Source organism: Staurois parvus, unplaced genomic scaffold (assembly GCF_062004578.1).
Source record: "Staurois parvus isolate SC_StPar_1 unplaced genomic scaffold, SC_StPar_1.0 ptg000096l, whole genome shotgun sequence".
In the NCBI taxonomy this organism is placed as follows: Eukaryota; Metazoa; Chordata; class Amphibia; order Anura; family Ranidae; genus Staurois; species Staurois parvus.
This window is the reverse complement of record NW_028317892.1, coordinates 9526425-9655974: the sequence shown is the minus strand read 5'-3', so window position 1 is coordinate 9655974 and position 129550 is coordinate 9526425. Positions and strand designations below refer to the sequence as shown.

General features: G+C 42.3%; 1 protein-coding gene across 3 annotated transcripts; it reads right to left on the bottom strand.

Moving 5' to 3' along the window:
• Window positions 1-33187: 33187 nt before the first annotated feature.
• GNE (glucosamine (UDP-N-acetyl)-2-epimerase/N-acetylmannosamine kinase) lies at window positions 33188-102717 on the bottom strand. 3 transcript variants are annotated; one of them, XM_089670883.1, is made up of 13 exons: window positions 79806-79995; window positions 71596-71720; window positions 55926-56128; window positions 55182-55633; window positions 53658-53810; window positions 53294-53506; window positions 53018-53105; window positions 51024-51234; window positions 48354-48483; window positions 47132-47353; window positions 45623-45805; window positions 41224-41340; window positions 33188-36987 (listed from the first exon to the last, which is right to left on the bottom strand). In XM_089670883.1, exons 3-13 carry the CDS (start codon window positions 56087-56089, stop codon window positions 36752-36754), a joined length of 2169 nt encoding a protein of 722 aa, XP_089527009.1. In that variant the 5' UTR covers window positions 56090-56128; window positions 71596-71720; window positions 79806-79995; the 3' UTR covers window positions 33188-36751. The 3 variants fall into 3 exon arrangements, with proteins under 3 accessions (XP_089527009.1, XP_089527007.1, XP_089527008.1); XM_089670881.1 differs by lacking the exons at window positions 71596-71720; window positions 79806-79995 and adding an exon at window positions 102552-102717; XM_089670882.1 differs by lacking the exon at window positions 71596-71720.
• Between the last annotated feature and the right edge of the window lie 26833 nt (window positions 102718-129550).

Below are 129550 nucleotides of genomic sequence, written 5' to 3'. Positions count from 1 at the left end.
GATGGTTCTCATACTATAGTGTTGGGTCTATTTATCGCATATCAGGGATCATGAATATATCAAAATACTTGAAGAGGTCATGTTGCCTTATGCCGAAGAGGAAAAGCTCTTGAAATGGGTGTTTCAACAAGACAACGACCCCAAACACACCAGTAAGTGAGCAGCATCTTGGTTCCAGACCAACAAGAGTAACGTTATGGAAAGACCAGCCCAATCCCTGGACCTTAATCCAATTGAAAACATGGGGTAACATAAAAAATGCTGTTTCTGAGGTAAAACCAAGAAATGCAGAAGAATTGTGGAATGTAGTGCAATTGTCCTGGGCTGGAAGTTGGTTAACTCAATGCAACACATATTATTATTATTATTATTATACAGTATTTATAAAGCGCCAATAGTTCGCTCAGCGCTGTACATTACAAAGGGGGACAGAACATGTGACAGAACAATAACAATACAATGCAAAACATGAGGGGATCGAGGGCCCTGCTCTTTCGAGCTTACAATCTAGGAGGGAGGGGATGATGGCACAGGAGGAGAAAGCTGTGGGGAACGGAGTGGTAGGAAGAGTGGAGGAGGTCGGCAAGTTAGCAGGGGGTGGGGTAGGCTTCCCTGAAGAGGTGGGTTTTCCGGGTGTGCCTAAAGGAGAGGAGAGTAGGTGATAATCTGATGGGTTGGGGCAGGGAGTTCCAGAGGATGGGTGACACCCTGGAGAAGTCCTGGAGGCGGGCATGGGAGGAGGAGACCAGGGAACTAGAGAGAAGGAGGTCTTGTGAAGAGCGGAGTGTGCGTGCTGGGTGGTACTTGGATATTAGGTCGGTGATGTAGTTCGGCGAAGTATGGTGGACAGCTTTGTATGTCAGTGTTAGGATTTTGAATTTGATCCGTTGCGCAATCGGAAGCCAGTGGAGGGATTGGCAGAGGGGGGTGTCGGAAACGGAGCGGTTGGAAAGGTGAATGAGTCTGGAAGCCGTATTCAGGATCGACTGAAGTGGGGATAGCCAGCGGCGAGGCAGGCCAGTGAGGAGGGAGTTGCAGTAATCGAGTCGTGATATGATGAGGGAGTGGATGAGCTGTTTAGTGGTTTCTGGGGTTAGGAACGTGCGTATTTTGGCAATGTTGTGGAGGTGGAGTCTGCATGAGTTTGTTAAAGATTGGACTTGGTGCTGGAAGGATAGGTTGGAGTCCAGAATGACACAAAGTACTCTGGCCTGCGGGGCGGGTTTGATGGTGGTGTTGTTGGACGTGATGGAGAAGTCAATGGGGGGTGGGGTCCGGGCTGGGGGGAAGACAAGAAACTCAGTTTTGGGGAGGTTCAGTTTAAGGAAGTGGAGCAACATCCAGTCTGATATGTCGCTCAGTAGGTGTGTGATTCGGGCGGAGACTGAGGGGGTGAGGTGGGGGGTTGAGAGATAGATTTGTGTGTCGTCGGCATATAGGTGGTAGTTGAAGCCGTGAGAGTGTATGAGTTGGCCAAGGGAGGAGGTGTAGATGGAGAAGAGAAGGGGCCCGAGGACAGAGCCTTGAGGGACCCCAACAGAGAGGGGGAGTGAAGGGGAGGTGGTAACATTATAGGTAACGCTGAAAGAGCGTTGTGACAGGTAGGATGAGAGCCAGGAGAGAGCAGAATCTCTGAGGCCGAGGGAGTGTAGTTTTTTGAGGAGGAGGGGGTGGTCGACTGTGTCGAAGGCCGCAGAGAGGTCAAGGAGTAGGAGCACTGAATAGTGGCCATTAGCTTTGGCGGTTAGCAGGTCGTTGGAGAGTTTGAGCAAGGCAGTTTCGGTGGAGTGTAGGGGACGGAAGCCGGACTGTAGGGGATCGAGGAGGTTGTTGTCGTTGAGGTGAGAGCTTAGGTGGGTGTAGACTAGGCGCTCGAGGAGTTTGGATGTGAATGGGAGCAGGGAGATGGGTCTGAGGTTGTTCGGGTCATTGGGGTCCAGGGAGGGCTTTTTAAGTGTGGGGGTGATGTGTGCATGCTTCAGAGGGGAGGGGAAAGTGATGTGAAGCAGTTCTCAGAAACAGTGCTTATACAACCAAATATTCAGTGATTCACAGGAAAGCTAAATCTTCAAGCATTTTCAGTTTATATAGTGAATGTTTGTAAAGAAAAATGCAGACGCTATTTTTTTGAACAGCTTAATATTACTTTTTCTTACATTTTCGTAAAGTAATAACAAATTTGAAACATCTTTCTTCATGTTTTGGTTTGGAATAGATTGTGCAGTGTTTTCAATGCATTTGCATGTATGGAAATAAAAGCTAATATAAGGATTTTGAGATTTACTCACTTTTTTAACCACTTGCCCTTCAGAGGATGTACCCCTCTTCCTGACCAGGCCATTTATTGCTATAAAACATATCCAATAAAAAAAAATGTAAAAAATAAAATTTCATACATTTTAGGCCAAAATGTATTCTGCTACTTGTCTTTGCTAAAAAAAAATCCCAATAAGTGTATATTAATTGGTTTATGTGAAAGGTGGTATATATACTGGAATTTTCTTTTCTTTTTCTTTTTTATAACTAGTAATGGCAGAGATCAGCGTCTTATAGCAGGACTGCGGCGGGGATTCTGACACTGGGTGGGAAGTGACTAACTGCCATTAACATCCACAGTGACACTAATAACAGTGATCGGTGCTAATTAAAAGCACTGAGACTGTACTAATGACACTGGGCAGGAAGGGGATAACATCTGGGGCGATCAAAGGGTTAACTGTGTACTGTTTTACTTGGGAGACAAGCTGCTTTGTATCTCTGTTGTGCAGAGAGATATAATGCAGTATGTCCATGCTGACAGGAGAGAGACCTGTGTTGTTTACACACAGGTCTCTCCCCTCTCAGCTTTGCAGACAATCACCAAGTCCCAGCCGGGACCCAGTGACTAACATCCCCAACAGCCAATAGCACCGTGTGCAAATCACGTACTGTATATACAGTGCATCCAGAAAGTATTCACAACGCTTAACTTTTGCCACATTTTGTTATGTTACAGCCTTATTCCAAAATGGAGTAAATTAATTTTTTTCCTCAACATTCTACAAACAATACCCAATAATGACGATGTGAAAGAAGTTTGTTTTGAAATCTTTGCAATTTATTAAAAATAAAAAACAAAAAAAAACCACATGTACATACTGTAAGTATTCACAGCCTTTGCCATGACACTCAAAATTGAGCTCTGGTGCATCCTGTTCCCACTGATCATCCTTGAGATGTTTCCACAATTTGACTGGAGTCCACCTTTGGGAAATTCAGTTGATTGGACATGATTAGGAAAGGCATAAACCTGTCTATATAAGGTCCTACAGTTAACATTGCATGTCAGAGCACAAACCAAGCCATGAAGTTCAAGGAATTGTCTGTAGACCTCTTAGACAGGATTGTATCAACGCACAGATCTGAGGAAGGGTACAGAAAACTTTCTGCAGCATTGAAGGTCCCAATGAGCACAGTGGCCTCCATCATCCTTAAATGGAAGAAGTTTGGAACCACCAGGAATCTCCCTAGAGTGGGCCACCTGGCCAAAATGAGCAATCCAGAAGAACAACCATCTCTACAGTACTCCACCAAACAGGCCTGTATAGTAGAGTGGCCAGACGGAAGCCACTCCTCAGTAAAAGGCAAATGGCAGCCTGCCTGGAGTTTGCCAAAAGGCACCTGAGGGACCATGAGACACAAAACTCTCTGGTCTGATGAAACAAAGATTGAGTTATTTGGCCTGAATGCCAAACATCATGTCTGGAGGAAACCAGGAACCACTCACCACCTAGCCAATACCATCCCTACAGTGAAGCATGGTGGTGTCAGCATCATGCTGTGGGGATGTTTTTCAGCAGCAGGAACTGGGAGACTAGTCAGGAACGAAGGAAAGATTAATGCAGCAATTTACAGAAACATCCTTGATGAAAACCTCTTCCAGAGCGCTCTAGACCTTAGACTGAGGCGACGGTTCATCTTTCAACAGGATAACGACCCTAAGCACACAGCCCATATAACAAAGGAGTGGCTACGGGCCAACTCTGAGAATGTCCTGGAGTGGCCCAGCCAGAGCCCAGACTTTTTTTTCTTTTATAAATATTTATTAATTTTTCACTTCATATACAAGTCATTTCAACATTTCTATTAAAATATTTATCAAAAACATATTTTCTCCTTATATAATTTATTCCTATATATGACCTTCTTTTCTTACCATCCCCCCCTCCCATGCTCCCCCCCTCCCTCCAACCCTCCCACGCTCCACATTCTCTCTTCTCTCATTTACTCCATATAATTCTGTTGTTCCTGAATCCAATTCTAAACCGACTACCAGGGGCATAATCACTTCATCTATTTCACCCTTTCTTTATATTCTCTCCATCCTTTCCATTTTTTATTATAAATCTCCAGCTTGTCCTCGTGCATATAATACAATCTTTCTGTCTCGGATATCTGATTTACTCTACCCTTCCAATCTTCCTCAGTTGGCACTTCTCTTTTCTTCCAGTACCTGGGTATCAGGCTTTTTGCTGCGGTTAAGTAGTACCATATCCCTGAACTCTTATAAGCTTTCACTGGGAGTTCTGAGATATGGAGAAGGCATAATTCTGGATCCAATCCTACTGATTTTAGTGATCTTCCTTATCAAGTAAACTATCCTTCGCCAAAACACCTGTATTTCTGAACACTCCCACCAGATATGATACCACGTGCCCACCTCTCCACAACCTCTCCAACACATCTGTGAAATTTCTATATTCATCATATGCTCCAAATAGGGGGTGATGTGCCATCTAATCAAACACTTATAGTTTATTTCCACTTCTCTCATACTAATATTTTCGTGAATTAATGTGAACATCTTCTTCTTCTCCTCCTCCTCTATTTTTCTTCCCAAATCTTTTTCCCATTTCACTATGTGTATTAATTTTGTGTCTGTGTCAAGTTCCATTAATATCTTGTGTATTTTTGCCATTCCGTGTCTACCATTTCCCTGTGACTCTAAAATTCTCTCAAATGGATTCCAGTTTTTTCTAGTTCTTATAGGCTTAGGAAGGCTATCAAAAAAATTCTTCAGTTGGTAATATCTTAATCTATCCATCTTATTAAAGACTTCACCCTTTCTTTCCTCCATATTCTTATATGACCCAATTTCCTCTCCTACCATTATATCTCTCAATTGCGCCTCCTGTTTTATAATCCATTTCCCTGCTATACTATCTTTACCCGGGATGAAATATTTTGTGTTCCTAAGTGGTATTAATTGTGAATTAAAGACCCACCCCTTTTGTCTATGTAATAAATCCCATTCTTTTAAGACATTTAAGGTGTACGTACTTGTGCTCTCCTCTAATTCCCTATATTGTGCAGGTACCCATATACTATTACTCAAATTTATTCCACTCAGTGCTTTCTCAACTTTAACCCAACTTTTGTCCGGATTATGAATCCAGTCAAAGATTCTTGCAATAATCCCCGCTTTGTAATATCTCTTAAAATCTGGTACCCCCAATCCTCCTCTTTCTTTACTTCTAGTCAACGTTTCATAACCTATTCTAGGCTTTTTATTCCTCCATATACATTTTATTATCATTTTCGTCAGTTCTTTAAAATATGCCTCTGGGAGTTTGATTGGGATCATTTGAAATTTATATAATACTTTGGGGACAATTACCATCTTTATCAAGTTTATACGACCTATCCATGATGGGTTTCCATTTCTCACTCTTCTTAACTCCTCCTTCATTTCATTTAATAACGAGATATAATTGGCTTTATAAAGGTTCTTATTTGAGACTGATAGTTTTATTCCTAGATATTTTAATTCTTTATCTCTCCAAAGAAAAGGGAATTCCTCTTGTAGTTTTTCTTTTTCACTATTTTTGAGATTTATGTTTAAGATTTTGGTCTTTGTCGGGTTAATTTTCAGGTTCGACAGGTCTCCGTACTCCCTCAATGCTTTCATTAAATTTGGTAATGATGTTCTAGGGTTACCAACATAAAACATCAGATCGTCCGCATAAGCCACTACCTTATGTTCTCTATCTCCTATCCTTATTCCCTTTATGTCGATGTTCTTCCTAATCCTAGACAGTAAGGGCTCCAGAGATAGCACATATAGCAATGGAGACAATGGACATCCCTGTCTTGTACCATTTGACATCTTAAAATACTCTGATCTTCCTCCATTTACCATTATGGTAGCGGTAGGCCCTCTGTATAACTCTCCAATCCAGCCTCTCATTCTATCTCCCATTCCTAACGTTTCCAAAGTGTCCATCATAAAACTCCAGCTCACTCTGTCAAATGCCTTCTCAGCATCTATTGACATCAGTATCATTGGGGTTTTCCCTTTTTACCCGCCTGTATAAGCAACAATGATCTCAAAGCATTATCTCTACCCTCTCTTCCCGTGACAAACCCTACCTGGTCTCCATGTATCCACTCCGGCATCAGCTCTTTCAGTCTATTTGCCAGAACCTTTGCATATATTTTAGTGTCTACATTCAGCAGCGCTATTGGACGATAACTCGCGCATTGCGAGGGGTCTTTATCCTCCTTCTGTATCAATACTATATTCGCCTGTAAAGACTCTCCCCTCATCTCCATCCCGTTCCCCAAGGCATTCATATAGGTCTTCATTTTAGGTATTAAAAGCTCTTTATATTTTTTATAGTATTTGGCCGTATATCCATCCGGACCTGGGCTTTTCCCTCCCGCCATGCTTTCTAATGCTATTTTTATTTCTTCTGAAGTTATTTCTGCCTCTAAAGAGTTTAGTTGTGTTTCTCTTATTTTCGGTAGGCCTGCCTCCTCTAGATATTTCTTTCTTTCCCCTCTATTTACCGTTTTCATTTTCTCAAACGTATCCTGGGGTATAATGTTATACAGATCATTATAATACTCTTTAAATGTTCTAGCAATATCCTTGGTTGAATGTACAAATTCCCCCTTGGGATTTCTTATTTTCTCAATATAATTTCTATTTTTCTTCTTTCTTAAAGTTCTCATTAAATACTTTCCCGGCCTGTCTCCCCATCTATATCTTTCACTTGTTATTTTATTAAAGATTCTTCTTTTTTCCTCCTCCATTACATTCTCTAATTCTTCTTTCTTCTTTATTAACATCTGCATTATCTCCTTGGATCTTTCCCTTTTATGCACCTGTTCAAGATCATATATTTCATTTAATAATCTATTTATCTTTTCTGTCCTTTCTTTTTTCTTTTTTGCTCCCATTGCAATGAGTAGACCTCTGATATAAACTTTATGTGCTTCCCACACTGTTGCAACCGAGACATCCTCTGTTTCATTCTCTTCAAAAAACCATTCAATTTCCCTCTCAATTCTTTGACCAATCTCTTCCTCCATGAGAAGTGCCTCATTCAACCGCCATACATAACCTTCTCTCCCTTCTCTACCCCATCTTAACTTCAATGCAACTGGGGCATGATCTGACAGGTTACTTCCTTCAATTTTTACTTCTACCACCAACTCAATCATTCGATGTTCTACTAATATATAATCTAGTCTAGAATAAGTCTCATGAACGTGCGAAAAGAAAGTATAATCTCTCTCCTTCATATTCCTGATTCTCCAGATGTCTACCAGCTGACACTCATGCATCAATTTCTTTAACATTCTCAAGGATTTGCTTTCCTCCCTCCTCACAGAGGAAGTGGTGTCCATCCGCGGGTCCATACAGATGTTTAGGTCTCCCGCTACTATCATACACCCGCTTTTAAAGTCCATCAATCTCTTCAACACTTCTCTCATAAACCTCTCCGGCCTCTTATTTGGGCTGTATATGTTTGCTATTGTACACTCAATTCCCTGTAATTTACCTCTCAAAAATAAAAACCTTCCCTCCAGATCCGTTAATCTCTCCTCCAGTTCGAACCTTATATTCTTTGCGAATCCTATAGCAACTCCTTTTGCTCTTTTAGTTGGTGAATCCACATAGAACCATGTTGGAAAATATCTAGTCCTCAGTCTAACCTTCGACTCTATCTCTAAATGTGTTTCCTGCAAAAATACCACTGAGGATTTTCTATGTTGGAGTTCTTTAAATAACCTGAATCTCTTTCCTGGACAGCTTAACCCTTTTACATTGTATGTTATATATTGGATTTCTTCCATCTTACCCTTTTCCTACCATCTCCTTCTTCCTCCTTTCCTTCCTCTTTCTTATTCCTATGGAGCGTTTTTATCCCTCTACCCTTTTCTCTCCCCTTTTCCCTCCCCCCCTCTCTCAATACACCCCTCAATCCCTTTCCTCTCCCTCCCCTCCCTCCTCCTCCCTCCCAACCTCTCCCCCCCCTCCTCCCCCCTCTTTTTAGGCCTTCACTTTGCCTAACCGTCATTTGTGGAGATAGCATCCACCTTTGACTTAATCCTTAGGGCTTCACTCCTCCCGTGGACAGCCTCCCCTCCTTCCGGATCCCCCCCTTGAACTCCTCTCTACCTGTACTTTCTAAAGACGAAAAAAAAAAAAAAAGGGGTCAGGCTGGAGGAACTAGGGAGAAAAAGAAGCGATGGAATGAGAGCAAGGAGAGAGAGAGAAAAAACAACACAAAAAAAAAAAACCAAAAACAAAAAAACAATTCTCTCTTCTTCACTCACCCTTCCCGCCCCTCCTCCCCTCCCCCACCCTCCTCCACCCCTCCCCTCTCTTTGATCTATTTCCCCCAGATTCTTCTTCCCAACCATTTATTTCAATTTTCTGCATTTCAAGTCTATCACAAAAATTTCTCAAGTCCTCTGGGAACCTCAAATGGGCTGTTATTCCATTTTTCCAATCTATTAAAGTCTCCGGAACTCCCCATCTATATTGCACCTTCTGTTTTTTCATCTGCTCCAGCAAAGGCCTCAGAGTTCTCCTCCTCTGGAGAGTCTCTAGTGACAAGTCCGCATATATTTGAATATCCATTTCTCCATACTTTATAACTGATTTTCCCTTAGTTTTCCTCCAGAGTCTTTCCCTTTGCTGTAAATCATAACATTTTACAAGTATGTCTCTCGGCCTGTCCTCATAATTCCCCTGGAGTTTCCCATTTCTAGAGATTCTTTCTATATTAGTCCTTTCCATTTCAGAGTTTTCCATTATATAGTTCAGTATTTTGCAGACCATCTCTTCCAAAATTTCTCCCTTTAAACTTTCCGGTACCCCTCTTATCCTTATGTTTCCCCTTCTTTCTCTATTCTCTTGAATTTCCGCCTTATACTGCAATTTTTCCTGAACTTTTTCCATGTTAATTATCTTCTTCTCTAATTCGGAAATAATCTGGGTCTGATTTTTAACTTTCTGCTCCGTTTCTTCCACTCTTAACAAGAACTGCCCCAGGTCATTCCGAATATTTACCATTTCTTGCTTTATTGTTCTCTCCAGATCTTTAAACATTTCTGTCATCTCTTTTTTATTTGGAATTTGTAGATCTTTTTCTATCTCTGATATTTGTTGATTGCTGGTGTCCAATTCTAATGATTGTTTAGGACTGTTTTGCATACTTAAATCAGATTCTCTATCGTTTCTGCTCTGGGGCCTTTCTGGGGTCACATTTCCCTGGGATGTATACTTTCTAATTGTCCCCGTTTGGGTCCCTTTAGGCCCGGTTCCTTTTGTACTTTTATTTTTCATTTCTTCTATAACTTTTATTTTCTTCTCATAGACTTATACTTTACAAAACAAGGGAATTAATAAGGTGTAGAGGTAGAATTCCCAGCTCTGTCTTACCACCTTTCTATGCGCCTTTGGCTGCACCTTGCGCTCTTCTCCTTATTTTTATTGTTATTCTCTGGGGGTCCCCCCCTTTTCTCTCTCTCCCAGCTCTATACGGTTTTTTTTTTTTTTTTTTTTATATTCGGGGCCTCCGCCAGTCTCACTCACCCCTCCTGCGCTTCTCGTGAGACAGCTCCAGGCTCCACTCTCCAGCTTCCTCGATAGGTCAGCTCTCTTCCTCTCAGGGGGACCCTCCAGGACTTCCTCCACGCTCTTCTGTATTGTTGGTTTGTTGGTTGGGGAGGCTCACCATCGATCCCCTGCCAGGGCTCCAGAGATAGCAGGTCGTCCGACAGAACGGGGATCTCTCCTGCTCTCTGTCAGCCTCCGGCCGGGCGGCCTGCTTCCTTGCCTCCCAGGGATGCACCGCGGCTGGTCACATGTCCCGGCCGCGCCTCCTTGTTTCCCGGCAACCCGGCTCGGCGTCCAGGCTCAGCGTCCCCTCCTCTCTTACCGCGGGCAACCGCTCAGCGACAGGAGCCAGTAAACCCCCCTGTCAAGGTAGGTCTCTGGCTTCTAAGGCTCCATCTCCATGGGGGGAATTTTAAAGTCCAAGGGGGGGGGTAGGTCAGAGGAGCCTCGTGCGGGAGCTCCTACCACGAGCTCTCCGCCGCCGCCATGGTCAGGCTCCGCCCCCCCAGAGCCCAGACTTGAACCCGATTGAACATCTCTGGAGAGACCTGAAAATGGCTGTGCACGGACGTTCCCCATCCAACCTGATGGAGCTTGAGAGGGAATTGCAAAGAAGATCTGGAGAAATTGCCCACAAATAGGTGTGCCACGCTTGTAGCATCATACTCAAAATGACTTGAGGCTGTAATTGGTGCTAAAGGTGCTTCAACAAAGTATTGAGCAAAGGCTGTGAATACTTTTGTAAGTTGTGTGTGTTTAAAAGATCCCGAAAGACAGATAGCAAACCCAGGAAAGCCCGTATCACAATGGACACCAACAGCCCAAGGATGTGTAACAACAACTAGAAACCTTTTATAAATTGTGTGAAAATGTTTATAATAGGGGTAGATAACAGAATCAAAGCAAGCAATAATAAATAAATCTAAATAATGCAATCATATAAAGCATATATATATATATATATATATATATATATATATATATAAAACTATAGACAATAAACATGCCTAGTCTTCCCAGGCAAAGCATCCCTCTTCAGAGTTTCCGAAGAGGGCAATGTGGACGGACATGACTGCATGAATACTGCTTTGTTCGAACAACCAAGGATAAAGATGACACCTAACAGGTTGTCACATGAGGCTAATACACTCTAAAGGAATGTTTCCACTCACACTGTGAAAGAGTTATTTGTTCTATCAATCAGCAGTCTCCTAGCCTTTCAGGCAAACAATCCTCCTCAGAATCTTCTAAAAGAAGATTCAGGTGAGCATGACTGTATGAGCCTTGCTGGTTCAAGCAACCAGGGATAAAGAAATTGACACATAACAATTTATCACACTCATTGACCATGTGGTCAATACATTCTAAAGGAGTTGCTTCCACTCACCTTGTGAAAGGGTCATATATTCTGCTAAGCAGCAGTCTCAGAACCTTCTCAGTCAAATCAACCCCCAGATTTGTCCAAAGAACATGTGGAAGAACATGACTGTATGATTCCTGCTTTGCTTAAGTAGACAGTGATTAAGATGATGGTGGCCAAGTTGTCACAATAAATTAATCATGTAGTCAAGCCACTGTAAAGGAATTGTTAAATTCACCTTCTGCAAGGGCCATCTATTCTGCAATGTTCAGTCTTCCTTTTAGGGCCATTATAACTGGTCTCAGAGCCTTCTCAAGCCAATCAATCCTCATCAGTCCCTTCTGAACAAGAAGATTAGGACAACCTTTGTCCAGGTTGTTGATTTCTCCTTTTTTAAGGTTGATGAAATTCCTTTAAATAGAAGCTATGGAAGTATTTCAGGTGCCTCCAGAGGACGGCTTGACAATTCCCTTATGGTGACTGAATCAAGTGCCTGTTCTACAAGATTGGAGCATGTTGTCACAGCAGGATGTCAAGGGTTTTGAATCGCCCCTTTGGTCGGTGTGTCCCTTATGGGATTGGCCAGGTACATGACTTTATCATTAGAAGATGCTGTGGCCTTCTAGGACATATTCAATAACTGCACTGTTCTTGGTCTTGGAAGGTGAAGTCTGAATTAATAGTGGTCAGTTTGGCTTTCTGCCTCAAGATGAACATCTGTTGATTTAGAGGAGACTGAAGTTCAAGAGTCCGTTTCCACGCTCACTCCAGAGAGGGTAGCTTCTGCATTTCTGGCTGTGAGTCAAAGAAAAAGTCAGCACATAATCCAAGAAGCCAGCGAAGAGCTTCATGTCAGGATGCTTTCTGGTATTTAGGGAATTGTGCCATCCATACATGTCTTATGGGCACTTGGTGGTTCCTCTTTGGACATAGGTACAACTTCAGTGATGGACACATAGTCACTCAAGGCAAGCATTTCAGGACATATTTGGGAGATCTTTCCTCCCCTCCAAAACAAGCACAGATCACTCCCATACTTATCAAGCCATCGCTGGACCCTACCAATTTGAGCAACTTAATACCCATTTCCCTGCTCCCGTTTACCTCTAAACTCTTAGAACGCTTAGTCTACAATCGCCTGAGCTCCTACCTCACTGACAACAACCTTCTTGACCCTTTACAGTCTGGCTTTCGCTTACTACACTCCACTGAACCTGCTCTACTAAAATTCACTAATAATTTACTAACTGCTAAAACCAATGACCACTACTCCATACTCTTACTACTTGACCTCTCTGTGGCTTTTGATACTATTGACCATCCCCTTCTCCTCAAAATACTCTACTCTCTTGGCCTCCGAGACTCTGCTCTATCCTGGTTCTCCTCTTACCTATCGCAGCTCTCCTTCAGCCAGGGGCGGACTGACCATTTAAAAACTCGGGCACTGCCTGAGAACCCGGGGTTAGTAGGGGGCTCCATGGGATGCCCCTGGTACCTTTTTCATAGGCTTTTTTGAATTTGGGCAAAGGCATAAGGGGCCCCATGATCCCCTATTGCCTGGGGTCCCCATGAGTTGTCAGTCCGCCCCTGCCTTCAGCATTACCTATAACTCTGTCTCCTCCTCCCCACTTCCTCTTTCTGTAGGGGTCCCTCAAGGTTCTGTCCTTCCCATTGCCCAACAAATAAAATTCAAAACATTAACAATAACATATAAAGCCATTTATAACTCTGCCCCAAATTACATCACCAATCTTGTCTCCAAATATCACCCAAACTGTCCTCTCCGCTCCTCCTATGACCTCCTGCTTTCTGGCTCCCTTGTCTCCTCCTCCCATGGTCTTTTCCAGGATTTCTCCAGAGCCTCCCCCATCCTCTGGAACTCTCTACCCCAATCTATCAGACTGTCACCTACTCTGCCCACTTTTAGGTGATCTCTGAAAACCTTTCTCTTCAGGGAAGCCTATCCTCCCTTCAGCTGATAACTGAATCTTCTATTTCTCCTATCAGTTCATCCCCCACAATTATTACCTTTTGTACCACCAGCCACTCCCTCTTTAATTGTAAGCACCAAGGAGCAGGGCCCTTCTAACCCTCTTGTATTAAACTATATCGTTGCTGTATTGTCTCTCTTTATATTGTAAAGCGCTGAGCAAACTGTTGGCACTATGAGATATTGGAGAGCACCAGGTTGGTTTCACCGAGACTCCCTGACAAACTTACTCAGCTGTATATAGTGCATCGAGCTTACCTTACCCCAATTTGGGTCTCTAGATTTTGCCCCGAACAGAGCCCGATGCCTCAGGGACAATGGCACCTTTTTCCACCTTATATGGTCCTGTCTAATTATCCAGATGTACTGGGAACAAATCATCAATTTCTGCATGATCATTTGGGCTCACCTTTACAACTAGATCCCAGAGTGTGTCTTCTTGGTCTCCTCCCAGATCTGCTCGAGGACAAATTCCTTGTTATTCTCTTACGTGAATCCCTATTTAGTGCCCGAAAATGAATCACACGCCACTGGATGCAGACAACCATCCCCACCATTCAGGCAAGTTTAATCGAAGTTAATTCAACTCTTCCATATAAGAAACTTATTTATACTCACAGAGGATGCCCCACGAAGTACAACAAAATATGAGATAGGTGGCTTTTAGAGATGAGCGAATTATTCAAAAATTCGATTCGGCTGATTCGCCGAATTTGCGGAATAAATTCAATTCGATGCGAATTTATTTGCTGCGAATTTAACTTATTAAAAGGGTTTCTAGGCTTCAGAGAGCCTTTATATTAGTGCAGAACACTGTACCTTTAATTTAAATGCCCTTGGAGTCTGCTGGGGAAGAGAAATAATACTGTCAGTCAGTATGACATGCAGATGAGTGCCGTCGATCTTAGAATCACCGCACACTTCACTCATTTGGGCAGTCACGGGGCCAAAACCAGAGTGTGGAGCCACAGTGTGGCGGTGGAGGCAGCAGCAATGGGAGGCCATACAGCACCCTATGACAAAAATGGAACACACCAGCAGTGTGAGGAGACCTGAAAGTGGCACATGGCAGAGTGTGGCGATGGAGACAGCAGCAATGGGAGGCCGTACAGGGACCCATGACACACTCTGGACCTGGCAGCAGCATGAGGAGGCGGTACAGGGGCCCATGACAGATTACGGGCCTGGCAGCAGCATGAGGAGTCGGTACGGGGGCCCATGGCAGATTACGGGCCTGGCAGCAGCAATGGGAGGCCGTACAGGGACCCATGACACACTCTGGACCTGGCAGCAGCATGAGGAGGCGGTACAGGGGCCCATGACAGATTACGGGCCTGGCAGCAGCATGAGGAGGCGGTACAGGGGCCCATGGCAGAGTGGCGAAGCGTAAGCAGCTTAAATTGAAGGCCATACAGAGGCCTATGTTAAAAAGTCCCCCCAGCAGCAGTGTGGGGAGACGACTATCAAGAGTCCAATGGCAGAGTGGCGGAGCAGAAGCAGCTTCAATTGAAGAAGAAGAGGATGAGGATGAAGAAAAAGAAGAAGAAGAGGATGAGGATGAGGATGAAGAAGAAGAAGATGAGGATGAAGAAGAAGAAGAAGAAGAAGAGGATGAGGATGAAGAAGAAGAAGAAGAAGAAGAAGAGGATGAAGAAGAAGAGGATGAGGATGAAGAAGAAGAAGAAGAAGAAGAAGAGGATGAGGATGAAGAAGAAGAAGAAGAAGAGGAGGATGAGGAAGAAGAAGAAGAAGAAGAAGAAGAAGAAGAAGAGGATGAGGATGAGGAAGAAGAAGAAGAAGAGGATGAGGATGAGGATGAAGAAGAAGAAGAAGAGGAAGAAGAAGAAGAGAGGATGAGGATGAAGAAGAAGAAGAAGAAGAAGAAGAGGATGAGGATGAAGAAGAAGAAGAGGATGAGGATGATGAAGAAGAAGAAGAAGAGGATGAGGATGAAGAAGATGAGGATGAAGAAGAAGAAGAAGAGGATGAGGATGAAGAAGAAGAAGAGGATGAAGAAGAAGAAGAAGAAGAAGAAGAGGATGAGGAAGAGGAAGAAGAAGAAGAAGAAGAAGAGGATGAGGATGAAGAAGAAGAAGATGAGGAAGAAGAAGAAGAAGAAGAGGATGAGGATGAAGAAGAAGAAGAGGATGAGGATGAAGAAGAAGAAGAAGAGGATGAGGATGATGATGAAGAAGAAGAAGATGAGGATGAAGAAGAAGAGGATGAGGATGAGGATGAAGAAGAAGAAGAAGAAGAAGAGGATGAGGAAGAAGAAGAAGAGAATGAGGATATAGAAGAAGAAGAAGAAGTGGATGAAGAAGAGGATGAGGATGAAGAAGAAGAAGAGGATGATGGTGAGGAAGAAGAAGAAGAAGAGGATGAGGATGATGATGAAGAAGAAGGAGGATGAGGATGATGAAGAAGAGGATGAGGATGATGAAGAAGAAGAGGATGAGGATGAAGAAGAAGAAGAGGATGAGGATGAAGAAGAAGAGAATGAGGATGAAGAAGAGGATGAGGATGAAGAAGAAGAGGATGAGGATGAAGAAGAAGAAGAGGATGAGGATGATGAAGAAGAAGAAGAAGTAGGATGAAAATAAGAAGAATTCCATTCCAGCAAAAAGTGTATCTGCAGAGAGCTCCGCTATTTCTGACAGTTCCTTCACATTTACAGCGGTTGAAACATTGTATCTATTTGTTTCCGAATAAAAACATCTGTATCCTAAATGGAAACAAATAGATACAATGTTTCAACCGCTGTAAATGTGAAGGAACTGTCAGAGAACTGTCAGAAATAGCGGAGCTCTCTGCAGGGACACTTTTTGCCGGCTGTAGAAGGGATGAAAATCGGCCGATCGGGGAAAATTCGATTCGTGCATCCGAAGTTTGCTAATTTTCGGATTCGGCGCGAATCGAATTTTTCCTAATATTCGAAACGAATTCCACTTCGCCAAGTTCGATTCGCTCATCTCTAGTGGCTTTCTTCTGCAAACACCTATGAAACCTGACATAATAGAATTGTTAGTGGCTGGGTTACCCCACCCCCACCCACTTACCTGACCTTGTATTACTTCACCCTCAGGCATTCAATTTCAGTGCACCTTGCTCAGTTGTGTGATTCGTGATATGTATGCTGTCTACTCTTCTTTTGTTGTGCCAGCTGTCTTCTGGCAATGCTCCTTGTTGCAACACATGTAGGTTCCTACCCCTGTAACACCTGGTATAGATGTACCATGTTTTTTCTCTTTTTTTGTATCTGATCTTCACAACAATAAAGTTCTTTTAAAGTTAAAAAAAAAGTTCCTTTCTTTTTTTGAGCAATGTATAACAAGGACCATCTCTATATAACAAGGACTGTCTCTATATATAACAGGGACCATCTCTATATATAACAAGGATGGTCTTCATAGAACAAGGACTGTCTCTATATAACAAGAGCCATCTCTACAGTACAAGGACTGTCTCTATATAAATAGGGCTGTCTCTACAGAACAAGGACCATCTCTATATAACATGGACTGTCTCCATAGAACAAGGACTGTCTTTATATATAACAGGGACCGTCTCTACAGAACAAGGATCTCTGTCTGTATATAACAAGGACTGTTTCTACAGTTGCAAGACAAAGTATGTGAAGCCCTTGGGATTACGTGGAGTTTTGCATGAATTGGGCATAAAATGTGCTCTGAACGTCATCTAAGTCACAACAATAGAAGAACACAGTCTGCTGAACATAATACTACACAAACATTAGATGTTGCCATGGTTTAATTGCACATAACATGTAAACATTCACAGTGCAGGGAGGAAAAAGTATGTGAGGCCCTAGCTTAATGACTTCTCCCAGAGCTAATTGGAGCCAGGAGTGAGCCAACCTTGACTCCAATCAGTGTGATGATATTGGATGTGTTGCTGACAGCTGTCCTGCCCTTAAAAAACACACACCTGTTTTGGGTTTACTGGTTTCAAGAAGCACTGTCTGATGTGAACCATGCCTCGCAGAAAAGAGCTCTCAGAAGACCTACGATCAAGAATTGTTGACTTGCATGAAGCTGGAAAGGGTTACAAAAGTATCTCCAAAAGCCTTGATGTTCATGTGTCCACGGTAAGACAGACTGTCTACAAATGGAGAAAGTTTAGCACTGTTGCTACTCTCCCTAGGCGTGGTCGTTCTGTAAAAATGACTGCAAGAGCACAGCGCAGAATGCTGCATGAGGTAAAGAAGAATCCCAGAGTGTCAGCTAAAGACCTACAGAAATCTCTGGCGCATGCTAACATTTTTGTTGACACATCTACAATAAGGAAAACATTAAACAAGAATGGAGTACATGGGAGGACACCACGGAGGAAGCCATTGCTGTCCAAAAAGAATATTGCAGCACGTTTGAAGTTTGCAAAAGAGCACCTGGATGTTCCACAGCACTACTGGCAAAATATACTGTGGACAGATGAAACCAAGATTGAGTTGTTTGGGAAGAACACACAACACTATGTGTGGAGAAAAAAAGGCACACCACACCAACATCAAAACCTCATCCCCACTGTAAAACATGGCGGAGGGAGCATCATGGTTTGGGGCTGCTTTGCTGCCTCAGGGCCTGGACGCATTGTTGTCATTGATGGGAAAATTAATTCCAGAGTTTATCAAGACATTTTGCAGGAAATGTACGACCATCTGTCCGCCAACTGAAGCTCCGCAGAGGATGGGTGATGCAACAGGACAATGACCCAAAGCATACAAGTAATTCAACAAAACAATGGCTGCAACAGCACAGAATACGCTTTCTGGAGTGGCCCAGTCAGAGTCCTGACCTCTACCCGATTGAAATGCTGTGGCATGACCTTAAGAGAGCGATTCACACCAGACAACCCAAGAATATTGCTACACTGAAACAGTTTTGTGAAGAGGAGTGGTCCAAAATTACTCCAGATCGTTCTGCAGGTCTGATCTGCAACTACAGGAAACGTTTGGTTGAGGTTATTGCTGCCAAAGGAGGGTCAACCAGTTATTAAGTCCAAAGGTTCACATACTTTTTCCTCCCTGCACTGTGAATGTTTACATGTTATGTACAATTAAACCATGGCAACATCTAATGTTTGTGTAGTATTATGTTCAGCAGACTGTGTTCTTCTATTGTTGTGACTTAGATGACGTTCAGAGCACATTTTATGCCCAATTCATGCAAAACTCCACGTAATCCCAAGGGGTTCACATACTTTTTCTTGCAACTGTATATATATAACAGGGATCATCTCTATATAATAAGGACTATCTCTATAGCTAACAGGGACCATCTCTATATAACAAGCATAGTCTTCACAGAACAAGGACTTTCTCTATATAACAAGGGCCACATCTATATAACAAGGACTTTCTCTATACAATTAGGACCATCTCTACAGAACAAGGACTGTCTCTCTATATAACAAGGATGGTCTTCATAGAACAAGGACTGTCTCTATATAACAAAGGCTGTCTCTATAGAACATGGACCGTCTCTATATAACATGGACTGTCTTCACAGAACATGGACCGTCTTTAAATACAGCAGGTAAAATAAGTATTGAACTCGTCACCATTTTTCTAGGTAAATATATTTCTAAAGGGGCTATTGACGTAAAATTTTCACCACATGTTGGTAACAGCTCATGGAATCCATACATACAAATAAACCAAAATAAATAAGTTCAGAAATTAAGTTTTGTGTAATAAAATGGAATGACACAGGGAAAAAATATTGAACACATGAAGAAAGGGAGGTGCAAAAAGGCATTGAAACCTAAGACACCAGTTGAAATCTATCAGTAATTAGAAAGTAATCCTGCCTTTTGTCAGTGCATATTAATTTCAGCTGGTTCAGTCTCAACTGATGGCCTATAAAAAGGTGTCTCATTACCAAGGTGTTACACAAGAAACATGATTGGTAAAAGCAAAGAGTTCTCTCAAGACCTTCGCAACCTCATTGTTGCAAAACATACTGATGGCATTGTTTACAGAAGGATTTCTAAACTTCTGAAAGTTTCTCTGAGCACTGTTACAGCCATAATTCTGAAGTGGAAAGAACATTATTTCACCAAATAATGGAGGAGTGAAAAGAATTTTCAGAAGAGTTGTCCAAGAGCTGATGACCACTTGTGGAGAGCTTCAGAAAGACCTGGAATTAACAGGTACAATTGTTTCAAAGAAAACAATAAGCAATGTACTCAACCGCCATGGCCTGTATCACGTACTTGGTGATGGAGACCAATGGAGAGAGGGCTTCCCTTGCGGCTAAGTTCCGGACTCCCCTAAAGAGTGGGACAGCGGGAGTCAGGCCCAAAGTTGCACAGATCGCCTGTAGGAGTGCTGGTTGGTAGTCCATTCAGAAGCACAGCTGGTGCACAGTGATAGGTCTGCAGACAGGAGATGCCTGTGCGTGGTATGCAAGCCCTTCCGGGATTTGGATGTTTACTGGATAGTCGGTTCAAGCAAAGGTCAGGTATCAGGTGGGAATCAGAGTGGTCATAGTCAGAAGGGATAGCTGAGGTCATTCACAGAGGAGTGAGAGAGAGAGAGTGTCCGTAAGCCAAGCCGAGGTCAGATCAGGGGTAAATCAGAGTAGACCGGTCCAGGAGCAAGCCGAGTCAGTAACAGGAAATCACAAGTCAGAATCACAGGAAACAGGAACCAGGAACAGGGCACGGGGAGCTAGAGATCATCCAGCAACCAGAGGAAGTGATGAGCCTCCTTATAAAGGCCGTCTGGCACCAGACTGAGGCTGATGTGTAGTTCTGCAGCCATGTAATGCTAGATCTTCCAGAACTCCTGCCATGGACAAGACCCTGATAGCCTGTAGGCACGCTCACCACATAAGACTACATTGCTGAAGAAAAACTATGTTGAAGCTCTTTTAAACTTTGCTGCACAACATTTAGACGAGGCTGTGAAATACTGGGAGAATATAGTCTCGTCAGATGAGACCAAAATTGAACTCTTGGATGCCATTTGACCTCCATGTTTGGAGGTCAAATGGCAATGCACATCAGTCCAAAAAACACCATACCAACAGTGAAGTTTGGAGGTGGGAAGATCATGGTGTGGAGCTGTTTTTCAGCATATGGTACTGGCAAACTTCATATCATTGAAGGAAGGATGAGTGTAAAAATGTACCAAGACATTCTTGATAAAAATTTGCTGCCATCTACCAGGATGATGAAGGTGAAACAAGGGTGGACATTTCAGCAGGACAATGATCCCAAACACAAAGCCAAAGAAACTCTTAATTGGTTTCAAAGAAAGAAAATAAAGCTGCTAGAATGGTCCAGCCGATAACTTGACTTGAATCCAATAGAAAATCTATGGAAAGAACTAAAGATCAGAGTTCATAGGAGACCCACAGAACCTTCAAGATTTGAAGATTGTTTGTGTGGAAGAATGGGCCAAAATCACACCTGAACAATGCATGTGACTAGTTTCTCTATACAGGAGGCGTTTTGAAGCTGTCATTACCAACAAAGGATTTTGTACTATGGTGTCCGTTTATGAACATAGCTGTGATTCAGAGGATCCCAGCTATTCTCTGGTCATTCACAGTTTATGACACTCAGGAGATCAGCGGAAAACATGTTCACCCATTCACTGGTGATCTGTGTTCTACCTCCAGATTCTCCAGCCCAGAGCTGGAGAATCGGAGGAACCGCAAACGAAGCAGAGATAATTTACCTCTGCTATGTAAACTGATCTTTTACTGTAATCTCGCGAGATTATAGTAAAAGCAGCCATTTTCCAGTGTTTGTAGACCGTTCTCCAGCGTTTGTAGACCGTTCTCCCTTCGTTCGGAGAACTGCTTCATAAAAGGCATTCACAGGAGAACTGTGTTCTCCGAGAATGCCAGAGAACTGAGCAGCGATCATTTACCGCTGGTTCATAAACGAACACCTAAGTATTAAATACATTTCAGTTAGCCTGTTCAATACTTTTTCCCGGTTTCATTCTATTTTTATTACACATAACTTAATTTCTTAACGTATTTGTTTTGGTTTCTTTGTATGTATAGATTGCATGGGTTGTTGCTGACATGTGGTAAAAATTTCATGTCAATAGCACCTTTAGATATATATTTACTGAGAAAAATGGTGACGTATTCAATACTTATTTTACCCGCTGTATAACAGGGACTGTCCCTACTGAACAAGGACTGTCTCTATATATAACAGGGACCATCTCTATATAACAAGGGCCATCTCTACAGAACAAGGGCTGTCTCTATATAACAAGACGTGCATCTATATAACAAGGACTGTCTATATAATGACTGTCTCTATATAACATGGACTGTCTTCACAGAACAAGGACTGTCTTTATATATACCAGGCACTGTCTCTACAGAAAAAGGACCATCTCTATACAAGGACTGTCTATAACATGGACTGTCTGTATATATCAGGGACTGTCCTACTAAATAGAGAGTAGAACTATGATAATTATCTACACTTAGGCTGGCTATTCTCTACACAAATTTTCTGTCCAGTTTCCTTGTCAAATTCCTTTAGCATTACCTTCAGCTATGTAGTGCAAGAGCCTGCCTAATTGGATACAACTAAAAGTGTTGTTTAGGTTTGACCTCATATTATATGGCTTTTGGTAAATCTAAATCAAAATTCTCAAGAAAATTGTATAATACATGGCCAGCCTAAGTAGAGGGACAGAAGACAATAAAAGAAGGACAGAGGGGTTTGTTTATAAAACAGGGACGTTCCCTAGTAGGTCCCTTTCAGACAGGGCAAGCGGGTTTGCCTGCACAGGGGGTGATCTCTCCACTGATCCCTGCTGAGCAGGTGGATGACAGGTCTGCGTCCTCTCCCCTGATGCACAGCGGAAACAGACACATCTTGCTTTTTTCTATGGGGCTGTCGGATGAAAACAGACAGCCTGTCCATTTCCATCCAACTGTCATCTGATCCGATCCACCAGATGGGGAACGGTTCCCCAGCTGTCTGTTTTTGTCATACAGGATCAGATCAGGAAATGACAAGTGTCAGTAGATTGATGGTCTGAACGGGTCCACCTGAAAAATTGACAGGCGGACCTGATCAGACTTTCAGTGTGAAAGGGGCCTTAATCAGGGACTTGGAGGATGACATACACAGTAGTGGGTGAAGGAGAGGGACTGGTCTCCAGGTCACATGCCTGATGAAGTGGTCCTGCAAGACTCCGAAACGTAGTCTTGCTGTAACTATGTGATCATTCATTAAAACGTTTGGACCCATATTGGTGATCCTCGGTGTGCTGGTGACATTCTCCCTTGCTGATTCTGTTCGGTTCCAGCCGACGGTCGCTGCAGCCCCCACTTTTACACACAGCCATTTTTAACACAGGTCTTGCAGGTTTCAAGGTCAGGGACTGTCTTCCTATTAGGGACCCTGAGTACTGTGACATGCTGTGTATACAGTGGGTGAGTGTTGTCCTGGTCTTGGTGTAGCGCACACACAAGCAGTGCACATGTACAAGCACACACAGGTGAACAACCTCTCCTCCCTCATCCGTCCCCTCATAGCCCGCTATAATTCTTCCAGCACAGCCACAAAGCAGACCAAGCAGGCATGTTAGGGAGGGGGAGAAGGAGAAAGTGATTGACCAAGAAGAAAGCAGGGCACTGTGTACACAATGCTGGCTTCACACATCTCTACAGACAGAGTGCACTTGTTCTCAGATCTCTCCTGTCAATTTAGTGTGTTCTCTATGGGGAGGGCAGAGGCTGGGGATTCTCCCCTTCCAGGTACTTACTGTGTGATCAGGACATCGCTGGTGCCAGCCTCTCTGTGCTGTGAAGGCTCAGGTGACCAGAGTAGTGAGCCCCTGGGAGGTGAATGAGTGGAGCCTCCAGCCTGGTTCTGTGGGATGCGGGGACTTAAGCCCCTTGCTGAGTAAATTCAGTCCGCCCCTGGTTAGGGAAATTAGGCAGCCTTGAGGCTCCTGGAAGTGCGAGGTCTTAGGCAACCGCCTCATTTGCCTAATTAAAAAGCCGCCTCTGCTAGCAGATACCAGAAAGCATACTTGCATTTGGGAGCTTTCCAATCGTGACCACTGTGGTACTCTGTGAGTACCCACAGGGGAATACCCTCACTTGTAGCTTTGGTGCAGACAAGGCAAAAAAGAAGCCAACTCTAAACAACAGGCAAACATTCCTTCTGCTGAAGGCCAACACTCAACCAATGTATCTTTTGCACAGGAGCAGGACCTGGTTTTTACACCAGTCTAAGCATCTAATTCTAGTTCTATTTCAGATACACAACAAGCAGCCCACCTGACAAAAGCAGAAGTTTCTGCATCTATGTCACAATTTCTCAGACATATTATGGCATTATTACAGCCATCTTTATCCAGAGCTCAAAAATGCCCTACCTCTTTTCCTACTCCAACTGCTTAACTGGAGTCAGACCCTGATTTGCTGGTCCTAGAGGACGTGGAGTCAAAGGGAAATGAAAAGGACATTGGGGTAGTGTTGGAGGAAGCTGCAGAAGATTTTCCCCCTCGTGTTGTAAATACTGTATATTAAAGAGGGAGCCTCACGCAACCTGCTTGCGAATGTTGAAAGCGTATTGCCTCTGTCTGCAAAAGCCTTTGCACAGTGCAGGTTGGCACTCCTTAGTCTCGCTACACCCCTTTGGGCACTAAGATTCCTACAAAAACTTCCAAAACATTCTCTGTTCATTAACAGAATGTGTAGTCTATGATCGAGCCACTCCTGAAAAGATTTTCACTCCACTAAAAGTCTTTGTTGAATTCTATCCGGTGGAAAAGGAGTTTGCAAAAAGTGGGCTGTTCTTGTGGTAGACCCTTCCATGTCTGTACTAAGCAAATATCTCACTGTACGTAAAGATTTTCCTTCTTTTACAGATCATGCTCATGTAATTTTTGAAATGCTTTTAAAAGCCCTATTTAGCACATGCTTACCAAGGTATGTTTATAATCGGCACAGTAGACAAGTGGTTAAATCAAGCTCACAGCTCCTGCTGAAGTTGGGAGCTTGGTACTGGCTTTAGGAGCGGGTGAAGGGCTTTCCAATAAAAGTGATCAGGCCGTTCTAGTTCCCTGATCCCTCCTGGTACTTATGACCCTGGAAGCAAGGTGTATTACTTCACTTCCAGGTTCACACCCAGGGGCGTCCCTAGGGTTGGTGTCACCCGGTGCCAGAACACATGGTGACACCCCCTCTCTCTGCCCTCTTTCTCCCCCCCCTCTCTGCCCTCTTTCTCCCCCCCCCTCTCTCTCTGCCCTCTTTCATCCCCTCCACCCTCTCTCTCTTCCCCCTGCCTACCTACATGAAGCTGTATTGCTGTCACCAGGGTCCAGGGATTACACACTGACCTGCTGCATACTCTGCCCCTCCAGCTCTCCGACTTCAGCACCGGTGGCAGGGATGTGGACCTGCCCCTCTGCTGAAACTCCGAGGAGGAGAGGTGTCCGAAGTGCCTGCCTCACTGTCCGTCCCCTGAATGCTTGCTTATTTTAGCAGCGGCACATACAGGGATGGACTGAGCCTGTCATGGGGCCCTGTAATGACCCCGGGCACTCGGTCCCCTGGTGGAGCGGGTTCAGAGTCACCCCGTGCAAAAGGTGTCACCCAGTGCAGCGTGCACCCCCCACCATTCCTCAGCTAGTGTAGCCAAGGATGCAGCTATTCAAATACAACCTGTGTTTGAGTAGCTGAATTGGAGGGCAGGAGGGACAATGGGGGCTGAGAACTGCCTTTGATATAAATAGATCTACCCGAGTGTGACCTCATTAACCTTTTGTGGCAGATTGGTAATACTAGCATTTTCTACGTTGTCCACATGCCCTGTTTCATTTATTTATATATGATTATTGAGTTTTGGAGGGATACATTGTGTTCTCATGTTTTAAGTGTTTTATGTGCTTTTATGTGCAGGGGATATTCAGCACCAGCTGATATAGGTATTATATGGCAAAATATTCGAAGAAGAGATGCAAACTGGCTGGCTGCAAGGAGATCCAGCCCATAAAGACATTGTTTACTTTGGACTCTTGCTTGCCCTTCTCAGACTTCAAGGCATCTAGGTGACAGGCTATCTAGACAACTTTTTTTCTGAAAATTCTTCTCCGTTGCAACTCTCAGCAAATGCTCAAAAGACAATTCAGCTGCTTCCAACATTTGGCTGGGTGATCAAAATCAAAGAATCTTCTCTTCAGCTCTCCCTATATACTGGGGTCTGAACCTGGATACATCCCAGGAGCTCCAAATCCAAGGTGTACCATCAGGAGTTTCCAGGGGCATAAATTACACATCTAATTTCCTGACTACCTATATTTTATAGTATTTTCTAACATGCATGGGGAGTCTTTTGAAGACTTAATATTTTTGCAAATTTTTGAGAAAAGGCGGAATGAAAATGAAAATGTATTTTTTTTTACACAAAGATGTAAATTAATAAGATATTTCAAGCACACTGCATAGCAGGGGCGGACTGACCATTTGAGCACTCGGGCACTGCCCGAGGGCCCGGGGTCAGTAGGGGGCCCCATGAAATGCCCCTGGTACATTTTTTATAGGCTTTTTTGAGTGTGGGCAAGGACACAGGGGCCCCATGATCCCCTATTGCCCGGAGGCCCCATGAGTTGTCAGTCCACCCCTGCTGCATAGGCATGCTTAGAATTACACCCAAAAACACATTCTGATACTCTTTCTGAGTTTGGCAATACCATGTGTGAGACTTTTTCACAGCCTAATGACAAAGAGAAGCCCAAAATCCAAGGAGCTGCTTTCTAGGGATTACATGTTCACTGGACAGGAACTACAGGAGACTGAAGAAAGGAAGAACAAAAGAGTTTCTGTGGTTCTAAGAGTGCAGTTGTCCATAGGGTATGGCTGGGACTGGTGTCTTGCTGGAACGTAGTCAGTAGGACATGCAGATGGATCAGTTCAGACCACAGGTAGAAACATGGACAGGAAACAGGCAAAATCTTGAGCAAGGCAGGAGACAGAAACATGGTCAATAAGCAGGCTGGAGATAGTACAGGTGGCAGGCGGAGGCAATACTATACTGGTGTAGAGGTGATCAGGAACACTGCTGATGACTGGTCTGGTGACAATCAGGGACACTGTTGCTAGCTTACACTGATGTGGTAACGATGTGACCGTGTGGAGGTGATAAGCAAGACTGTTGCTGGTATACACTGGTCTGATGACACTATGACTGGCGTGGCGGTGATCAACTGTTGCTTGCTGTACTGGTCTGGTGTGGTGGTAATCAGGAACGCAGACTCTAATTACATTGGTATGGCAACACTGTGGCTGGTGTGGTGGTGTTTGGAGAACTGTGACTGGCTGCACTGTTGGGGCTTGTTTACAAGTGAGATTGGGGGGGTGGAAAAACCTTGCAGTTGAGCAGCCTGGGTGTACACATTCTACGGCTATGATGTTTTGCGTCCCAGCTGTGGCAGGAATCATATTCCCTGTACGCCCACCAATCGTGACCGATTCAAGTGAATGGGTGTGCTTGTGAAGGGTCTAAAGGGTTAAAGCAGGTGGTGAAGAGGCAAAACAGCACCTCCATATTGCCTGTCAAATGCTCTCTGAAGAGCTATGTAAACAGGGAGCGCTCTTCAGAGATCATCGCACATTAACAAGTCCTTAGGGTGACACTACAGGGTTGAATTACTAAAACTGGAGAGTGAAAAATCTGGTGCAGCTCTCAATAAAAACCAATCAGCTTCCAGTTTTGTTTGCCAAAGCTTCATAGAACAAGCTGAAGTTAAAAGTTGATTGCCTACCATACACAGCTGCATCAGATTTTGCACTCTCCAGTTTTAGTAAATCAACCCCTATGGCTGGTGTGGCAGTGATCATGGACACTGGGAATTGTGTGGCAGTGATCAAGGACATGGTAACTGTCATGTCGGAGAGTATGGACAATATGACTGGTGTGGCAATGATCAGGGACATTGGTAACAGTATGTAGAAAAAAAACTTTATACGTTTTTGTCTATAATTTTTTTTTTTTACATACTGTCACCAGAGTGACAATACTGCTCTGGTGGGTTGATCAGGATTTTTTTTTTCTTTATGGTGATTGCTATTACAGCCATGATGGCATTTTTGACACTATCTGACTACGTTCATGAAGTCATTAAGTACTACTGAGATAGATGTGTTTGGCCACAGCTATCACATGGTATAGGGCCAATATGATTGGCCCTGTACCATGTGATTGTTGTGACTAATCACAGAGAGAGATCACAGCAGTAAACAATGGTGTAATCAATGAAAGCCATTGTTTACTATTGGTAATGTAATCACTGTGATTGGTCGCAGCAATCACAAGGTACCAGGGCAAATCACAGCAGCCCGGTACCCTGATACATCATCTGCTGTTTTAATAAAACAAAAAACAGCGCCCAAATTATCATATGTATACTGTGGGACAGCTGCACTCACTATTATTTAGACACAAAAAAATTATAAACACATGTTACGCTCTTTATAAATTCAGAAAGTTGTGAATAACCTTAAAAATAAACCACATAGTCATCTTAATCAGTGTAAATCACGGTGCTCCATATACATAGGTTACAAAAAGTTAGTGATAAAGCAAAGTCCAACAATATCTGAATAACAAAACACTTCAAAGGATGAGTGAATTCTCAGTGAAAACAGTCCATCTAGTGCTCCTCCATCCGCACAGCCAACTGCTTACCAGAGCAAAAGACTCAACATTTAGGCTTATGCACACTGCAGCTGTCAAATGCCTGTTTTTAAGGCATTTGGCTTTTTTTTTGCCCTAAACACCCCTCTATGTTAGTCTATATAATATACAGGTATTTAGAGGCAGGGGCATTTAGTGACAGAAATCTAAATGCACCAAAATTGAGTCCAGAGGAGGATCTTTTGGGCAGAAAAAGATTCCTGAAGCGTCTACATGCTAGGTAAGTTTAGTGCTTGAGTGTTCATTCATTTCAATAGCAAGAATATTTTACTATTCTAGCCAATAAAATGAATGAACGCTCAACCTCTTGATGCACCTAAATGCATCTCTATGCTTTAGAAAAATGCGGCTTTAGGTGCTTTTTTAATGCTGCATTTATTCTGTCAGGAGAAAAGCATTCAAAATAGCATTGTGTTCATGAGGACTTATAGAGATCCAGCAGTGCTTAAAGCGGTTGTCCAGTAAAAAAAAAAAAAAAAAAAATTAAAGTCAGTAGCTACAAAAACTGTAGCTGCTGACTTTTAAAAAACAGATACTCACCTGTCCCTCAATCCAGTGGTGTCCTTACACCAGGCAGAGCCACCGCCTGTCCTTTGTCCCTGGCACCGGCATCTTCAGTGTCGGCATCTGGCTGTGACAGCTTGTGGCTTCACTGAGCATACATGAATGGTCCCGTAGTCTTCTGGGACCTGTCACATGTCCCAGAAGACTACAAGGAGGACAACTTCTGATTCGAACGCCTAGCCACAGCGGAAGTGGGAGCAGGTACCTCAAATTAGGCCTTAAGGTGGAACTTCCCCTTTTGGGTGGAGTTCCGCTTTAATAGTTTCCACATACGTAGCTCTCGCATAGATGGCTGGATTCAAACACCAATGTTGGTCTCCAAAGATCAATAGTATTCAGGAAGGAACACAGAAAAGAGCTCGATAATGTAGTAATACAAACACTAATTTAAAAATCATACAGCATATCACAGAAATGTTTCACTTTCTTCAGAGGGGGTAATGACACCACTACGCTCTGCTCTACACACATTTTGTCACAAGGGGCATTTGAGTATGATGAGCAAATTCTATGTTTATATGGACTATAGGCTTCCATGAATGGAACAGCACCTTCTTCAAATGTCAATCATTCCATTAATGTTCAACTAAAATCATAATATATGAAGCCCCACTTTAACTACTCATTCCTAAAAAGCTAATTAAACCAAAAAATCTAAGCTTATTTAAATATCATGTAGATCTCTTCCTGGGGTCTCCACAACACAGAAGATGGTGACATCTAGTGTGCAAAAGTCAAGTTACATCTTATTTTTGAATTGCTATTACCAATTTAAAACATTACTAAAATATCAATCCATCATCAAAAGGTATACAAATTTACTTAATTCCTTATAGTTTCATATAATGTATTATTCCTAAAAATAAAAACTGAAAAAATGTAAATAAGAACAAAAAGACACTGCACCTTAGCTATTATTGAAAAAAAAAATTATATCTCACTCTAGGTTTAAGGTTTATGGACTGTAAGTTTTCATCTTGAAAACCCATTTTGTCGGCCTCCATGAGACTCCCCTCATGCCGTTAGTTCCATGGCTAAAAATCTATCGAACCCCACTATTTTTAAACTCGTGAGGTCCTTAGCATGGTGTTAAGCATAATGTTGGGATAAACTATGTCCTTTAAGTAAGTTGGTTAAATGCTTGCCAGTCCTCACCTGCAGTGCTCTCTTGGTCTTCTCACATACTGTAGCCCACACGGGCACTGCAGAACTGATAGACTCCCTTACAAGTTGAGCATGTAATGAAGTAATCTACAGAATGTTGTAAGTTTTTTTAGTTACTTTCAAAGGGAAGGTTTTTGTCTTTACAAGGCACAGTTTAGTACTCTCTCGGTGTGGGACACATCAAGGATTATCCTTGGGCTGAGGGGAGGAAGAAAGGACAGAGGAAGATACCGGGTGTCTGGGGGTCAGTGTAGCAGCTGAGCTGCAGCTCCTTCCAGTGTTACTCTCAAATTCAGTACCTTACTGCAAGCTGGCTGGTGGCTGCTGATCATTGTGGAGTTCCAGCCCGTCTCTTCCCATGCATCAGTGGAGCTGCGCCTGCAGAGTAAGATAATGTCTGACTCTGATGTCTTGTGTCTGTGTGAGTGTGACCTGGCTGGCCACCCATCCATCACATGTGCAATATGTCAGTGAGTGATGACATCTCGATCCTACAGCCTGCTCTTCTAGTGCCTGCCCATTTTCTCTTGTGACGGAAACACAACTCTTCTTAATCTTGACTGTAAGGATGTCCCAAAGCAGAGCTTCAGTAAGGGGTAAGAAAAAAAACATAAGGAAAATAGGCCATGCAAGCACCCAAAAAACATGCCTCAAAAGGGAAAACAAGGGAACTTCAAAACAGCACCCTGAAAAAACCTTGCAGCCAAAACGAGCATTCGAAGGATGCAAACACATCATTCTTCAAAAAACTTGACAAAAGGTATGCACGGATGACCAGGAAGCTGCCTTGAAAATGTGAGGCACAGGCCCCTGAGGTCAGAAAGTCCAGGAGGCACTAAGTGCTCTGGTAGAGTGTGCCATAACAGGGATGGGAGTAGTTCAACCCTTGACGGCATAAGCCTGAACAACCATCTGCCCGACCTGATGAGAAATAGTGGCAGATGAAGCTGCCAAGCCATTTCGTGGTTCCTCCACAATCACAGTAAATCTGTCCTTCAGAAGGAAGGCATAGTAGACAAGTACACACAAATTGTCCAGACCATGTCCAAAGAGTGCAGCGCAACCTCCTTAGGGGGCAAATGACATAGACGCAAGGAAGGTAGGACAATGTTCTTGTGCAGGTGAAAAATCAGATACTCCTTTTGGGGGGTTGAAGAGGCACTGTTGGAAAAACACTGTACCCCAATGCTGAACCAGGTAGAGACTTACAGGGCAAGGCAGGTAGCTTGGACACTCAGCACAGTGATGCGATATGAACCAGGACGCGTGACCTTCTGGGAGATCATGGGCAAAACAGTATCTAAAATATACTCAAATGGAGTTCAGATCCCAAGGTGCCCTTGGATAAAGGTAGAAATGAAGGTGTGAGTAGCCAAGTGATGAAGAAAATCGCAAGGACAGAAACCTGATTCTTAATGGTACTTAAGGAAAGCTGTCTGACAATCACCGTGTTGAGAAAAACCAATCAGGGGCCAGCCTAGGGCCACCAGAACCTCCTTGGCTTCTATCCTGTTCAGCAGACTGGGTCAAAGCCTGAGAGGCAGAACGGCAAAAATAAGGCAAAACAGGCTCCATGGTGCCACCAGAGTATACGTTGCATCCACCAGAGGATCCCTTGCTCTCGCCACAAACTTCAGTACTTTTCTTTTGAAACAGGATGCCAGCAGATCCACATGCGGCATGTCCCACTGCAGACAAAGCTGTTGAAACTTCTCTGGGTGTAGAAACCTCGCTCTCTGATCCAGCATCTGATGACTGAGGTAATCCACCTGCTAGTTCTTCACGCCTGAAATGTAAGTGGCGGATAGAGCTGGCACATGAAGCTCTGTCCATCAAAGGTTTCTGGAGGCCTTCATTGCCAGTGACACCACATCCAAGAAGCACATGCACACCGGAGGCCCAGGACCAGTCAGTTCATCATGTCCGCGGAGCTCAAGATGATCTGTTCCTACTAGGACCTGGGTGTAAGTGCAGAGTGTACTTGGTGTCAGTGGCACAAGTTCTGTGGTCAAAATCAGACAAAGGGGCCAATACAGCGACTGTAACCAGATGACTGACACAATCTCCCTATTGGCAGGCAAAAGGTCCTTCCCGCAATCCCAGATACCTAGTTCAACCTGGAGATAGAGTCATTACAGGAATAGAAGCCCACTTCTGTAGAAAATCCCCCAGCAAGGGAAACTGCCCCAGCAGAACACATTAGTGAATTTTTGGTCTTTTTCATTTATATAGCAAAAATTTAAAAATTCAGTGATTAAATAGCAAAAGAAAGCTCTCAAAAAAAGTACTGTTTCCTCCCACACTCCATAGACACGCTGGTAGGTTAATTGGATCCTGTCTAAATTGGCCCTAGTGGGTGTATGTATGACTGTGAGAGGGACTTTAGATTGTAAGCTACTTGAGGGCAGGGACTGATCTGAATGTATAATATACAGTATACAGTTGCAAGAAAAAGTATGTGAACCCCTTGGGATTATGTGGCGTTTTGCATGATTTGGGCATAAAATGTGCTCTGAACGTCATCTAAGTCACAACAATAGAAGAACACAGTCTGCTGAACATAATACTACACAAACATTAGATGTTGCCATGGTTTAATTGCACATAACATGTAAACATTCACAGTGCAGGGAGGAAACCGTATGTGAGGCCCTAGCTTAATGACTTCTCCCAGAGCTAATTGGAGCCAGGAGTGAGCCAATCTTGACTCCAATCAGTGTGATGATATTGGATGTGTTGCTGACAGCTGTCCTGCTCTTAAAAAACACACCTGTTTTGGGTTTACCGGTTTCAAGAAGCACTGTCTGATATGAACCATGCCTCGCAGAAAAGAGGTCTCAGAAGACCTATGATCAAGAATTGTTGACTTGCATGAAGCTGGAAAGGGTTACCTTAACCCGATTGAAATGCTGTGGCATGACCTTAAGAGCGATTCACACCAGACATCCCAAGAATATTGCTACACTGAAACAGTTTTGTGAAGAGGAGTGGTCCAAAATTACTCCAGATCGTTGTGCAGTTCTGATCTGCAACTACAGGAAACATTTGGTTGAGGTTATTGCTGCCAAAGGAGGGTCAACCAGTTATTAAGTCCAAAGGTTCACATACTTTTTCCTCCCTGCACTGTGAATGTTTACATGTTATGTGCAATTAAACCATGGCAACATCTAATGTTTGTGTAGTATTATGTTCAGCAGACTGTGTTATTCTATTGTTTTAACTTAGATGACGTTCAGAGCACATTTTATGCCCAATTCATGCAAAACTCCACGTAATCCCAAGGGGTTCACATACTTTTTCTTGCAACTGTATATTAGTCTCCCATCTCATGTTAATGGCACTAGCAGACATTGCTCTTGGAATCTGGCTTTATCGATCCTGTACTTATAAGGTAAGGTTTGACTATCATATGCAGCCACCCTTGCTTTCTAGCAATCTCTCATTCAAACATTTCCCTAATATCATTTGGAAAACTGATCATTTTTAAGATACGAGAAGAAGTAAACAGACAACAGAATTATTTCAGTTTTATTTACACAACTTCAGAAGCACAAACCATTCTCACAGGTTTATGAGCATGTGTGGACTACAGATTGTTATTTTTTTTTCTATAAATGAACATTTGTACCGAAACATGAAAACACGCAACATTAAAATTGTTCTGGTATGCAAATGGAATGTACACAATCTTTGGGGGATCTGACCAAGCAGAAGCATGGATGTTACCATTGCTGACTTTGTATGTTTAAGGGCTATTGTTTTATCCTTCCCTACTTGGCAAACCAATGGCCTGGAACACAATGCAAGTGCATGACGCATGTTCACTTGGGATCAGTAACTCAGGAAATAGTTACGCATAATAGGCATCAGAGCCCAAGAGCAAGCAGCTTCATAAACAAGTCAGCAATGGCAGTTTGCTTATTTATTATCAGATTCCCATTTTAGGCCCCAAATCTAAACTATTAGATTTGGATACAGTAGGGTATTATCAGGGCCTCTGTCAAAAGCAAACACTAATGAACTATGCATACACAGAAAAGGCAGTAGCTTACAGAATTGAATATGCAAACAGTCCTGTGAGCAACCATGGCTCGGGAGACGCTAGAAACAATACAAAACATTAGAAACCAATTGTATTTTTTCAGCAATTTAAATAAATTAAATCGGAGTTCAAACCAGTGTGTGATAAGTGCTTACTGTCATCTTCTGAAATATGTTGTAGAAAGAAAAACTGCTCTTAGTTCGCTGTAAACAGACCAGAGTAGGATTCTCTACAGCAGCCTGAAACACCCCCTGCTGAGGCACAGCTATAGCACTGCAATCAGCAGGAAGCATAAGATTTGCTAATTTTAAACTGCTAGATCAGACTCAGCAGGGGGTATGTCAGACTACTACAGAGAGGCTACTGGCTCTTCCACAATGCAGCAATCTTCTACAACATACTGCAGAAGATAGGAGTTTTCGGCTAGGTGCTAGGGTAGGATGAGAAATTTAACAGTAAGCCACCCGTCTGATTTATATAACATTTTCTGATAAACTACAATTAGGCTCAAACTCCAGCTATGAGTGCACTACATAAAACAAATACACTTATATCAAAATATGTTCATTAACTATTAAACATGATGTAAAAAATGTATTACGTTTTACTGCTTTTCATGTGTACCATACTTTTTCATTTTGTTTACAGAAGAGGTTTTAAACCTCTTTTAGTTGAAGGTCTTCAAGTGTGAATGATCATGATTCAAGTGTATGACATGTCTGGGACCAAGAGCACACAAGTTCCCCTTGGTCTAATAAGTGAGATTCAACCATTTGGGATCTTAGGACAAGCAGCTATTTACTTTCCAGGCACCTTTTGTGTGTACCACAAAAAAAATTCACAACAATCAACTGCATTTGCTTATATCCTCAGGATTGATAAAAAAAAAATCTTTTAGCTTCAGGATGATCACAACCCAAGACTAAATACCCATTTGTAAAATGTGATTTTAAATGTTATAAAACCCATACTATTGTTTTATCATGTCCTTTACAATAAAAAAAAATGCTAAACATTTTACAGCTATATTGTGTTTTTACACAACTACACCAAGGTCTAAACTAATTATTGCACAATCTTGCTCCTCATTAGCTTTGGGAAAAACACCTTATATTTTACACTAAACATACAAAATATAAATACATTAAATATAACTGATATATTACACAGCAAATTCTTTTAAAGAACCATTTAAAAGCCGAGTCCACCTACACTGGATATTTAAGCAGTGGATAAAAACCAGTTGGTATCTTGTATCTGTTGTGGGTTCTATTACATGGGTATTGCTCCTATTGCTGGATTCTACTGCATATTTTTTCTTTTAAAGTCCATCAAGTGCCATGCCTCCTTTTGATTTATAATGGCCTTGCTTGAAAACCTGAAACTCCAGCAATATAATATAGTTTTTGAACACATCTTTTTAAACTTTATGTGTAACCAAAAATTGTTTTTTTTTTTTTTTTTTTGGATAGAGTAGGGACAGGCTAAAACCCCTGCCAGGTTAATTGTTGCTGTCTGCATCATTGCTGAAATGTCCCTTCCCATCTCAGAGATGCAACTAGAAGTTAAAGTAAATCTCTCATTTTCCTCTTAGGGCTTGTTTATACTTGCGGTGGGGGGGGGGGGGGGGATATAAAACACTAAGGTGAGCTACGTTTTTACTACCCCTGCAAATGCCATCCTTTAAGCCACAAAGGCAGTGGCCAGGGGTGTATAAATGATGCACAGTGGGCACTACTGTACACTAAACACAACTGATTCCTGATTCAAGTGAACGGGACCACACTGCAACTGCCCGTGGTATTTAAGGGGTTAAAACAAAGTGGTTATAAACCCTTACTTATACCCAGTGATGTGATTAGCCTAAGACAATACACAAATGAAACAAATCCTCTATTATAAGTTGTATATATATATATGCAGCCATCTGTCCTGCACAGCTTTCTATAACACGCAGAAGAAAGGATTTTTCTCAGCAGCAGAAAACGGAGCAGGGACTTAAACTCTCACACACACTGCAGAGCTAGAGCACTGGGCTAAGTGTAATCCGAAAGCTGGTTGGGGGAATGTGACACCCCCCTTCTTCAAAGGCTTAGAGACACAGAGCTGAGTCTATGAGTCATCTGCTGCATGCTCAAGGGCTGTCTCCTGGAAGAAGATGGTGTTGGCCTAATCTAATAGGAGTGAGTCATGCAGATAGAGAGAGGAACCAGACTTCTGCTTTGAATTCAGGTTAGTTCAGGTAAGGGAAGTGCTTTGTTCTCTTTTCATATCTGAGGTTTACAACCACTTTAAATAGTTGTCCCCAGAATAAGTGAATGGGGACACAGAAAGCAATACAATTTTGACTGAAAGCCTAACCTTTCCCCACTCTATCCAAAGTGCAGAGGGGGAAGAAAAAAAAACAAAAAGCAACTGGGGAAACTGCCAGGATCTATATTATTCAGCCTGCCACCCAGCCAGTAAATTCCTTGAAGTCCTTCCAGGACACAATGTCTATGTCCTAACTCTCAGACGTGAAGTAATAAACCTAGCTGCTCCACAGTATGGGGGGATTTTGGCCACAATCTAGAGTCCAACTCCTGCAGGTGGCACTATACTCAATAGGTGATCTAAAGAGAAAGTGGTTTACTCCAATGAACAAAAGAGAATTGCCTAGAGATATACTAAAGGGCACCATTGATTGATCCCTTTAAAAGAACAAAAACCTCATCTCACTCGTCATGGTTGTTCTCAAAACATGTATGAATTATCCATATCCAAGTGGAGACATTTGGTCTTTTCTGATTACACATTTTAGTTTGTAAAGTGTTCAAGTACTGTACAACAGGTCAAAAGAATGTTTGCCAAAATAATGGTCATAATCATATTTAAAATAATAAATATTAAAATAGTTAAAAAAATAAAAAGATAAATTGTAAAGTAAAAAATTCAAACACTGTGGCCACCTTCATTCTAAGTGAAAATAGAAGCTTCCCATCAAGGTTTAAAATGGTCAGGGAAAGTGTTAAAATCACATTGTGCTTTGAGATATTAGTATGTCCTTCGGGTGGTATAATCCAGCACCATACTTGCTGCCCCCAGAAGGGCAGGGTCTGATAAATTAGACACAACCACATCTACGTTTTGGACTGATGCCAGGCCTCTTTGGCGTATCACTTCTTTCACCACATTGATGTACTGGTTGGCAAGAACCCCGGAAAGTATAACTAGTGAAGGGTTTATAGTATGCAGGATGTTCACAATCCCGATGCCAAGAGCTGTACCAGCTGCATTAAAGTGAAAAAAAAAAATTAACAAATTAGACTGGCAGAAGGAAACCATAAATTCACAGATATATGTCATCTAGTAGTCTACTCACAGGAAGAATATAATGAAAAAAAAAAAATGAATTTGCAAAATACCAAAAAACACAGTTTATAAACCACTATTTCAGCTGTGAAACGACTTTCGTTCAGTCACCATTGTGATTAGAATACATCTACTGCACTGCATAGCCAGGAAGACCATTCTACTATATCCTGGTTCACCTAAATGCTAACTGAACACATGATGTTGCCGTTCTGTTGTCTAGTAAAAATTTAAGATTCTATCACATTCAGGGAGAAGAGAGAGGGTTCTTTGGACAGAACAACCTCCCACCTGCTGATACTCACTTTTACAGTTCCTTCACTGAATTATTGAACGGAAGCAAGCTTTTATGGTGAAGATTGCATAGGGTTGATTACTTTTTTCTTTTCTCATGTTACAGCAACTGACGGCTCATGCTGAACAGGCTCTTCCTGGGAAAAGGTCACATGCTCCTCCATGCCTGGAAGCATTGGGTATTTCCCAATAGCTCTGTCAGAGAATCAGTGCAAGGCAAAAGCATTGTGAACGTCAGTGTTGGGGGCTCCTCTTTCAAAAACAACCTGGCACGTTGCCCTGAATTGGTAAAGTGAAAGTCTCTAAAATACTATGGAAGGTAAAATGCAAACAATTTTTTTTTAAAACTAAAAACGATTCCCATTTCAATTAAGGCAACATTTGCATGGGTGTTTTGCCATAGTGGAAATGGGAGTGAACTATCCTTTCACTTTTACTGCATTGGAAAATGCATGGAAGCAAGTAAGATAGGTCCCACAGTGAGTATAACCAGCATGCTTTACTGCATATACAGACTGATTTTACTGATGTGGGTTCAGTAACAGTTTAAAGAACTGATGGGAAGCTTCCACTGCTGGCAAGCTTATGACCAGCACACGTTCCATCCAAGTGCACTAACAATAATAGGTGCAAGGTGAGTAAAAGTGGCAAAAAAAAAAAAAAAAGACTAGGCCAAAACGGGATGACTTTGCAATGCTATAAAAGGTCCCCCAAGTGCTGACTGACAGGGGCAAACAAGAATGATGTCCTAACAACCAATTACATCATCAGTTGATAAGGAGGATGTTGGGTATGCACCCAACATCCTCCTTATCAACTGATAATGTAATTGGTTGTTAGGATGCCGACAGCTAGAAAAGTAAAAAAAGTGCACAATGAAAACCCGTTGCTTTGTGTACTAAAAAGGCAGGATTTATCCACCTGCTGGCTTGTATACAATTTTGGGCAATTTGTAGGCATTTTGCCAAGACACTCCTCAAGAAGCGTGAAGGCACACTGGTTGAAAAAGGCCGATATAATGTCATGGGATGTATTGAGTTAGATACCCCCAAATATACACACACACACACAGGATATAAAAAGTCTACACACCTCTGTTAAAATGTCAGGTTTCTGTGATGTAAAAAAATGAGACAAAGATAAATAATTGTAGAACTTTTTCTACCTTTTATGTGACCTATAAACTGTACAACTCAGTTGAACAACAAACTGAAATCTTTTAGGTGGAGGGAAGTAAAAATAAAAAAACTAAAATAATATGGTTGCATAAGTGTGCACACCCTTAAACTAATACTTTGTTGAAGCTCCTTTTGATTTTATTACAGCACTCAGTCTTTTTGGGTATGAATCAGCATGGCACATCTTGACTTGCCAATATTTGCCCACTCTTCCTTGCAAAAACACTCCAGATCTGTCAGATTGCGAGGGTATTTCCAATGCACAGCCCTCTACGGATCACCCCCCAAATTTTCAATCGGATTCAGGTCTGGGCTCTGGCTTGGCCATTCCAAAACTTTCATCTCCTTCTGGTGAAGCCATTCCTTTGTTGATTTGGATGTATGCTTTTGGTCGTTGACATGCAGAAAGATGAAGTTCCTCTTCATGTTCAGCTCTATAGAAGAAGCCTGAAGGTTTTGTGCCAATATTGACTGGTATTTGGAACTGTTCATAATTCCCTCTGCCTTGACTAAGGCCCCAGTTCCATCTAAAGAAAAACAGCCCCAAAAGCATGATGCTGCTACCACCATGCTTCACTGGTATGGTGTTCTTTTGGTGATGTGCAGTGTTGCTTTTACGCCAAACATATCTTTTGGAATTATGACCAAAAAGTTAAACCTTGGTTTCATCATACCATAACACATTTTCCCACATGCTTTTGGGAGACTTCAGATGTGTTTTTGCTAAAATGTAGCCGGGCTTGGATGTTTTTCTTCATAATAAAAGGCTTCCGTCTTGCCACTCTACCCCATAGCCCAGACATATGAAGAATACGGGAGATTGTTATCACATGTACCACACAGCCAGTACTTGCCAGATATTCCTGCAGCTCCTTTAATGTTGTTGTAGGCCTCTTGGCAGCCTCCCAGACCAGTTTTCTTCTCGTCTTTTCATCAATTTTGGAGGGACGTCCAGTTCTTGGTAATGTCACTGTTGCAACACATTTTCTCCACTTAATGACTGTCTTCTATGTGTTCTTTGGTATATCTAATGCTTTCTAAATTCTTTTGTACCCTTCTCCTGACAGACTTTTTGACAATGAGGTCCCTCTGATGCTTTGGAAGCTCTCTGCAGACCATGGCTTTTGCTGTAGGATGCGACTAAGCAAATGTCAAGAAAGACCTACTAGAACAGCTGAACTTTATTTGGGGTTAATCAGAGGCACTTTAAATAATGGCAGGTGTGTACTGACTCCTATTTAACATGATTTTGAATGTGATTGCTTAATTCTGAACACAGCTACATCCCAAGTTATAAGAGGGTGTGCAGACTTATGCAACCACATTATTTCATTTTTTTATGTTTACTTCCCACCCTTAAAGGTTTCGGTTTGTTCTTCAATGGAGTTGTACATTTTATAGGTTACATTAAAAGGTGGAAAAAGTTTTGAAATGATTTAACTTTGTCTAATTATTTTACATCACAGTAGGCAGGGCACATGCAAAAAAATCATAGGAGGCCCTTCTCAATTTAAAATAAGAGGTATGCATAATTTTACATCGTTTCACTGGTCTAGCTTGGGATACATATGCCATTCCTGACCAATCCCCCTGGAAGCTGGAAATCACTGTAGAAGGCACTACTACTATAGCGATCTACACTAGCTTCTGGGTCCCGTGCCAAGCGGCAGCCCTGCTGCACTGTGAACACAGAAGATCACCTGCTTGGCACAGATGTCATTGAGAGATTGCAAAGCATTTTCTGATTGGAAGACCTGGAATGGGGATGTCATTATCTCCCCCTCGTCCATTTAGAGAATGCTTTGCATTCTCTGAGCAAATGCAAAGAGTGTTTTGAATGGCGCCCATGCAGAGTAGGCAACCTCCTGTGTTCAAGAAAGCAGCAGTGCTCCTGCACAGCAGGGAACCCAGAAGCCTATGGAGATCATTGCCTACTGTCTTGCCTTCTACAGTGATCTCCAGCTTCCAGAGGAATTGCCAGGCATGGTATATGCATAGTACTGGGGATTCACCGATATATGAACGGCCGAAATGTTAAATAGATTGTAGTGCGTTTCTCCAAAAAGCTCTAAAAACACATTGGTGTGAAACTGGCCTAAATGGGGAGATGTGTGTTTTTTTTAACTTCCCAAATATGCACCAAAAATGTGGCAAGCAGGATTTTTAGCACTGCAAGGGAAGCACAACAGACCAGTGTGAAGACATACATTGAATTTAAAGGGATGCATTTTTCTTGAGCTTTTCTTGTACTTTTTTTTTTTTTTTAAACACAAAAGCGCTGCAAAAACTGCTCAGTGTGAAAGCAGCCTATTGGCCGAAAGGTGCTGAAAATTCATTTTCATTTAAATTCATAATCTTATTTAAAAAGTCAAATATAATACAATTTATTTTTTTTTAAAACTGTCCATTTTTGCTATGGTCCAGTGCATCCTGAATTTTCTGTTTTGGTTCAACAATTTTCATTTCGGTGCACCACTACATAGTACCATTGCTTCAAGCTGGATCCTTTGTCATTTTTCAGCAGATCAGTTACAATTCAACAAAAGTGTACTGGGCTAGTAGTTTGGTAATATAGCCACATTTCTACAGATTCCCATTATTTACAACCCTTGTATACTACACTTGGGAAAGCTAATTAAATATTAATACCCAAAATAAGACTAAACTGATAACGGTTAGTACCTGTTTTGAGAATATTGCTGGCTTTAATGTTGCCAAGCTTCGCTGCTTGAATAAGATGAATGGCTGTAACAGATTCAGCATTCTTCAAGGACATGCCTTCTACTAAAAGAGAGTCCTCTGTGTAGAATAAAAAAAAAAAAAAAGAAAATAATTTATTTTGCGTGCAATGATAAGTAGTGAAGCATAGCATAATACAGTACAAACTAGTGCTGCATTTAAACAAAAACAAAAAAAAAAAGAAAAAAAAAAAAAAAGGACGACGTTGCTGATATACTTCGACTAAACACTAAACATAACTGATTAAGGTTTGTCACTTCCAAAATGAAAAGGTCATTGTGAGGATCTAATTCAGCCTCTCTCAGCCAGAATTCCATGAAACCCTAGGGTTCCTTCAGAGGTTGCTGGGAGTTCCTTGAGCAAGGAGCAATTTTTGTCTTAGATAAGTTCCCACTGACATCAATGATCTTTTTAACGGTCAGACAGAGGAATTCTCCCCACTGACCATCAATGCAAGGAACATTTTCCTGACTGACCCACCCACTATTGTACAGTGAGCTGTAGATACTGTAATTATTAGCATGGGTTCCCAAAGACCAAAAATGGTTTTTCAAGGTTTCATCCAAGTTAAAAGGTTGAGAAAGGCTGATCTATTTCAATACAGGTAACAGATCCTATTACGTATTATAATAAAGCAAGACTTTAAATTGCAAGTATCTTGCAGAAGTGACCAATTCATATGTGGCGAGCGATTTAAAAAAAAAAAAACTTAGAAGAATGATAATTGCTAAACCTGACAAGTGTAATTATGTCAACTGTCCTCCTGGTCTTAACTGAAAATTTACAACAAATTTACAAAAAACAAAACAAACAATGTATACCCCCCCCCCTTTTTTTTTTTTTTTAAACAGTCTGTAAACATCTGGGAATTGGGGAGACCAGCTTCTAGCGTTTTGGAATAAAAATGCTGTCCCATTCTTGCCTGAGCATATGCTGCTCTAAAACCTGGATACAGCTTTCAGCATCGATGGTGCCTTTCCAGATGTGCAAGCTGCCCATTCCACACAAATTAATGCACCCTCATACCATCAGAGAGGAAGGCATGTGAACAGAGCGCTTATAACAATCCGGAAGGTCCTTCTCCTCTTTAATGCGGAGGACGTGGCACCCATGGCTGCCAAAAAATGTCAGATTTCAACTTGTCTCACTGCAGAACAGTTTTCTACTTTGCAACAGACCATTTTAAATGAGCTTTGGCCCAGAGAAGACAAGACATTTCTGGAACATGTTCAGATATGGCTTATTCTTTGCATGATAGAGCGTTACCTTGCATTTTTGGATAGCACAGCAAATTATGTTCAAAAACAGCAACTTATGGAAGTATTCCTGAGCCCATGCAGTGATGTCCATCACAGAACCATGTTTTTTTTTTTTTTTTAATGCAGTGCCGTATTAGGGCCCAAAGATTACGGACATCCAGTACTGCGTTTTGGCCTTGTCCCTTGCCAACAGATTTCTTCAGATTCTTCAAATCTTTTGTTATTATGTACTGTAGGTGATGATATATTTAAAGTCTTTGCAATTTTACATTGAGGAACATTATTCTGAAATTGTTTGACAATTTTAGACTCAGCTTTTTACCGATTAGTGAAGCTCTGCCCATCTTTACTTCTGAGACACCCTGACTCTTTGCCCTTTTTGTACCCAGTCAAGGCTAGTGACCTGTTGCCAATGAACCTGACGTGTTGCTGCCAATTTCAAAATGACCCTCTTTTTATCACTTATAGTGTTACATTTTCTCAGTTTAACCACTTGCCGACCAGCCAACAGTAATTTTACTGCTGGTTTTTGGCTTTTACAGGCACTGCGATGTACCAGTACGCCGTGGTCCACATATGCGTCCCCCAAGGGCGATGCGCTCTGCAACGGCTGTGTCCATCGGACACAGCGGATTGCAGTGCATAGTACTGGGCCATCACTATGGTAACACAGAACTACTCTGATGACAGGATGTCAGAAAAAAACCCCAAAAAAACAAAAACAAAAAAAAAAAAAAAACTATTCCCCCCCAACTTGTCACCAGTCAGTATCCCTGATCACCGTCACACCAATCATATGATGATGCTGTACTGCAACAAACAATTGTGAAAAAACTTGTGACTTCAAAAAAGCTTGCCATGCTTCTTACTAAAATATCTTTGACTGGGGGGTATTTATACCATTCTTGCATTTTAGGACCTGAAAAAGTGTGATAGGTCATCAGTACATCAGGACTGATCAAATTCAAGACGCTATAAGAAGTGTTTTCTCTAAATTTTCTGTATTTAATTTATATAAAACAAATGCCAACAAAAGAAAGCTCTATTTGTTTGAAAAAAAAAAATGACAAAAATTTCTTTTTTTAGGTACAGTGTTGCATGACCGAGCAAGTGCCAGTTAAAGTAGCACAGTGCCGAATAGCAAAAAAAAAAAAAGCACTGGTAATGAAGAGGGTTAAAACCTTCCAGAGGTCAAGTGGTTCTAAAGGCTAAAGGTTTTTTGTACCTTCATGCATTCTATGCATAAAGGTAAAAAAACTGTGTGCAGCTCCCTCAACCCCCCTTATACTCACCTTACCCTGATCCAGTGAGGTTCATGAAAGCAGCGGCTCTCCTGGGTCTCTCCCTCATTTGCTGAGGGACAGCAGCAGGAGCCATGTCAATCACAGCCAGCGAGAAACCTAGGAGAGCCGCTGCTCTCATGCGCCTGCCCCCCAAGTCATTTTATGTGTGTCTTATGTACACACAGGCAGCTGGGGAGCTAGCATGCACGAGTTACCCCAGAGCAAGCATTGGGTGCATTCAGCATGGGGGAAGTTCCAAGAGCGCAGGCAGAGGGACCTGAGAAGGAGGATCAGGGCAAAATCATTGCACACAGCAGGTAGGTATAACATGTTTATTATTTTAAAAAAATCTGAACCTTTAGTATCACTTAAATTTTATATATTTCCTATTGTGAATAAAATATGTGTTTATGAGATTTACAAAACTATTGCATTCTGTTTTTATTAAGATTTTACACAGCGTTTTGGAATTGGGGTTGTAGTTAGTCATTAACATCAGGGATGAACTACATGGGGAGTTTTGAACTGTAATAATACAGTTATGTGCGTGGCACCAGTTTAATACTAAACTGCAGTATGGAGATATGAACCAGTCACATAAAACAAAAAAGGGAAAACCACAAAAAAACAAAAAAAAGATTTCTATTTGAAATGCTTTGTTTTCAGCATGAAAATGGACAAATATGCATAGGTCCTTAATGTTATGCTGGAAAGCCTTTTTATTTGTTGCCCATCGACTCATTTGCAAAACATTTCAAACAAAGCATCTGCATCACTTCTATGACATTAAAAATTGCACGTGTTCCAACTATAGAGAACAAATTGTTCTGCTAGCTAGTGGCTTCATGTCATCACACGACATCTTGCTATAAAGCATCAAATCGGATGCAATATTGTACAGTGTACAGTGAATTGTTATTTTTGTTTAATGGCAGAAAGCAAAAACACCAGCACCACGTACAGCTATCAAGAAGTACTGCAGATTTATATTTACATAGGGGAACTTTCAGGCTATATACCATGTTTTTACAACCACTGATTTATGTAAACCAAAACATCCACCCCCAACATCACAACTTTAATGCCAGTTCATACATACAAAGTGCTTTAAAAGAAAAAAAAATAATAAGATAAAAGCCTGACAATTCTAATTTGAAGTGAAACTACATTTTAAACTGAATGTAGTGTTTCTGCACATATTTGTATTGTTGTCAGGACTAAAACATTTAAATTTTTGAAAAATCAGGTGTATTTTTTATTTATTTTTATCTAGCAGGTAGAGCGGTTTGCTCCTTTGTACATAATATTCACACATTTGAAGGACCCAACCTTTATCAGATGGATTAATCTAAAGTATCCATCAGAGAAAGCAGTGTCTAAAAGCAGACTGATACTTCTGTGACCTCAATGGATAGGCCACTGAACTCTGGGAATCCTTTTGTCGTGTTTTGGCCATTAGACACAGAAGAAGCCTCTTCTGTGCCCCTCTTGATTCATTGTCATGTTACTGGGCCCTGACTACAAGCGCTGTCCAACTGGTATTCCACTGCCCAGTCTTAATGGACTCCGTGGAATGGAAGTGGGCAGGTATTACGCATCAAGAAATATCAGGCCCCAGCAACAAAGTGACACCTAATCAGAGATGGAAACAGTAGATGCTTTCTGGCTGAGTAATGTACATTATGTGGCATTTGCTCTTAGACAGGAGTTTAAAATGAAACTGCACCACATTGTAAATTTTTACAAGTTTAAAAACAGGTACATGAGGCTTTAGAAAGGTTACTATAGAAGTGGATGTACCGTCATGCAGCTTCTTTGCTTCTCTCTGCAGGGAAATTCCTGAAGCATATGCTTCTATGCAGCCACGGCTCCCACACATACACTCTGGTCCATCAAATGACACCATGATGTGACCCAGCTCACCAGCACAATATGAACTTCCATGTACAAGTTCATTATGATGAATCACTCCTCCTCCAATACCTGAAAAAATCATAAAACATAGTACAATAGTAAAAACCATCTGAAAACAAATGAACTGTCAGAATAATTAGTAGCAGATATGTTACCGAACAAATCAGAAATAGATTGCATTATATTTTGCAAGAGAGGGACTTAAAGCACTATAAAAGAAAGAAAAGTAATATACATAGTCTTGGCAAAAGTCTCCCTAAGCAATAATAATAATAATAGTGATTGTAAAGGCACATTTTTAAAAAATAAAAAAAAATGGCATACTTACCAGTTCTGTTTAATGGTTTGCACAGAGCAGCCTCAAGCCTCCTCTTTTCAGGACCCTTGCCACTGCTCCAGGTTCCTCTCCTCTACCGAGTGCCTTACTTAGCAAGCTGCTTGCTATGGGGGACACTCGTGCGGGCTTGCTTCCCAGCCAGATCTGTGCGTTCATAGACACACAGAGCACGGCTCAGCCCTGCCCTCGTCACTGGCTGTTACTGACAGCAGCAGGAGCCAAATGTCTCTGCGCCTATGAGGTGGGACATAGCTGCTGCTCTCATACACAGCACTTGATTGAGATTGGGCGCAGGTAAGTATAAAGGGGGCTGTGGAGGGAGAAATGCATAAAGAAGGATTTTTACCTTAACACAGATAATGCATTACGATAAAAAAGCCATTAGCCTTTACAACCACTTTACATATAGCATTTCTGAATAATAAATCAATATGTGTTGACCACAGCAGAAACTGTAGCTTCTTTGTACAACAATAAGGGCCTGTTCACACTAGAGCAGTGGCTGGTGTTTTTCTGTACTGGAAAAACTCCAGTCACAGTTGGGGTTCAAAGAAAACGGTTTGCTATGTGCCCTGTTCTTATTGCAACACAGCCCGCAGGTGCAGTGAGGTGCGATATTATGCAGCATGTCAGAGCTGCTAGGTGGTGACATGAGTGAAATTTTACTTTGTACACTTCACAAACTTTACAATGAAAGAAAGGAAAAAAAAAAAAAAAAAAGCTGCGTGAGGCAATAAAACACATCGTAATGCTATATGTCACACAACTGTCGCACAAAACAGACTTCTGCCCGATTTAGAGTGCAGGCAAGTGCGAATTGGGCCTCAAGGCTCAGGGACCTACATTATGCATGTGAAAAAAGGATTTGAGTATCCCTGGAAGCTTGTGGTCTGGCCCATTTCTAAATTGCCATACTTTCTCATGACCAAGGCAAAACAGATTTTTTTTTAGAGAACCTCAGGTGTAGTACTTAAGAGCAATCGCTTACTGAAAAAATAAATAAATGATTACAGTTGCAAAATCAATTTAATGGACAATAAATATTGCTAAACAAATACCTGTTCCAGTAACGATGGACACAAAATCTTCTACTCCTTTGCCTTGGCCAAACTTTCTTTCTGCCAATGCAGCACAGTTGCCATCATTATCTACCCACACTGGAAGATGCAGTGTATCTGACAAAGGGGTTCGCAGATCAACAGAGCTCCATTCTTGAATCAGTTTTGTGGAATGAAGTACAACACCTTCATGAGGGTTTACACGTCCACCTGTTGAAATACCTGTATGAAATAACAATATAATCTTATAACTGTAATAATGGATAAAAAGACAAGAAAAGTCTGCACATCACCTTTATATAGTGTCTTTCAAAGTCTGAAAACACACACAATCATCCTTTTACAGTGAAACTATAGCAAGGAAATCATAAAAAGCATTAGCAACAAACGTAAACTAGTTCTTTAAATGGCAACACTGCACAAAACAAACAAGGGTCTTATTGCTTGTCTGTAAATATGTGACATTAAAATTTTACAGGGACAAGATTTTCCATCAAAGTAAATAACCTTTGGAGCAGGTTTATATTTTTATTGCACATAGTATAAGTTATGCAAATAAAACTACGTCAAAAAAGACCAGATGTCCCACAGTCACAGTTCACTCTGCAAATAAAGCATGCTCAAACACCACCAAGCCCATCCTTGTTTGAGACTGTAAACGAATCATGTACTGCCAAGTACCCAGTATCTGTTGCAACTAACTCACATGCAACTAACCTGAGTCATAACCATGAAAATTCTATGTTCCATAAGTCACAATTTACTTTGCAAATAAATTACACAAAATAAACACCACCAAACCCAACCTTGCTTGAGAAGGTAAACTATTCATGTACTGCCAATTATATTATATATATATTTTATTTATTTTCTTCATGCTCACATGCAACTAAATTAGAGCCATTACTACAAAGATAATTTGTGTTTGCAGTGTGCTTGGATAGGATACATTATTCTATATTCTCTATTTAAGCAGAAAAAAATTGCATTGTTTTTCCCAGAGACAGTTTATTCTGGTTTTGTAGGTCGTATTTGTAAAATAATAGTTTGTAACATTATTATTATAATACAGGATTTGTATAGCACCAACAGTTTGCTCAGCGCTTTACAATATAACGGGAGACAATACAGCAACAATACAAGAGGGAAAGGAGGGCCCTGCTCCTTGGAGCTTACAATCTAGGAGTAACATGCATTTAAAGAAAATAGTGCAAGTACGTACCCACTCCTAGTATTCTGCAGTTCAGTGTGACGGCTTCTGAAGCTGCTTCGACACACATCTTTAAAATTAACTCAATTCTATCCTCGTATGTTTTAGGATTGGGCTGTGCATATTTCTTAATTATCTCACCCTGGAAAAAAAAAAAAAAAAAATGTTATCATATACACAACAATGCAAAACAGATTTTCTGTGACAGCATTTGGATAGCTTGTTTTATGATCTAAGTGACGTGTAAAGTTGTATTAAACCCAAAATGTAATATACTGCAGCTTACCAATCAGATGTAGGGGCTGCATTAGTTTTTTTCCCTCTGTTTTCACCTGGTGATCTGGCCAGTAACACACCTCCTGTATTAGAGTGCCCCCACTCTAGATGAAGGAGCACAGGAGTATCTTTAGACAACAGCACTGCCAGTCTTGGGGGAAGGGGGTGTTAGATGTATAAGCAAAAAAATAACGGGAATTTAAAGATTACCACTAGACATGAGACAAAAATGTCTCAAACAATATTTATTACAAATAATTCTTATTAATAATCATCAAAAAAACTATCACAGCCTTAAAATCACATGAAAAACACATATTGCCTACATGTATTCATCCACAAACTTCACAGACAATAAGTTTCTTTAAGATGTGCAAGAATACATTCCAAAACTTTATTTCTAGGATGAGAAAAAAAATAAACAAACAATCACATAGCATATCCTATGTTATTAGGCTTTGTATGTTATGTGCATGTTAATTTATTTTCTCTCATCCTAGATGTATAATGCTTTTGAATATATTCTTACTCATTCTAAGACATGGTCATTGTCCTGAAATAGTGGACTGTCTGTGAAACGCATAGAATACAATATATGTGATTCAGCATTTCCACATACTGATCTGTCATTTGCTACAGCACAAGTCAGTCAGCAGATCCTGGCCAATGATTAATAGATGGGACCTGCTGATCGGCTTAGCGAATGATTTACTGAATGAATGTGTTTACTAAGAACACAGGGTTCTGTACACAGGAGTACAGTGTGTTGTTTTATCTCCCTGCAAAGAAGAGACAAAAAACAATACATTAACATTGTTAAAAAAAAAAAGAAAAAAAAAAAAAGCAGCACACATTACTAGTCACAGTTAACCCTTTGATTGCCCCTAGATATTAACCCCTTCCCATTAGTACAGTAGCAGTGTATAATATTAGCACTGATCACTGTATTAGGTGTCACTGGTCAGTTATGTCAGTTCCGACCCAGCGTCAGGGTCAGATTACTCACAGTCCCACTATAAGTCACTGATCACCGCCATTAAGATTATTAGTAAAAATAAATAAAACTTCCAGAATATATAAACCATAGTTTGCAGGCACTATAACTTTCACACAAACTAATCATTATACACTTATTGGGATTTTTCCCAAAGACATGTAGGAGAATACATTTTGGCTTAAATTTATAAAGAAATTTGATTTTTTTTTATTGGATATGTTTCATGGCAGAAAGTAAATATTGTTTTTTTTACATAATAAAAAAAACACAATGGTGATCAAATACCACCAAAAGAAGGCGCTATTTGTGTGAAAAATATTATATAATCTTCATTAGAATACAGTGTTGCATGACCGTGCAATTGCCAGAGAGCAGTGACGAATAGCAAAAAATGCCCTGGTCATGCAGGGGGTAAAACTTTCCTGAACTAGAAAATGCTGAAACATGTCCATATCATCCAGCTGCAACATAGGTAATTGATTACAGTAGTAAATCACCTAATTTAAAGCATCAATCCAGTCGTTTGATTCAATACAGTAATAAATTGCTAGATATTGTATAGGATAAAAATAAAAAAATTAAAATGGCCGCTACTGGAACTCATATGGATATATTGCCTACATGATATCAACTGGTGATGCTATTTCCTTTAAATAAAGGCCCCTGCCCATGTGTACTACATATTCAGTACATATTTCCATTCTATTTATATACTGTATATTCTATATAATTATACAGAATTACAAATGTAATAGGATTACGTTTCTATTCTATGCATCTGTTTAGCATAACTTTCTATTTCATAGTGAGTATGATTGTTTTCTCTTTGCACTCCTGCCACTGGGAGGCACTGTGGTTATGCGGTCCTTGCCTTTGGCTGGTAATAGTTTTTCTTGTGGCTGAAAATCTTTTTTTTTTTTTTTGTGGTGCGCCCTGACCTGTTCCTAGCTTCTGGTGGCTGGACTGGGACTTGATCAAAGAAAAAACAACTCTGGGATGCCTAGTGATTATGTAAGCATTTTCTATATTATTCCCTACAAATAAAATTTCCTTAATATGTACGTGTGTGCTTGGCTTTGCAGGAGGTCTTTGCCATTTCAAAATGCAAAATTACAATGCGCTGGGCTTCTGAACTGAAAATATAGCCAGCAACAGACCACAGTTTAGGTCATAGCTACTAAGTACTGTGCAATGTGGCTTCTGAAAATAAATGCATTATAAAACACACACACACACACACACACGATATCACTCTTCTAAATGAAATATTCAGAAAGTCACATACTCGAACAGAACTAGGTAATAAAACACAAAAAACCTACTCACCAAAAGTATAATACCTAATTTACACAAACAATTAACAGCAGCTCTGAGCAACATTCATAATTAATGCCATGACATACACATACCTTCATACTGACAATCGCTATCCTGAGATTTGTTCCTCCCAAGTCAACAGCCAAGGCACTTAGTGTTTCCAAGATGTGATCTATATCTTGAGAGATACTCTCCTTAACTGGAGGAAAGCAGAACTTCTTCTGCAGAGGCTCTGATAAACCTATTGATTTGAGAAACTTCACGATTCTCGGTACTGAATTTCCATCACCATAAATTTTGGAGCTGTACAAAGCAAAAAATATATGAAAAAAAGTTCAGTGTGCCCAGTATTATCACACAGGTAAAGATGTGGTTGGACTAAAAAAAAAACAAACTGGCTTGCTGTAGCTCTTGGAAACTCCAGTGCTACAGCTATAAGAGGTGTTATTGTTAATACAAGCATTTTTGCGTACTGTATTGTAAATAATGGACAATATGGTAGGAAGAGTGTTTTTAAAAAAAGGTATGGGATTGCTTTGAACTCTATTGCGGAAAACTCAATCCTTAACCACTTCCCGTCTGCCCCTATAGCAGAAATACTGCTACAGGGTGGCACGGGTGCACAAAATCACATTTTTATATATATATAAAAATATATATATATATATATATATATATATATATATATATATATATATATATATATATACACACACACACACACATATATATATACACACACACACACACACATATACATATATACACACATATACATACACACACGACTTTGCATTTCCGGGTAGGGGGCGCGTGCAAAGCGCACGTGCGCCCTGACTGCGCTGCCATTCGCAGCTGTGGCTGTCAATCACCAGGTCCCAGCACCCGGTGATTGCCGAGGATCTCCGATGAGGAGGAGAACTGTTTGTAAACAAAACAGTTCTCCTCCCTGTCAGCTTGTGCACACTGCTTTGCATGGCAGTGCACAGTACAGCGATATAAAGCAGTGTGCTTACAGTGAAGCACAAACACACCCAGCACACAGTTAACCCTTTGATCGCCTCTCATGTTAACCCCTTCCTGCCCAGCTCCTTTAGTGCAGTGTCAGTGTTTTTTTTAACACTGATCACTATATTGGTGTCACTGGGGATGTCAGTGACACCAAGTCAGCCCCCCCCCAGTGTCAGAATGCCAGCCGCAGTCCCGCTATAAGTCGCTTATTGCCACCATTACTAGTAAAAAAAATAAAATAAATATATATATATATATATGTGGGGTAGGCTTCCCTGAATAAATGATTTTTCAAGGATCACATATAGGCGGACAGGGTAGGAGCTGACTGGACATACTGGGGCACGGAGTTCCTAAGGAAGGGAAAGGCTCTGGAGAAGTCCTGGAGGCAAGCGTGGGAAGAGTTAACAAGGGAGCTGGAGAGCAGGAGGGGATGTAGCTAGGGGGCGATGTTGTAGATGGCCTTGTATGCTGTGGTTCGTATTTTGAATTTCATACGATGGGGTAGGTGAAGCCAGTGAAGAGATTGGCAACAGTCACGGATCAGTTAGTAAGGTGTATTAGTCTAGCAGCAGCAATCATAAAGGGGACTAAAGAGGGGGGGCGGGAATAGCCTGTGTAAGGGTAAGGCCAGTGAGGGAGTAGTCAAGGCATGAAATAACCAAGGAATGAATAAGTTGTTTTGTGGTGTCGTTAGTCAGGACTATTTTCCATGGTCCCACTGTATGTATGAATGTAGCCACTCTCTCTTGCTTACTCCCAAGATGGACTTTGGGTTTTGTAGTTTGCACAGAGCAGTGCACATGGCCACAACTAACGTGCACCACTAGTGCCAGACAAATTAAAGTGGGGGGAAAAGTAAGGTCTACGAGCTCAAGGAAGATGTTACAAAGAGGCATAAAAACACAGAAAATTTTTATGAAAAATGGATTACAGGTCCACTGAGTAGTGAATGTGTATGGATTATTTATGGAGAATAAAGATAACGTTTAGTGTCACTTTAAGTTGCCAAAAGATATAGAAAGCCAGGACCCTAGAGTCCAATCAATATATAGGTTAGAGACATTAAACCTACCATGGATAACGTTTTCCAAACTGAAGTTGAAGTGCGTGAATTATTTTATTCTCTGTGTCCGCATCTCGAACATGCAGAACATTCTCACCTGATGAGTATAAAAAAAAAAAATTATAAAATGATCAGTGGTTTCAAGACAAGAGTAGAAAAGTCTCAATATTTCATGCTTGACAAATGAAATGTAGACTTGTACTGTGTGCTGTATTTATAGACATTTATCTGTAATATACAGCCTTTTAACATAGCAGAATGTGTGTGTAGTTGAAAGACATTTACCCGTTTCTCTTCCTGTCTGACGTGTGCCTAAATTGATGACCGGTGTTCCAAAAGCTCCAGCCTCTCGCACACCACAACTGCTGTTCCCAATCATGCATCCTGCATGAGCAACTAATTGTATAAACTGCTCAAATGGGACATGCTTCACTGCTCTGAAGTTGGGATGGTGCTCCACACCTTTCTTCCTCATCACTCTCACCATTTCTTTACTTCCTGTAAGGCACAGAAAATCATTAATCCACTGCAACACAATGACAAATTTTTTCTACAGTAAACTAGGCCCCCAACATAGAACAAACAGACGAAGTCTGAAAATCTCAGCTGTAAAAAGTAAAAGTTCATATACACCTCCACACAAAATTACCTGCATCAATATTTGGGAACAGCACCAAGGTTCGCTTGTTGAATGAGATAAGTGCATCTAGTGTAAATTCAAACATCTTAACTGAATGCTTGATGTCTGTGGTCACTGGATGCTGAAGTGCTACAGTGTAATCACCAGGTTTCACATCATCACCTATTAAAAAAAAGTGTAAATTGTCAATGTCAACATGTGTGATGTTGAGCAATTAACAGGATAAAAAAAAAAATAATTACTGATTACTTTTAAATATCTCCTGCCAGTATTTCTAAACATTACAAAGTGCAAGTTAAGGAACTAGAAAAGGCGACATTTCTGTTCTAACTTTCTACTTCAATTCCCTGGTTGCACAGTACTTCCAGTAGCTCATTCTAACTTTGTGATCCTTAGTGTTGTGGAACTCCATGCAGACATCTACTGAGCTGATCTACAACACAGCAATTGGAGTCACTTAGGACCCACTCGCATCTAGTGATTTGGGATCACATACTGAAATCACCAATTCCAAATCACACTGCAATGCTGGCAAAACACACCATACGTGTTTGTGTGTCATTCATTTTAAATGGCACCTAAAACATGGTGCAGTTTTGCAGTGAGTGTCACGTGGCAAACCGCATTGTACAAGTTTGTCGCCCAAAAGAAGCTTCTGTTCCTTCTTGGACGAAAAGCTTCGCGCGATAATCGTGGCAAAACTGCACTGCATTTTATGTGCCATTAAAAATTAATGTCACAGAAAAACCCGTGGTGTGTTTTGCCAGGATTGCAGTGCGATTTGGAATCATGGCAATTCCTTGGGGGCCAAATGGTCGACGACAAAAGACATACACACACGACCAGTTATGGACAATAGAGTTTGTCTTCCATTAACAATGAAAACAGATTTCTTCATTGGTTTTTACATGGTGTCTTACTAAAGAGGATCACCACACCAATAAGATACCCACTTTTACTGGGTTGGTGTAGTTAAAGTTTATGTAAACCATAACATCTACCTCCCTTTTGGTCAAATATAACATTAAAATAGTGTACGGTTATATTACTTTATAAGTGCAAAAAATACCGGTTTGATATCCAGGGCTGCCCTGTCCACCCTGAAGTCTTATGTTAACCAATGGTATCATGAAGTGAGTTACAATACAGAACCCCCCCCGATTATGGAGATGAGGAAGGAGGCTCCTGCTCCCTAGATTCTGTAAAGTAATTGTGGGTTATCACTCTAGGACAGAAGTGTTACTGGCATTATCACCTGTTAAAGATAAAATCCTAGTAATGCAGCCAACACATGTAAGGACTAGCAAGCTGCAATTTATTACATTTCTGTTAGGGTTATATACCATTTAAACCCAGGAAAGCCATTTTCTATTTACTAAATGCCACTGCGCAAAAGCTCTCCACTACTTAATAAAACCCTAAATATTAGTAAATACCAGACATTCATGGAAATTAGGTAGCAAGCTATACTTTCACTAAAAGCAATAAATATCCAGCACTACGGTGAAGCTTTTATTGCCGAAAAACACATACCAAGCCACATCTTGATAACACTCATATAGTCCTTGTTTTTCACATTAAGAAGCTTGTCATAAGAGGGGCACCCTGCCAGGAGGATGCGGTCATGGTCCTCGCACATAGCGATGAGATGCTGTTCTGCACTCCGTGTGCAGCACACGTGGTAATGGGCTAATTTAGTGATGGAATGTCTGATTGAGTCATCTATGGTCCCACTGACTTCACCTCCCTCTATGTGAAGGATTCGTATGTTCATCAATGCTGCAGTTGTTGCCAATGCCAAGGCATCAAATCGATCTCCATGGACAACTATTATGTCTGGTTTAAGTCGGTTTAATACATCTGGCAGTTTCACCAAAGCAAGTCCTACTGATTCCACCATGGCAGCTTCATCCTCCCCCCTCACAATTGTATGAAGTCTTGCTTGTATATCAAAATCATCCTGCTCAATCATACGGTAGGTATTCCTAGACAGCAGAGATAAATGGACAGTGATATTGCATTTTTGAAACTCAATGTTTATCTGGAGAGACAGGCAGTCAAATTTTATTTAAGGCTTCACAGCAAGGTATCTGAGTCTAAAAGGAAGGAGGCCAGGCTAGTCATCACCAACATCACATTTACCAAACTTGCCCTGTTTACCATTCTAAAATACAATGACAAGTGTTTTTGGCTCAGACTTCCAGCAGTCCTCACTGTCTCGTAGTTAAGGAAAACATTATTAGGAGAGGAGACTGATTTTATAAACATTGCCCTTACCCATAGTCATCAATCAGGTGAGAACCTATAACCACTACGCTCAGCTCAAAGTGTTCTGGTTCTGCTTTAATACCAAACATAATAGGAGCCAACTTGGAGTAATCGGCCCTGTTGCAGGTGGCCACGCATACACGAAGTTTTCTTTGGTTTGCATGCTTCTCCATGACTACTTTTCTTCTTGACAGGTTTTCAAAATACTGTTCCTGGAAAAAAAAAAAAAAAAGCAAAGAAATTGGGTTTACTCCAATATAGACACAGAGCTATACAGTACATTTCAAATGTCAGAGTTTAGTTATGAATATCATTCCATCATAGTAAGGAAGATCATTTTTAAAGCTGAACCCCAGGCAGATTAAAAAAAATGAATGCCCCAATGAACACATCATTAAAAGTATTTTAACTGCTTAATGCCGACTGTACACAAATATGCAGCCAGCCCCACTGAACTGGGCTTTTTTCTGTGGGGCTGCTAATTTGCGTACCTGTATTTGTACTGGGAGTGAGCTGCACGGAGTGCTACCAGCACAGAGACCAGGGTTTCACTGAAAGCCCTGGGTCCTGTTATAAAGATCAGGACACTGAACTCCCGATTCTGGGTCACCCGATCGCTGTGATAGCCTCTGACTGGCTATCAAAGTGATCAGTCACTGTATCAATCTGCAAGCCACTGGACAGCAGATTAACTCAGTGTGCTGCTTCCCCTTCAGGGCTGGTTCACAGCATTGAAATGCAGTTTAGATACATTTTTTGTATGTGTTCCAATGCATTTTTGATGTTTTCTGGTTCATTTTTTTCCCCCACTCTTTTTCTTCAACTTAAATAAGCACATGTGTGTTTTTTTATACGGTTCAGTGCAGAAAAAAAAAATGCAGCAGGTTCTACTTTTTTTCTGGAACTGGAACACACTGGAACTGACCACACTGGTGTGAACTATGGCATTGGAAATCATGTAACCTACTATCAATGTATTTTTGAAGCAGAAAAAAAAAAAAATGCACTGGACTGCATGTGGTGTGAACTGACCTTTACTGTCTGTGCACAGGCTGAGGTAGTTATAAGACCTAACTGCGTAACTTAATTGCAGAAGAGAAAAATCTGGTCTCCTATCATGTCAGATAGGGCTGTACTGTGTTGCACAGCTGTGTCCTGTAAATCTCAAGAGTGGGATGGAGGGAAATACATATTCTTGGCAGTCAAATAAGCTTGAATCCATGTGTATTTCATATGTGTGTTTAGTCGTTTCCTGTAATCCAATACAGTAATCAATGGAAGACAACCAGCAAAAATCTGTCATACACATGACTGCTAAATTTATTCAATTGGAAGGTAATTTGTAAATCACAAAAACCTTATTGAAATAGCCAGTTTCTAATATATATGATCATGTGGTTAGCAGTCAGTCAATATATGCAGAGTTCACCATATTTCAGCGAGATCCACATACTATGCTTAGTAGTATTAGTCTTTAAAGAGATCCTACAAGCTCATTTTTCTCTAACCCAAAATAAAGTAAGCACATGGGACACAAAAGGTTCCAAGACTCAGAAAACTGTTAATCTCGGTTTACTCAAGCAACAAAATGCTGGTGCCAAGTGTTTTACAGATGCCATAGTTGTCTGTGTGAATACCCACACCAATGATACAGATTATGGATGGCATAACGCAATGGAGTGGATTTACTAAAATTGGAGAGTGGTTACCATGCAAAGCAGCACCAGATATTGCAGTCAGCCTTTTTTCTTTTTGTCAAAACCTAATTAAACAAGCTGAAGTCAGATGCAGATTGGCTACCATGCACAACTAAACCAGATTTTGAATCTCCAGTTTTAGTAAATCAACCCCAATGAGTCTGTCATCCCATTCAATAGCACTGTAAAAATGTATAGACCCTTGAAGAGGATTTTTATTTACTCAATATGCAGCACTCAGAGCTTTTAACTATAGCCTCCAGATTTGTGATCAAAATAATCCAAATCTAAAATGACAACATAAGCCTTCTACATAGGGAGGTTTACATAAAAAAAATTGTTCCATTACAGAATAGTTTACATGAGGAAATATTTGTGTTGCTATGACTCATATAAATATAACTAGTGACAGCCAAGAATGGAAGTAATACATACAAGCAAGGTCCACACCCAAGATTATGTGTTTATAAAGGATTAATCTTGGTCATCAACGTTGTAAAATATAATGTTTAAACACAGCTTGTAATTCGCTAAAGCATTCATTAGGAACCAAATGTAAAAATTACGTTTAAGTCAGACTGTTTGCAGTTATTGCTGCTATTTTAGGGTTACAAAAATGTAAATGAAAACTGGGGGTATACTGTGAAAGGGGCTTAAAGTGTTACTAAACCCAGGATCCTACATTCACTCTATCTGGTCTCCCACAGTACACACAACATGGAAATGTAATTATTTTAGTAAATATAAACTGCTAAATACCTTTTCCCATCAGCAGAGCAGTCTTGCCACTTCTATCAGTGTTGAGCAGAGCACTGAATAAAGCTTCTTTCTGCTCTAGAAGGATGCAGAACCCCTGACCTCTGGACAGTGCCGATTGGCCCTGTGCTGATCACATGCACTCTCCCAAGAAAAACAAAAAACTTCTCTAACAATGCACACCAAACTGAGCATGTGCAGAGTGTTTCCACACATATGTCTTATCAGGAGATAAGAGGGGGGCACTGGAAAAACAGGAGGATCAGAGAAGTCAGGTTCAAACAGCTTTTTTACACAATGCAGAGGATTAACCCCTTAGGTTCCACAGTGAGTATAACAAGCATGCTTTACTGCATATACAGACTGATTTTATTGTTGTGGGTTTAGCAACACTTTCAAGTCAGGGATAAAATGGTTTCAACAATGGTTAAAAAGGCAAAGGTTAGATGTGATTAAGATGCATTGAATGTTTCCGCTTGAGTATGAGCAATTTGCTTTTTTCACCAAGTGTCAACTGTATAGTTCTTTCATACATTTTAATTCATTTGAAGACATTTTAAGAAGTATACCCTTCCTGAATTCCAACCTCTTGCTCAACTGCAGCATTTAATACGCTACATAATACTGGCTAGCTAAGCAATGTATTGTTGCTATGTAAATGTTTCTAAAATAATTTTATTCAAGAGTTTTTTTTTCTGTATAGTAACATTAATGCTGGCCATAGACCAGTTGAAAACCAAACATTCTGCCAATCGAAAAACCAAAGTGGTGCATACGTATTGTGCCAACATTTGTTCTGTTTTTCAGAAAAAACAAAACAAAAACCCAGCATGTTGGATCAGGCACTTTTGACTGCAGCACGTTAAATCATTTGTCACAGCAGGCACACTAGTGATATAAAAACAAATGATCTGACAATCAACAAGAATTTGTGTTAGGTTTTTCATCTAGGACTTGCTTAATAAAATCCATTTTTGTGAAGGTTCTAAAGAGATAATTTATGGAGTGAAAAAGTCTAAAATTCATCAGCCCATGACCAATTAGAATAGTTCCATTACTTACCAAGGAAACTAAAATCCAAAACAACTGCTATGCACTTTGTACTCGCAGTTGCCAAAAAGTCTGAACTAACCTTTAACTAAGAATGCTCACAGATATTAAAGGAGTGGAGACCCACAGGCACAATCCGTCCTCTGGCATCTCTTTTTTATTTACTTTAAAAAGGTGAGCGCAAAAATACAAAAACTTGGCGCATTAATGTTCATTCCTATACACAGATTACGGGAACAATGGAGGCAGCTGTAGTTAGAGCTGCATAGATTGCATAGATCTGCAGGCAACAGCAACAAGTATCAGAATAGACCTAACTTGATGACCAGTGAACATACACTAAATGTACCAAAAGTATTGGGCCAGCCCTCCAAATCATTGGATTCAGGTGTTCCAATCACCTCCATGGCCACAGGTGTAGAAAATCACGCACCTAGGCATGCAGACTGCTTCTACAAACATTTGTGAAAGAATGGGTCACTTAGGAGCTCAGTGAATTCAAGAATGGTACTGTGATAGGTTGCCATCTGTACAATAAGTCCATTCATGAAATTTCCTAATAAATATTCCACGGTCAACGGTTAGTGGTATTATAACAAAGCGGAAGCAACTGGGAACAACAGTAACTCAGCCATGAAGTGGTAGGCCACATAAAGTGACAGAGCGGGGGTCAGCGGGGTCTGAGCAGCTGCATCCTAGCCATATATCACCAAGTGCAATGCAAAGAGTCGGATGCAGCGGTGTAAAGCACGCCACCACTGGACCCTACAGCAGTGGAGACGTGTTCTCTGGAGTCACAAATCACACTTCTCTGTCTGGCAATCCGATGGATATGTCTGGGTTTGGCGGTTGCTAGGAGAACGGTACTTGCCCGACTGCATTGTGCCAAGTGTAAAGTTTGGAGGAGGAGGGATTATGGTGTGGGGTTGTTTTCCAGGGGTTGGGCTTGGCCCCTTAGTTCCAGTGAAGGAAACTCTTAAGGTGTCAGCATACCAAGACATTTTCAACATTTTCATGCTCCCAACTTTGTGGGAACAGTTTGGGGATGGCCCCTTCCTGGTCCAACATGACTGCACACCAGTGCACAAAGCAAGGTCCATAAAGACATGGATGAGCGAGTTTGGGGTGGAGGAACTTGACTGGCCTGCACAGAGTCCTGACTTCAACCTGACAGAACACCTTTGGGATGAATTAGAGTGGAGACTACAAGTTGGGCCTTTTCATCTGACATCAGTGACTTCACAAACGCACTTCTGGAAGAATGGTCAAACATTCCCATAGACACACTCCTAAACCTTGTGGACAGCCTTCCCAGAAGAGTTGAAGCTGTTATAGCTGCAAAGGGCGGGCCTACTCAGTATTGAACCCTACGGACTAAGACTGGGATGTCATTAACGTTCATCTGCGTGTAAAGGCAGGCATCTCAATACTTTTGGCAATATACTGTGTTTCATAAACCATAAATACGAGATCTCTTTTCAACCCAGCATAGAGATCGTTAGTGGATTGATTGTAAGCTCTAATGAGCAGGGCCCTCTCGATCCTCCTGTGTTCATTTGTATTTTAAGTGTACTGCCTGCACTAATGCTGTAAAGTGCTGTGTAAACTGTTGGCGCTATATCAATCCTGTATAACAACAATTGGCAGATTATGTCAAATAAATCCTTGTTAGACATAATTTGCAACATTTTACATCACCATATCTTTTGTATTACGCAATTTCTCTTACTGACACCACCGACAGCACAAATTCTCCTACTGGACACCTTTTTCACAGACATCAGTGGTGGGGTACTATCCTTTTCACTGACACCAATTATGGTAATGCTATATCTCCCACTGACACCAACAATTGGGTGCTTTTCTTCTCATTGACACCAAAAATTGGGCACAATTCCTTCCTCTGACACCACTGTTGTGGCACTATTACTTCCATGGACACTAATGATGGTACATCATTCCTTTTACCAACACCAACAATGGGCATTATTCCTTCTCCCACTAGCCACTCATTTTTTAACTCACTGACCACTGTTGCCGGGGCATTTTTCACTCCCACTGACCACTGTTGCCTGGGCATTTTTTTTTTCTTTTTTAATTCCACAGGTCACAGTCTGCTGGCCACCTCTTAATTCTGAAGGACAGTAAACTGGCCTTTAATTTAGAAAGTCTAAAGAACCCTACTCTTGAAGGATTGCATATTGATAGGATGACTAAAATTAAGACATGCAACTTTGCCTGATCAAAAGAGGTTTTTCAGGACCCTAGAAAGAGATACACGATAAAATTACCGGTTTGCAGCCATAGGTACCACACACTTCCTAGGGCTTTACTAACCTAGCAACTCAATATAAGAACTTAGCAGTTGTCAAAAATCTCTCTGTTCAATTTCTCCAAAGATTTATAACTGGTTAAAATGCTTGACTCGGTAGTTAAAATGCGCGTTTGACATGAATACTAGCAGGAACACTGGATAATAGGCATAATTACTAAAGCTAGCTAAAAGGCTGTAAAAAGACAAAATAGCTGAGCAACAGAGTTTCAAGACAGACCTTTCACTGACTATAGTGATCCTAGCAACAAAAATGTTTCCAGTGATTCAGTAGCAAAATTGCAATGTAATGTAAAAGGTGCACCAAGGTTTACAAGCTTAATACTCCAACTGTATAAACTTTAGTCTTAAAAAAAGGAATAATGACAATATACTGTGATTAGATTATGCACTTTAGGTGAGATTCATGATTAAACAGTAAATGCATTTTAGCAGGCAGTGTGGATGGCTTGTGGAAGTTATTATAAATTATTTTATACAAAATCTTTTTCAAAAGAAATGCACTGCCACTGGCTGTTGAGGGGACTGGCAATGCAGACCGGAAGATTAGGGCATTGCTCAAACATCCTACCATACTTTTTGCACAACAAAATTCTTTTTGCACTGCTTACCAATTAACCTTGTATGTTTCAATAGCATGCACTCAATATTGACAGATGATTATTCATAGGTATTCTGACATTCCATTGTCGGTCATGGAACAACTATCCAGCCAATCTACCTATATACATATGGCATGGCCAGGTTACAATACTGAGATCAGCAGATCACAAAACTTTCCTGCTAAATATTTAACAAAACCCAGCCTCTCAACCAGGGTGCCGCCAGAGATCTTCAGGGGTACTGTGGATAGAATGGCTGTCACTTGGGCCCGACCTCCCGATCCCCAGATGCACTGGGAGCCGTCACACCCTTCAGCAAAGTGAAGGGGAGTGTCTTCTGTGCTCTCTGCTTCCCCCTAGAGTGCAGTACCAGGCTGTGTGACAGAAGCTAAGGTACTGTAACTTTTCATAATGCTGTATACATGTGCCTGTATGTGTAGATGTATGTGTGTACATGTGTACACGTATGTGTATACATGTGTGTATTTGTGTACACGTACGTGTGTGTGTTCATGTTTATTTGTTTTTATGTGTATGTATTTTCCTTTAAATCTCAACACCCTACTGCCCTTTCAGAACTGCTTCTTTTAGGACTTGTTTGTAATAGCAGCAAGGACTTCTGTTCCTCTGAAAAGCAATCCATGCTCAGATCACTTTTCAGAGGCATTTGATAGGTGGTAAAGAGGCAATATGTTGCCTCCTCACCACCTGGTTTAACCCCATAGAAAACAGCATCAATCACCACACCACATCTGCGTGCAATGTGCACACAGTTGCGGGGTGGTTGTAGTTCAACTCCATTCACCTGGAGGTATACTTACAGCTGCTAAAGGGGGAGCAGTTGGGGGTGGTAAAAACAGCTCAATTGCATGGTTTTACTGCCCTCCAACCTCACAGGTGAACAGGCCCTTGGTTCACATCTGTGTGGCTGTGTGTAGGGCAGCCCATTCATTTCAATGGGCTGCCTTATTCGCAGAAATGCAGGGAAAGTTGTCCCTGACCCTTGTTTTAAAATTGCATTATACCAAAAACATTTGCCAATATATGGGGGTACCCCTAAAGAGAAGATCATTTATCTGCGTGTCAGGAATGAGCGCGATTTCACGTGCGTTCCGTGACACCGTAACGTGAACTGAGTCTTGGACAGGAGTCTCTTGTGACTGAAAATACTTTTCAAGGGCGCCCAGACTGGAAAAAAGGTTGAGAAACACTGGTCTAACGTCATCAAAGAGTAAACAACAAAGTGCAGGCCCATCACGTACACAAACCTGTATACAAAGTGAGCCTGAAGAGACAATGTTTAACAACTTGTCACACTGATCTATCAGTTCTGGAGCAGATGTGAATAGTAACCAATCAGCTTCTAACCTCAGCTTGTTCAAAGTAAGCTGAAAATGAAAGCTGGAAGCTGATTGCCATGCACAGCTGCCTCATTTATGGTCTGTTCCATTCTTAGTAAATTCCCTTCAGTATGTTCATTCTGCATTATAAACCCATCCATTTGCCAATCCCCCCCAAAGTTAAAAGGTAATTCCACTTTCATGGGGAAAAAATAGCAAATTAAAAACAAATCGTGTATATAACTGCAACATAAGTCATATTGTAATTGAATGTTATTAAAAAGTACCTTTTCAATTTGCAGTGCTGTGATTTTCTGTAAAATGCAATGCAATATGGCTACCTGGAGGTGTTCTGTAAACAGATGTTGTACAGAACACCCCCATAAATGTTATTTCCCGCTTGTGTGATTTACTCACTGATTTTCCCAGAAGTCTGCACTAAGATGCAAGTCAGATTTTGGGCATCCCTTGCAGCAAAAATTTCCTTTTTGGTGATTGGGAAACATCTAAATCGGATGCAGACCATGCAGGTGCAGCAGCTGATTGAAGATCATGCAATTGCTCACATTAGATTCATTTGCTACATAGATACAAGGACTCTGTGACAAGTACACAGGGATCCTTGCTGGGAACAGCGGTCCATGTCAACCAAGAGGGCACTATGTGCCTAAGCACCAGCACCTTGGTTACCCCAGGAGATTTGACCCCTTCTAATCCTGCCATTTTCCCATCCCCATAAGAAAACATTGTGTGGTTACTTTAATACTCTCTGCAACCTGTAGTCCCATAAGGAATCATTCTGCTGTGATCTGTAGTTCTGCAACAGCAAATATCTATTCTGTGATCTGTAGTCATACAAAAGGCAATCACTCAATAGAGAGGGATATGGGCACTAGCAGGTACCAAACTGGGGCACTAACCATTCCATGCTGGGGGGGTCCAGCCTTCACCCAGCACGGCAGGCATTGTTACAGCGGTCTTTAACCAATTCAATAACGGGCACTTTCACCCCCTTCCTGCCCAGGCCAATTTTCAGTGCTGTCTCTTTTTGTATGACAACTATGCAGTCATGAACTCCAATGAAATTTTTATAATTTTTTTGAGACAGGTAGAGCTTTATTTTGGTGGAAATCACCACTGGGTTCTTTTTTGCTAAACAAAGAAAAAAGAACATTAAATCAAACCCTTTTTCTTTGTTTCTGTAATCAAATTTTGCAGATAAGTAATGTTTCTTCTTCAGCGATGTGTACTGATGAAGCTGCACTGATGAGGCGGCACTGATATGCTACAGTAATAATCAGGGCACCGATGATCAGTGCCCTGATTAATGGTGTAAATGTCCCAGTCACAGGAAAGCCAGTTGCCAGTTTTTCTTTCCTCAGACAGTGACAGCGCTGAGGAAAGGAAATGCCGATAACCAGCATTTGTTTACATGTGATCAGCTGTGATTGGCTCTTTGCCCTGATTGGTGATGCGTTGTGTCCGACCGACACAGCTCAGGACCATTCGCTGAGCACCAAGAATGCAAGGATGTCATATGACATCCTCCCAGAGCAAGAGCGGTCCCGCCTGGCCATCACTGTACCATAGGCCAGGTGGGAACTGGTTAAGGACTAGACTCCCCAACAAGGGATCACTGCTCTGGACCTGTATAGCACACCAATGGCCTACAAGGCAATATATCATTGTGCAAGTTCCCGCTACATGTTATCTTTGTGTATCCAGTGCAGGATCTGGGTACCAATTCTGAGCGTAGGCAAGCCATAGGACATGTATCTAGAAAAACAGTTTCTTAATTCCAAATGGAACCATTGAGAAGCTAGCTATTTTACATACAGAGACTCCACAGACCAGACCCCCACCTAAGACAACAGCAAAAAAAACCCCAAAAAAACAACCAACCAAAAAAAAAAAAAAACACCCTGAAGCCTTGCCTAGCTGGGAGGGGTTATGTCTAGGAAATTTCCCTTTTTTATGCCAGTGTAAAATTCCCAGAAGGTGGTGGCATAACCATTTTGTAACAGATATAAAGATACCCTGTATCCTGGGATGCAGAACAAAGAAATATTACATTCTTGCTTGGGGGTTTAGATATACTTAAAAATTTTAAATCTGGTTAATGCGTAAAACTACTTTAACTTGAGTGTACTTTAATAGTGTAAATTGATAGAGTATTAGAACGTATAGTTCACGTACAAAACCTGTCTCAGCACATATACTTCTGTAGGGGTCAACATTGTCTTCGTGAAGAAAGCTTGCATTATATAGTAGCATTTCAGTCTATCTACCAACCACAGAGTATATAATATGGCTGTGAATTAAAATACAAATGATATGTTTTAGCAATGAGTGACAAACCTAATCGTTCTAAAGAGAAATGATGGAAATGTGCTTACTTTGCGGCAGTGGGCAAACAAGAACTTGTCACGGTATAACTTTACTATTACCCTACTGTGGAAATGTACAGAAATACTGTCATTTGTTTCAAGTGGCAGCAGTTACATAAAAGTATCAAATGACACAAGGGGAAGGTAACGTAAGGTACATTGGAGGGAATTGATGAGCGTATCTGCAACTGTTCAGAAGAGGTCGCATATCCAAACCTCTGCAGTTCTTCTGCAGACAAATCTCACTTGTGTTGCTCTATTTTCCTCTGTGACATGTCTTTTCTCAGTGTATGAGTTTGCGATGGAATTGCAAATAGAGCATTAAATTAGCATAATAACTGCAGTTTCAGAGCTCTTCTGTGCGACTGAAATATCACCTATTCAGTAGCAAATGTTAGAAGTGCCCTTAGGGATGTTCGATTCCTATCACCTGACACATAAGTTCCGGGAGTTGGGCTGCTAGTTTCTATCTACCTTTAGCCCTGCTGTGGGCAAGCAGCAGGCTGACCTGTCAGGTGGAAGCATTTGGGCGGCAGCACTGCCGTCTGATTGCTTCCACACAGTGACAGCCTCTCCCCCACTCTCCGTGAGGTCTCCCAGGCTTCGCTTGCCCATCTAGGAGCCCGGGACCTGCTCACTGCCGTCAGCTAGAGGGGAGGGAGGAGAGAGGACACGTCTGCTCCCCTTCTTGCCCTGACCCAGAAATGACGTTATGATGTCACTTCTGGGTCCCTGTTTAGAGATTCCTGGCCATGAAAAGCCGTGCACCGCATTACATTCAGTGGAGCACAGGGGAGACATGCAGGGTCTTTTAGACCCTGGATGCCTCAAAGAGAACCTGTTACCAAAAAATTATCACATAGGGGACAAAGTCCCCTATGTGTTGAAAGAAAAAAAAAAAATTTTTATTTTTTTTTTTAAAAATTGTAAAAAATGAAAGTTACACCCCAGCACATACTACAAAAATTGTAAAAAATGAAAGTTACACCCCAGCACATACTACAAAAAAAAAAAAATATTGATACCTCCCCACACGTACAAAGGTAAAAGCACACACTGGGGCGCCTACACATGAAAATGTCAGTTGTGATACACGTCACATATTGCCGCGCACGCCAGAATGAAAGCAATAATTCTAGCACCAGACCTCCTCTGTAACGCTAAATTGATGACCTATAAAGGAGCTTTAAAAGCGTCACCTATAAAAAAAATATAGAGTACTGAAGTTCGTCGCGATTTCATGAGCGTGCACAAATGTAAGGTTTGAAATGTTGGATATCTAGTTACTCGCTGCAACCTCATCTTTTAGGTGTTACAAAAAATAGGGTAATTTATTGTTTTCTTGTGCCCTAAAATTAACTTACTTGTATTTTTTACTGAAATTATGTGGTGATATCATGCGACATAAAAAATTGGAACTACCACTATTTTATTCTCTCAGGTCTGTTTTCAGAAAATATATAATGTTAGGGGGTTTTATAATTTTCAGGCCTAAAATGAATTTTAAACTTGTGCAAAAACGGCTCTGGCAGCAAAAGGGATAAAGGATAATCCCTGACCCACCCTTTCCTGAGGAGCAGCCAATCGGTGCTCCTTACACTGAAAGGTCTCTCCCCTCCCTGCTAGTCCCCGGGTGCGGTGCTGGAGAGAGGCTGGGAGGGAAGGAAGAGAAAGAGCGCAATTTTAAAAATATTTAAACATGTAAGTCGCCATAAAGCCTCTTTTGTTTTTAAAAGCCCCAGACATTCCTAATATCACCTGCAATTTAAATACAGTTTTGGTTAAAATGTATTTATTTATTTTTTTATCTGGACAAGTAGATTGTCATGAGGGACAAATAGATTTTTTTTTAAAAATTTCAACACCCGTCTTGTGTACTTCCTAATGTAATAGAAATTAAAGTGATAATAAAGGCTCAAATTAAAAAAAAAACAAACATATACTTACCTGCTCTGTGTAATGGTTTTGCACAGATCGACCCTGATCCTCTTCTTCTCAGGTCCTCCGACACTCCTAACCCCTCCTTCCTGCTCAGTGCCCCTATAACAAGTCGCTTGCTATAGGTACACTGGTACATGTTGGCTCCCGTGCTGGCTGTGTGTGTCTAGACAGAGCGCGGTTCAGCCCCACCACTGCTATTTCTCGACTGGCTGTGATTGACAATGGGAGAGAGAGACCTGGAAGAGCTGAGGTTCCCATGCACTGCTCTGGATCAAAATGGGGCTGTGGATGGAGCAAAACACAAAAGGTATTTCACCTTCATGCATAGAATGCATGAAGGTAAAAAGCCTTCAAACCCAATTTAATTGAAAAGGTAAAGTAAATAAAGTAAAGCTAAATGTAATTTTACAGTATATCATATTAGCAATTAGCTGACCTCTTCTGGCCAACTGACAACATGGACTTCAGCCACGTTCTCCCCTTAGTCAAGCTTCTCCTCTCATCCCTGACACAGCTGCAAAATCTGAGAACTCAATTTGCTACACCTTTACAAATCTCACACAGAGAGAGAGAGATTAAAAGAAAGGATATTATAGCTACTGGGGATGGGCATAAAGATAATCTACTGCTTTGTCTTTTTATATCCTCCCTATGTGTACAGGAGCTATGTTTGACATATTCAAATGGGTACACTATTCATGTGAATACACTCTGGATTTTATTTTTCCGAAATCATACTTACCTAGGTGGGTGCAGTATCAATTCGATGCTGCATCTAACCCCAGCTGGCTCCAAGGGTGCAAAATGAAAGCTCAAACACCACTAGTCACTTAGTTCTCCCTGACGCTCTGAACGGAGCTCGGTGACTGTCAGTCACTGCTGTCTGCCATGCCCCTCCAGCACTCACTAGAGCCCTGGGCTGTAGCAGCTGGCTCAGGCTCTCAGCAGCTCACTGACAGGCTAAGCTAGGTGCCCATCCAGGCTCCTGGGTGGATACCAACCATATGGTCATGATCCTTCCCCAGCCTGGACTGGCTCTGTGATGTCGGCTGATAGCGAGCTTTATTGGATGATAACGGGTCACAGGAGTGCAGAATGAACTGCACTCCTGTGATCCACAGAAGTACAGCCAAATCAGCATTGGCTGTACTTCTCCTTTATGTCAACAAACATTGCACATGCTTCAAAGTGGAAGCTTCTCATCACTTAGTATAAGAAAAACTGCTTCCACTTACCACTTGCCACTTACTTGTGTTGAACATAGCTGCCAAGTCAGTCCACTCTGCAAGTGCACAGATAAAATGCCGAGCTGAACATGCTGTGCCTAATGAGACTGGACTTCTGTTTCATATTGCATCAGTGACCCATAATAAACATGACGATCGGAAAAGTCGGCCAAACGTGCAGTTGAAGAGAGTAGAAGGCAAGTCAGAACTGCTTACCTGCAAATTAATCAAAGCCAGCGACACAGAAAGCACTTACATCACTGGGTAAGCCAGTAACTCCAGTTTTAAGGACAGGTCAGTAAGGGCAGGCTCATAGTTTGTCTCATGACAGATTTCCTTTCACACAAGCCATGCAGTAAACAGCATATGAAGATTTTCAACCATGTTTCCTTTAATAGCATGTTCAATAAAAAAAAAACATACAAACAAGATGGAAATATGTAGATTTAGTGTGATACAATGCTTTTCTGACCTTCAGATTTTTTTTTTTAAGCACAGTTTTGTGTTTACTGTATCTAGACCGCAGCATTCCTGAGATTCCTTTCCCGGAATATGGATTCAGTCCTTAGGGCCCTTTCAGATGTGGAACTCTGTGTTCCGATCAGCAGGGGATTCGCACAGTTCTCCTGCTGATCAGAGCAGAGCTGACAGATCCTTGTCCACTCTGTTTCTGCAGAGCAGACACAGACAGACCCCACTTTGCTCTATGGGTGGCCAGGAGTAAACGGACTCGGTTGTCCATTTATACCTGGCTGTCTCCTATCTGATCCGCCCAAATGGAAGAGAATGCAGTCCTCCTCCATTTTTTTCCTAGAGGACCTGATCGGACCCAGAGGTAGGCAGGTGTAAACGGGCACCCAACAGTCAATAGGAATGTGTGGACTATCTAGTTAGTCCTGAAAAACTGACAGGAAGACCCGATTGGATCGTCCGTGTGAATGGACCCTTAAAGAGTACCTCCACTTATGTTGCAAAAAAAAAAAAAAAAAGTGCATCCGATTTCGGTCTAGAATTTTAATTTCAGTGCACCACTAGTTTTAACCACTACAAAAGATCAAATGTTTCAGTCCTCGTTTAGACTTGCAGTTGGAGGGCAGCAAAAATGATGGTGATCGAGCCACATTTTTGCCACCTGCCAACTGCACCCTTGAGCTTAAACTGTTACTAAACCCACAACAGTAAAATCAGTCTGTATATGCAGTAAAGCATGCTTGTTATACTCACTGTGGAACCTAAGGGGTTAATCCTCTGCATTGTGTAAAAAGGCTGTTTGATCCTGTCTTCTCTGCCCCTCCTCTTGTTCAAATGTCGTCCATGCTGATAAGACAGACTAAACCCGCAGCCCTTCTGCACATGCTCAGGTTAGTGTGTATTGCTAGACAGGTTTTGTTTTTTTTTCTTGGGAGGGTGCATGTGATCAGCACAGGGCTAATCAGCACTGTTCAGAAAGAGGTCAGGGGTTCTGCATCCTCCTAGAGCAGAAAGAAAACTCCTTCTACAAGCTTTAACCAGTGCTCATCTGAAGTCACAAGACTGCTCTAACTGCTGATGAGAAAAGGTATTTAGCAGTTTATATTTACTAAAATAATTGCATTTCCATGTTCTGTGTACTATGTGAAATCAGATATAGTGAATGCAGGGTCCTGGGTTTAGTAACACTTTAAGCTGCAATAGGCTGCGGCAAAGTTGACCTGACATGTATCACTTGGCAGCTTGCAGCCACACGTGCAAGTCAAAGAGGAAAAGACGCAAATGTGTGCAATGCACACGGTTGTGGTGCGATTGTCTGCAAAACAAGGGTTAAACCGGGCGATGAGGAGGCGTATCATCAACAGCAAGGATGTTTAGAAAACAGGAAGGGGCAGAGCTAGGCTGTATTTTTACAGCAAACGTTGAGGAATAATTGTAGTTTTCCCTTCCTACATCTTTGGATCTACTGATCATTTTGACATGTGGTCCTATGTGTTTTATCACGTTTGAAATCCCCAGGGCTTGCACTAGTTTAAACATTCACTGCAGAACATTCTCATTAAGTGCAACGCACACCATTTTCCTGTTTTATTTCTCCAGGGTGGGTATTGTAATAAATATAGAATTATTATTCTTTTGCTATATCAGATCAAGTAATTGGTTTTAAATGTGACCGCTTCAAAATTGGTGACATGATTTAAAACGCCTGCATCTCCTTAACCACACTTTATATGCTAACCACAAAAAAGCACTAAATGTGGAAATGAAAGCGACTAATTGTTTTTTTAACCATTGGTAAAGGCAATTTTGTTTGTTCTGGACTGAGTAAGGAAGGGTTAGAGCAGTTTTGACACATGGGAACCAGTTGGGGAACTTACTTATCCTAGTCCAAGTTGTGACTTTCAAAAAGATTATACTTGTTCTGAATTTCTGGAGGTAGTGCTAGTAGATTAGCTGCTGCAAATCCTGAAAGCTAGAATAAAACCTTGTGAACACTGCCTGCCTGAAAAGAAGAAAAAAAGTAAATACATAAATGTCCTGTTGCCAGTGAAACTAATTTAAATGTTATCCAAGACCATGATCAAAAATTCATATACTGCAGCTTAACAGTTCTTGGAAGTGGAAGCTGCATGAGCTTTTCCTTTATTTTCACCCGGTGATCTGTCAGTAATGAAATTTGTGTTCTAGGTAGATGAAGCTCACTCAATGTACAATATTTATAAAGGAGTTACCCTAAACCCAGTACACATGGGTTTCTGCCAAACCGGCCAACTTTCAGTCTGTGTGTATAGCTGTTTGTTCAACAGAAGACAGTCTAGGGACTGGCTTCTGCTGAACAGGCATGCTGGAAAACCCAACATTTGTCCAGCCCCTTGTCAGAATAGTGTCTCAGCGGAAGAGATCCCCACATCACGCATCGCTTGTGTTGATGCAGGGATCTGTCAGTTATTTTTGTGTTCAACCAAAAACACCTGTATAAGTATGTACCAAGCTTAAGACAGAAAGTCTGTTTTGGCTACAGAAATTCCTTTTCATAATCTTCATAACGTAGAGGAGGAGTTCTGTAATTAACAGAAGAAAACTGGAAAAGCTGATGTTTCATCCATCAGTTCAGTACACAGGAAGTAACAAAAACATTGGATTTCTGGCAGGTAGTTTTCTGTAAACTGAAATATATAAAATGTTTGTTGTTAAGTTTAAATGTAAAAGTTGTACTTCAAAGAGCTAAAGCTTGCTAAAGTGTGTAAGAAGCTTGGTTCATTCTGCTGGCTCGTATGTCGCTACCATATCTTGTAATGACATGGGGCCCAGTGTAGGAAACAGCAGTGTGTGGAGCAGCGGTCCCTAAACTGTGGCCCTTTGCTTACCTTTATCTGGCCCTTGAGAACTGCTTCTCCCACTAATATGAGGCTCTAATCCTTCTGCTGTCACCAACAATGAAACACCATTCCTCCCACTGACACCAACATTGGGGCACTATTTCTTCTGCAGACACCAATGATGAGGCACTATTCCTTCCACTGACACCAATGATGAGGCACTATTCCTTCCACTGACACCAATGATGGGGCACTATTCCTTCCACTGACACCAATGATGAGGCACTATTCCTTCCACTGACACCAATGATGGGGTACTATTCCTCCTCCTACTGGCCACAGGTGCTATGTAATTTTTACTCCCACTGATCACCAAGCCCAAGACATGGTCTACTCCCACTAATGCTGGAGTATTTTCTACTCTTGTTGGCTACAGTCTGCCCCTCTATAATCTAAAGAACAGTAAACTGGCCCTTTGTTTAGTGAAGCAAAGACTGATGGCAAATCATCAAAGAAGAACTATAGCTTGCAAGAAAAAATAAAAATAAAACACTAGCAGGTAAGCTTTTAAGGCTTCTTTACATATGTTGATGTTGCGTCCTCACTGTGTTAACCACTGCAAGCCCACCATGTCACAACTGCTTGCATTACACACAGAAGCAGAACGGCTCTGATATGCCCCCAATCAATGTCTTAAGCTACTGCCTGCTGAATGTGGCCCGTGTTATAAAATGTTGATGCACTGCGGCAGCGTGTACTAACATGTCTGATGCCAGTGTTAATGTCTGGCTTGGTAGATGGTAAAACCATGGATCGGCCGCCTTTTTTTACTTCCCGTGTGCAAACAAGGCCTTACTGCAGGGAACTATGTATCTTCTGCAATAAAAGCTTTTTACCTGTGCAACTCATTGCACAATCTCAGAATCCTTGGGTGTCAGGATGAAGTAAAGCACATTTTCACATTCCCCCTAATTTTTTTTAAACCCCCGCTTACCTGGTCGTGCATTCTGCACAATATACTTGAGGTGATTGTAGCCGTATTAGTGCATTTGCAACAGAAACAATTGAGTACTGTCCGTGATACTTTTTTTTTATTTGCTCTAACATACAATTTTGAGGACAAGCTTTCGGGGTATGTCCCCTTCTTCAAGGTCCAAAAGCAGTACTGTTACAAATCAAAGTTTAAGCAGAATGTTAGAAGGGATGAAAAAAAAAAAAAAAAAGGCTACAGATAAGATACAGCAAAAGGAGGGGGGGGGATACTACACTCACATAGAGGGGGTCAAGCTAGATAATAGTCATAAAATTGTTGGATAATGAGTGAGGAATCCCATGTCCAAGTTAAGGCTGTTATCTCTTGTGTCAAATAGAATTATCATTCTTAGTTCAAATGTTTTTCTTTCCTGAATGGATTTGAATTTTCCTTTCAGAACTGAAACATTGAGGTCTCCCATTGTGTGGTCTGGTTGTGTGAAATGGTGTCCCACAGGTGTGCAAAGGTCATCTTCTTTATGTTCCTTGATGGTATGTCTGTGCAAATTCATCCTTGTTTGCAACTTCTGTCCTGTTTCGCCAACATAAGATCCTTTGTTACATTTTCTGCACTGGATAAGGTACACAACATTACTGGAGGTGCAGCTGTATGATCCGAAGATATTGAAGATCCCTTTTGATTGTCTGACACTTTTTGATGTATTGATTTGGTTGCACAGCTTGCAGCGTTTCTTATTGCAGGGTTTGCTTCCATTATTTGTGACATCATAATCAGAAGGAAGTTTCCTACTGATTAGTTTATTTCTGAGGTTGGGGGGTTGTCTGAACCCAATACTGGCCTTCAGACAACCCCCCAACCTCAGAAATAAACTAATGAGTAGGAAACTTCCTTCTGATTATGATGTCACAAATAATGGAAGCAAACCCTGCAATAAGAAAGGCTGCAAGCTGTGCAACCAAATCAATACATCAAAAAGTGTCAGACACTCAAAAGGGATCTTTAATATCTCCAGATCATACAGCTGCACCTCCAGTAATGTGGTGTACTTTATGCAGTGCAGAAAATGCAGCAAAGGATCTTATATTGGCGAAACAGGACAGAAGTTGCAAACAAGGATGAATTTGCACAGACATACCATCAAGGAACATAAAGAAGATGACCTCTGCACACCTGTAGGACACCATTTCACACAACCAGACCACAATATGGAAGACCTCAATGTTTTAGTTCTGAAAGGAAAATTCAAATCCATTCAGGAAAGAAAAACTTTGGAACTAAGAATGATAATTCTATTTGACACAAGAGATAACAGCCTTAACTTGGACATGGGATTCCTCACTCATTATCCAACAATTTTATGACTATTACCTAGCTTGACCCCCTCTATGTGAGTGTAGTATCCCCCCCCCCCTCCCCCTCCTTTTGCTGTTTCTTATCTGTAGCCTTTTTTTTTTTTATCCCTTCTAACATTCTGCTTAAACTTTGTGATTTGTAATAGTACTGCTTGGACTTTGAAGAAGGGGACACACCCCGAAAGCTTGTCCTCAAAATTGTATGTTAGTGCAAATAAAAAAAAAAGTATCACGGACAGTACTCAATTGTTTCTGCACAATTTAGAAACTCACCTACCCAGCGGATACAGCATTGTCCAGTTGAGATTCTCTTCTTGCAGGGCTTGGTCGCCATGTTTTGGTGTGACATCGAGAAGCTACTGTTCTACCTGGCACACCCCCTTCTCTTTTACTGAGAGGCCATGCCTCCTGGGACATGTGACGTACGTATCCCAGGAGGCAAACGGCGGACTGTGCACATTACTCATTTAGGCAAGTGATGTGCAGAGCAGGTAAATAAGGACAATAAAATAGAAAAAAAAAAAGAGCACTGATCATGTAGAGGACCAGAGGAGGGGGTGGAGAAGAGGGATAATTATTTTGAGGGTGCATGCATGCGTGGGATTTACATCACCCCGGGCTCGGCAAAGTTGCCAAACTCTGAAGAAGGCAGAGCAAAGATGGAAATGCTTATGACAATGGTGCACATAGACACTGCATTGCTGCAAAGGCGGCTTTGGCAGGTACAGCAGGCTTGGTCCTGACCCCATTCACACCACTGCATTGTGATAATACACTACTGCAATGCATGTTAAAGGCACCTCCAAAACACATTTGCACAATGCAATGTGTCCATTGCAATAAAAAGCAACTTGCCTAATTTTCACATATGCTGCTGAATGTTTCAGCCTATTCATTTTAAAAGTAACGTTCTTTAAGAAAATAAATAAATAAATGTGCATGTTTTTGCAGGAAAAAAAAAATGTGCATCTGTTATTTATTTCCCACAGGAGCCTGCAAAGCATCAATGGATCATGGGTACAATGTCAGACTCCAGCACACTCACCTTCCAGCTCTCTGGCTGTACCTCGGTTAGAAAGCTGGAAGATGATTCAGTGGACTACAAGTGTAAAGTACAAGTTTGTCTGACAGGGTGGAAGATGGGACTTGTAGTGTATTCATTCACAGGCCTTAAATCTTCACTGATTTTAAACATGATGGCGTCTGCGGAGGGGAGAGAAACCCCCTCCTGCTTTCATGGTAGGTGGATGAGGGGGCTTTCAAAGATATTACAAGCTAAATACAGGTGTAACATGTTTTAAAAGGTGAACTTAGCCTTTTAAATTGTCTGTTTAACACAACACGTATCTGCTGTGATGCGTTAACGCATTTCTTTTGCAAATTATTGTTCTTTGTATTAAAGTGGAGTACTAGCCGTTTTTGTGTTTATTAAAAGTCAGCAGCTACAAAAACTGCAGCTGCTGACTTTTAATAAACGCAGACTCACCTGTCCTAGGATCCATCGATGTACTCACCCACACCATACCTTCTCCCCCTTTCCTCCCCATGGCACCGGCATCTCAACTGTGGGCACCTGGCTGTGACAGCTTGTGGCTTCAGGAGGTAGACAAGCGGAGCTTGGGGAGGATTTTGGGTTGAACGCCGCTCTTTTCCTGTCAAAGCAACGTAAACATTTGCCAGCACACCACAGGTCATTAAAGTCTGGACTTTTTTGTTTAATTGAAGAGAAATCACATCCTAGCAAAGAAGAATAAAATTTCAGAGCTGAGCAGGACCCCTTCATTAAAGCATGTGATCATCACATGATTGGCGCAGGCCCCTTCATCAGGCATGTGATCATCACATGATTGGCGCAGGCCCCTTCATCAGGCATGTGATCATCACATGATTGACGCAGGCCCCTTCATCAGGCATGTGATCATCACATGATTGACGCAGGCCCCTTCATCAGGCATGTGATCATCACATGATTGACGCAGGCCCCTTCATCAGGCATGTGATCATCACATGCTTGACGCAGGCCCCTTCATCAGGCATGTGATCATCACATGCTTGACGCAGGCCCCTTCATCAGGCATGTGATCATCACATGCTTGACGCAGGACGCCTTCATCAAGCATGTGATCACATGCTTGACGCAGGCCCCTTCATCAGGCATGTGATCATCACATGCTTGACGCAGGACCCTTCATCAAGCATGTGATCATCACATGCTTGACGCAGGACCCTTCATCAAGCATGTGATCATCACATGATTGGAGCAGGCCCCCTTCATCAGGCATGTGATCATCACGATTGGCGCAGATCCCGTCATCAGGCATGTGATCATCACATGCTTGACGAAGGGGTCCTGCGCGACTCTGAAAAGTTGCTCTTCTTTTCTGTGATCTGATCGGTCTTCCATAAAAGACACGTTCGGACTTTCTATGAAGACCCATGGTGTGCTGGAAAAGAGCTATGCTGTTCTCTGCATTCTCCAGTTTCCAGCCGGTGGATGATGTAGCACCAATCACTTTAAGAGCCTATTCCAGGAATGTTTGCAATGGGAATATTAACAATTATTTCAGGCAACACAATGCACCATGCACAACAGTACCTTACCATGCGTTGTGGTGCTGATGATGCTTTAGTGCACTGGGGTGCCATTCAAAATGGCCCCAGAGGAAAGATATGTGAAGCCGGCCTTGTCACAGGGACAGCATGGCTCCATACAACTTTAAACCTAGGTTCACACCTAAGCGGCTCTATGAGCTGCATTTGCGTAGACAAGGCAGCCCATTTGTTTGAATAGGCTGCTGTGCCTGGGTCCAGCACCTTTTTTCAAAACGCAGCCGCAGAAAATCTGCAAGGTACTTTTGCACCATACGATTTCCTGCAACCAGAAACGAGCTGCGTTTTCAGATGCGTCGGGGTGCCGTCAACAAGGAATGGCAGCCCTGCACGTCTGTAAACGAGCAGTGTGGTTTGGCTGTGGGGAACAGATGGGATTTACATGCTGTCCCACACAGGCACAAGTGCAAACCTTGCCTAATGTTCACATATGGCGATTTGGGGGCATGGATGGAATCGTATTCATTTTTAACGGCAACTGAAATGTGGTGTAGTTCGACGATTTATTGCATGGTAATCTGCATTGCATGAAGATTGTCACCTAAAAGAAGTTCCTGCTCCTTTTTTGGGTGACAAGCTTTGTGCGATTCTGTTGCGTGACAGTCACAGCAAAACGGCACGAATGGCAAACAGGTGTGCTGCGTTTTGCCATGACTGCAGTGTGATTTCAAATCGCGAACCCAGACTGCCACATGTGAAAGTGGCCCTAGAGTTTATTTAGAACAGGGGGTCTCCAAACTTTCTAAACAAGGGTCAGTTTACTGTCCTTCAGACTTTAGGGGGGACAGTCTGTGGCCATTGGGAGTTGAAATTGTCCTGTTGTCAGTAGGAGTAATCAATGCATCTTTGGGGAAGGAATAGTGCCCCATTGCTAGTGTCAGTGCGAGGAATAATTCCCTATAGTTGGTGTCAGTTTGAGTGCCTCATCATTGGTGTCAGTGGGAGGTATAGTGCCCTGTTGTTGGTGTCAGTGGGAGAAATAGGGCCCTATTGCTGATGTCAGTAGCAGGAATTATGCGTGTCAGTGGGCCCTATTGCTGATGTCAGTTGCAGGAATTATGCCCCATTGTTGGTGTCAGTGGGCCCTATTGCTGATGTCAGTAGCAGGAATTATGCCCCATTGTTGGTGTCAGTGGGCCCTATTGCTGATGTCAGTAGCAGGAATTATGCGTGTCAGTAGGCCCTATTGCTGATGTCAGTAGCAGGAATTGTGCCCCATTGTTGGTGCCAGTGGGCCCTACTGCTAATGTCAGTAGCAGGAATTGTGCCCCATTGTTGGTGCCAGTGGGCCCTACTGCTGATGTCAGTAGCAGGAATTGTGCCCCATTGTTGGTGCCAGTGGGCCATACTGCTGATGTCAGTAGCAGGAATTATGCCCCACTGTTGGTGCCAGTGGGCCCTACTGCTGATGTCAGTAGCAGGAATTATGCCCCACTGTTGGTGCCAGTGGGCCCTACTGCTGATGTCAGTAGCAGGAATTATGCCCCACTGTTGGTGCCAGTGGGCCCTACTGCTGATGTCAGTAGCAGGAATTATGCCCCATTGTTGGTGCCAGTGGGCCCTACTGCTGATGTCAGTAGCAGGAATTATGAGCCATTGTTGGTGCCAGTGGGCCCTACTGCTGATGTCAAAGCAGGAATTATGCCCTATTGTTGAAGTCAGTGGACCCTATTGCTGATGTCAGAAGCAGGAATTATGCCCCATTGTTGGTGCCAGTGGGCCCTACTGCTGATGTCAAAGCAGGAATTATGCCCTATTGTTGAAGTCAGTGGACCCTATTGCTGATGTCAGAAGCAGGAATTATGCCCCCATGTTGGAGTCAGTGGGCCCTATTGCCGATGTCAGTAGCAGGAATTACGCCCCATTGTTGGTGTCAGTGGGCCCTACTGCTGATGTCAGTAGCCGGAATTATACCACATTGATGGTGTCAGTGGGCCCTATTGCTGATGTCAGTAGCAGGAATTATGCCCCATTGTTGGTGTCAGTGGGAGGTATAGTGACTTGTATCAGGGGGAGGAAAGGTGCCTCAAGGGCCGGTTAAAGGCAAGCAAAGGGCCACATCCAGCCCGGGCCGCAGTTAGAAGATGAAATGCTGGGACCTAGAGGACACTTTATTGGATACCATACCAGAGCTGAGATATGTCCTTCTTATCACACTGGAAGATAAGGTGACCTCCCTGTTAGGAATTCATTATGCTGCCAGCAGCTAACAGGGACTGCAAACCAAGAGTTAGATAAACAGAATGAGGCAGCAGAGAGGAGCACTGGAGGGGAGGGAAGGAGGGGGCCTGTAACAAGAAACATACGGTCACCTTCCAACACACACGGCGCTGTCCCCTCTTCCGGGCTCCTGCCGCTTCACACACAGCGCAGGGAAGGAGAGCTGAGGCCTTCGCCACGCTGGAGATGCCAGGCTACGCGAGGGCACGAGGAAGAGTTGCGGCAAGCTCGAGCTTCTGCAGAGTTACGCCAGAGAACCCCAGACGGGGCGTGGCCAGAACTCACATCCCCAACACAACAAGCACGAGCCGAGAATGGGGACGTAGGCAGCCGTCCTCCAATAGCTTTGCGCTTTGGGCACAATAGGCGGAGCCCAGTGTCGGCGTTGCTGCCGGGATTAGCTGGCTTGTGAAGGGAAGTTGTATTCATAGCAGTGCAGCTGATCGATAGCCGTGTACTCAAATATTTGATGTGAGAGGCCGGTGCCATGAACTCTGAGAGAACAAAGGTTCACTGCTTTCACCACTCCCTGCCCTGTGTGTCTAATCAAATAACCTGTGAAAGGTTCACTGACAAATCCTGGTGCAAGCTGGAAAAATACCATAAACCGAGCGCACGGGCCTAGTGCGTTATCCTGGCTGTTTATTAACCACTAGCCTACAGGGCACTGATACCCCCTTCCTGCCCAGGCCAATTTCCAGCTCTCAGCACTGTCACGCTTGGAATGACAATTGCGCAGTCATGCAACACTGTACCCATATGACATTTTTATCGTTTTTTTGTGACAGCTTTATTTTGGTGGTATTTAATCACCAGTATTTTTTCTTAAACCAAAAACCACTAAAAATTTTGAAAAAAAAAAGTTTTTTCTTAGTTTTTATAAAATTTTGTAAATAAGTGATTTTTCTCCTTCACTGATGTGCGCTAATGAGGCTGCAGTGATGGACACTGATAGGCTGCACTGATGGACACTGATAGGCGGCACTAATGAGGAGGCACTGAGGGGCCTTGACAGGCATCACTGATGGGCACTGAAAGGCAGCACTGATACATGGCACTGTTAGGCGGCACTAATATATGGCACTGTTAGGCAGCACTGACGTGCACTGATAGGCGGCACTGACTGGCACTGTTAGGCGGCACTGACGCGCACTGATAGGTGGCACTGACTGGCACTGATAGGCGGCACTGACGCGCACTGATAGGCGGTACTGACGCGCACTGATAGGTGGCACTGATTGGCAGCACTGATAGGTGGCATTGATAGGTGGCACTGAAAGGCAAATCAGATGGGCACTGATATGTGGCATTGATATTGATGTGGCACTGGCAGGTGGCATGGATGAGCACTGACACAAGGCACTGATGGACACTGACAGGTGGCACTGCTGGGGCTACACTGATCATCAGTGCCCTGATGATCAGTGTACATGTCCCCTCCAAGGAATGCCGATTACGGGCTCTCCTCTCCTCTGTCAGCGTGACAGCTCGTGGGGAGAGAAATGCCAATAACCGGCATTTCCCTGTTTACATGTGATTGGACACAGCTGATCACATGACCGAGTCCACATCTTCAGCTCTTTCCGTGATCGGTGATCCGCTGTGTCCGAGGGACACAGCACACCGTCGATCGCCGCGCGCTCCAGGAGCCGCGCATGCTCGGTTTGAATGGGAGGACGTCATATGACATCCTCCCAGAACGAGAGAACCACCTTGCGTCCATCATAATACTATATGGCGGGCAGGAGGTGGTTAAACAGCTGATAAAAGTCATACAAACAATAACAAAGTCTGCATTATCAATTGGGTGTACAGTGGTGAAGAAGACCCTCCAACGCCAGTAAGTGTCTTCTACAAAATTAAAACAAGAAACTGATGCGTTTCGAGAGCAACCCTCTTCCTCAGAGCCAGGCTCTGAGGAAGAGGGTTGCCCTCGAAACGCGTCAGAAATCGCGTTTTGATTCCTAGACGACACCTCCTGGTGTCTTCATCACCACTGTACACCCACTTGATAATGCAAGCTTTCAGTAATTGTTTGTATGACTTTTATCAGCTTTTCAATAAATGACCTTTAAGGCTCGTTCACACTTGACTATTTCTAACTCCTGCCAAACGCCCCTATAGTGTTTGACAGGCGTTAGACAGGCGTTTGGGAAGCATTTTTAACGTTCCTCAAACGTTCCCCAAACGCCCTATGCATGCTTTTGAGGCGGTTGATAGGTGTTTGCCAAGCTTTAAAACCAGAAACACCTAGAATGAAGTTAAATGGTATTAACACGTTGCAACCGTGTCGCAAACGCCTGCCAACGTTTGCAGAGCGGCACCATAAACTTGAATGGGAGGCTTCAACTCCTGACTGGACACGAGGCGTCAGTTTTGCCACGATGCTAACACTTCAGTTTGAACAACACTGTGAGCTGCCATGTGCAGAATTTTCATAGGCGTTTGAGAAGCATTAAAAACGCTTCCCAAACGCCTGTCTGATGCCTGCTGACAAAGCAAGTGTGAACGTAGCCGTAGGATAATGCACTAGGCCCGTGCGCTCTCTGTTTGTTTCTCTACAGTATGCTTTGGACTACCCAAGTCACCTAAGAGAGAAGCAAGGCCTGCACTTATCCATTGAATGACTTCATCACACCCACTTAGGAGAACAGTCTCTGGCCCGCTGTACCTATGCTCAGGAGAATCTGATTTTTTCGCAAGCAGAAAAAAGTTCCAGTCCCTCTATATTTCATACATAGACCTTACAGTTGTTGTAAAGGTGTCAGGTCTATAGTTTTTTTTTAATCTTTAAAGTGTTACTAAACCCACAACAGTAAAATCAGTCTGTATATGCAGTAAAGCATGCTTGTTATACTCACTGTGGAACCTAAGGGGTTAATCCTCTGCACTATGTAAAAAGGCTGTTTGATCCTGTCTTCTCTGATCCTCCCCTTCTTCCAGTGTCCCCCTCTTATCTCCTGATAAGACATATCGTTTTGAGACACACTGTACATGCGCAGTTTGGTGTGTATTGCTAGAGGGGTTTTTTTTGTTGGGAGAGTGCATGTGATCAGCACAGGGCCAATCAGCACTATCCAGACAGAGGCCAGGGGGTCCTGCATCCTCCTAGAGCAGAAAGAAAACACCTCCTACCAGGGGCGCACTGACCATTCGAGCACTCGGACACTGCCCGAGGGCCCAGGGTCAGTAGGGGGCCCCATGAAATGCCCCTGGTACCTTTTTATAAGCTTTTTTGGGTGTGGGCAAGGACACAGGGGCCCCATGATCCCCTATTGCCGGGGGGCCCCATGAGTTGTCAGTCCGTCCCTGCCTCCTACAAGCTGTAACCAGTGCTCTGCTGAACACTGATAGAAGTCACAAGACTAACTGCTGATTAGAAAAGGTACAGTGGATATAAAAAGTCTACACACCGCTGTTAAAATGTCAGGTTTCTTTGATGTAAAAAAGTGACACAAAGATAAATCATTTCAGAACTTTTTCCACTTTTAATGTGACCTATAAACTGTACAACTCAGTTGAGCAACAAACTGCAATCTTTTAGGTGGAGGGAAGTAAACTTAAAAAACTAATATAATGTGATTGCATACGTGTTCACACCCTCTTATAACTGGGTGTGTAGACTTTTTATATCCACTGTATTTAGCAGTTTATGTTTACTAAAATAATTGCAGTGAATTTAGCTGGCATAAGCAACCATTTTTACTGAATGAAATGGATTCATTCCATATTTACTATTGTTGTTAACTGTGATTGGCCAGAACTAATCACATGGTACAGATGGACTGTGACTGGCTCTGTCTGTACCATGTGATCACTTTGACCAATTACAGAGATCAACACAACAGTACACAATGGATGGCATGAATGAACACCATCCGTTTTGTACAACTGTCATGTGATCTGCTGACTGGTCATAGAAATCACAAGGTACCGGTAGCAGCTGGTACACTGATTGGTCATCTGCTGTGTCCACTAAAAGATTGCACCACAGCGCAGCCAATAGGGTGTGCGCAAGGCACATTCTGGGGAGGATGTCATATGATGTCCACCCAGAACTACTTAAAAAATCCTTTAGGCTAGGTTCACACCTATGCAGGTGATTACCGCTGTGGAACTGCATCTTTTACCGCAGCCGCAACCACCTATGCAGAAAAACATGCCGCTGCTCAGGGGATGCATGGGGGTGCCATTTATCCTAATGGCACCTTCATGCACTGGAAACCGCACAATGGCTCCCCACACTGGGAACTTCATTGCACTGGCGGTTTCTGTGTGGATTTTCAAAAATGGAGTAGGGACCTTTTTCCAGTCCATTCAAATGAATTAGCTGCCATGACCACGCATAACGCGGCTCGCAGAGCCCCTCAAGTGTGAATCTAGCCTTACAATCACTTTAACTTGTCCTAATGGTTTTATTTAACCACTTGCCCTCCCCAGAATTTACCCCCTTCCTGACCAGACCATTTTTTGTGATACGGCATTGCGTTATTTTACTGACAATTGCACAGTCATGCAACGCTGGACTCAAATGAAATGTATGTCCTTTTTCCCCACAAATAGAGCTTTCTTTCAGTGGTATTTGATCACCTCTGCGGTTTTTACTTTTTGAGCTATAAACAAAAAATGACCAACAATTCTGAAAAAACAACATTTTTGCTATGAAACATATCCAGTAAAAAAAATAAAATTTCTTCATAAATTTAGGCCAAAATGTATTCTGCTACATGTCTTCACAAGGGGGGGGGGGGATCTGAAGTCTTCACAGAGCTAGTCTCGGTGAGGACAGCTCTGAGCCCTGATTGGAGGGAAGGGACATGCCCCCCCCCCCTTCACACAGTACAGAGAACAAGCACAGCTGTGGTTATCAGTCACAGGTTGAGTGCTGCAGCTCTCTCATCTTTTGAAATTTTGATGTTGGGAAAAGCTTCCAGAACTAACTCAGCCATCGTCAGGTGTAGGGAAACAAGCAGAAAAACGTGTAAATAGGGGCTTACCTGTGTTGAGATAACGCATGATAGTTCCAGTGTTACTGCCCTACCAATCATTTTGAATGGCATCCCAGTGCACATGCGGAACCCTCCAGCTTTGCAGAGCACCGCAGCACAGCATTGCGCTACACTGCCCATTCACACCTATGCGTACTCATTACAGAGCACTAGGTAATGAAGGTGCCTATGTACAGATGAGCTTGAGTGTCCTTGCAACCCACATCTAGCAGAACTCCAAACTTGTGCTCTTTTTTCTTTTTACTACAATGAGCCTCTTTGTTTATATGAGTTTCGGGGCAGGAACAGCCCAGCCTGCAGCTTATTGGAGCAAAATAAATAAATCAGGGTTGCACCGATATCGGTACCGATACTAAGCATTTACATGAGTATCCCCCGCTGACAGCTGAAATATAAACAAAAGAATGCCAGCAATTATTGGTTGTTAAGGAGCGAGGCCGCCACATGCTTAACAACCAATTGACATTTCAGCTGTCAGCAGGATTCCCCTGCTGACAGATGAAATGTGAAAAAAAAAAAAAAGAATGCTAGCAATAGTTGTCTATATGTAAAGTCCTGTGCACAGAAGATGCAGAGAGCTCAGCCCGGACCTCCCCTGCTCTCTGCTCCTCGCTGTACTCTTGCTGGCAAGTCCTCTGTTGGTAGGATGCGGTCAGGCAGCTAGCTCAGTTTTCTGTTTTGCCGATAAGAGTACACAGAGGAGCAGAGAGCAGGGGAGGTGCGGGCTGAGCTCTCTGCCTCTTCTGTACACAGTACTTTACAGTGCCTTCTGCTTCACATAGCACAGGAGCTAACAGAGAATCGAGGATCGCTCAGAGTAACTAAGGGGGGGGGGGGGGAGAACACAACCCATACCCCCTCCTGGCTCTCTCCACCTCCCTGCTGCTGCCACTACTGTGCTAAGTTCGGGAGGGGGGTTTTTGGGGGGGGTGCTGTGCTCGGCGGGGGGATTATGGAGGGCTGTGCTAGGAGGGGGGCTTTGTGCTAAGAGGTCGCATTTGGGGAGGGATGGGGCTTTACAACCTACAGACAACTGAAGTCTGCTTCACAGAGTACATTTCAGGGCTTGCTCACACCAAGTGCAGTGCAGAAACGTGCAGAATTGCGCGTTTTCCCGTATTGCACGAAAATGTGCTGCCTTTTGCAGGCAGGTGCCATGAATTCTTAATCCTCTACCACCCCAATTTAACACTTCAACTCCCTAATTGCCCTCCCAAACCACCCCTCTACCCAGGGATGTTGAATCAGGGAATATCCGATTGCCTCTCGGGGGATCAGGAAGGATTTGTTTCCCCTGCAGGAGCAAATTGTAATATGCTTTGCTAGGTTTTTTTTTGCCTTCCTCTGGATCGAATATGGATATAAGATAACTTTTTTTTTTTTGGTTGAACCTAGATGGACTTTTGTCTTTTTTCAGCCAGACTAACTAAGTAACTATGTACCCACTCTTCCTAGGCTATAGGTATCGGTAATCAGTATTGGCGAGCGCTTTAAAAAAAGTATTGGTACTCGTACTTGGTGTTAAAAAAATGGTATTGGCGCATCCCTAAAATAAATGAATAAAAGAGTTCACGTTTATAGTTTGGCTAGCAAAGAGTTTGGAGGACACCCAAGCTCATTTCTACTTATAAGGCCTCATTACTGAGAGTTTTTTACTCAAAATGCCGCTGCCCATATGAACATACTCCCCATATAAATCCATACAGGCTGAGATGTGTACATTATGTGCTGTCACATGAATTACTCATTCAGTGCCAACAATAGCCTGTAATCAGCAGCAGCAGCACCCACTGAGTACACACTACTGTTCACACAAAGGGTCCATTACACTGTATGCATATAAAAGGTTAGCACAAACATTTATACACATACCTTGGAAAATACAGTCCAAATGCAGGGCTATGAATGCAGATTTTTCTAGTTTTGGTTTACATACATTAAATACATTTCTGTTCATTGCAGCAATATGAGATGTGAAAGACAGAAGCAATTACTGCAGTAACAGCGGTTTCTGCAGTGATTCTCCTCTTCCACAACAGTGGCTACTACAGTGATTAACGCTTCTACAACAGCAGCTACTACAGTGATTCTCCACTTCCACAGCAGCAGCTACTACAGTGATTCTCCGCTTCCACAACAGCAGCTACTACAGTGATTCTCCACTTCCACAGCAGCAGCTACTACAGTGATTCTCCACTTCCACAGCAGCAGCTACTACAGTGATTCTCAGATTCCACAGCAATGGCTACTGCAGTGCCTCTCCGCTTCCACAGCCGTGGCTACTACAGAGATTCTTCGCTGCCACAGCAGCAGCTACTATAGTGATTCTCCACTTCAACAGCAGCGGCTTCTACAGCAACAGCTACTACAGTAATCCTTCGCATCAACAGCAGTGGCTACTACAGTGATCCTACATTTCCACAGCAGCGGCTACTACAGTGATTCTCTGCTTCCACAGCAGTGGCTACTGCAGTGATTCTCTGTTTCCACAGCAGCATCTACTACACTGATCCTCCACTTCAACAGCAGTGGCTACTACAGAGGTTCTTTGCTGCCACAGCAGCAGCTACTATAGTGATTCTCCACTTCAACAGCAGTGGCTTCCACAGCCACAGCTACTACAGTAATCCTTCGCTTCAACAGCAGTGGCTACTACAGTGATCCTACATTTCCACAGCAGCGGCTACTACAGTGATCCTACATTTCCACAGCAGCGGCTACTGCAGTGCCTCTCCGCTTCCACAGCCGTGGCTACTGCAGTGATTCTCTGTTTCCACAGCAGCAGCTGCTACAGTAATTCTCCGCTTCAACAGCAGCGGCTACTACAGTGATCCTCCATTTCCACTGCAGCGGCTACTACAGTGATTCTTTGCTTCCACAGCAGCAGCTACTGCAGTGCCTATCCACTTCCACAGCCGTGGCTACTGCAGTGATTCTCTGTTTCCACAGCAGCAGCTACTACTACAGTGATTCTCCGCTTCAACAGCAGCGGCTACTACAGTGATCCTTCGCTACAACAGCAGCGGCTACTACAGAGATTCTTCGCTGCCACAGCAGCAGCTACTATAGTCTTACTCCGCTTCAACAGCAGCAGCTACTACAGTAATTCTCCGCTTCAACAGCAGCGGCTACTACAGTGATCCTCCGTTTCCACAGCAGCGGTTACTACAGTGATTCTTTGTTTCCACAGCAGTGGCTACTACAGTGATTCTCTGCTTCAACAACAGCAGCTTCCACAGCAGCAGCTACTACAGTGATTCTCCGCTTCCACAGCAGGAGCTACTGCAGTGATTCTCCGCTTCCACAGCAGTGGCTACTACAGTGATTCTCTGCTTCAACAACAGCAGCTTCCACAGCAGCAGCTACTACAGTGATTCTCCGCTTCCACAGCAGGAGCTACTGCAGTGATTCTCTGCTTCCACAGCAGTCCCACAGGTACAACATATGTATACTTGCATTAAACCAAGCTGGACCAATGTAACTATGCTAGAAAAAAAATCCATAAATGGAGTTTTGATTTAAAAAAAAAAAAGTTTGCACACTTGCAGTGTAAATTTTACATTTCTTTGGAGTTTTTGATCAAAGCTTGTCAGTGCTGCTGGTCATCAAACTATGATACTCTCCTACGCGGACTTTCTACCAATACACTTTAAAATTCACAGACCTAATTCAAGATGATATTATCAAGGAAATCTCTCAGAAAATTCCCCTGTACTATTTAAATGAGCTTGTCTGAAAATGGTCACAGGACTTTTCCAAAACCCATATTCTTAGAAAGGATTTAGCATTGCCTTTGAAGTATCAGCTACTTGGGATCATGTGCTTAAACACGTTTTCCCTCAAGCACTAGCAATTACAATGTCCTTTTCAGTGGTTTGTAAGGAACCATGACAATAAAATATTTATGTCGATCAAATGACATATATTATGACATATGTTTATACAAGTATCACAGCAGTTGCTTCCTGCATGTGATGACTAAATCATGTACTGTGCAGTAAGTGCTGGTTCACACTGATGCGGTGCGGGATTCGCAGCGATTCCTGTGCGATTCCTGCACAATCACACCCATGCAATCTGATTCCAGTGCGAAAAAAAAGTGCCTGCACCTTTCGTGCGTGTCTGTTGCGATTTGCGGTGCAGTTTGAGCCATACAAAATAAATGGCTCAAATCGCTTGCAAAGAATCGCATGTGATTTGAATAGGAATGTGGTACGGTTCCTGTCCCAATCACATGCGGTTTCCTGCACCCCAATAGTGTGAACGGGATTAAAAAATAAACTTTATCATGTCAACAGCTGCTGCATTGGATTTTATTTTACATATATTTGGATTAAGCCCCTCGCACAATGGGACATTCAGCTTCAGTGTGTTCCTTTTGGCGCTTTAGTACAGAACTGAATGCTGTACCACGTGGTACTAGCATTTAGGACTTTGTCCATTCAGGAGTAAGGTTGCAGAATGCAGGTCTTTTGGTTGAAAAATGCAGGTTTTTGACCCATCAAGCTCACTTAGTAGAAAACCTGACCAGTGTGGGTAGTGTAGGGAAAACCCAACATCAGGACGTTACTGCCAAGTGATGAAGGCTGGGCTCCACCAAAGCATAAAAATCGAGCAGTTCCAAGGTGTGGTGACCTCAGTAACAGGGTTGAAGGAGAAATGTTACCCTTGCCTGTCCTATTTGTGGCCACATTTAGAAGATTTTCAACAAGTTGGCTGAAGGTGTAAAACCCTTTAATGTAAGTTGCAGTTTTAGTGTCCTGTGACTGCCCCCCCTCCCTCCCAATCTAACACAGAGGGGTTGTACACATGCCACAACATAAAATATCCCACCATCGGGTTTTGAGTGCCAATCAGGTAATAAACCACCTGTCAACTGCCATCTATAAAGTGATCCACAACAGACTGCTTTTCAGAGGAGCGGCAAGGGCTGCCACCAGTATAAATGAGCTGAAAAATATAATTAATATGATATTAAAGGCATTTAAAAAAAAATAACAAACATGTTATTACTTACCTGCTATGTGCAGTGGCTTTGCTAAGAGTAGCCCTGATCCTTCTCTTCTCAGGTCCCCCACCGGCACTCCTGGCCCCTCCCCCCTGCCGAGTGCCCCCAGAGCAAGCAGTCTGCTATGGGTGCACGTGAGCAGACTTGCTCCTGAGCCACTGTTCTGCATGTCCATTCATACACAAAGCTATGGCTCAGCCCTGCCCCCTCTCTATCCTCACTGGCTGTGATTGACAGCAGCAGCAGCCAGTAAGGAGGGTGAGTCCCCAGAGAGTCAAGGCTCTCGGGCACATCGCTGGATCGTGATATGGCTCAGGTAAGTATTGGGGGGGGGGGTTTAGGGGCTGCTGCACACTTAATGTTTTTTTGACTTGATGCATAGAATTCATGAAGGTAGAAAACCTTGAGCTTTTACAACCGCTTTAAGTTGATATGTGTATCCATAAAGTGCAATGAAGTATTGACCTATTGAACCACATAAAAGCTGCTTACTAGAAAATTCTGACTCTTGCCATACTTTTTGTACTACAAAATCATTATTGGATACAAGAGTACTAGGCAAACCCAAGCCATGCAATCATAAAGCGGAGTGCCAGGTGGAAAAAAAAATAAAAGTCAGCAGCTACAAAAACTGTAGCTGCTGACTTTTAAAATACAGACACTTACCTGTCCCTCGGTCCATCAGTGTCCTCACCGCGGCTGGGTTCACCAGCCATCTTCTCTCCTTGGCGCCGCCATCTTCAGTTCGGGTACCCGGCTGTGACAGCTTGCGACTTGCATACTGAGCATGTGCGAGAAGCGCTGTGCTTTGTGAATGGCCTGTAGTCTTATGGGACCTGTCACGTGTCCCAGAAGATTACGGGGAGGGAGGGAAGACAACTTCCGCTTTCGATCACCTTAGGTAATCACAGCGGAAGTGGGAGCGGGTACCTGTCAAATTCAGGGGAACCCGCTCCCCAAAGGTGCCAATCCTTAATAGGGAGCAAGGGACAAAGACTTAAAGCAGAACTTCCCCTTTTGGGTGGAGCTCCGCTTTAAGAGCCACATAACATTCAGAATACTCATAGCAGCTGAAATGCAGCACAATCATTTTAACAAATCTAAAACCAAATATTTCACCAATCTAATGGCAGGAGATACAATCTGGCATACATAAATCACATAGACATCCTTCAACCTAATTATTTTAATGAAAGGGTTTTTATCAGTCAGAAGGTCATGGAGATCACACAGTGATGAGGGTGGTGGTTTCCATAAACTATAGTTTACTGCTGCATCAAAATAAAAAAGGAAGATAGTCATTAGCAATATAGTAGTAGAAGCATCTGAGCCAGACAAGTGATTCTATAAGTGATCCAAAATGTGTTTAAGTACAGTATATATATATAATTGCTACTGAAGATGAAAACATCCTTTATAGATCGGTCATTTAAGTCATTTGTTACAATTAGTCTGATAAACTGTCAGTAAGTGCAAGTGTAGTATAGGTAATTGTAAGAAGTCTATTTTAGTGATGCTTGTATTCGCAGTTAGTGCAAACCCAAGTCCAAAAAAAGCTGAGATGCTGTGTAAAACCTACATAAAAACAGAATGCAATGATGTGCAAATCTTATATTCATAATAGAAAACATCAAATGTACAAAGAAGTATGGCTCTATTGGACATACTTCTCCTGTGGGTCACAGGAGAGCACTTAGTTCTGCACTCCTGTGAGATCACGAAGCTGGTCCAGGCTCTGCAAGGATCCCGACAAAAATGCCGGGATCCGTCTAGATGCCTGATCGGCAGCTGGCATAGCCTTCCAGCGCACCGCTGAGAGCATGAGCCAGCTACTCCTGCCCCCTCTTCTGCCCAGAGCTCCAGTGAGTTCTGGAGGAGCAGTGACTGATAGAACTGAGTGATCACTGGTCTTTGATTGCTCAGTTCTTGGTGTAGAGCCGGCGGGGGAGAGCTGCAACTCGGATCAGACCCTAAATACGGGTGAAACATGTAATATGTTCCAAAAGGCAAATCAGTCCTTTAACATGACCTCATTTTTTTAGTTATGCTATGTGAATGGCAACAAGTAGGTGTTATCCCTGTTTGGCTACAAAAGAGGAAACACTGTTTAAAGTGGTTGTAAAGGCTCAAGGTTTTTTAACCTTCATGCATTCTATGCATGAAGGTAAAAAACGTTCTGTGTACAGCGGCTTTCCCAGCCACCCCAATTCTTACCTGAGCCCCATTGAGATCCAGAAACGGGCACGAGAGCCTCGGCTTTCCGGGCACTCTTCCTCCTCACTGACTGAGCCATTGGCTCCCAATGCTATCAATCACAGCCAGTGAGCCAATGGGGAGAGAGAGGGGGCAGAGCTGAGCCGCGGCTGTGTGTGTTAATGGACACACAGGGCAGCGGCTCAGAAGTGAGCCTGCTCGGGTGCCTCCATAGCAAGCTGCTTGCTGTTGGGGCACTTGGCAGGAGGGAATAGGCAGGAGCGCCGGCAGGGGACCTAAGTAGAGGAAAATCAGGGCTGCTCTGCAAAACCACTGTACACAGTAGGTAAGTATAAGTAAGTTTGTTATTTTTAAATATTGCCTTTGAGACTTTAAGTGAATTTGAAGGCAGGTCATCTCCAGCTAAGTAAAATAATTGCACTGTTAGTAGTAGGATTCTTTTATTTGCACGATTCTTGGGTTGTCTACACGTATGAATATTAACCACCATGCACATGGTCTGCCTATACTGAAAAAGATGGTTTGAGCGGACGTCAGATGTCACTGAGACACCAAGAGATGCCAGTGAATTTTTCAGGAAAACAGCAGTTTCATGGTATATTACAGTATTTCCTTCTATCTGAATTAGGCCTGGTTCATACCAATGCGTTTTTGGTGCTTTTTGCAGAAATGCACTACAGTCCATTTAACATGGTTTCCTATGGGACACATTCACATCTATACTTTTTTCAGCTCTGCATTTCTGGAAAGGGTCAGGAACTTTTTAAAACACAAAACAGTGCATTTTTTGTTCAATAGAATAGTGCATTTTTTGAGGCGTTTTGCTTTTTTTAATTCTCCCCAACAACAAATTGGCCAAAAATAAAAAGCATAAAAAATACAAAACGCTTCAAAAAACGTGTGCAAAAAACGCAAAAGATACCACAAAAAACACTGCAGAAATAGATCAAAATCAAACTGCATAGGTGTAAACCAGGCCTAACAGTGCAACGTGTACAGATTCATACAAGAAAGTGGCTGAATACGCTAATTTTTAAGGCCTCCTGTGGCTTGAGCCACCAGGTGCTGTATGCAGGCAGCCTGTGTAAAGTTTTTACTGCACTATAGATTTTCAAATTTTAGTAAAAAATTATCAGTATGTTTGACAACTTGACAACTGTTGTTCAAAAGTACTGCAAAATTTCTTTCTTTGGAAAGAATGGGTTTGACGAGACAAATACCACATACAATCACTGTCCAAATCGTGTAGACTTCATCTCCGCAACATCTCCAAGATACGGCCGTTTTTAACCTCGGAAACCGCTAAGCAACTTATTCACTCCCTTGTTATATCTCGCCTTGACTATTGTAACTTCCTCCTCATTGGCCTACCTCATCGCAGGCTATCCCCTCTTCAGTCTGTCATGAATGCTGCTGCCAGAATCATCCACCTTTCTAACCGTTCTGTATCTGCCACCCCTCTCTGCCAATCCTTCCACTGGCTTCCCATTGCCCAACGGATAAAATTCAAAACATTAACAATAATGTATAAAGCCATGTATCTGCCCCAAATTACAGCTCCAATCTTGTCTCTAAATATCTAAATCTATAAATCTAAAAATCTATATCTATAAATATCTAAATATCACCCAAACCGTACTCTCCGCTCGTCGCACAACCTCCTACTCTCTAGCTCCCTGATCTCCTCCTCCCATGCTCGTCTCCAGGGCTTCTCCAGAGCTTCCCCCATCCTCTGGAACTCTCTACCCCGATTTATCAGACTACCGCCTACTCTGCTCACTTTTAAGCGATCTCTGAAACCTATCTCTTTAGGTAAGCCTATCCTACCCTCAGCCAAAATGTAATCTTCTACACCTCCTACCAGTTCATCCCCTATAGTTATTTTTCTTTTGTACCACTCACCCCGTCCTCCTAGATTGTAAGCTCCAAGGAGTAGGGCCCTCCTAATCCTCTTGTATTGAACTGTATTGTTGCTGTATTGTCTCCCGTTATATTGTAAAGCGCTGAGCAAACTGCTGGCGCTATATAAATCCTGTATAATAATAATAATAACAACATACACTGTTACGCCTACTACACACGATGAGAAAATCGGGACAAAAAGAAAACACATTCAGAGTCATCATCCAATAGTCTATTCATTGGTACACAACTTTGGAGAGCCAATCATAACAGTTCATGCGAAAATATTCAAAGGCACAAGCTTGAAAATTTTTCTTGGAAGAAACAAATAAGTGTTACTAAACCAAGGACCCTGCATTCACTATATCTGATCTCTTACAGTACACAGAGCATGGAAATGCAATTATTTTAGTAAATATAAACTGCTAAATACCTTTTCTCATCAGCAGTTAGAGCAGTCTTGTGACTTCTATGAGTGTCCAGCAGAGCACTGGTTAAAGCTTGTAGGAGGAGTTTTCTTTCTGCTCTAGGAGGATGCAGAACCCCCGACCTCTATCTGGACAGTGCTGATTGGCCATGTGCTGATCACATGTACTCTTCCAAAAAAAAAAAAACTCTCTAGCAATACACACCACACTGAGCATGTGCAGCTTGCCCCCAAGGCTCTGTTCTATCAGCAGATGGATTGGGGACAGTAGAAGAAGGGAAGGAGCAGAGAACACAGGATCAAACAGCCTTTTTACACAATGCATAGGATTAACCCCTTATGTTCCACAGTGAGTATAACAAGCATGCTTTAGTGCATAAACAGACTGATTTCACTGTTGTGGGTTTAGTAACACTTTAAGTTTAGTACAGGATTTGTTGGTAAAAAAGCGAGTGACCAAGACCACGCATGATTGGAAACATGAAAACAACCTGGAAGGAAAAATGACAATGAAAACAATCTTCATTCATAAACAATAAAAATGCTCCTAATATGAAAAACAAATATCGTTTTCAGTGTAGAAATATGAATAATAGCAATAATGGAGTGATAATCTTATTGCTTCAATTTGGTAATTGTTTGCAGAGGTGTTACACGTACATGGCCTCACTTTCAATTACATGCTGTTACGTTGCTACACACAGGACGTTGTACTGGATCGTACGAGAATTTTCCTACGCTTAGTAGCACTCTTATATTTGATCTGAGAGCAGCATGCAAAAATCTCGAACAATCTGATTTTCTCTTTAAATGTTCTCTTTGCTATGGTTGAAAACAAACATCATTTTGACCCCATTAACCATTTGAAAATCAAACGAATGATCTTAAAAAATTACAAACAAAATTTTACTTGTGTACGGCCAGCTTTAAGCTGGCCATACACGTACAGATTGTCGTTTCAAGAATATTCGAAGTTCATTTTTGACAGCGGTGAAGTGAAAATTCAAAAGGGGCAGGAAGGAAAACTTTTCTCGATCAAATTAATTTTCGGCCAGTGTATGTGGTTATTGTTCAGAAATTACATTCCTTGTAAAGTTGAATGTTAAAAGCAAAAGAAAATTTTCAAACGACATTCATCCATTCATCGAATGTTCAAAGAATTTTCGTACGACTTTTCTTACGAATATTCTCGTGCGAAAATCTATATGTATATGGCCAGCCTTAGTATATGGGGACGCATTGGCTGCGCAGACACAGCTGTTCATCCTAATTTGACATGGGTATCAACGGGAGAAAAAGTGCCCAATCATTAGTATCAACGGGAAGAATAGTGCCCCATCATTAGTATCAATGAAAGGAATAGTACCCCATCGTTCGTATTAATGGGGAAATCACTGGTTTCAATAGCAGCAATAGTGCCCCATCATTGGTGTCAATAGGAGAAATAGTGCCTCATCATTGGTGTCAATGGGAGAAATAGTGCCTCATCATTGGTGTCAATGGGAGAAATGGTGCCCCATCATTAGTATCAATGAGAGAAATAGTGCCCCATCGTTAGTATCAATGAGAGAAATAGTGCCCCATCGTTAGTATCAATGGAAGGAATATTGCCCATTTGTTGGTATCAATGGGAGGAATAGTGCACCATCATTGGTATCAATGGGAGAAATGGTGCCCCATCATTATTACCAATGAAAGGAATAGTGCCCCATTGTTGGTATCAATAGGAAGAATAGTGCCCCATCATTGGTGTCAATGATAGGAATAGTGCCCCATCATTGATGTCAGTAGGAGGAATTGTGTTCCATCATTAGTGTCAATGATAGGATCAGTGCCCCATCATTGGTGTCAATGATAGGATCAGTGCCCCATCATTGGTGTCAATGATAGGATCAGTGCCCCATCATTGGTGTCAATGATAGGATCAGTGCCCCATCATTGGTGTCAATGATAGGATCAGTGCCCCATCATTGGTGTCAATGATAGGATCAGTGCCCCATCATTGGTGTCAATGATAGGATCAGTGCCCCATCATTGGTGTCAATGATAGGATCAGTGCCCCATCATTGGTGTCAATGATAGGATCAGTGCCCCATCGTCAGTGTCAATGGTAGAAACTATGTTACACTGTTGCTTGAAGTGGGAGGAATAATGTCTCGAGCGATGGATAAAAGCAAGCAAAGGGCCGCATCTGGTCCCCGAGCCGCAGTTTGGAGATCACTGCTCCAGAGGACTCTGCAGCCTCTAGAGGTTTGCCTGCATGACAGACAATTGGACAGGACAGGATGCGTACAACACAATCTGAAAACGTATGGATATACAGGAGTTAGACAAAATAAATGGCCAGCACAATGGTTAAATGGGCAGCAGTTCTGCCTAGCAGTACTAGGGTCAGGTCATTGGTTCAAATCCCAACCATGGCACCACCTGCCTGGAGTTTGCATATTCTCCCTGTGCCTGTGTGGGTTTCCTCTGGATAGGGCCAATTTAGACAGGGGCCAATTCACCTACCAGCATGTCCTTGGAGTGTGGGAGAAAACCAGAGTACCCAGAGGAAACCCACACAGGCACAGGAAGAACATGTAAACTCCAGGCAGGTGGTGCCGTGGTTGGGATTCAAACCAACAAGGAAAATGTCATCTGATAAGCATGGTCAACTGTATGTAAGAGACAAAAGGACATTGCATAGGAATTTCTGCTACTTGCATATAGCTGCATACATGTGTAACTTACTGGATTCAAACATTACAATTTCAGTTATTTTATGGCTCTGGATGATCAGCTGTGTGCATTGTCCCATAGACAATAATGCACCTGTGTTCCGATTTGTATACGTTATACAGCTACAAACATGGCTTTTTTTTTGTCTGTGTGCACGAGCCTTAAAAAAGTTGGTCAGCTGGAAACAATGAACAATTGGGTGCAAAGCTCGGTGTACAGTACTTCCTTTTTCCGCCAACGTCTCATTTTCCATGAATTAAAAACTCTGAACAGGCTGTGTCTTTAATTACGACACGTTACTGAAAATTCCGCCCTCCATTTCCTCCTAAGAAAAAAAATGACAGCACGCTTTCAGCAGACAAAAAAAAACCAAACAAAAAACAAACAATGAAAAAAGGTACAGCATCTCTTATTAACCAACGTATACGTATGTTGATTCATTGGATTCATCTAAAGCTAATATCTGCTTGGTGTCTAGTAGATGAACTTTACCACGATTTTCAACCTTTGCCCTATTTCAGTACAGGACATGAACATGGGACAGTAAAATGATCAGAATATATGCAAACTCATCACCAAAATCTCATGTAAGTATAGGTTCACACTAGTGGTGCACCAAAATTTAAATTTTGGTGCCGAAACCGAAAATTCAGACTGCACGTGGCCGAAAACCGAAATGTCTGTGTTTGTGGGGGATGAGGCTCTAATTTTTTTTACTTTAACCACTTGCCGACCGCAGATAGCCGAATGACAGCTACACTGCGGCCGGCCAGTTCTCAGAACGCACTCTCCTGCGCGCCCCCGGGGAGCGCACCCGGCAATCTCCGTGATCGTTGTGTCCTACGGACACAGCTGATCACGTAATGTGGTAAAAGGCCAATCACAGCGGCCTTTTACCACGTGATCAGCCATGTCCAATGACACACTGATCACAGGGAAATGCAATTGCCAGTTGTCGGCTGCACTTTCCTCACGCTGTCAGATCGTGAGGAAAGTACTGCCGAGAACCGGCAGTTGTCAGAGCAGGGATTGGCACCGATGATCAAGGCACTTATCAAGTGCCCTGATGATCGGTGCCCAGCAGTGCCACCCACCAGTTCTGCCCACTTGTGCACAGCAGTGCCACCCACCAGTTCCGCCTACTTCTGCCCAGCAGTGCCACCCACCTGTGCCCAGCAGTGCACCCACCTGTGCCCAGCAGTGCCACCCACCTGTGCCCAGCAGTGCCATGCACCTGTGCCCAGCAGTGCCATGCACCTGTGCCCACCAGTGCAGCCCAGCAGTGCTGCCAGTCAGTGCCCAGCGGTTGTGCCAGTCAGTGCCTAACAGTGCCGCCAGTCAATACCTAGCAGTGCCGCCAGTCAGTGCCCAGCAGTGATGCCAGTCAGTGCCACCTATCAGTGCTGTCTATCAGTACCCATCATCAGTACCGCCTATCAGTGCCACCTATCAGTGCTGACTATCCGTGCCCTTCAGTGCTGCCTATCAGTGCACATCAGTGCTGCCTCATCAACGCACATCAGTGAAGGAGAAAAATTACCTGTTTGCAAAATTTTATAATAGAAACAAAGAAACTTTTTTTTTCTTCAAATTTTTTGCATTTTTTTTTTTTAAGGCAAAAAGTAAATCACCCAGTGGCGATTAAATACCACTAAAAGAAAGCTCTATTTGTGAGAAAAAAATGATAAAAATTTCATATGGGTACAAACTTGCATGACCGCGCAAATGTCAAAGTGCGACAGTGCTGAAAGCGGAAAATTGGCCTGGTAAAGAAGGGGGTATAAGTGCCCGGTAGGCAAGTGGTTAATGTGTATTTTTTTTAAACTTATTTTATTGCAATCACATAGGGGAACAATAGTCCCCTATGTGATTGCATATGAGTGACAGGGCCTCTTTGTAGGGGGGGGCAGTGTGTGCAAGGAGGGGGCAGGAGATGAGCTATAGTGACAAAAAAAGGCTGGTAATTGCATTTAAAAACATTGCTGGTTTTTTAATGTAATTACCAGCTTTTTTTTCCCCTTCACTATAGCTCTGGGAAGGAGCTGTCATTCCCCCCCCCCTAAAGAAAAGGGGCAGGGTCATCCAGTGACATTACCCAGTGACCCCGCCCCATAGTTTCTTTTAGCGGAGGGGAGAATGACAGCTCCTTCTTGGAGTTATAAGGAAAAAACTGGAAATGACATACAAGGGCAGCCACTGAGGGAGCCTGAGTGTATACACTGCTCCCTCACTGTATACACTGCTCCTCTCCTGCCCCCTCCTTGCACACACTGCCCCCCTATACTGGAGGGAAAAAAAGCTGGTAATTAGAGTTAAAAACCAGATAAATACCTTATTCATCAGCAGTTAGAGCAGTCTTGTGACTTCTATCAGTGTCCAGCCAAGCACTGGTTAAAGCTTATAGGAGGAGCTTTCTTTCTGCTCTATGAGGATGCAGGACCCCTGACCTCTGTCTGAACAGTGCTGATTGGCCCTGTGCTGATCACATGCACTCTCCCAAGATAAAAAAAAACAACTCTCCAGCAATACACACCAAACTGACAATGTACAGAGTGACTCCACATGATATGTCTTCTTGGAAGATAAAGAGGGAGACACTGGAAGAAGGGGAGCATCGGAGAAGACAGGATCAAACAGCCTTTTTACACAATGCTGCGGGTTAATCCCTTAGGTGCCACAGTGAGTATAACAAGCGTGCTTTACTGCATATACAGACTGATTTTACTGTCGTGGGTTTAGTAACACTTTAATGTCAGTGTCGTAACACGTGCGATTTGCTGCAGAACGATTTCTAAAGTAGTTCCTGCATTACTCTTTCTGCAGTTTTATTGCGATTTCACATACATAGAATATACTGGAAATCACACTGAAAATTGCAAGGAATTGTTGAAAACCTTCGCAAGTAGCAAAAATGTCTTCAGAACTTGTACCTGAAATGCACACAAATTGCATTTTATATCGCAGCGGTATGACTGGTGACTTATGCAGGCCATAGACGGTTCGTTTATCGGCCGACTTTTCATCCGAAAGAATAATCGGCTGATATTCACACCGTTAGTGGGGCAATGTCGTCGGCCGATTTTCGCGATTCCTCCTCATTTCTTTTATCGGTCATGCTGAAAAATTTACAAAAAACGGACGATTTTCGTAATCATTGGTGGCAACAGAACGACCGATGTTTCGTTTTTCAGCCAAAAATCTGGCCGATAAACGAACCGTCTATGGCCTGCATTAGTGCCGGTCATACCGGTGCAATTTCAGGTACGATTTGGGAACTGAAATCGCACCTGAAATCGCATCTAATGAATGTATATGTCAGTGTCTTTTTGCGATTTGCTGCAGCGCGATTTCTAAAGTAGTTCTTGCATTACTTTTTCTGCAGTTTTATTGAGATTTCACATACATAGAATATAATGGAAATCACACTGCAAATTGCAAGAAATCTGTTGAAAATCTTCACAAGTAGGAATAAAGTCTTCAGAAATCGCACCTGAAATTGTGCTGAAATTGCACACAAATTGCGCAATTTTAAATTGCAGTGGTGTTCCAGGTGACTTACATTCTATTGTAAGCTGCAAAGGCAATGGTCAGGGGTGTAAACATGCCACAGGCACAACAGGAATTAAACCTCTGTAGTGTTCGGTGGGTAATAGTGAATGGGATCACCCTGCAACCGCCTCGGAACCATGTGCAATGCACATGGTTGAAGTCAGGGGCGGACTGACAACTCATGGGGCCCCCGGGCAATAGGGGATCATGGGGCCCCTGTGTCCTTACCCAAACTCAAAAAAGCCTATGAAAAAGTACCAGAGGCATCTCATGGGGCCCCCTATTGACCCCGGGCCCTCAGGCAGTGCCCGAGTTTCCAAATGGTCAGTCCGCCCCTGCCCTGGTCACATCAAGCCCGATTTTGAAATCGTACAACTTAGACTACGTTCACACTAGCCTTGTTTTCAAGCGGCAGAAAGGCGTTTGGGAAGCGTTTTTACCGCTTCCCAAACGCCTCGGACAATTCTGCCCATTAAAGCACATGGTGCTGTTCTAACGGGAGCGATAGCGTTGCGGCACGTCGTGGTGTGGCAAAACGGACGCCTCTGGTCGAGTCTGGAGGAGTTGAAGCCTCCTATTCTAGTCTATGGTGCCGCTCCGCAAACGTGTGGTTGCGGGGCGTTTGCGGAGCAGTAACACCATCCAAACTTCATTATAGGCGTTTGTGGGGCGTTTTTAACGCTCGGCAAACGCCTAGCAACCACCTAGCAACCGCCGCTGAACCGCGCATGCAGCGTTTGTGGAGCGTTTGACGAGCGTTAAAAAACGCTCTGCAAACGCCGGACCAACGCTTGCCAAATGCTATAGGGGCGTTTGGCAAGAGTTCGTAAAACAGTCAAGTATGAACGAGCCCTTGCAGTGATTTCAAAGTTGGGTGAGATGCCAATTTCAGGTGCGATTTGCAAGATATGTGACACAGATGTCTATACAAATCGCACCAAAAGTAGTGCATGTACTACTTTAGAAATCGATGCGGATCCAACCAAGTCGGAACCGCACTGATTTGACCGCTCTAATTCCAGACAATAGGGTGCGATTTGGCATACGATTTGCAGATCGCATGCCAAGTCGCACCCAATGTGACCGGGGTGTTCGTGTCACAATCTGGTTCCTCCAGATTCTGTCTACAGGCCCATACACATTATAAGAAAATTTTTCGTACGAGGAGCGATCGTACAAAAATATGATCATTCGTATACAGCTTTCGAGAGCTGATCATGACAGTTAATGTGACAATAACTGAAGGAACAAGCGCAAACATTTTTCTCGTACGATACCAGATTGTATGATTTCCGTTTAATCAGTAGTCATCCGAAAATACATGACATGACATCACTTCTGAATTTTTTTTTTTTATAAGTTGAGTAACCTCTTCATGTTCAATAAGGAGACTAGCATGCAAAAACAAAACAAAAACAACGGACGATCATTTGTCTGCCATGCTCACTGTGTGTACTAGGCAGACACTATTAGTAAACAGCTTTAGCAAAGTAAATGTCATTTCAGTTTTACCTCTCCAGAATTTGTTTACCTTAATGCATGACTAATAACAGAGATATTCAATAAATCACAGTTAGGAAACGCTTATCAAAACTGGAGCAGCTGTGAATGGCAACCAATCAGCTTCTATCTCTAGCTTGTTCGTTTAGCTTTGAAAATGAAAGCTGGAAGCTGATTGGCTGCTCCAGATTGTGGCTGCTTTTTTTTTTGTTGTTCTGGGCTCTACAATTGTCAGGCTAGATGAGTATTCTTCATGAATGTGTCTGTAGAAGGGGGATGCCCCCAATGACAGCGTGTGATGAGGAATAGACAAAGACAGGAGACTAGAGGAGCCCCCCCCTGAGTCTTTCCTGTCTCTATCACACGGACGTGGCACGATCCCACAATGATGACATCTGCTCTAGCAGGGAGCTCCCACCCGGCACATCCTCCCCTCTCTACATCTGTGTCCCCAGGCCTGTGCTGCAAGGGATCCGCTCACTAGAAAGGAAGGCGACATCTGACTCACATGAGGACCTCGTACACAGCTGCTGCCATTGCGATGGTAGTGATTGTGCTCCATCCCGATCGGCTGGATGTGTGGCTGAGCCGACTTGTGCTCTACTGTGCCCGGAGACCCAATCCGCCCAGCAGCTGGACCTGATGAAGTCTACTGTTCCTTTGATTGGCAATGGCATTCCATTCTTAACGGCCCCGCCCACTATGCAAATCTCCCTCACTGACTTGTCCTCTGCTACTACTGGCCGGCTCCTTCCCTTCCCCTCTACTCTCCATGACTTCACAACCTGTCTGACATTACTACACCAGCATGACGACTTCGGACGAGAAGGGGGTGGTCTGCTGTGTGTTCACAGAATGGGGAGTTTCCCCAAGAACCACATACCCCTAGCTGATTAGGTTGAAAAAAGACAAAAAGTTCAACCTATATGATTTGTATTCTGTAATCTTGTGTTCACACATATGCGTTTTCTACAGCGTTTTGCAGAAATGCAGTACGGTCCATTTAACGTGATTTCCTATGGGACAGGTTCACGTCTCTGCGCTTTCACTTGGTGTGTTTTTTGGAAAGATTTTAGCCTGGGTTCACACTGATTTGGTGCGGAATTCACAGCGGTTTTGTGCAAATTCCGCATCACAGTCGCACCCCGTTCATGCAAACCACTGCAGGTGTGTATGTTAACAACACCCCGAAACGTGTGGACTGACAACTCATGGGGCCCCCAGGCAATAGGGGATCATGGGGCCCCTGTGTCCTTGCCCACACAAAAAAAGCCTATAAGAGGTACCAGGGGCATTTCATGGGGCCCTCTACTGACCCCGGGCCCTCGGGCAGTGCCCGAGTTCTCGATTGGTCAGTCCACCCCTGCCCCGAAAGCGATCCACTAAATGTGGTGCGATGTGCAGAATCAGATCACATAGGTGTGAATACCCATGCGATCCGATTCTAGTGTGGACCAAAAAAACAGGTCCTGCACCTTTTTGGTGCAGATGCGGTGTGATTTGAGCCATACAGAATAGCTTTAGCAAACTTAAATGTCATATAGCCCGGATTCACAATGATGCGGTATGGAATTCGCAGCATTTTCTGTGCAAATTCCGCACCGCATCAGAATCACACCCCCATTCATGCAAACCGCTGTGGGTGTGTATGTTAAATTAACAATGCCCGAAAGCGGTCTGCAAAACGCAGTGCGATGTACAGAATCAGATCACATAGGTGTGAATACCCATGCAAACCGATTCTAGTATGGACCAAAAAAATGGGTCCTGCACCTTTTTGGTGCGGTGCGATTTGAGCCATACAAAATAGCTTTAGCAAACTTAAATGTCATATAGCCCGGATTCACAATGATGCGGTATGGAATTCGCAGCATTTTCTGTGCAAATTCCGCACCGCATCAGAATCACACCCCCATTCATGCAAACCGCTGCGGGTGTGTATGTTAAATTAACAACACCCTGAAAGCGGTCTGCAAAATGCGGTGCGATGTACAGAATCAGATCGCATAGGTGTGAATACCTATGTGATTTGATTCTAGTGCGGACCCAAAAAAACAGGTCCTGCACCTTTTTGGTGCGGATGCGGTGCAATTTGAGCCATACAGAATAGCTTTAGCAAACTTAAATGTCATTAAGCCCTGGTTCACAATGATGCGGTATGGAATTTGCAGTGTTTTCTGTGCGAATTCAGCACCGCATCAGAATTGCACCCCATTCATATGAGCCGCTGCTGGTGTGTATGTTAAATTAACAACACCCTGAAAGCGGTCTGCAAAATGCGGTGCGATGTACAGAATCAGATCACATAGGTGTGAATACCCAATGCGATCTGATTCTAGTGCGGACCCAAATAGGGGCCCTGCACCTTTTTGGTGCGAGTGCAATTAGCGCCATACAAAATATATGGCTCAAATCACACCGCACACAATTCGCATGTGATTTGCATTGGAATGCGGTGCGGTTCCTGTGCGAATCACATACGATGTACCGCACTGCATGAGTGTGAACCCTGTCTTAAGTTTTACCTCTACATAATTTGTCTACCTGATTGCAGGTGCAATGTTCTGCAGGCTCCAGAAAAAAAATGCACAATTTTTTATCAGCAAAATTATAATTTTTAAAAAATTTAATTTAACCTGTAACAGACATCCAATTCCAGATAGGTAAAAAAGCTCTCATATATATTTTTTATATGCATTACTCTGGAGTTCAGATTTAACAGGTTTTCTCACACTTGGGTTGACTGTTTTGCATTTTCAAGGCATCACAGCGGCTAAGTGGTTAGCACTTCCGCCTGGCAGTAATAGGGTCGTTGGTTTGAATCCCAGCCACGGCACCTCTTGCCTGGAATTTGCATGTTCTCTCTGTGCCTGTGTGGGTTTCCTCCCACACTCCAAAGACATGCTGGTAGGTTAATTGTCTCCTGTCTAAATTGGCCCTAGTACAGTATGAATGTGAGTTAGGGGCCTTAGATTGTACACCCCTTGAGGGTTAGGGACTAATGTGAATGTACAATATATATGTAAAAGTGCTGCATAAATTGATGGTGCTATATAAGTACCTGTAATAAATAAATAAATCATGGTACAATGGCTTTGAGTTTCTGCAGACATTTGCTGCAAGGACTGTTCAGAGGCATTTGTGAGGCTGCTATAGGACACCTCCTAAATGCTGCACTTCAACCATGTGCATTGCACATGGTCACAAGGTGGTTGCAGGGTGATCCCATTCACTATTACCCACCGTACACTTCAGGGGTTTAATTCCTGCTGTGCTTGTGGCATGTGTACACCCCTGACTACTGCCTTTGCAGCTTACAATAGAATGGTTGGGGTGGGCGTGGGGCAATAAAAATGTGACTCAGCCATGTGTTTTTATCCCTCCCAACCATAAGTGGTAACGGGACCTAAAGTTGCCCATACATGGATACATGGGTCAGGTATTTTTTGTGTTCAGTCAGTGGGCTGAATGAAACAACCTACTCTATTTCCCCATTAGATGTGGATTGGGGAATCCTCAGTGGTGAGACTTCTCTGCCATCAGAATACACAGTTCAGTGTGACGTAACGCGTGGGAGGAGCTCGGTGTTACTGATGCCACAGGGATGCTGAATTGTGGCTGCACAGGAGAGATTTAAAGGCTACCATATTATTTCTGTAAGTGCAATACTTTTAATAAATGGTCTTTACTTATACTACACTATGAAAGTCTATCCCATATCTGAGCATTAACAGTATACAAGGAGGAGACTGGGTGGTCTCTTAAAGTCATGCCCATCAGGTGATATCCTACAAATGAGACAATCTGTACTGAGGGATCCCAGGACACATCATACCTGATGAGGGTATAACACATATGTAGACCTAATTACAAAAGTGATATGTCCATTATTGGAGGTAAGCAGATTGGAATACATGTAGTGGGACACACTTGAATGTTTGGTGTGGATAATCTTTTATCTTGCAATACACAGTTGAGGAAGATTTGGTTTGGAAAAAACAGCATTTTCGACTCACCACTTATAACTGGACTGGCTTTGGATTGTTTTGCACAATTTTAACAATGCATTAATTATTGAAAATGTAATTATTTGTGAGTTATGGACAGTTGTTATTTTGTTCACTGTTTTAAGGGAGCGCTGCATTATATTTATAGAATTTGTGCACCTTACTATGCGGAAACGCATTTGGATGTGAGCTGCACCCTTGGTATGTGGTAACCTGGAGCTATAGCACTAGTTGCATATTCTTTCTTTTCAGGATTTTAATTGTTGATATTCTACATTCTTTGAGCATTTACACTAGAGTACATCTGTTTATTTGCAGTATATATTGATTACACAGTATTTGATGACACCCAGCATTGTTTGAATATTCATACTAGAGTGCACTTACTTAAATTATAGTATTTATTGATTAGCGAGAGGGTAGAGCGAAAGTCTCATTTCGTTTTTTTAATAAAGCAACAGAGAAATAAAAGATAGTTGAAAATGAAGAATACTTGCAAATCCCTTGGTTTTAGCAGAGTCCAATTGATCAAGCAAAAATAGTACAGTCGCTCTCTCAAGTCTGGTTAGGCGTTCCTTGGTTGATGTTAAAACAAGAGCTGTCCAAGTGTCCTGGCATTCCCATTTTCTGTGGTATCAAAGGGGTGTTGACAGAGACCATCTGACCAATCATCTGATTTAAGGGGTAGTTGTTGGGAGGTGACCCGTTTATGACCAAGTTCCAGATACAATTTTCTATAATTTTTAATAACTCTGAATATCTGCAGGGTACAGATGGCTTCTCTGCATATTATTGCATGAAACAGCATGAAATTAGCTTCACAATGGATATAGATATGACAGGTCTCTGGTACCTACTAGCATAGGGGTGTTTGGCTTCAAAAATGCTACCCAATAACTGAAAAAGGTGAATATGACTTTATTCTGGCTGTGCTATTAATTTTTAACCACTAGCCTACAGGGCACTTATACTTCCTTCCTGTCCATGCCAATTTCCAGCTTCCAGCGCTGTTGCACTTTGAATGACTATTTCGCAGTCATGCAACACTGTACCCATATGACATTTTTATCATTTTTTTTGTGACAGATAGAGATTTATTTTGGTGGTATTTAATCACCACTGGGTTTTTTATTTTTTCTTAAACAAACCAAAAACCACAGAAAATTTTGAAAAAAAAAAAGTTTTTTCTTAGTTTTTGTTATAAAATTTTGTAAATAAGTGATTTTTCTCCTTCACTGATGTGCGCTAATGAGGCTGCAGTGATGGGCACTGATAGGCTGCACTGATGGACACTGATCGGTGGCACTGATGGGCACTGATGAGGAGGCACTGGTAGGCAACACTGATGGGAATTGACAGGCATCACTGATGGGCACTGAAAGGCAGCACTCATATATGGCACTGATAGGCGGCACTAATAGGTGGCACTGATAGGCAGCACTGATTGGCACTGTTAGGCAGCACTGACTGGCACTGTTAGGTGGTACTGACTGGCACTGTTAGGTGGCACTGATAGGCAGCACTGACGGGCACTGATAGGAGGCACTGATGCACACTGATAGGCGGCACTGACTGGCACTGGTAGGCGGCACTGACTGGCATTGATAGGTGGCACTGACTGGCACTGAAAGGCAGCTCAGATGGGCACTGATATGTGGCATTGATGTGGCACTGATGGGCACTGAAATGTGGCACTGGCAGGTGGCATGGATGAGCACTGAGAGCTGGCACTGATGGACACTGACAGGTGGCACTGCTGGGGCTACACAGATCATCAGGGCACACTGATCATCAGTGCCCTGATGATCTGTGTACATGTCCCCTCTGATGAATGCCGATTACTGGCTCTCCTCTCCTTACGAGCTGAAACCCCAGGAGTGTGTTGGTTTCTGGAAAGTGTCCAGGTCTGCGCAGGCATTTGGAGAGGTATTTACTAGGTACTTTAGAGGGAATAGTTTATTTCCACTTTAATTTTACTGACTTTTGACCTTAAAGAACTGAATTTAACAATCCAACTAATAGTGATCAGTGCAGTTTAATGAGTACATTGATGATCAGCAGACATTAATAACTATGGCATTTATTAAGAGCATTGCATAATTAGTGGAATTAAATAATTACACCAGTGGTCAGCATTCAGTGCAGCTCATTAATTACATTGGTGATCAGCAGACATTAATAATTAGATTAGTGGTCAGAAGAGATTTGTAATTGCAGTGATGATCAATGGTCAGTGGAAATGCTAATTACATTGCACAAAGCTTCATACTGTTGACAACACCTTCATATTGGCATATAAAGTACAGTCCCCAGCTTCTCTTTTCTATGCCTTCTGACAGCATACTTGGATCCGATAGGCCTTATTTACAAAAAGGAGTTGCACAGGGGCAGGGATAAATCTCTACAAAGAAAATTGGCAGGCTTGAATGCAGGTTCACATCTTGACACAGATGAACACCCAACAGTCACAATTCCTACCGGTCTGTTAAAACCTACATTTCTTTTTCAATTATTGTTATTATTTTGCAATAAACAAAAGTATAAACATTTGCATGGATCAAAGAGCAGTAATGAAACTGTGAACTGCAGTAAATATTGTATGCCAGAACATTACAGTATATGCACGAATCAGGCCATATACATTATGTACAATATTGCTAAGTGACCAACCATACTTGGCAAAAGAGGAGTTATTGTAGACTTCTGTTTGGGTTTCATACATTGCAAGCTTGGAACTTGTAGCTCTACTAATCAATGGTCAGCATACTATATTATGGCATAGCCTGTAACACCAAATATGGTACCTGTGATCCATGGCTTTTTAGCCAGCTGAAAAGCTGACTAATTATGAAAACAGGAAAAAGGAAAAGATGACAAAAGGTGTAAAATAAAGAAGAAACAGAATGAAAAAGGAGGAAAGAAAGAAGATTGAAAAGGCTGGTCTAGGTCTCGGACCACCCTCTCCGACTCTACGGTTATATCGGTGATTGTAAGCAGGGCTTTTTTTCCTCAGAGAAAAGGTGCAGAAACTCAAACCTCCAGGGTCCTGCCACATCAAATGCTGGGTGTGGCCAAACTGCATTAACAATGGGGCATTGTTGCTTACCAGTTCAGGAGTGTGCTATGTACAGAGTGCAGAGTTCAGGAGTGTGCTATGTACAGAGTGCAGAGTTCAGGAGTGTGCTATGTACAAAGTGCAGGGTTTAGAAGTGCACTGTATACAGAGTGCAATGTTGAGGAGTGTGCTGTGTACAGAGTGCAATGTTCAGGAGCGTGCTGTGTGCAGAGTGCAGTGTTGAGGAGCATGCTGTGTACAGAGTGCAATGTTGAGGAACGTACTGTGTACAGAGTGCAGTCTTGAGGGGCATGCTGTGTACAGAGTGCAATGTTGAGGAGCGTGCTGTGTGCAGAGTGCAGTGATGAGGACATGCTGTGTGCAGAGTGCAGTGTTGAGGGGCATGCTGTGTACAGAGTTCAATGTTGAGGAGCGTGCTGTGTACAGAGTGCAATGTTGTGGAGCGTGCTGTGTACAGAGTGCAGTGTTGAGGAGCATTCTGTGTATCGAGAGCGCCGTGTTGAGGAGTGTGATTTGTACCGAGAGCACCGTGTTGGGAGAAATGGCTGTGTCCATGCAGCCACTATGTCCCAATTAACATCAATGTTCCTGAGATACAAGGAATATCTGTACATCCCTGAGCAGGTAAACACAACCCTCGCATGGGTGTACGCTGTGGTTCGCCTCTTGTGAACATGACCTTAAATAGTAACTACACTTTTGTTGAGAAAAAAACATTTCTCCTCTGGGTGATCACTGTACATTGCAAGGATTTTTAACAAACTTTGTTGCAGATCCTGCCTTTTGTTATTCTGAAGAAATAGCTGTTTGTCTGTGTTTGTGTGCAGAGTGAATCAGTATGGGAGTGGTTTTATAATAATCCATCAGCTGCTGCACTTGCAGGGCTCTAATTAGGAATATGGCAGGGTTTGTATCCCTTTAGACGTGATTTCCCTTTGGCACTATCTTACCAAAAATTACATTTTTGTTGCATGGGATGCCAAAAATCTGACTTGGATCTTAGTGAAGACTTCTGGGAAAATCAGCCAATTATACAAGCAGGAAATTAAATTTTTGGGGGGTGTTCTATACACCATCTGTGTACAGAACACCCCCAGTTAGCCATATTGCATTTCCTTTTACAGAAAATTACAGTGCTGCAGATTGAAAAGGAAAGGTAATTTTAATGACATTCAACTACAATATGACTTAAGTCAAAATTGTGTACGTTATATCAGGGCTTGAAAATTCCACTTGCCCGCTCGCCAAATGCGTTCCACTTGCTCTCCAAGCCTCACTTTGAAGCCGACTTCCAGTTTCCGACTTCTTCGGCACCGCCATTACACTGGCAGCGCCGCTAAGGGGACAGGTGCAGGAAAAGTCTGCTTTCCTCCGCTGAGGGAGCTATTGCTGTTATGTTTAAATTGACATAAAGCTATGTTATAATTGCTGCTTTTTATATTTTGGACTCTTTATTCTAAAGAAAAATGTAATTTCATAAGCTTTAAGGGGGCGTGATTGGGGCAGGGCTGGGGATGGGGCTGGGGGACGGGCCTGGGGTGGGGTTGGAGGCAGACCTGGGCAAGGTTTGGTGGGGCAACTGGTGGAGAATAAGGTTTTTGCCTGGCTAGTAGGTCTATACTTGAAATTTTAAGCCCTGAGTTATACTATTATTTTTTTATTTGCTATTTTTTTTCTTACGAAAGTGGAGTTACCCTTTAAATGTTTGTTTATGCCTAGGGCACCCATTTTCAACCAGGGTGCCCAGGGGTGCCTTCAGGAGTGTCTGGGCAAAATGCTTACAAAATTGCCCAAAAATTGTATACAAGCCAACTAATGGATGAAACCTGCCTTTTAGCTACACAAAACCACAGGTTGTGCACCATTACTAGGACGTCATCAGTTGATAAGAAGGACATCAGGTGCCTGCACAGCATCCCTGTTTGCCCCTCTCCATTAGAACTTGGGTCACATTAGTAAAACCTCATCTGGAATATGCAGTTCAATTTTGGGCACTAATTCACAAAAAGAACATTGGGGAACTGGAGAAAGTACAGAGCAGGGCAACCAAACTGATAAGAGGCATGGAGGAGATCAGCTATGAGGAAAGATTAGAGGAACTGAATTTATTCTCTCTTGAGAAGAGGAGATTAAGGGGGGAATATGATCAACATGTATAAATACATCAGTGGTTCATATGGTGAACTCGGTGTAGAGCTAGTCACCCTGAGGTCATCACAGAGGATAAGGGGGCACTCTTTACATCTGGAGAAAAAGATTAATCTCCAAACACGGAAAGGTTTCTTCACAGTAAGATATGTGAAAATGTGGAATAGACTCCCTCAAGAGTTGGTTCTGGCCATCTCCATGGATTACTTAAAAAAAGGTCTGGATTATTTCCTAGATACACAGAATATAACTGGATACTAACATTTATAGGTAAAGTTGATCCAGAGAATATCCGATCGCCTCTCGGGGATCAGGAAGGAATTTTTTTCTCTTGCATCATGGTTTGCTGGTTTTTTTGCTTTCCTCTGGATCAACTGTGGGTGTAGGAGTATAACTTTTTTTTTTTCAATGGTTGAACTGGATGGACTTTTGTCTTTTTTCAGCCAGACTAACTATGTAACTATGTAACATTAGCTGACTGTGAGCAAATGAGTCAGTGAACAAAGGTTTATTTAGAAGAGTAAATCACCTCTAATGTTGGGTGTCCTACGTGTGGAGATGCTGCTGCATTATGTAAACCTATTAAAACCCTAGCCTAGGGTAGTGGAAAAAATTTTTTTTTTCTTACATTACCCCCACTCCTGCAAGTTCCCTTCAGTCTGTAAGACTGGCAATCTTCTCCCCATCTCCCCTATGTTCCTTCAGTTGCATGCCATCTGACGTAATGTAACAGGGTTTTCTGTTATTAAAGTTTGCAGGACGTTTAAAGATTGTATTGCGAGAGTTAAATTAGGCAGCTCCCTTTATTTTTTTGACTGGAATTCCGACTGGATTTTTCAACAGTCTGTATATTTTCAGCTGCTGTTCAGTCACAGCCGATCTGACCCAACCTGTTCCTGGTCTGTCAGCTGCATGAGGGAAAAAGGATCACTCTGTGGTCAATCTTTACGGATCAGTAGCAAAAGCCCCTTACGGGTGAGGGGCTCTCAGACCCTCTGAAAGCTAGCACAGATTTTTGCAGACTACATGCAGAAGTATCTCTTCTTCCCTGTAGAACTGCTCCCAGCTCCACAGCCTGCATACACTACCAGACGTCCTGGCTGCTCTGAAGATCTCCTAGGACAAGGATAAAGGGTTAAGCACAATGTTGTCCTTTGAAAGACTCTCTACCCTTGTGAATCCCTGGGGGTGCTGATGTACTCACTCTGTTCTCCTTGCTCCCATTGCTCCCAGGCATTGATCCTGTTCATACCGTGATGCTAAATGGATCCTCCTGAGCCAGCCTGAGCCCAGCCCTCCTAGACCTAGTGGACTCCTCCCAGGCCACTGACAGCCTCCTCAGCACTCAATTTTCCACCTGACTCCTCTGCTAGCATGGCTCTCTCATATTTATGGGTTAGCATTACCAAATTACCAAGGCCTCCGAACTTGGGATTGGCCAGACTCCCAAAAACATGCAGATTTCGGTATCCCCCCCTCCTGCCCACTGGCTTCTGGAGGCTTCTATGGTTCTACAGAACCAGGTGGAGGCGATAGAGTCCCAACCTGCTCAGTCACCCAACCTGACCCGCAGTAACCTGACCCTATTGCAGACTCACAGTTACCATGCGTCATACCATAATAACTTTACTTACACTAACACTAGTCAAATAACAGAAGATAGTTGCGAGCGCACTAGAAAGTATAAATAGCTGCTGAGCACTAAAGGTAACCAATAAACCTCAAACAGACAAGATAAAATAAAGTGCAGCGCCAAAAATAGGTATATAAAGGTATCAAAATCGATCAAATATATAAAATGTTTATTAAAATATATATATATAGTTCATAAAGTGACTATTAGTGCAAGTAGGAATCTAAGATTCGGTGCTTGTGCAATCAGGTGTGGGAGAAATGCGCACTCACCGGAACACATAATAAAATGTGCATTGGTTTAATAAAATCCTGATGTCATCAAGGTCATCCGAATCTGGGCAGGGATAGGGTTAAATCCCTCACTGGATAGATATGGGTCCTAGAGCTTCTGATGAAAAGCGGAAAGGTGCCAGAGATCCCTTTAAGGGATGGACGGGTCAGCTCACCAGGTGCACAGTGGCTCCTTCTCTGGAGACTGGATACTGGGTTATCTGTAAATTAATCCTCCCCAGGGGAGTTAAAATAGAGAAATCCCCATAGTGTAGTAAGGCTTGTTTATTAAAGATCAAAGCATCCAGATAATGGTAACAGGTATCCAGGTAAAGTAATGAACATCAAAGTAAATGACTGTGTGTAGCATAGACATAGGGACTAACCATCCAGAATCAAATATGGCCGCTGGAGCTCCACGTTGCTTCGGCGGCATGACATCACAGCGTTATTGGCTCCTCCTACGCGTTTCGTGCGCATTTTAACTCCCCTGGGGAGGATTAATTTACAGATAACCCAGTATCCAGTCTCCAGAGAGGGAGCCACTGTGCACCTGGTGAGCTGACCCGTCCATCCCTTAAAGGGATCTCTGGCACCTTTCCGCTTTTCATCAGAAGCTCTAAGACCCTTATCTATCCCGTGAGGGATTTAATCCCTGCCCAGATTCGGATGACCTTGATGACATCAGGATTTTATTAAACCAAAGCACATTTTTATTATGCATTCCAGTGAGTGCGCATTTCTCCCACACCTGATTGCACAAGCACCGAATCTTAGATGAACGCAGGATTCCTACTTGCACTAATAGTCACTTTATGAACTATATATATATTTTAATATACATTTTATATATTTGATATATTTGATCAATTTTGATACCTTTATGTACCTATTTTTAGCGCTGCACACTAACACTAGTAGCACACTAAAGGGTGCTACACAACTCATATTCTACTCAATTATCCTTCCTCCTGCCTGGCTAGTCTGCAGTGTCCATTCTGACTTTACATCTCTTTAGTCTATTGTCCTGTATCTCGATCTACAGTGTATAGCCTGCTACCACCACACTGTGTGCAAGGGTGACCAGCTTTCATCAAGTGTGCCAACGACACAAGGGCCCCAATGCAGCCAACAGATGATCCATACTGAGGACTGTATATAGTCCATTAAGTTATTTTTTACCATTTCACACTGTTCCAATTTGGGGGGAGAGAGAGAGAGACTAGGCCTAGCCCATCCATCATTGGTACGCACACACATCTTAGTTCTATACTCTTGCTACATTACCATCTGTTGTCTGTTGTCATACACTTGTGGAGAAGCTACAGTTTATGCTTCACATGTAAAAGTTCACTTCTTATTATTGGTGCACATTGTCAGTGAAATACACGTTACTACATACTGTACTGTTAGGGCTCGTTTACACTAGCTTCAAAACATGGCATTAGACATACTTTTTTAAAGTATTCTAAATGCCAATCAAAGCACCTGTCACTAAATAAAATGGTTAGCTTACAGTTCTGCTTACATGTTGCGTTTGCTTTGCTTGACTTCAAAAATTATACCCCATGTTGCTTTAGTGGCTTCAAAGCCTCCAGAAGTCTGTGACAAAGCTTGCTTACAGCGTCTGCAACTTTTGAGAGGCATTTATTCTACTTTAGCTTTGCTTTGTTTTGGAGGTATTGCAGGTATGAGATATCAACCCACACACAGGTCATTTGCCAAGCTTCATTAGGGCTCGTTTACAATAGCTTCAAAACATGGCATGGACATGCTTTTTTAAAGCACTCTGAACGCCACTCAAAGCACTTGTCACTATATAAAATGGTTAGCTTACAGTCCTGTTTACACATTGTGTTTGCTTTGCTTCATAGTTACATAGTTAGTCTGGCTGAAAAAAACCACAAAAGTCAATTTAGTTAAACCATAAAACAGTTAATCCAGAGGAAGGCAAAATAATCCAGGAAATGATCCAATTTGCTCCTGCAGGGGAGACAATTCCTTCCTGATCCCCGGAGAGGCAATTGGATATTCCCTGGATCAACTTTACATATAAATGTTAGTGTCCAGTTATATTATGTGTATCTAGGAAAGAATCCAGGCCTTTTCTAAAGCAATCCACTAAGCTGGCCAGAACCAACTCTTGACTGAGTCTATTCCACATTTTCACAGCTGTTACTGTGAAGAAACCTTTCCATATATGGAGATTAAATCTCTTTTCCTCCTGATGTAAAGAGTGCCCCCTTGTCCTCTGTGATGACCTCAGGGTGAATAACTCTACACCGAGTTCACTATATGAACCACTGATGGATTTCTACATGTTGATCATATCCCCCCTTAATCTCCTCTTCTCAAGAGAGAATAAATTCAGTTCCTCTAATCTTTCCTCATAGCTGAGCTCCTCCATGCCTCTTATCAGTTTGGTTGTCCTTCTCTGTACTTTCTCCAGTTCCCCAATGTTCTTTTTGTGAATTGGTGCTCAAAACTGAACTGCATATTCCAGATGAGGTTTTACTAATGATTTGTACAGGGAAAATCATTTTGTCAATCCATGTTTTTATATACCCTTTCCAATAGGTCCCTGCATACTTCAAGTTCCCAGTCTATATGAGTTGTATGTACAGTATGTATGGAATGAATATATGGAATAACTCAACATACAAACCGAGCAGGATATACTCATCTTTAATTTCCAAATATTGAAACCTCTCTAAAATTAGTAATGCGTTCTCTGCTTAAGATCTTAATTTCTTTGCTACTGTTTCAATTTCACATCCATATTTTTTTTCTGGCTGAGTGACTGCCATGCATTATGCCAAATGTTTTCAAACCTTAAACGCAGTAGAAGGTATAAAATGTGAGTCATAAATATTGTGCTTTATGCACCAATAGCATCTATAGACATTCAGATAAGTATATCTTTGCATGGACTACTGAAGCATTTTCAGGAAGTAAGCACTCAATATGATATGAATTTTGCTATGTTGCTTGCATGGAATATAAAACAAAGTAGAAGCAAGCTAAGTGCATCTGCTCTTCAAAAAAAAACAAGTTTGTGGCTATAACAACGGATTATATTAGGTGCGGCACAGAGTAATTGTGACTTGTGATAACAGAAGGACAGCCTAAATTTAACTTGAAGGATTTCTGAAATTCTGGTTATGGGGAAAGAAGATTTATATAGTATTATAAATTCAGATTGATCATCTAAATTTTCCCACGCAGAAATGCTGCATTAGAAGATGTAGCTATATAAGGAAAGTTATAATCAGCTGCAAAGAGTCCTATCCTGGGACATTATAGAGTGGTGACTAACCCATGTTATTGGGGGGTGGGGGGTATATTAGGACAGTTTGGATTCCCATTATTTAAAATCATGTATTCAAGATCTTTGGAGATGTTGGACTTTTTGGTGGGTTTACCCTATGCAACAGCATACACGGTCTGATTGTGGGTACCTCACCCTGAGGTCATCACAGAGGACAAGAGGGCACTCTTTACATCTGGAGGAAAAGAAATTTAATCTCCAAACACGGAAAGGTTTCTTCACAATGAGAGCTGTGAAAATGTGGAATAGACTCCCTCAAGAGTTGGTTCTGGCCAGCTTAGTGGATTGCTTTAAAAAAAGGCCTCGATTATTTCTTAGATACAATGAATATAATTGGATACTAACTTTTATAGGTAAAGTTGATCCAGGGAATATCCGATTGCCTCTCGGGGGATCAGAAAGGAATTTTTTTTCCCTGCAAGAGCAAATTGGATCATGCTTTGCTGGCTTTTTGCCTTCCTCTGGATCAACTGTGGGTATAGGATTATAACTTTTTATATTTTTTTTTAATGGATGAACTGGATGGACGTTTGTCTTTTTTCAGCCAGACTAACTATATAACTATGTAATTTCATTATCTACAAGATCTGTATTAATAATTTTTTTTTAATGTGGAGAATTCCCTTTACATAAATAAATTCATTTTCCAGTTAGTTCCAATAATTTCAGATTCATCATTTTTGACTGTTCCTCCAGGAGCAGTTTACAAATTAACTTGTCGATGTAATCTAAAATATATTGGAAAAACAAACAGACACTATAGAAGAATTTTGGTTATACAAGAGCTGCAAATTTGTTAAATTATTGCTCCAAAATGAATGTTTTTGGATTTATGATTCATCTACTCTGCACACGTGTGGTTTAAATCAGGAACTAAAATTGGTGTTATTTCTGTCACAGAAACGGGATAGGGGGATAACTACTGCAAAACGATTTTGGCTCTTAGATCCCATCATAATCTGGAACTAGTTTTTATGTGTTTGTTTTTATACACAGATTTATTGGAAAAATAATTGCTCTGACCCAGAAGAAAAAAGTTTGTTTTCCCCTTGTTACTGGAATGATATATACTGTAGATATATACAACCATCTCCAAAGGTGAACAGGTTAGAATACAACAGGATGCATACCTTTTTTTACTACGTGAAGAGAGAGTCACCTGTGATGGTAAACTAATGACATAATGTGCATACAGCACATAAGGGAAGACCTGTCATACACAGTAGTATCCTGATAAAAGCCTACAACTTAGACAAAGTGCATCAATGTGACCTGCCTGATTGGGAGCCCCTGCCGAGTGTATCTGGTTGTTTGATTGCTATGCATTATACTGATTGTATTCAAGCTGTGAACCCCTCAGAATTTGTGAAGTCGGAGTTATAACAATTGCATAGTGTGCATGGATAAAGTCTGAAGACATTTAGTTAAGTATATTTTTGGACAGACTATTAAAAGTTTTTTTTTCAGAAAGCAAGTACTTGCTAAAATGTAAACATTGCTGTGTGGCTGCATTGAATATAAGACAAGGGGCAGAATAATTCTGCCCATTAAATAAATCCAAGTCTGTTTGCTATAACAACGGATTGTATGTGGTGCAGCACAGGGTTGTTATGAATTATGACTAGACATGTGCAATTCGTTTCATTACGAATCAAAATTTGGACAAAATTTTCTTTATTCGGAGATTCAAATGTATCCAAATCACAATAGTAACAAATTTCAATGAATCCATGATAACAAAATAAATGATCTAAATTCGAATTCAAAAATAAAAATTGAATTTGAAAATGAATTTGAATTTGCAATGAAAACATACTGAAATAAATACAGCAAGTTATAAAAATGAAATAAGATGATGGTTCCTACTTAGGCTGTGTTATAGAATAGAACAGAATTGAATAGAATAGAAAATACATGGATAGAATAGAATAAAACAGAATAGAGGGGGTCACTCACCCTACACCTGGGGTACCTTTGCTGTGCTCATCAATAGCCCAGGACAAGGTGGGGACCACTTTCGGGGGAAAGTCAACCTTAAGATGGTCCTCCAAGTTAGAGATGGGTCATACACCTTGCACATTGAGTGAATAAACTCTAGTTTATTCCCTCCTACGTATCCTGTCTAACCTGTATTATAAAAGATGTGTGTATGTACCTAATTTTAATCCATTCCGGTCCAGTCATGTGATCTTGCAGCTCCAGGTTCCCTGTGTCAGAGAGCAGCTGCTGCAGGGGAGAGGATGGAGTGCTCACAATGACTGAGCCAATGTTGATATCGAGGCTCCTGGTGTTGTTAAGCGCTCACTTACACAAAGCTGCAGGAACATGTGAACAGACCAGAGTGGATAGAAAATAGGTAAGTACACAGATCTTTTTTTTATACTGGTCAGGCAGGATAGGTAGGGGAAGGGAACATTTTTAAGAATAGTTATGGGTAGGGTTTTACTTCACTTTAAGTTCCTAAAGTCTTTCTTGACATGTTTTATCCCTCAGACCTTTCACCATTTTTATTGCCCATATCTGCACACACTCTATCTTATTAGTATCTTTTTGTTAGTGAGGTCACCTGAACTGAAAACATTATTCTAAATGAGGTCTAAATAAAGGTCTATACAGTATAGGGAAATCAGGACCTCCTTTCTTCTGCTCTTGATCCCTCTAGTGATACATGCCAGAATTCTATTCACTTTTACCACTGCCTGGCCAAACCGTTTGTTCCTTTGCAATCATCTAAAATAAGTACTCCCAAATTTCTTTCCTCTGTAGTTCTGGCCAATAATACACCTCAAATATTGTACTCTTCTTAAAGTGGCATTAAACCAAAAACCAAAAATGTAATATATTTCAGCTTACCAATCATTAGATGGGATGGCTCCATTCGTTTTCTTCTGCACTACAGTGCCTCCTCTCTGAATAAATGAACACAGAGGCACCTTTGGACAACAACAGTTTCAGTTTGGGTGGAGGGGAGTGTTAGATGTACTTGCAGATTTAGATACACTAAAAATTTAAGCCAAACACCAGCTCACACTTTTTGAGTGGAGCTGCTTGTATTTTTGCCCAGGTTTCCCTCTTTCTTCGCCCCATAGCCAGGCACAAAGTATTTTCCATGGCTAGGAGCACACTCAAATTTCCTCTCGTTGTCTTCAATGACCAGTTTAGGGGATGTTTGTTTTTTTACTGAATTTTATTGTAGAACTGGGGATATGGATTTGGAATTCAGTAGGATACTCCAAAATTAGAACTATTCACAACTGAGGACATCTAGCTGATCTTTTAGCTGAGCACTGTAGCTGAGTCCTGGCTGAAAGCAGATAGCAGACTTCTCTTTAACATTGCAGCAACAAGTAGTTTAGGAGTAAGCAAAGTCCCTTTCACCATAGTAGTAGCTGCAGGGCTGAGCTCCCCAAGTACAGGCCTGTTATGGCAGACTGTGGGAGTCCAAAAGTAATGGAACTGAACAAAGTCCTTTGTAGTAACAACAGTTGGACAAGCTCTTCAGAACACCAGCCAGTGTTCCCTTTTCTCAGACCCATGCTGACTATTAAGCACCAGAGGGGTAGAAAAGCACACAAGTCCCCAAGATCTCTCAGTGTCTGTACTCACAAGCTCAAGGATAGAATGGCAACCTCTGTCCAATCTTCCAAGCGAGGCTCTCTCCAGTGATATCAGACAGATCTTTGGCAGACAGCTCCCCTCAGTCGGCTTACTGTAGGACCAGGGTCACTCTTAATACCTCAGGCCCTCAGGCCGCCCATCTGAGGCCCGCATGGCAGCAAGTGCCAGGCGAGGCAAGCCTGGTGCAATCCTCTCCAGGTAAAGATACTGAACCCATGTGCTCTCAGAACATAAATACCATTCTCAGCATGCAATGGGGCCACCTGTGTAATAAGTCCATTCGTGAAATTTCCTTGCTACTTAATATTCCATGGTCAACTGTTAGTGGTGTAATAAAGTGGAAGCAGCTGGGAACAACTGCATGCCCCCCCCCCCCCATCTGGAAATGGAAATCACATGTTTATATATATATATATATATATATATATATATATTGTGTTGTGCTGCCCTGTAGCAGTACTTCTGCTATAGGACGGAGGGAAAGCGGCTAAGGAGTTGAATACTGCAATAAATAATATTTAACATGGGAGGGGGATACTTCTGTGCTATATGCGTGTACACCATACATGCTACAGTAATAGCAGTGGGCTTGTGTCAGTTTTTTTGAAGCAGACTCTTTTGTGTAAAAGTAATCTGGATGGCTGTAGAGCCACCAAATCATTTTTACGGTACTCACAGTTCCCATACCAACTGACTCCCACCCAACCCCCATGCTTTGTGATTAACAGGTTCTCCCACTCCTCTCAAAATCCCAAGACCACAATAAACAGTTTCAGGATGAAGAGTAAGAGGAACTTAAGGAACATCCTTTCATTCATTCCAGCATCCATGAGCATTTCTAGGTTCAGAGCTGTCAAAGTCCCATCTGAAAAGCACAGTCCTCGCTTCATCAACTGGAGCAGAGGGCAGGGGAGACATTAGTGATTTAACACATCCCTGGTGTCCCCATAAACAGTTTATCTATCTTGTTTGTCAATTAATGATAGCAAAAAAGGTAAATAAAATAAAACAATAAGAAAACTGGTAAAAAATTTAAAATAAAAAAACAAAAACAAATAAAGGCAATAAATTAAAGCAGCCATTCACCCCACGCACGTGCACACACACATATATGAACTCAAATGCATGCACAGAGCGCATGTGTGTATGTAAATGCCCCACAAATTATTCAGTATATTGTCATGCATTCCCATGAGTGAGAGTAATAATTCTAGGTCCATCATTTATGGTTATATTTAAAGTGGTTCTAAAGGCTCAAGGTTTTTTACACAAATATGTACAAATATGTGTGAGACTATGGTGAGACTATAGGATGGTCTTTACTGCTGCCTTAGAAGTGTGGAGATGTATTATGTTTTGCCGGTTGGAATAAGGTGAATCTCTTTTTTAGCTTTCTGTTTAGTTGATTTAGGTGGGAGTGTATCTTCTTACTATTATGGCCATCTTTACAATGTGTGCTTGTGTAGTAAATTATACCACCATTGCTTCTTACATCGCTGCTATTGTCACCTTGGATGATGTTTATTATGACCTCTTTATGTCAGTGTGCTCATCTATTATAAAAAAAATTGGTATGTTTTAGTTAAAAGGAGACAATCCAGCTTTGAATTAACTTCACGTGGAACCATCTAAGTATTATATATTTGGCTATGCCTAAAACTGATCCAGTAACATGAGCCCTTTGTTGCTTGCCTTATTTCTTTTCACCTGCTCCGTACACATAAAGGCTTTCCTCTCCTGTTTCCAGATAACATCACCCTGTTTGATCATGCTTCTTTGCACATTATGATTTGTAAGTAACTAAGTCATGGTAATGCGGACTGGGCACCCGAAAAAGCTGTGTGAAATGGCCCAGGGTAGCCATGTTGTTCAGAATTCCTAAGTCAGCCATGGCACTTTTGTAGAATGGGGACCCATAACAGCAGTGATTCCCTTTCTATAAACCTAGTATGTGCATCTCCTATCATCATAACCTCTTAGCTGCATTCCAAACATGCAATTCATGTTTTCTATGAATGAAGGCAAAAAACCTGTGTGCAGAAGCCCCCTGTAATCCTCACCTGAGCCCCCTCCAATCCAGTGACGTCCTCGACAACCTCTGATGTCTGGGGACTCTTCCTTCTCATTGGCTCCCGATGTTGTCAATCTCAGATAGTGAGCCAATGAGGAGAGAGCATGGGGAGGGGGCGAGCCGCTGCTCTCTGTGTCTTATGGGCGCATAGAGCAGTGTCTCAGGGATGAGCACGTAGTGGAGTCCTCTGGGCTTTCCCTGGGAGCACTGCTTGAGGGGGAGGAGCCAGGAGCACCAGTGGGGACCCGAAAAGAAGAGGATCGGGACTGCTCTGTGCAAAATCACTGCACAGAGCAGATAAGTATAGACATATTTTTTGTTTTATTAGAAGAAACTTTAGTGTCGCTTGAAATGTATGAGCAGTAAATGCATTTAAAGTGTCACCTAATCTCGAATACCATAATTGTTCACCATTTTGCAGGTCCATGCATTTTTGAAGCTTGACATATTTGGTATCTATTTAGTTATCACTACCTCATCTATTATTTTTGTGCATAAAATGGGGATTAAATTGTGCTTGTGTACACTTCATTCTAGTGCTTTTTCTGAAAATATGGGGTTTTACTGCAAGAATTAAGGTATTGCCGAGGTTACATCAGTGTGTAAAGGTGGACAGCAGCAGGACTGGTAATCAGGCATAATAGGCCTAAGGGACAGACTAAAACATTTAATGTGAAAATGGCTTAATGTAGCTTAACGTGCAATAAACTGTCTAAATCTCAATCAATTGACTTGAAACTTTGCACAGCCCAAGTTCTCAACGTCCCAAACATGTCCTAGAAGTTTCATAGATTTCAGCCTTCCACAAAGAAAATGGGGGACATTAAGCTTGTTTTTTGGGGAGCTTAATGTAGCTTAATGTACAAAAAAGAGCTTAGATGTTGACCAATCTCCCCCAAACTTCACACATTAGAAGACCCTATCTATGGCAACATATTCTGAAAATTTCAGGTCATTTGGTAAATCACACCAAAAGTTATTCACATTAAGCTATATTTTACAGTGCTAAAACATTTAATGTGAAGAGTAGAGATGAGCGAATCGAATCAGGCGAAGTGGAATTCGTTTCGAATTTCAGGAAAAATTCGATTCGCATCAAATCCGAATTTTTGCCAACTTCGGATGGTCGAATCGAATTTTTCCTGATCGGCCGTTTTCATCCCTTCTACAGCCAGCAAAAATGTCCCTGCAGAGAGCTCCGCTATTTCTGACAGCTGTCTGACAGTTCTTTCACATTTCCAGCGGTTGAAACATTGTATGTATTTGTTTCCATTTAGGATACAGATGTTTTTATTAGGAAACAAATAGATACAATGTTTCAATCGCTGTAAATGTGAAAGAACTGTCAGAGAACTGTCAGAAATAGAGGAACTCTGCAGAAACACTTTTTGCTTTACTGGAATTATTCTTATTTTCATTCTTCTTCTTCTTATTTTCATTCTTCTTTTCATTCTTTTCATTCTTCTTTTCATTCTTTTCATTCTTCTTTTCATTCTTCTTCTTATTTTCATTCTTCTTTTCATTCTTTTCATTCTTCTTTTCATTCTTCTTCTTATTTTCATTCTTCTTTTCATTGTTCTTGTCATTCTTTTCATTCTTCTTTTCATTCTTTTCATTCTTCTTTTCATTCTTTTCATTCTTATTTTCATTCTTCTTCTTATTTTCATTCTTCTTTTCATTCTTTTCATTCTTCTTTTCATTCTTCTTCTTATTTTCATTCTTATTTTCATTCTTCTTCTTCTTTTCATTCTTCTTCTTCTTTTCATTCTTCTTTTCATTCTTTTCATTCTTCTTTTCATTCTTCTTCTTATTTTCATTCTTCTTTTCATTCTTTTCATTCTTCTTTTCATTCTTTTCATTCTTCTTTTCATTCTTCTTCTTCTTTTCATTCTTCTTTTCATTCTTTTCATTCTTCTTTTCATTCTTCTTCTTATTTTCATTCTTCTTTTCATTCTTTTCATTCTTATTTTCATTCTTCTTCTTATTTTCATTCTTATTTTCATTCTTTTCATTCTTCTTCTTATTTTCATTCTTCTTTTCATTCTTTTCATTCTTCTTTTCATTCTTTTCATTCTTCTTCTTCTTTTCATTCTTTTCATTCTTCTTCTTCTTCTTCTTCTTCTCATTCTTTTCATTCTTCTTCTTCTTCTTCTTCTTTTCATTCTTTTCATTCTTCTTCTTCTTCTTTTCATTCTTTTCATTCTTCTTCTTCTTCTTCTCCTTCTTCTTCTTTGGCCCCGTGACTGCCCAAATGAGTGAAGTGTGCGGTGATTCTAAGATCGACGGCACTCATCTGCATGTCATACTGACTGACAGTATTATTTCTCTTCCCCAGCAGACTCCAAGGACATTTAAATTAAAGGTACAGTGTTCTGCACTAATATAAAGGCTCTCTGAAGCCTAGAAACCCTTTTTATAAGTAAAATTCGCAGCGAATAAATTCGAATCGAATCAAATTTTTTCTGAAAATTCGGCGAAGACCCTATCTATGGCAACAAATTCTGAAAATTGACCTCAATCAATTGACTTGAAACTTTGCACATCCCAAGTTCTCAACCTCCCAAACTTTTCTTAGAAGTTTCATAGATTTTGAACTTCCATAAAGCAAGTGAGTGACATTAAACTTGTGTAGCCCCTACCACCTTGTGTAGTGGCCGTAGCGTGGGACAACCAATGGGGGAATATTATGAGTGTGTGTTTATAGCTCACCAGCCAATCACTGGGGATTTCTGGCTTGTGGTGCATGCTTGGGAAGTGCATTCTTCCAAGTTCCAAATACCAGTCAATATTGGCACAAAACCTTTAGGCTTCTGCTAGAAAGCTGAACATGAAGAGGAACTTCATCTTTCAGCATGACAACGACCCAAGCATACATCCAAATCAACAAATGAATGGCTTCACCAGAAGATGATTAAAGTTTTAGAATGGCCCAGCCAGAGCCCAGACCTGAATCTGATTGAAAATCTGTGGGGTGATCTGAAGAGGGCTGTGCACAGGAGATGCCTTCGCAATCTGACAAAGTTTAAGAGTTTTTGCAAGGAAGAGTGGGCAAATATTGCAAAGTCAAGATGTGTCATGCTGATAGACTCATACCCAAAAAGACAGAGTGATGAAATAACATGAAAAGGTGCTTCAACAAAGTATTAGTTTAAGGGGGTGCACACTTATGCAACCATATTATTTTAGTCTTTTATTTTTACTTCCCTCTACCAAAAAGATTTCAATATGTTTTTCAACTGAGTTGTACAGTTTATAGGTCACATTAAAGGTAGAAATTTTTCTGAAATTATTTTTCTTTGTCTTCTTATTTTCTTACATCACAGAAACCTGACTTTTTTAATAGTGGTATGTCGACTTTTTATATCCACTGTATATATTCATGAGAATTGCTATGTGCTCAGTCTTAGTACAGTCTACCTCCAGGCTTGGCCTGGGGAGGTAATGCTTATGTGCGGGAAAGGTTTGACTAGGCCTCAAGCCTAGAAGGGGCCTCACATGCTGATTGAGGAGGAGAATGAGAGACGTTGGATGGCTACTGGAGGTACCTGGTACTAGAATGGACCTAAGGGGCAAGTCTGTCTGACCTATTGAAGATCACATGACTATCCATATTTAGCTGTTCCTCTAATAACCAGTGGCGGCTTGTGCTCCTATTGATTCTGCACTGTGAAATACTGAAAGGGTCTGGTGAGTCTGAAGTTCTTTTCTAATATAGTTTTGACATGAATGTTCTAAACCCTATGTCCTATCTCCCAGTTATGAAGTTCCCCAATAAAGAATTCAAAGATGTACTTAAACTGACTGGCGCCTAACTTTTCTTTGATCGCACATCCCTTCACAGGCCTAGGATCTGCACGAAAACAAAATGTCAGCCTTCCCTGCCTTTGAGGGTCAAGGGGGTGCTGTACTTATTTTTAGGGGAACTAATTGTGGCTTATAGTACAAAAGAGAGCTTGGATGTTATCCAATTTCCTCAAAATGTATACAATAGAAGACTCTATCTATGCCAACATATTATAAAAATCTCAGGTTGTTTGGTAAAACAGACTAAAGATTATTAACATTTAAAGGAGAACTCTGGGAAAAATCTTTTTTTTTACACGTTCTTGTTGCTTATCTCCTGCCTTCCCTGAATATGTAATCCATTTTCTTGTTATCTGAGTAGTTGTTCTAGTAAGACCGATCACTGCTATGCCTCATATTCCCACAGACACCGGTCTTGGTACATCCCATCTGTAGTTCTGTTCTCCAGCAAGCAGGGATGTATTTCCATGCCTGCTTATTGCAGTGGGCGGACCAGGATACACAGACCGCCGGTATGTACCGTCCATGGAGGTGGTGTCCTAGGAATGACAGCCCCCCTGGGCTGCTCTGAAGGCTGCATCCAAGGGAGTCTGTAACCCTTGCTGCCTGCACATTGGGGTAGCATCACAGCTGGCTCAAAATCCTCTGTTTGCTGTACCATCCAAAGACCAGCTTTCGGAAGACCAGCTTTCTGGTTCTGGTAGCCGCTGCCCAATGTCCCCCAGTGAAATCACTGGTTGCTAGGACCGCCTGGTATCTAGCAACCAGTGATGTATATGCAAAGCCACAGAATTCACAGCCAGGAGGCTCCAACTTTATTCTATTGAGCTGCTCCACCTCCTCCATTGTCTGCCCTGCTTACCATGACTATGGAAGAGTCTGAGAGCTGTGATTAGGGGAGCCAGGAATAGAGAGACAGAGGATGGCATTCTGTGCTGGAGGAACAAGAGAGTGTAACTAGAGATGGGGGGGGCAGAGCAAGCAGCTGGAGAAAGCAGCTGAACATCCTACACTGGCAGACCTGCAATATCCTCTGTGAAAATTCTGCCTCTGCTGCTGTTCTGCACCAACAGCCCTTCTCTGCCTTTACTGACAACTGAGAGTACGGGAAAGGCTGACAGGCTTTAGTGATCACTTTGCTTCGTCTCCTTGTGCTGTGAGCTGAGCAATTGGAGCCAGTCAAGCCTTGATATGTAGTGGCATTGAGAGTCTCGTCCCCCCCCCCTTCTTTCTCTCTCCCTCTTCCTCCCTCTATGAATAACTTTTGGCATGTTTTATGAAACAACCTGAAATTTTCACAATTTGTTGGTACATGTAGAGCAGGTTTCACAAGTGATAGTTCAGTCTGGACCTCAGCCGTACCACCCAGCAGCCTGAGCGGACTCATTTCCTCCCACCACTGCAGATGTTATGGATTACTGTCCTGCAGAGGGTGGGAGAAATGGCAAGGTGGACGGGGACCTGGACCCCCCATGCACCCGCCCACCGCAGCAGAGCGGGTGGAAGGAATGGAAGGTCTACAGGGGGAGCAGCAGTTGCTCGACCCCTCCCCCTGAATACACTTGTCGCCACTGAACCCACAGCAAGGAGAACCTGAATCCCCTCCCCCCACATTCACTCACCTGCCACCGCTGTTGAAGTCACAGCAGAGTGGGTTGGAGGAAAGTAAGGTGTACAGGAGTATGCCCAACCTCTTCCCCCCAATGCACTCGTCCACCACTGAACCCACAGTAAGGAGGAGGGCAGGAGGCACGGAGCCTAGTGGCAGGAGCAGGTGTGCACACCCAGAAGAGGAGTCTAACTTGCCACTCTCCCAGACCTCCACAACACTGAGTTAAGCTAGGGGGAGATTATGGGGGGGGGGTCTGTGATGTCAGAGAGGGAGCTGTGATATGGGGGGCTGGGAAGTGAGAGGAGGGAGCTGTGAGGGGTGAGCTCTGATATGAGTGGCTGTGAGAGAGGGGAATTGTAATACTTGGGGAGCTGTGATGTGATAGGGAGAATCTGTGATATGGGGGGCTGTGATGTTATATAGGGGACGGTGATGTGAGAATGGGGAGCTGTGATATAAGGGGCTGTGATGAGAATGGGGGGAGTGCTGTAATATAAAGTTTTGTGAGAGGGGGGCAATAATGTGAGAGGGAGAAGCTGTGGTATGGGGGGCTGTGATGTGAGAAGGGGAAGCTGTGATGCGGGAGGGGGAGCTGTGATATGCCGGGCTGTGATGTAAGATGGGAGAGCTGTATTATGGGTGGGCTGTGATGTGATGTGGGTGGCTGTAATGTGAAAGGGGGGCTGTGATATGAAGGGTTTGTGATGTGAGGAGGAGGGCTGTGATTTCAAGAGGGGGTGAGCTGTAATGTGGGGGGTTGTGATTGCAAAGGCGACTGTGATGTGAGGGAGGGGTCTATGATTGCAAGGGGATGTGATGTAAGTGTGGCTGTAATGTTGTGGGCTCTGATGTGAAAGGGAGTTGTGATATATAGAGGGGTGTGATTGGAAAAGGGGGACTGAGGCAATTAATTGAAAAGGGGCTGTGACGTTAATGACCTGAGTCATAGAATAAAAATGAGATTCGGAACTCTGCAGAAAAAGAGGATTAAAAACTGGACCTCCATGAATTTTAATTCAGTACCCGTGATGTAGATTCTTGTATTTTGTAAAGTTTGGGGGAGATTGGTAAACATCTAAGCTCTTTTTTGGACGTTAAGCCACATTAAGCCCCCCAAAAAACAAGCTTAATGTCCCCCATTTTCTTTGTGGAAGTCCAAAATCTATGAAACTTCTAGGACCTGTTTGGGATGTTGAGAACTTGGGCTGTGCAAAGTGCCAAGTCAATTGATTGAGGGTTAGGCACATTATGGTACATTAAGCTCTTTTTACATTAAGCTGTTCACATTAAATGTTTTAGCACTGTAAAATATAGCTTAATGTGAATAACTTTTGGTGTGATTTACCAAATGACCTGAAATTTTCATAATATGTTGCCATAGATAGGGTCTTTTAATGCATAAAGTTTGGGGGAAATTGATCAACATCTAAGCTCTTTTTTGTACATTAAGCTACATTAAGCTCCCCAAAAAACAAGCTTAATGTCCCCCATTTTCTTTGTGGAAGGCTGACATCTATGATACTTCTAGGACATGTTTGGGACATTGAGAACTTGGGCTGTGCAAAGTTTTAAGTCAATTGATTGAGGTTGAGGAACATTATGGTACGTTAAGCTCTTTTTACATTAAGCTCTTCACATTAAATGTTTTAGCACTGTAAAATATAGCTTAATGTGAATAACTTTTGGTGTGATTTACCAAATGACCTGAAATTTTCAGAATATGTTGCCATATATAGGGTCTTCTAATGTGTGAAGTTTGGGGGAGATTGGTCAACATCTAAGCTGTTTTTTGTACGTTAAGCTACATTAAGCTCCCCAAAAAACAAGCTTAATGTCCCCCATTTTCTTTGTGGAAGGCTGAAATCTATGAAGCTTCTAGGACATGTTTGGGATGTTGAGAACTTGGGCTGTGCAAAGTGTCAAGTCAATTGATTGAGG

Coding starts and splice junctions, on each gene's coding strand:
- GNE (XM_089670881.1), bottom strand. CDS start 102,605: ATGGAGCACAATCACTACCATCGCAATGGCAGCAGCTGTGTACGAGGT. Junction 55,634..55,925: donor CACCTGATTGATGACTATGG/GTAAGGGCAATG, acceptor TCTGCTGTCTAG/GAATACCTACCGTATGATTG. Junction 45,806..47,131: donor GTCCATCGTTACTGGAACAG/GTATTTGTTTAG, acceptor TGATTTTTTCAG/GTATTGGAGGAGGAGTGATT.